The following is a 110,527-nucleotide window of genomic DNA, read 5'->3' on the forward strand; positions in this document are numbered from 1 at the left end:
TTAAACAGCTTTCTTTATCTCACCCAAGAATACAGTAGGATTCGTTTCCAAATTCATTTCCATTTTACAAATGCATTTGAAAATAAAACTATTTCTTTCTAAGGATATCTTTTCACTACTTTGAGAAACATGCTTTAACAAGATTATCTCTGATTTTTAAAATCCTTGAGCAGCCAGAGAGCAGGCTGATATTTCTAAAAGTCATGCTGATAACTATGGGCCAGCTCTCCTTACCTACCAATTCACTGGCTCTCAAAGGCTGCTCTGTTCTCTCTAGTTCCTGGCTCGCTGTTTCTAGATGCTAAAATAAAAGAGAAATGCCTCCTGTTTCTTCTATCTTTACTCTGTTTCTTGAAAAAAAATTAGAGACAGACTGTATAAGCTTGGCTTTCCCGTGAGTACGCTGCTGAGGATATTCAAAAGCATTCCTGTGGCCTGTTACCTGAGCCCACATAATACACGCTAGGCCATGTATTTGTGAATGGCGGGTCACAATGAAACTGTGGAAACTCTGGTAGGAAAAGCAGGATCCAATTCTTCTACTGATCCTGGGGAATGGTTTGGTTAGACAGAAGAGAGAAAGGCTAAAGGATTTGTATGATTTTTGCATTTGGCCCTGATATTAAGGAGCTATTAACGTAATCATGTGATGAAGTGTGGCTTATTTCAAGGACAGTAGAAACCCTGATGGAGATTAAAGTGTGAAATATTTGGATCTATACTGTGGGACCGGACTGCAGAGGGCATTGAATGCTCAGATGAAGAATTTACCTTTGGTTCTTTTTACTGGGGCACCACTGGGGGTTTATGAGCTAGGGTGCAGGCTTTCTCAACCCAAACACTGCTAGCATTTTCAGCCAGAAAGTTCCTTGCAATGGGCTGGGGGGGAGGGGAGGTGCTGGTTAACACAGGGGATTGAGCAGCATCCCTGGCAGCTACATACTAGATGCCAGTAGCATTTCTCCCTTCTCAGATTAAGACAACCAAAAATGTTCCAGACATTGCCAAATGTCTCCTGGGGAACAAAACTTCCACCTGTCTGAGAACCAAAGAGCTGGAGAATGACAAAATAACTGGTGTTTGAGAAGGACTGTCTGGCTGTGGTTGTGTAGAACGATCCTAAGGCTGGCAGGACAGGAGCATGGAAGAATATTGTAGAGGCTGTCCTGGTACCCTAGGTGTGGCATATTGTTACAGTAAGGGCCTCCAATGAAGTACACGTACATCTCCCTGTGCCCATGGCCTTATATAGTCCCCCACATTGACTTAGGGTTTTGCCATGTGACTTGCCTTAGTCAGTGAATATCAACAGATATGAAGCAAGCTGAGCTGTGAAAAGCCCAGTGGGGCTTACCCTCTTGGAACACTTCTACCATGCAACAAAGCCCCTCCTGAGACACATGGCCTGGCCAACCACCAGCACCAACTTTCAGACATGTGACTGAGACCCTCTAAGACCACCTAGTCCCAGCTGAGTCCCTATGACAGCCACCCAAGTGATCCCAGGCAAGCCAGGAGAAAAACCACCTAGCTGGGCCCTGCTCGAACTGATGACAATGGAATTATGAACAAATAAAACAGCTGCTGTTTTAAATCACTACAGGTTGGTTGTATTCTTATGCAGTGATAAATAACTGATAAAATAGGTATGAAGTAGATTAATATCAGTGGAAATAAAAAGTATGCACAAGACATTTGGAATAATCCATGTTTCTTGGTGACTTCAATAAAGGGGCCCAGGATAGGGCAAAGTGGTCATAGAATATAAGAATTCAGAAATAATAAGCACAAAGGTCAGAGTGGAAATTCAGGAGTGAAGTTGTGCAAATAGTTTTCAAGAAAGCAATTCTGGGCCGGGCGCTGTGGCTCACGCCTGTAATCCTAGCTCTTGGGAGGCTGAGGCGGGCAGATTGCTCAAGGTCAGGAGTTCAAAACCAGCCTGAGCAAGAGCTAGACCCCGTCTCTACTATAAATAGAAAGAAATTAATTGGCCAACTGATATATATATAAAAAAATTAGCCGGGCATGGTGGCGCATGCCTGTAGTCCCAGCTACCCGGGAGGCTGAGGCAGAAGGATCACTCGAGCCCAGGAGTTTGAGGTTGCTGTGAGCTAGGCTGATGCCACGGCACTCACTCTAGCCTGGGCAACAGGCAACAAAGCGAGACTCTGTCTCAAAAAAAAAAAAAAAAAAAAAAAAAAAAAGAAAGCAATTCTGCTTAAGCAGTTAAAATATTATTAACTCATCTATTTTGAAAGATACAGATAATTATTAATTGCTAACATATAGTTCAAAGAGACAGTTTAATAAGTGTATTTATAAAGCTTTAAAGGTATCACTAAGCTAGCCACTTTTTACTTTATATGGAAAAATCAATCTTTAGAATAAACAGGAAAGCACATAATCTCAAAATCAATAACAACTTATACTGCACTAATGGTAAAATTCATTTCAAATATTAGCTATACAATTGTATAAAACTATATTCACTTAGCAATTAGCTTGCTAAGAAGAGGGCTTCCAATGAAATGCCTCTCATAATTCATCAGTTAAATTTGCAAATGGAGGTTATCAGTAGTATTTATAACTCGATAAAGCTGTTCATGTTGACCATGTTTATTATACTCTTCAAGCAGAAGCAGTTCCTCAGATGTTTATCACTTAGCTTTATGTTTAAGAACAGTAGCCTGGAGGGAATGTGCCAGTTAAATCCCCTACTTAATTACCATATTTAAAAAAATAAAAGTAGTAAGTGATAAAGAGAATCCAGAATGAGATAAAAGAAGAATACAGAGTCATAACTAAAAGAAATGCCAGTAAATTAAAAGGAGTCTAAAATGCAAAGGGAATGGGTAATGTGAATGAAGTAAAAACAACCCAAATACTAATGTATTTTCACAGGCTCTGAGAATCACCTGCAGGATAAACCATATGACAAATGGAGAGAGTCCTGGAAATGGATTGACAAGACTTTTATTAAATAACCAAAAAGGATAACTTAAAAAAAATCTCGTATCCATTAAGCAGTCAATGTTAAGGAAACAATAATATTGTACAAGTAAGTGTTTAAAACCAAAGAGTAACGTACCTTTGGATATATAATTTCCATGAGGTTTCTTTAAAAGAAAAAAAAAAAAATCCCAAAAGTACCCTAGTCTTTATTTAAAAGAACGCTGCCTGCCAAGCGATTTTGGTTAATTTTTTCTCAGGGTGAAAAGACAAAGACTGAGAAGAATTGTTTGCATTTGGAAGATGTATGTAATTTCTAATATGCAATATTAAGCATATTGGACGAAATAATGTTGGACGAAATTTTTCGTCCTTAATGTTGGAATAAAACTGCAATGAAATTAGAGAATGGAGTCTTCCGGTAAATCCTGTGCTTTGGTTTGTTAAGAAAACTTGTATATAGAGAAGTTTACCAAGTTTCCTTACTTAGAAGAGCACAAAATGCACATAGCGTTAACCACTGCGCATCCTACCCCTACCTACCTTTCCCTCTCTGTCCCGTTGGCAGCTTCCCACGCTCAGGCAGCACCACGTCTGGGCCGAGCGGAGTGCCGGCTCCACCCGAGCACACAGTGCTGGCGCTAAGGCAGCGCCCCGGTCCCGGCCTGGGCCCCCGACTCCCGCGCGGCGCGCACGGCCGGCGCCCGGAGGCGTGGGAACCCGAACCCGGCGCTCCTCCTCCCTGGCTGGGCGGAGCCGGGCGAGCCGGCGGCCGGGAGAGTGGCGAGTGCCGCCGCGTCGCCGGGCGCGCAGTCCTCGGCGGGTGCTGCTTCGGGGTGCGCGGAGTCGGGGCGCACCCTGCAGCTCCCGGGGCCTGCAGCGGGGCGGCAGGGACCCGCGACGGAGTGAGCCGCCCCACGCCCCCGGCCCGCCCAGACGCCGAGCGCCGCCGGGACCTTCTCGCAAGCGGTCTAACCGGCCGGACGAGCCGGACTCGCGCGGCCCCCGCGGCGGCAGCAGGTGGCCCCGGACTTCCCGCCGTCGCCGCCGCGGGTGCCGGCCGCGCGCCCGCTGCGCTCCGGAGCCCTCTGGGCCGCCCCCGCCAGGCGGGATGGAGGCGCACGGGGACCGGGAGGAGCTGGCCCGGCTGCGCGCCGCCTTCGCCGCGTGCGACGCGAACCGCTCGGGACGCCTGGAGCGCGAGGAGTTCGGCGCGCTGTGCGCGGAGCTGCGCGTGCGGCCGGCCGACGCCGAGGCCGTGTTCCAGCGGCTGGACGCCGACCGCGACGGCGCCATCACCTTCCAGGAGTTCGCGCGCGGCTTCCGCGGGGCCCTCCGCGGGGGCCGGCGCCGGGGCTGGGGGCCGCGCGAGCCTGCGGCCGAGGCGGGCTCCGAGAGCCGGGACAGCGAGGAGGAGGAGGGGGACGAGGACGCGGCGGCGGCGGCGCTGACCGCCTCGTGGCGCCCGGAGAGCCCAGGCCGGGCTTGGCTGGACTTCCAGGCGCGACTCGGGGACGAGGCCAAGTTCATCCCCAGGTGCGTGCGTGGGTTGGGGGCGGGAGGTGAAGATGCCGGTTCCTGCTTTCCTCGCTCCCTCTTAGCTTGCAGGGCGCGCACGCGACGGACCCTGACTCTTCTTCGTGAGCTGCTTTTCTCCTTTCACCTACCCGTTTTGACTTTTCCAAGACGAGACCCCCCTAGAGTTAAGGCGAGGGAATGCGTCCGGAGAGTCAGGGTTTGGGGAGAAAGTTTTACTTGCGGAATTCTGAGCCTGCGAAGGGCACCTTGTTAATTTGCACCGGCCACCCTGAAATGCAGCCTGATTACATCACCTTCCACCCAAGGCCTCCAGGTTGCACCCTAGCGCTGGGGCCCGGGCTGTTTGCCAATTTGGCATGCTCTCTAATAGTTTTCGGCTGTGTTGTTTTCCTAAGACTATGCAGACAAGGCACTGGGCATTTATATTGCTGGACGCATACACTCATTGTTGCCTGCTGTGTGCTAGGCATTTTACAGAGTTTATTCTCAATTTTCAGAACATCCCTAGGACGTAGGCTTTGCTTATTTCTGATTGATTGAGAAACTTAGATCTAGAAATTAGACCGAGAAGTGTTAAGGGACTTGCCTAGCTAAAGAGCAGGGATTTGATCCTTGGTCTTGTGAACTGAAAAACTCTCGCTTTTCAATACGACGAAATAAAACGATAAAATCATACATTTTATGCTGCTGCTATGACTCCGACAGAAATAAAATATCAAGTTACAAACTAAATTCTTGGGGGTAAGAGGATGCCTACAGGTGGGATTCAGGCATGCAGGAAGAGATGTTCAGGTTTTCTTCTGAGTTTGATTTGCAACTGTGCATGCCTTCCTGTCCTGGTATGTCTCAAGCTATTTTTCCCTCTCGCAAAACAAACATTTTAGTGCTGTAAGTGTTTTTCTGCTTTCTGTTTGGATTTTAGCTGAAATTTTATTGAACTCTGCCTGTTATTATTGAGAACATCTGAAAGGCATTTTGGTTGGCAATTCACGAATCTAAGAAAAGGAAATAGCCCCGGGAGGGGTCGGTGTGCTGTTTTGTTGCTTGGGAGTTTAGACCTGCAGGGCTTGGAGTCCTCATTTCCTCCTCCTCCCCCCAGTTTGGAAAGTAAGGAGAACTCCAGGCACGGAGAGTGACTCACTGCAGTAGAAGAGGGATTGTGTAGAGAAAGTGGGTGTGGTAAGGATCTTTTCTGTTATTTACAAATGAATTAAAATGCCCTGTCTCCACCAGGGAAGTAGCAAAATTTAAACATTTCTATAAACTATACTCTTTGAGTCAACTTTCATCTGGAACTTAGTTTGGGTCCAGCTAGTTAAAAAAAGTAAGAATTTTAGGAATAAGGCAGGATGAATCCACATCATATTAGCTATTATATATGTGTATGTATAGATCTGCTTTTCACAGTTGTCTAGTCTTAGCAGTAAATATTTCACACTTAACCTTTAAATGGTTAAAGTGACCCTTTTAGGATCAGTGTACAAACCAGGACTTAGCATTGTTGGTAGCATTAGTATTATCACAATGCCTTTCCAAACACTTCAGAGGTTGTTAAATTAAATGAGCACCAGTGTCACCTGGTAGACTTGTGTCCTAAGTCCCACCTCCTTCTGATGTGAGATTAACAAGCACAATGTTTGCCTCCCTATACTTGTTCAAGAGGAAAAGAACTAAACCAGGTTGCTTCAGCTGATTGTTACCATGGCAGCTGTTAGCTGTTTTGGTAGATTGAATTGCTTCTACTCCACTTCCTCATGCAGCTGTTCACCTTTCCTTCCTTCCATCCAAATGTGATAAAAAACCTTTTGTTATTGATAATGTCATTGCCATTATTTCAACCAAATTGATTCCACAAACATTATTGAGTGCCTGCTATGTGCCAGATACTGTCATAGGTACTGTCCTAGGTCCCTGGGGACAGAGAGAAGGATGAGATGTAGTTTGTGCCTTCAAGGTGCTCATAGTGTGGGTGAAACATTTCTCAAAAATTTCATCAAGGAACATTTAAAGGCAAGAGGGTTATTTGCAGGAAACTCCATATTTTGGGGACATAGCCCAATAGGCTGTTGCAAGCAGTTGTTGTCTTTAAAATCTGGCATTTTTATCTTTACAACAACAAAAGTTCATTTTCATACATAATATATTGGGCTTATTTTAATATGAAAGATGTTTTCTTTCAAGGGGAAAATTGTCACTCTAGGAAGGTGTGCCATTCCATTTTGTGGCTTTGTTTCCCATCTGACATTCCATCTTATCTCTGGGGGCTGTCCTCAGAGTATTCATAACCTGTTTGAGAAGAATGGATATTAAATATAAGAATATTTGGCTCCTGTAAAGACAGACCATGGTAGTATTGATTGATAGGGTTTCCATTTCAAAGACCTTTCAAGCAAAATATTAAGCAATTTGAGTTAAATTCCCCAGTCATCAGTAATTGTGATATTAGAAAATAACATTGCCTTATGAAAGAATGAAAATGGCTTTTGGGATGTGTACCACTGCATGCTTCAGTTTGTTTTCTCTTAGAGAATTGAGGGACCCTTTCTTTTAAAGATTGTGAAGGAGAGTGTCCCAAGAAGTTGTGTGACCTGTTAACCTGAGCACAGCAGGTATGAAAAGTCTTCTGCAAGGTCAGGATGGGCCTTTGCCGCGTTCTGGTAAGCTTGGATAAAGTCAGCCACGAGGTGAAGCAGGCAAGGTGGTAGGGTTATGTAAGAGAATTCAGGAAGGAAGGTGGTCCCAGGCCAAGAAAAGTCCTGGAAGTAGGAAGACAAGGAGGATGGGAGGGTGGGGCAGTCAGAGAACAGACATAATGTAGCCTACTCAATTTCTGGTGCCAGGGAAATCGGTGAAAGGGATTTTTGTACGTAGTAGATTCTCAGTAAATGTTTGCTGAATGAATCCAAGAAATCTGTATTCTTCAATTCCTTAGTTCATGTGTCTGTATTCAGAGAGAGAGCGGGAGAGAGAGCAGTTAGTTCATGCTGTGTGTGTTTTCTCCATTTCTTTTGCAGATTCCCTCATTGTTTTTTGTTTGAGTTCCTGACGTGAGCTGGTCATGGTGTTCAAAAGATAGCCAAAGAAATGAGTTTTGTGTGTGTGTGTGTGTGTTGAACATTTGATTGAGGAGGGATGGAGGAGAGGGATGTGGGGGCCCATCTCTCTCCTCTAGTTGAGAGCTGAAGCTTTCCAGAGTTTTCTCAACTCCATTTGAGATTTTGAGTGTTACCTGTGAATTGATTCACTTTGGTACATTAACATCGAACTTCACATTCTCCCAGACAGGAACAGGAGGGTACAGCTGGCACTGGAACCATAACGGAAAGGCTCAACAATCAAACACCAATCCCATGTTAACTGGGAAATGTTTAAAAACAAGTAGCTGCCAGTGGGCAGAGGCAGCGTTTCAGTACTGTCATCAAGGAACATTTAAAGGCAAGAGGGTTATTTGCAGGAAACTCCATATATCAGGGTTCATATATAGGGTTTATATACTCCGTATATCATAGATCAGGGTTTCTTTTATATTTCCCCATCTTGGGTTACAGTTTAGTTTTTTTCAGTATAATTGTCTTCTTTTGTAATAGTGCAGTTGTTTCATCAGCTGACTTAATTTATATGGTATGGCATGTGGCAAGATGGGAAAAGGGGAGGAGAGACAGAGGCAAAGAAAGAGAGAAACACGTGGACAGTGAGCAAGGGAGAGGCCAGAAACAGGATAAGAGAGTGAGTAAAAGACAGAGATCAACAGATGGAAAGGAAGGGGAGGCTAATTGACTCCATCTTCCTCAGTTTCCCCTCTTTTCCACTCAGTGAGCTTATGGCCCTGAGCTTCCTTGAGATGAGGAAGGCAAATGAGCTCTCTTTGATCTCAGCTCTTGGGTATCTTTAACATGTGAGCATCTTGGTACTTTGGGATGGGTTTGTAGTGTTTAATGTGATAAATGTATTTGTTTTTCCACACACATGGCCAGTATTGTCTGGTTTTCATCCAAGGAGGTAAGATTTGTTCTAGCCTTGCAACACGAAGGGGAGCTTATCCCAGTCCTGGATGAGGTTCAAGGGTGGTGTTGACTGTATGGGATATTTACCTTTGGTACTGGCTTTGGGACCTAGCAGTGGCTAGCCATAGCTTTCCTTTTCTCCCCCCCCCCCCCCCCCCCCCCCCCCCCCCCCCCCCCCGACAGAGTCTTGTTCCATCACCCAGCTAGAGTGCAGTGGCGTCATTGTAGCTCACTGCAACTTCAAACTCCTGGATTCAAGTGATCCTCCTGCCTCAGCCTTCCCAGTAGCTGGGGCTATAGGTGTGCACCATGACATTTGGCCAATTTTTCCATTTTTAGTAGAGATGAAGTCTTCCTCTTGCTCAGGCTGGTCTCCAACTCCTGACCTCAAGCAATGCTCCTGCCCTCGGCCTCCCAGAGTGCCAGGATTATTAGGTGTGAGCCGCTGCTCCTGGCTTTAGCCATAGGTTTTTTGGAGGTTCCTTTGCCTTTTCTAGATTCTGAACCAGGGTCCTAATATCTAAATCTATGTCTATGTATCTGTATAGTTTTATTTTTTTCTTACTGTTGCTGTTCTGTAACTTATTTTTTTTCCTTTTTAACACGTCCTCTGTCACAATTATGTGTATCATTACCCTGCTGAGTGGGAGAAACCTGTCTGTTTAGAATACCACAGCTTTGCCTTTAACCTTCTAGCCTTCCTCCTGGGCTTTGTGTGTATCTGTGTATGGCTTAGGTTTTATGGACTCTATTTGCTGGTGGCGGTTGCATTTGGTTCTGATATTTGAATTTAATCTCAAGGTGGTAGTTTCTTTTTGGTCTTTTGATCCTAGAAAGGTATTCTGGCCTGGTCCTTAGAGAACTTTTGGTTTCTGCCTTCTGGGTAGTGGCCTGCTCTGACCCTCAGAGCTCACTGATTGCTCAGAGTTTTGCTTTCAGAATTTGAAGAAAAATGATTTATTCTGTCCTTATGGTTTCAGCAAACAAGCAAACACACTTAAAACTGAGTGTCATTGGGAAGACTATTCTCCCAGAACTACAGACTCTTCTCTAGCTTTTCTTTGAACCTGAAATTTGATTGCTCTTGTCCCAAATTACTGTTCAAATTCATGGTTATACTACACCTGTCACTTTAAGCATTTAAAAATCTATATCTGTTTCTCGGTCTCTGCACAGATTAAATCGTCTTTTTTTCATTTCTAAAATGGAGTTAGCTACGTCATGCTGATCTGCCTTTTGAACCCCATGGGTTCAGAAGCTAATGGCTGAAAGGAGAACCTTTAGATGTTTGGAAAGGTTAGTATGATTAGGAAAGGTTAGGTGATTCCAAATGTGTTTCCTTTTGTTCTCCCAAGAGGGCATGTGCAGTATACATTCCAGCTTCATGCATAAGTTGTTACAATTTAGGTAGTACTTGACTGCAGAGCATAGTTTGAAAGAAATTTGTCCTGGGTATTCAGGGCTGCTTCACCTGACTATATTAGTCTTGTATGAGGTTGTAAAACGGAAAGTAAACACTGTCTCCCAGAGGGAAGTGGTAGTGGTGGAATTTTTTTATGTACATATGATTTCCTTGGAATTATTTTCTCAAAAAAACAAATTCATTGCTTCAACTTGTAAATATTTGGGGTCTTCCAAATGATAATTGCTTTTGTCAGAGTAATTATAAAAAAGAGAAGAGTGAATTTTAACCCTTAAAGCTAGATCTCCCATAAAAACTAGGTATATATCTGTAGTAGTGCAAATATGTTTGTTTCCTCAATCCTTTCTCTAATTCACCGGATATTGACATTGTCCTTGACATCTCACTAAGCACTAGTGAGACTGTGTAGACCTGCCCCTGACCTTGAGGGACATCAGTGTCTCACCTTGTTAAATACCCAGGAGTTCTGACACCTGAGGGACCTGGGATGCAGAATACTGACTGGGAAAACCCCTCCTGGCATGTAAGCACTGCTTTCCCTGGACCGCGAACATTGCATGTCAAGAGGGCTTCTCAAAGTGGGACCACAGACTCTTTGGGGTATTTACGTGTATGTTTGGAGGTTTTAGAAAACTAAACATTCTTGTTTACATTTGATGATGAGATAAAACAAATTAATGTGTGCATAGTCCTAATCACCTGGATGACTCTCACATTATAGATTTGACTACACAACTTCAAAACCTGGCTTTGTGTTCGTGTGGCAGCCCACAGCACACGTGCATTGTCATGGGCTGACAGGGAAGGCAGCAAGGGGAGCTTGGCATGCAAACAGTGTGTTCGTGTAAACTGAAGGTGACCGACAACACAGAGTGCTGGATTTCTGCGGTCTCAGTAGGAAAGTGATGGGAGAAGGTGGTTTTGATCATAGTAGTGTGCTCAAGAGAGCCACACGTGAGCTGCCACGATGACACTGGCTGTGGAGATTTAGTTTCAGTAAAACCGCACACCCTGTCAGATTAGCTGACTTGCTCATTCTCATTCCATTAATTTTGTAAATTTGTGTTGGTTTTATAAATGTATTGACGCTATGAGTATAGGTAGTTTATATCTGATTTGTTTTTGTTCATAGTTAACTAATGTGCTACAAATAATGTGTAAATCAACTTTGAAATTCATGGGATGTATGTTCTTTAATAAGGTCTATGTATTAGTCAAGTATGAAAAAATATCATTCTAAAGGACTTAAAATTCCTAAGAGCTACATTGTATTGAAAACATTAGTCTCTCATTTTTCATTGTGTACCGACTCCTCTGTCATTTAAATTGAGGGCATGATACTATGGAAGACATTTATCAAGGGACATCTTTGTTGTTTTCCCACAGAAGAAACTCTTCTTACCTTTCTCTTATGTTTTTCATTCATTGACTTATTCATTCATTTGTTCCTTCGCTTAACGAACATCTTTTCCTGTCTACTGTGTGCCCAGGACCCTGCCAGGCACTGAGTGCTTAGAAATGGTGTCCTGCCAAAAATCGAAATGTCCTGGCCAGTTTCTCTGTATCCAGAAGGATGACACCAGTGAGTACATAAAGTGGGAAGAATCACGAGGTAGATGGGCTGGGTCTGGCTCTCACTGGTGGTCTGAAATCAAGCATACTAGCTACATTCATGTGTTTCTTCCTCTTCCTCATAGAGAAGTGACACCTTCATGCCTTCCTTAGCAAGGCCAAAGCATGCCAACACTCTCTCTTTTCAAAGTGTGGAACAGCTCCATGGAGAGAGACTTAAGGCCCCCGTCAAATGATCTCCAAACTCCCTTCTACTCTTACCGCCCCGTGGGCTGTCACTGATGTAACTTGACATAATGGAGAAGGGCTCAGGGACTCAGAGGACTCCAGGGCCAGGCAGGCAGCGCTGACCCAGTGACGTGGAATGTGTGGCCTGTAAGAACCTCTGCTTCATCTGCTGGGGGGACAGCTGCTGCCATGCAGGGTATAGGTCCATTGTTAGTGATACTGGATTTTAAGTGGAAATTTCCAATTTCGCATGCACTGTGAAGGTCAAAGCATGTAGGTGGGAAAGACATCATTTATAGTGTGCAACCTGTGAATGTGCCTTGGTGAGTTGGAGTATCAGGGTTGATCTTATTTTGAAGATCCATGTTGATCTGAGCATGTGGTTCCATGGCACCCTAACTTAGAACTTTAATGGTGCTACTTCTTTCCCTTCCAAATTGGTGGGGTAGTATTTTGACTCCTAAACAGTTTACTTTCTTGTTTGTTCTTGGGTGTTATTGCATTTTGGAGGGTGACCTGTCTAGGCTCGATAAATGTTGCTGTATAATATTTTCTACCTTCAGGTTATGCTGCCCCGATGGGTATGTCTTGGGGGAGGAGTTCTGAACTCTGAATGCATTGAGATGTCCTGAATGCCACTTACCCTGATATTTTTCTTTCTCTTCATTAGAAACTGGACATATTCGGCTATCACAGTTTTTAAGACACATAAAAAGTCAGTTGGGGCCAGGCGCGGTGGCTCACGCCTGTAATCCTAGCACTCTGGGAGGCTGAGGCGGGTGGATTGCTCGAGGTCAGGAGTTCGAAACCAGCCTGAGCAAGAGGGAGACCCCGTCTTTACTATAAATAGAAAGAAATTAATTGGCCAACTAATATATATAGAAAAAATTAGCCAGGCATGGTGGCGAGTGCCTGTAGTCCCAGCTACTCGGGAGGCTGAGGCAGAAGGATTGCTTGAGCCTAGGAGTTTGAGGTTGCTGTGAGCTAGACTGACGCCATGGCACTCACTGTAGCCTGGGCAACAAAGCGAGACTCTGTCTCAAAAAAAAAAGTCAGTTGGAATGATTTGTGATTAAAAATAGGGGAATTTAATTAAGAGAGGTCATAATTTTTGGTATTGTAGCATTATTTTCTTTCATTGTGGGAATATTTTGTTCTTTAGGCAAAAATTGTTTCCCATGGATAAGAAATTTGAGTAGCTATAAAAGCTGTGTGTTGTTTACATGTATGTATGTGGTTTTTTTTTTTTTTTTTTTTTTTGAGCAATCCCAAATACAGATTCTGCCAAGCTTTGCCTCTTAAATGTGCTCACATCTATCTGGCCTTGTCTTTCCTTTTTAGGTGACCAAGCAGAAACACCTGTGATAATGACATCTTCTGAAGCTTCCTCCCCCCTGCCCCCCTAAGAGCAGCTATTCTCTTCAATTTTAATTTTCAAAATTTAGTTTTGGGACATTTTATGGGAATGTTCAGCCCTGATGCCCCTTCGTGATCATTTACAACTCCAAAATTATGAAGTAGGCTCAAGTGGCCATTGTGTTAAGAATGTTTCTTTTTTTTTTTAAATGTGTAGATGGAAAGCAAAAAGTACAAAAGGAGTTATTCATTCCGAAATCTGAATGTCGTGGGGGAAGTATCACTTGTTGTTGGCTGCCTGTGGCTACCTGGCCATGAGAGGTTGTAGGCACATTTGCTGCTTAGTTGGTTGCCCATTTGCCTAGGCATGGTGGACTGTCCTGCCATCCTCTGATGTGACACAGCCCCTTGTAATTCTTGTTTCTATAGATTAGAGTCACGGCCTGCTCGGGGCTGAGGTGGAAGAATTTGTGAAGAGCTGGTCCACATTTGTTTAGAAAATCCGTGTTGTAGGACATTCCCACGTCATGTTTTCTGACAGACATGCCGTAAGCTAGTGTTTGTGGTGCAAAATACTTTTTCTTTTCCTCCTTGGGGATCTGTTGGCATAGCTTGTGCTTCAGACTGGCAGACATGGTTAGCTTTGGGAAGCGAGTGAATGAATGAATGTATGAATGAATGAATTACACTGCAGGCATTTCTGCTCTAACATAGTATGCATTCCAGAAAAGCCTCATGTTCTGCAATCACATACAGGGCATATGAACAAAAAATAAGTAGAGATGGTACAAACCATTCAGTGTCTACAATTCTGTAACCAGAATACTCAAATAAGCAGTAATAATCCTAATAAAATACTAGCACAATAAAAAAAGTCATGGTAGATTCTTAATAGGCATTGAAATGCAATAGTCCAGGATACCTGTAGATGTTATAAAAAATGAAAATAAAGGATTTTGCAGTTTAATCTTTTTCAAAGGTGAAAGTGGCTTGATGGAAGGAGGTGGATGGGTTGTGGCTTCATAGTTATGGGGACAAGGACAAAATGTACGAGGATCTGAGTGAACCCAAGCAGAGCACTTGGACAGTCTCTGCCAGGAGGAAGATCATGGTATAGGAGGGCATCGTGTCCAGCACTCTGCAGCCTGCCGCAGGTAGCCGTGTTACTGAGCTTGCATGCAGTGGCTGTTAGTTATGTGGGGATGCAAAACATTATTAACACACTGGGAAAGTCACTTTCACGTTAGCATCATTCACCTGTTGACTGAGGGAGGGAGCTTAACTGATACTACGGGGACCTCCCTGTGGCAGAGCAGTCCTCATCTTGAGTACCAGTTCATGTAATACTCCAGCAAGGCACAAAGACGGAGATGAATATTAGACTGGTTCTCTGTATACAGATTTGGGGTTTTATGTTAATTAGTCCTGTTTTTATGAGGATAATGCATTACCTCTGTCTCTCCTTAGAAGAGTACAGTGAATGAGCTGTCTTCAGGCTAATGAAAGTCTGTCAGTCCACAAAAGTCCACAAATCTTTTAGACAGGTTATTAGAGTCCTGATGACCCTGGCTAGAATTAAAATGTGACCAGGTAGCCGAGCACTTGGGACCTCGGAAAGTGACCCTGACTTACTCACTCTGCTGAACGCTATTTAAAATTAAAAGTTCTTATTCAGCAACAAAGTTCTTCAACTCTTTTAGTCAGTGCTAATATATGGTCACTGTGAAGCTGGTACATTTGATAATGCTGATTAGTCCCAATGCAGGTTCAGTGATTTGAGTCACGTGTATAGAGTTCTCCAGAGAAACAGAACCAATAAGACAGATGTGTGTGCATATCTGTACATACATACACACACGTATGTTATATATGTCATGTATATATGTATATATAAACACACACATAGGAAGAGAGAGAGAGATTTAGTTTAAGGAATTGGCTCAGGTGATAGCGAGGTCTGGCAAGTCTGCACTCTGCAGGTAGGCTGGCAGGCTGGAGACCCAGGGAAGAGCTGAGATTGCAGTTCCAGGGAAAAGGTACTCTGCTGGCAGAACTCCACCTTCCCCAGGGAGCTCAGTCTTCGTCCTATTAAGGTCTTCACCGATGGGATGAGGCCCACCTACCCTCATTATGGAGTGTAATCTGCTTTACTCAAAGTCTACTGATTTAAATGCGATTAATAATGCCACATACAAAATACCCTCACGGCAGCACCCAGGTGTGTTTGACCAAATATCTGGATATCATCACCTAGCCAAGTCGATATATATAAAATTCATTATGGCCACTAAGAAATTCTTTTCAGATATTTAGTTTTTGAGAATCACTATGTTGTGGGAATCAGTTTTGAAAGGATCAGAGAGCAGCTTTGAATGCTTCCAGCTTATAACATGTATAACAGAAAAACTTCAAATGTTTCGAACCTGGAAAAATCCCTACACATATATCCTCCCCACCCCCGTAACTCTTCCAAATGCCTAAACACTCCAAAACAAAGTACCAAGTTTCTGGGCAACTTTAAAGTTATTGACATTTTTCTATCTGCCAAGAAAAGGCTTGGCCTGCATCTTTTTATGGCTCTGAGGTGCCCTGCAGGGCAAAGAGGGCTTATTATTTATCTTTGTTCTTACCCTTCCATCTTCATCCTACAAACCCACTCTTCATCAAAATATGCGTAACACCAGACTGAGCACCTCACAGAAGAGACAGCTTGGGTTTAAGCAGCCGTAGCCATCTGGCAAGCCACGCCAGCGGTTTAGGTTACTGGACCTGCCCAGGCAAACTGACTGCTGGCTGGCTGCTTTTCTCCCTGTCCTTCCTTCTCCTCCTACCCTTCCTCCTTTATGCAAGTGCTCAGTGGAAGAAAGGCATTGTGCCAAGACGTGCAAAGGCTGTTTTAACAAGGAACAATAAGAGATTTCTCGGAGTAGGCATGGGTTCTTATTCTGCTGCTGTCCCCAACTATTGACACACTAGTTTTTGTCCCCGAGTTGGTACTTGCTAACAGGGAGTGTAACTGGAGAGGCACAGAGAAGCCCAGAAGTACCACTAGATGTAGGATCTAAAACTCAGCCACAAGAGAGGTGCTAGATTCATTGTTCAGTTCCCAGGAGCTCAGCAGGCCCTGGTTTTAAATCATGTCTTTTCTCAGGCTTTGCTAGTCAGGGGCCTCAGAGCAGCAGCATGGGCAGCATCTGGGAGTTTTTCTAGAAATACAGAAATGCAGACTCCTAGGCCCCCCCGCCCCCCACAGACCCACTGAAGCTTCCGCATGTTGGCAAGACCCCTGGCAAGACCCCTGGGCGATGTGTGTGTACTAAACTCTGCTGAGGAAATGAGAAGTGAGGGTGTGGGGTGTGGCCACGTTTGCTTCCAGTCACCACGGAGCCTGGTTTTTATCCTTTGCCTGTTTTTTAGATTTCCATATGTAGGTTCATGCAATGTATTTCGCTTCTTTTATCAACATTATGTTTGTGAGCTTGTAGTTTAGGTCTTCTATTTTCTTTGCTGTAGGGTATTCCACAGTGTGAAAATACCACAATTTATTTATTTAGTTGACTACTAATGGCCACTTGGGTAATTTCTACTTTGTGGCTGTTCCATATAGTTCTGCCATGAGCATCTGTCTCGAGGATTTCGGTAGGCGTACGGACGAGAGCAGTTGCATTGCTCGGAATAATTACTTGCAAAATCTTTTAAGCTTTCCTTGCTAACTCAGGGTTATTACCACGAAGTCTAGTTTTAGCCTGGGCTCTAGGATAGTGATATCCCCAGGATTTGTGGAGATAGTGGTTCAGCTTGGCTTTTTGAGTTACTGTGGGTTTTTTTCTGTTCTTGCTGTCAGGTGACGTGTTGCTACTGTCAGTACTTCCTTCCTGGGTACCTTTGTCTGTTGGAGGTTTGGAAAACAAAGTATCAAATATATTAGAATTGTATTTTAAAACCTTTGTTTGAATATAGGTTATTGATATACCAAGCAGGGGTGTCTCAGAGGCTCCCCCCTCCCCCCACTTTCAACCTTCTTTTGGATTCTTCTTGGGGGCAGGTACCTGAGTTTCAGATAGCTGGAGTGCTGCCATCCTTTTGAAATGATTATTGTTATTTTTTGCAGTTTTACTTCTTTTCCTTTTTACTCCTATTTTAACTCCTTTTTCAATTTTGTTTATATTGAAAGTTCCTCAAGTAGACCTCACAGTTCTAATTATTGTTGCGGAAATTAGGCCATTTGGAAAGATAAGCATAAACCATGGAGTTCTATTATTTTGAGTACAAGTGAGAAGGAGGTGTCTAGCTGAGAGGGGGCATGGCTCACACTGAGATGGATCCATGGGAGTCTGTCATCTCATGTCTTGGGCTCCCAGCCTCATAGTTGGTCACTGAAATTATTATTATTATTATTTTTGAGACAGAGTCTCGCTTTGTTGCCCAGGCTACAGTGAGTGCTGTGGCGTCAGCCTAGCTCACAGCAACCTCAAACTCCTGGGCTCAAGCAATCCTGCTGCCTCAGCCTCCCGAGTAGCTGGGACGACAGGCATGCACCACCATGCCTGGCTAATTTTTTTTTATATATATGTTAGTTGACCAATTAATTTCTTTCTATTTATAGTAGAGACGGGATATCGCTCTTGCTTAGGCTGGTCTCGAACTCCTGACCTCGAGCAATCCGCCCTTCTTAGCTTCCCAGAGTGCTAGGATTACAGGCGTGAGCCACCGCATCTGGCCCTGAAATTATTTTTAATCCTCTCTCTTTTCAGTCTTGGGGGATTCTTAAAAAATTATACACGGAGGTACACAAATACTACTACTTTGTGGATTCTTCTTATTCACTCAAGAGAATTATTGTAATAACTTTATTATACCTCTTTAGTACTTTCATTTAAAGCAACGATTAAGCATTTATTGCCATTTTGTTTAGTAGCTTTTGCACCAGTTTTGCTGCCCAAAGGGGATGCTATCTAAGCAGCTAAGAGAGGAGTGCAGCTCAGACCATAGGGAACTGGAAACCAAGGGAATATTCAAGGTTTGGGCTGAAAAGTATAAACTGAGATAAATGTAAATACACAGCTCACTGAAATTGCTTTTTCCTTATCTGATGAAGCAGTGAGTTAAGATGATGACTCAATTAAGGGAAGTTTTCCTTTTCTTAACTCTTCTGGGGGGTTGAGGTCAGATTCCTTTGGCAGGTAGAGTTTGCAGATCTGCAGTTTGTTTTAGTGAGCTGTGGTTCTGGGAGCTTTTTAAAAGTGGGCTGGTTTCAGCACTGCTGATTCTGTGTATAATGTGGAAATGTCAGATTTTAATATCTTTGTCCACCTTCTTTTTAAAGCACATTCTAGAAAAATCACCCCTCGGTTCTGGAGAAAATCAAATGAAAAAGTAATTAAGCTTTCTGGCAGGGTGCCGGGGAAGCAGCAGAGTGGACAGACGATGGGCAGTGGGGTCTGTCTAGGAAGCTCCGCCTTGTGGAAATACACCCCAGGCCCCGCTGAGAGAGACCTGGGGCCTCTCAAAGGGTCTTAACTGTTGTCAAATTAGAGATGTCAACAACATTTTATTTCAAAGGGGAGATGGGTTCAAGAAAATGTGTAAGAACAATTGATTTTGCTTTAGTTTGATATTTTTGGCCCATTTTTATATTTGCACGCACACAGGCCGGAATGCTGTGATTGATTTATCTTTGTGATTGGCACTCAGGTAGCAAGGTAGGCAGGTAAAAAAAAAATCAATGATTCTTAAAATTAAAGTAGATTTAAAAAAATCTTTCTGTGACTTTTTTTTTTTTTTGGATAGTAAGCAAACAGTACCATGCATACAGATAATCTTAAGATAATTCAAAGTTGTGGTCATAGAAAGTAATTTCTTGCTTAATTACAGTATCTTTCGTAGCAAATTCGCGTGACCTTTGAGGATACTTTTAAAAGGTCAGAGTAGTAGGTTGTGTACAATTTCCAACAAATTTTCTTGCCAGTATCATCTGTACTCTCAAACGTAAGGTTTATTTAACTGTTGAAGAAAATGTGACTATAGCTTAGGCACCAAATAGTTACCCTTCCACCATACCAATAATAATTTAGCATTAAATGCCAGCCATTTAATAATTAGTGGTAGGTATTCAATATATATAATAAATGTGAATTCAGGAAATAGATTTGCTGTTGAGTGAATAAATGGAATGCACTTACATTCCCAAATGTAGCGATTTTAGGAGAGAAAATGTCTTCTTTACTGGTACTCATGATTCTGAAGTATATTAAGAAATCATTTGGAGATTTTAGAATGACAAGTTGATTCTTATCTTTTATAGAAGCTGTGGTGGGTCATCTGTGAATGCAATGTTTTAAGTCTGGGTTTATATGCATAAAATCATGTAATTTGTGGTTTTGGAACTCACATACATTACAAAGAAATATAAATATTATTTTTTTTTAAAAGTGCATCCATGTTTATTATTGAAATATATTCAGAATTCAAATCATTGGTTTAGCCAGCCCTTCACCCGGAGTTCAGATTTCAGCTGCCTAAACTCGAAAAACCATAAATCTGAGGTGGAAAGAAATGAAGGGGCCTCTGCATGTCAGAAATGTTACTTCCAAAGCACAGCAGGACAGACAACTTCTCGTTGAAAATTTTGCACAGCGTTCTTAGTGTCCGTGATGTGGTACATATTGGGTGCGTCCATCCCATATTGGGAAATAGTGTGAAAGGAGAGGAGGGAGAAGCCGGTGGAGAAGGCAGCAACGCACTGGAGACTAGTGGGTGCTCCTGGGTTCAGTCTGAGCTCTCTCCTCGTGCAGGTGTTGCCCATCCAGATGTGTGCCGGGCTATGGCTTTCCCTCCTTTCAAAGTACTTTCTTTGACCAACACTTTGACAGATTTCTTAACTTTTATGAGAAAAGACTTGTAAAATATGTTGTCTTCATTTACGATCCTTTTGAATATTTTCCCTTAGATGCTTCAAAATTGTAGGACTTTTCATTCCCTTCTATTTTGTCCAAGAATATAAATGTAATCAATCAAAGAAGCCCATCAAAAGATTTTTCCTGTAAGTTGAGATATTCCGAATAATAATTACAGAATTTCAGAATTAAAAGTGTACACTTGAGCTCTCGCCATTTAATCTGTTCAGTTCCTCAGTGTCTTCCTCTTTTAAGGTTTAGTTTTGAACCAATTTCAGTCTGCTAAAAGCTTCAAAAACTGAAGGTAGCCTTTTAGCTCCCATCATAGAGTAATATGATTAAAGTTTTCCAACTGATTTTGAACAAAATGTGATGAAGACGTAAGAGGACTAGTTTACAAAAAAACGTAAGACATTTAGGACTTCTTCAAAGGATCAAACATTTCCCAAACTTGAAGGATGTTAGGCTACAAAGAGATTAAGTGACTATCACAAAACCGTTTAGTTTAGATAATGTAATTATGTGTGTAAATATATTTGAAATGTTGACAGCTACAACTTTCATTTCAGGTAAAATAAAAATCAAAGGCAGAGTATCAAAGTTTGTTTGATTTAAATTATACATACCAGGTGGTATGTATAATTTAATTCAAACAAATTTTGAATTCAAACCACCAATCTACTTTACAGATTTCTTAATTTAGTAAAAGTAGAATTTTTACCATAATACTTTACTCTTTTATTTTTCACTGAATTTATAATAGCATTTCTAAAAAGGTTGGGTTTTCTGTTTGACCAGATGAACTTTCAAAAGCTTTACTTTGCATTTGGTGGTTGGAAAAAAACAAATCTTTATTGGAATTAACACAATTAATTCTATTTAAAGCATCAAATTGCACCCACTGACATAAAACTAGCCTCCTTCATCTTTGAGAAGTTCTTTTTCTGCTAATGGAGATGACCTAAACGGCTATTGCTTTACTGTTTGCATTTGTACAATAAAATTTGGAATCAAAAGTATGAAATATTAATTAATAGAACAACAGTTTCTTGATCTAAGGTAAAGTTATGCTTCAAAGGCAATGTATAAATGAACTCCTGCAGAAGCATGAGTAAAATTGTAGTCTCTGAACACAGTTTTCTTAAAAGATGTATAATATTAATAGATGCTGTTACTTCTTCAGGAGATTAATATCTTCTGGTTTTCAGGTGGTTAATGATATCACTATAGTGATATCCTCCACCATGGTGGAGGATAGATGTTGACAAGCTTTTTTTTTTTTTTTTTTTAAATACATTTTACTCTTTTAGAATGGTTTTAAATTTAAAGAAAAATTAAGAAGATAGTACTGAGTTCCCATGTAATCTGTACCCAGTTAGTATTAACATCTTGCTTTGGTGCAGTACATTTGTTAGAATTAATGAATTGATATTGATATGAATCCTTATTTTATTCAGATTTCCTCAACTTTTCCCTAATGTTCTTCCTTTCTTTGTGCCAACATCCCATTCAGAATACTGTATTGTATTTAGTGTCACATCTCCTTAGGCGTCTCTTGGCTATGATAGATAAACATTTGAGCAGTTATACATTTATCAGTTTTCTCAAGGAAAGGAAATTGGGTACTTAAGTTTTTATTAAACACTCACCTTTTTCGGCTGGGCGCAGTGGCTCACGCCTGTAATCCTAGCACTCTGGGAGGCCGAGGCGGGCGGATTGCTCAAGGTCAGGAGTTCAAAACCAGCCTGAGCAAGAGCGAGACCCCATCTCTTCTATAAATAGACAGAAATTAATTGGACAGCTAACATATATAGAAAAAATTAGCCGGGCATGGTGGCGCATGCCTGTCATCCCAGCTACTCGGGAGGCTGAGGCAGCAGGATTGCTTGAGCCCAGGAGTTTGAGGTTGCTGTGAGCTAGACTGACGCCACAGCACCCACTGTAGCCTGGGCAACAAAGTGAGACTCTGTCTCAAAAAAAAAAAATTAAACATGCACCTTTTGTTTTGTTTTTTGAGGCCATTGCCATCAAAAGAGTATTGCAAAATATAAAAGCTTTGCCATCCAATGTAATGTCTAGATAAACATTTAAAACATACATAAAAATAACACATACACAAACATATACAAAAAAAGTCATGGCAAGACCATTCCAATTTCTATCGTGTGCAGCAGGTCTGTCCAACTTCTGTTTTCTGTACTCATTTAATGTGCGCTGTGCTTGTGATTTCCCAGTTTCCCACTAATTTGGCTGCAAGCTGCCCGGCAGGATTGTGCATCTTGCAGGCAGCAGCGCTCCTGGCCGGCTGTGCAGGTAGCCAGCAGAGGCAGCTGCCTCCAGTCTTTCTCCAGCTCTGTCTGAGCTCTGAAGGAGTTACCTGTCTTCACCTTCCCTGGTCCAGCCATAATTTGTTTTATCAGTGAGTATTCTGTTTCCTGGTCCTGAAAGGAATGTCTTAGTTGCATTGTGCCTGGAAAGGGTCAGGAAAGGAGAGGTGGGTTTACTATCACCGATTACTTCTGATTTCGCCATGTATTACTGAGAAGTCTTTTCACTGCACGGATGTCTCTCACACTACGAGGTGAAAGTAGCCACTTTTGGTGAAAGAGCCACCAAATCCATCTTGGCTTATTTTAATGAAACTGTCAGTAACTTTAAATGCACATAGTTTAATAACAGTTAATGGCAATGCAGCTTTTTTACTAAAATAGAAGGGAAATTCTGGATAAATGCTAAAGTGGACAGGATATAAGACACTAAGCATAAACTGGGATTGCCCCTATGCAAACCTGGAAAGATGACAAATGTTTACAAGGAAATCTTACGCAGAAATTGATAGCAATTCTTTTTTTTCTCCCCAACCCCTGTCTTGCTTACCAAAAAAGAAAGAAATTTTCAGTGAAAAATAATATAAGGTACCTACTTATACTAATATTACTAGATTACGCCAACATTTAACTTGACTCAAGGTAAGTTGATATAAGAGAAGTACTGGAATAGTAAATGTGCATTGCAGGGTAGGTACTTGTAAATAGAGGTGTGTATTACATGCACACGTATAGCACATTAATAATGTGATCTTGACAGAATGAACTTTTGTGTAAAGATTTGATCTGGATCTTAGAGGCAGGATGTGAAGAAAAGCCTGTCTTTCTGGGTGTGAAAACGTGGGGTCTGCCTTGCTCTGCTCAGGGCCTTATGTTAGTAGACTGTAGCAGGGGTCAGCAAAGCAAGGTCCATCTGGCACTCTGCCTACTTGTGCAAATAAAGTTTTATTGGAGCACAGCCAAGCTCATTCATTTTTGTGTTACCAAGGGCTGCTTTCACTCTACAATGATAGAGCTGAGTAGTTGCAGCAGAGATCGTGTGGCCTGCAAAGCCTAAACTGTCTTCTAGCTGGCGCTTTGCAGAAAAGGTTTATTCACCTGTGGGCTCAAACCTTTGCAGACTGACCTTGGGCATGCCCTCATTCTCCTTTTTCTGTTTCCAGACAACTGGTACCGGTACCCATAAGACATTCCTGTCTGTGGGGCTTTCATACCACATGACTTTCTTCCTTTTAGTGCTTTCCCAAAGCACCACACAGACGGGAGACAGCCACTACCTGTCTTTAACTGCACTGAGTAGCAGAGTCAAGAATACTAACAGATCATAGCAATGGCTGCACTTATTAATTGCCCACAGTGCGCCCATTGCATTTCAGTGGGTGTGTGTCCTCACAGCAACCCTGTGTGGTGGGTTTCATTATCGTACCCACTTTATGGCTGAAAAAACTGAAGCTTAAGAAGTATTTTTCCCTTGGTCATAAAGCTTAGATGTGGTATGGGAAGCATTTAAATTTGGCCAGACCATTCCTCTTACCCTGTGCACTGCTCATTCATGACTTTAGAAGTCCTCAGTCATTTTGAGACTGTACCTTCTGTAAACCAGCACAAGCCTCTAGCTGTTTCTGTCTTCCTGCCCCCACTGGCGAACCTCCCAGTAACCAAATGTCAGTGATTTTGAATAGGAAGCAATTTGCAGTCTGAATTGTTTCCAGACATTGAATGGATCTAGTTAACTGTCTCATCTTCCAGGAAATTTCCATTTTAAAACCTTTGAGGGAATGTTACCCAAATTAAGTACTAATACAAGTAAAACATTTGTCAGGGTAACATGAATCCAGGAAGAATTGTATCTTTGGGAAAAGTATTTGGGTAAGGGACCCTGGGTGAGACATTGGTGGTTTAATGCCTGGACCAGTTCCTCCCCTGATCAGTAGAAGCCAGGGAAACCCAGGTTCCTGGACCAGGTTGTCTTTGCAAGTCAGCTGGCTGCTGGGACCAAGCTGAGGAGACTCTCCATTGTCTATTTTCTCTAGAATGGAGGGCCAGATAACCATCCTATAGCTGAGGTAATGAAGGGGGAGACCTATTTTGAGAGCACAGATTGGAACCACTTCCAATCATAGGCAGCTCTGTTAGTAGACAGGGGGCATCCTGTCCAGAAAGCAAGACTTGAACTTCAGGAAGAGAACTAGTGGTTGCCCTGTCCTACTAGCATAGCTGAATTTGGCCCTTGGAATTTTTTTTCTGGTTAATTGGGGTTTATTCTGATATGCATACTATGTAATAAAAGTACATTTTCTTTTTTTTTTTTTTGAGACAGAGTCTCACTCTATTGCCCGGGCTAGAGTGCTGTGGCATCAGCCTCACTCACAGCAACCTCAAACTCCTGGGCTCAAGCGATCCTCCTGCCTCAGCCTCCTGGGTAGCTGGGACTACAGGCATGCACCACCATGGCCGGCTAGTTTATATATACATATATACATACACATTTTATATATATATATATATATATATATATATATATATATATATATATATTTTTTTTAGTTGGCCAATTAATTTCTTTCTACTTTAGTAGAGACGGGGTCTCGCTCTTGCTCAGGCTGGTCTCGAACTCCTGAGCTCAAACGATCCGCCTGCCTCGGCCTCCTAGAGTGCTAGGATTATAGGCGTGAGCTACCACGCCCGGCCTAAAAGTACATTTTCAAAAGAGTAATTTTTTTTTTTTTTTTGAGACAGAGTCTCACTTTGTTGTCCAGGCTAGAGTGAGTGCCGTGGCATCAGCCTAGCTCACAGCAACCTCAAACTCCTGGGCTCGAGTGATCCTTCTGCCTCAGCCTCCCGAGTAGCTGGGACTACAGGCATGTGCCACTATGCCCGGCTAATTTTTTTTTTATATATATATATCAGTTGGCCAATTAATTTCTTTCTGTTTATAGTAGAGACGGGGTCTCGCTCTTGCTCAGGCTGGTTTTGAACTCCTGACCTTGAGCAATCCGCCCGCCTCGGCCTCCCAAGAGCTAGGATTACAGGCGTGAGCCACAGCGCCCGGCCTCAAAAGAGTAATTTTTACTTGTATGAGAGGAAAAGGAAAAGCCTTTGTACTTAGTGACTAAATAACAGTGTGGTTCATTTGGGGCATCTAAAAAGGTCAACCGGCGTTACATTAGTAAGAATATACTCCTTATTCTTATCCCAAAAGAGAAATAATTATACTATCAGATTTTAACTGTTCATAATTTTACCACTTCTATACTAAAAAAGAAGCTAGCGACAACTCCTGAAGCTTCATATTTGCAGATTAAATGATAACGGCCTTAGTTTTGTCTTCATCTCTGCAAATTTATTTCAGAACCCTTTGTTTAATTCTCTGCTTCAGCTAAACCTGTGTGAAGATACCAGACTTGATTATGACAGCTCTTCCTTTAAATCTTTTCCCATCCTTTCGGAATACCCCTCCCCACCCTGTGTCTTTCACATGCTTTCAGGCCCTGCGCATTCATGCATTCATCTGGCTCCTGGGATGTCTCCAGCCCCATCTGAAAAATGGGAAGCTCTTCCCCTTTCCCCACCCCCGTCTGCCTAAGGCTTTGCACAATCTGTGGTTATTGATGCCTGGGACAGGACACTCCACCCTAGCCCCCTTTCTGCTTTCTGCCTAGTCAACATCTATACATGCTTTAGGTATTCCCCTGTGGACTGGTCAGGCTCACCTGTTCTATGCTGTCAGAGCATCTTGTACTTAATCTTTGCAGAACTTTCCAGTCATCTGTGAGCTTCCTTCTAATTATGCAGGAAGGAACTCAGTCTGCTTTTCAGCATTTTATTTCTAGGATCTCCTATGGTGCCCCTTGGATGGCATGCATGTTTTCATTCCTTATGCTTAGTTATTAGGATCTTGGCATCAATTATCTTGGGGCATTCCTTAGTATAGACTGATGAAGACATGGGCATTTAATACTGTTTGCTCTTGCTCACCCAAACTGCCTTGGGTTTTAGATCTTTCTAGCATGGAATTTGCATAAATAGTTTAGCTCTCTATTTTAATGTTTAAAGCAGCAGGACTTGGAATCAAAGGGCCAATTTTCCTCATAACCCTACTGGGTTGCCGTGTTCTGTAGTGGGGAGTGGGGCTGTGTGCACTTGCCTGCTTCCTGGGGATGTCCTGAGATCAGAGGTGTCCAGGCATTCTAAACATCAGCCTTATTGCATTAACGATACAAAAATGTAAATATACATATGATATTGTCAGTAAAATGTTACATCTTATGAAAATGTACAACTTTTTGAAATCTTTATATATCTTAGGTATACTTGTCTTTTCTTTGAGTGCATATAATTTTCTTTTCAGCATCAATGGGAATATTTGCCATTTAAGATGCTTAATTCCCAGGGATCATTTTAAATTTTTAAGTTGTGAATTCTTCATCAGTAATTAGCCATTACTACTGTCACTCATATAATTCATCATATAATTTATTGAACAAGTAGATAAATAGACTTAGGTTTTAAGCATCTAAAAGTGGTTGATAATTCAAAGTATATTTTTCTCTAATTGCATGTCATTTTTGATATTTTGAGACAGATTATTTTCAGTGTTGGTGGCTCTCTCAGCACAGAAGTAGAGACTGTTTTTGTCTTGACTGACTAATGCTTATGACTTGACCCTTAATCTTTAACCTGTATTAATATTTGTCAGGTACACCTGTAAACAGGCCTGCATGGTCTTTGCAAGTCCAAGTGTATTTGCCTTAGATGAAGCCCTGGGTCCTAATGAATTCAAAGTGCTTTCAAGCCTGTTCGCTTCTGGGCACCTGTCTGAGCACTTAGATGTGCCAAACTGGGTCAGGCCCGGAAGAAAACGGAGTTGTGTGTGCGGTCATTGTGTAGGTTCTGCTTGCTTAACCTTTGACGTCAGGAGCAAGGGTGCCAGGATAGGCCCGTGACTACTACAGCCTTGGAGGGGGACAAAAGATTACCTTGGCACCAAGTAATGGCACCAAGTCTGTTGAGTTGAAGAATCCACAGGTGTGTTTATTTGGCTGCCTGCGTAGGGTACAGCATTTCAGTCTTAAACTGAGGGACTAGGTGTTATGTCTTGCTATGTTGAAGTCGGGTTTTGTTTGTTGTTTGTTTTTGTTTTTGCTCTTTCCACCAGGTGTGAGAATGGCCAAGTGCATTATGTTACAGTCTCTCTACATGACCCAAATGGTTCTGTAGCTTCACAGATACAGACCAGATGAAGCACATGGGCAGATGGGGGCAGGAAGTGGAAGGTGGGAGTGCGCTTCGCTGCCTATAATAGTGCTTTCCCCAAATAGCTTCAAGGAAACTAAATTGTGTAAGGTTCATCTCATTTCAACCTTAGTCATGCTTTCATTCTTTCCGGGAATCCTTTTGTAACGTGGACAGTCCTTGTAGCGATAATACGTATCCTCTTCCCAAGTGATCTTTAAAAAAATCTACATTGCATTTTCTTAAATGAAAATATGTACTTGGGACCCCTTAAAATCAGTTCAACACTCTTGTCATGAAGGGCTAGTTTCTCCCTAAAGAGCCAGAGTCTGCAGCCAGATGGGCTGAGCTGTAATCCTGGCTCTGCTACGGCAATGATACTTACCTCTCTCTACCTCAGTCTCCTCCTCAGTAAATAGAATACTAGTAATAACTTTATAAGGTCAAAGAGAATTACAAGAATAATCATGTAAATGCTTAAATCATCACCTGGACTGCTTAGATAAGGTGGTCAGTAAATGCCTGCTTCAGTATATGATTGCTCCACAATAGTCTTTTGTTCCCTTCTAAAGAAAGTGGGTGTGGTGGTTAAGACTTACCCTGATCGTAAAAGTTTTATTACTTAGTTAATGTATGAAGCTATCAAGGAAGTAAGGAAGTATTTTAATTTGGGAGATGATGATAAAATACCAAAATGGGAAACTATAATGCCAACCTTCTAAGCTTAAGCTGACTGTAAAGTAGAACTTCCAAGTCTCAGTGGCTTCATGCAGTGCAAACTTACTTCTGTCTTGCGTGTCAGACAGGCTGAGGAGGTCAGGTAGCTCTCCTGGGCAGTTCCCCTCCACATGATGGTGCAGGTGTCTTCAGCATGTTCCACCACGTGCCGTTGCCATGTTGGGGTTCTGCCCTTCAGCTGTGGGGATGAGGGTGAAGGAAAGAGAGAGAAAGGGAGAAAGAAAGGCAGAAGGTGTATGTGTGGGGGGGGGGGAGGAGAGAGAGGCAGAGAGAGAGTGTGTTAGAAAAACTGAGAAAGAAAGGGGGAAAAATGAAAGGATAAGAGCTGAAGATCTTGCAAAGGATTTTAGTGGCCAAGCACGGAAGTTGCTGACAAATACCATTTCTGCACCCTTCCCTTCCCCAGAACTAGTCACGTGGCTCCAACCTCCCAGCCAGCAGGGGTTCTGGGAAATCCACTCTCCCTGTGTGCCATGTAATAAAAAAGATAGTTGAGTATTGATGCAGTGCTGGTACAGCACTCAGCCATGTGACATGTTTTGTTAGTGGTAGATGTTCTCTGTAATTAATCTATTTGTATAGTTCACCGTGAACTAATCCCGAAATTCTGTGTAATGAATGTGAGAACCAGCAAACGACCCAAGAGAATTTATGAATCGCTATGTTTGTTTCTTGTTTTAGAAATTTGCAGAAAGTGAGGGAATCTACTGAGACATCTACTTCTGAACATTTTATTTTTGTACGGCTAGCCAGTATATAAGGACCCTAGGTGACAGTATCTTAATGACCATCCCTGATCTTTAACAGTCAGATGCCTGTTAAAGAGCAGGTTAGTATGTTTTGCATCCAGTAAATGACAAAGGCAAAGAAGTTAATGATACAAAGAGTATAAGTTGTTTGTTTTTTTTCCTACTTCTCACTAATAAATATGGCTTACTGTTGCAAGCAGTAATTGTACTCAGCTCTGATGGGAGGCATGATGGCAGTTTTCTTTGTCTTATATCATCAAACAAAGTGACTTACTTCAGCTGGGCGCGGTGGCTCACGCCTGTAATCCTAGCACTCTGGGAGGCCGAGGTGGGTGGATTGCTCGAGGTCAGGAGTTCAAAACCAGCCTGAGCAAGAGTGAGACCCTGTCTCTACTATAAATAGACAGAAATTAATTGGCCAACTAATATATATATATATATAGAAAAAATTAGCCAGGCATGGTGGCACATAACTGTAGTCCCAGCTATTCGGGAGGCTGAGGCAGCAGGATTGCTTGAGCCCAGGAGTTTGAGGTTGCTGTGAGCAAGGCTGACACCATGGCATTCACTGTAGCCTGGGCAACAAAGCGAGACTGTCTCAAAAAAAAAAAAAGAGACCAAAGTGACTGACTTCTGCAGATTTATTAGTATTTCACTTGAGCGATTCTTTTGAATCGTAATTGGTCTCTGCACAGAGCAAGCATTGTATGTATGTACAAGAGCAAACCTGGGAGAGGTTACAGACACATGGACATACCTTGGGGCCATGCTTAACTAAGCCTCAGAGATAATGTGTACCTTATGTTTTGCAGTGAGTGCTTTGTAGGTTTATGGATTGATTTTGAATCCCATTTCTTCCATCAGGAGTTCACATGTTTAACACATTTGCGAAACATTTATGTTATGGTCGGTACGTGGTCTCCAGCAGGAGACTGAGTTTGAATCCCAGCTATGTCACTTAACCACCGTGTGACTTTGGGCGCTATACAATATTTGTTTTCTAGGGCTGCCTAGGTATTCGCGGTAACAAATACCACAGACCTAGTGGCTTAAATGACAGACGTTGATTTCCTCACAATTCTGGAGGCCTGAAGTTTGAGATCAAGGTGTGGGCAGGGTTGGTTTCTTCTGAGGCTGTGACGGTAGAAGGGAAGCTTGACACGACTAGCTCCATTTTCTTCAGACCCTTTGAGGTAACATCCTTTAGGTTAAGAGCTTCTGCGTAGCCCTGCACGTAGGCTAGAAGAAAGTTGACAACCGTGCCTTTTCCAAAATTAACTCCTTGGGGGATAAGAAAGGTACGTACACAAGTAACAATGCTGTGTTGAAGATTTTTAGGAACATCTTGACCTTCGTCCTCCGGAGTTAACTGGCCAAGAGCAAAGTTTTACAACTTCCTCAGATCCCCACTGATGCCCAGATGTCTGTGACCGTCGGTTACCCCTTGCAACCCAACCACCTCGTCCCCTTCCCTTAAGATGTAATAAAAAGGAGCCTGAAGCTCATACTTTTGGGGGAAGGGGGGGGGAAGGCATTTATTGAAACCTTAAATCCTGTACCCCCATAATATGCCGTAATAAAAAAAAAAAAGTAAAAAACTTAAGATAGTTTTTTGGGGCATTAGTCTGCCATCTTCTCCCGTTTGCCGGCTCTCTGAATAAAAGTTGCTCTCTTTGCCCCAACACCTTGCCTCTTGACTTACTGGCTGTCCTGCAGCGATTGGTCCGGTCTGGAGCTCAGTTACGAGGCCTCTGTCTTCAGCTTGTGGGTGGCTGTTTCTGCCTGTGTCTTCACGTGCTCTTCCCTCCGTCTGTGTCTGCATCCAAGTCTCTTCTTTTTATAATGTCACCAGCAAGATTGGATAAGGACTCACTGTAATGACCTCATTTTAACTTAATTACCTCTTCAAAGACCCTATCTCCAACTATAGCCACATTCTGAAATATTGGGGGGTTAGGAATTCCAACATATGAATGGGGAATCAGCCCAAAGCAGGCCCTTAGTCCTGCCAAATCTGCAAAATGGGTTAATAAAAGTACTTGAGAGATACGATGCATACAAATTGCTTAGCATAATACCTGGGATATAGTGAGTACTTACTAAGTAGAACTTTTTTTATTACACTCATAAATCTCATTATATCTGTGTCATCTGTTCCAGTTGGGAGATGGCTGTATGGCGTGGGCTTTTAATTGCTAAGGGCTGGGATTATCTTGTGTCCTCACAGCATCGTAACAGGCTGCCTTCCACAGAGTAGCAGGACAGGAGCCCAGGAGATGTTGATCATACAGATGAGTACGAATTTTGCGCACTGGGGTTTGAGTGGTCTTCCGTGGCTGTCACTTTGGTGTCACTAGGCACCATAGATGGCTGTGAAATGCCCTCAGACGTCCTGACTCCTCTAGTGGCCTGCCCAACAGCCCTTACCCAAGCTGGACAAGCACCCGAAGAAGAGTAATCTCTCCATGCCAGAGGGCAGGAGACAGAAGGCTTTTTGCATTTGGGGGGAAGTACCCCTAAAATCACAGAAGCAGATCACCAAACATGGGAATTACCCAACCACTGGAGGTGATTTTTAAACAAGGCGGTACGTGAAAGTGATTAGCTTCCCTGTGATAATTGGCTGTCCTCTAACATTTCTAGACTTGATGAGAACTGATAAAATTCTGTGATGCTGGTGTTACGACAAGTTTTCATCTCAGGCCCAAAGAATTCCATAGTCTCTCAAATCCTGGCATTTCTTATTTCACTGGCATAAATTTTCTTTGCTTTCAAAAAAAAAAAAAACCGGTGCTACTGTTAGAGCTCAGTCACAGTTTATGTTAAATGCTAGCAAGTGTGGCTTTCCACCAGGATCATAAGAAGAAAGGTTGGATTGCATGAAGTGTGATGCAAGCTAAGGAGGCCAATATGCAGTCCTTCAAACCAAGAGAAGCTTTGATATGGTGGGAAGGAGTGTGGTTAGCAAGTCCACCCAGAGTGACAGCATCCCTCAGTAGCAGTTGAGTTAAACAGACTTCATTAAGCATAAAGGGTGTGTCATCCATAGATCATGCTAGACCCCTAAGCTGTGAGTTAAGGCCACCACTAGCCTCACCAACTAGCCCCTTTCCTCTGTCAGACCAGCTACTGAATCTGGTTACTTTTTCTTTTGAAATGCCTCTGAAAATTTTTATCATTTTTTAATAAAACGTATTAAATGACAGATATGAGGCTGTCACATATAAATACTGTAATACAATAAGAAATACATATTTTGTTTTTGTTCCAGGGTCCTGGCACACAGCTCCTAAAACCAGTGGAATCTCCATAGTGACAAGAATGTCCTTTAATGAGATGACTGGTGGCTGGGGGACCCCCAGATAGCTTCAAAATGGGGGCTGCTTGCCAGAAAGACCAAGACATGATTAGAGGGTTGAAAGGTTCAGCCCTTCCTTGACCTCTGGGGAGGAGAGAAGGGCTGAAGATTGAGTTAGCCATCAGTGGCCGATGATTTAATCTATCGTGTGTCTACACAGTGGGTCCTCCACAAAACCCGTAAAACATAGAGTTTGGAGAGTTTCTGGGTTGGTGAACACATTGAGGTGCTGGCATAGGTGGTGTGCACCCACCTGCCCCCATACCTTGCCCTAAGCATCTCTTCCATGTGGCCGTTCCAGAGTTGTATCCTGTATAATACACTGGTAAACCTAAGTAAAGTCTTTTCCTGAGTTCCGTGAGCCCTGTTTCAATAAATCGTGGAACCTGAGGAAGGGGGGTCATGGGAACCCCTGATTTATAGCCAAGTTGGTCAGAAGTGCGGGTGGCAGTTTGGAACTTGTGACGGGTGTCTGAAGTGGGGGCAGTCTTGCGGGGCTGGACATTTAACCTGTGGGTTCAGTGCTAACTGAGGGTGGTTAGTGTCAGAATGGAACTGAATTGTTCAATGCATAGTTGGTGCCCAGAAAGTTGGAGAATTGGTTGGTGTGAGGAAAAAACCCACATGTTTGGTGTCAGAAGTGTTGTGAATGACAACAGTGCGAATATGTGTGTGTGTGTGTGTATGAATTGTATATGAAGTAATTTTTAACTGACTGTAAAATAATAATTAACATTTTATTAGGGATTGGTGAAACATGGAATTAAGCAATTGGTTTAATGTACCTAAATTTTATGTAAATCTATTAACTTTCTATTTAAAAAAACAGCAGTGGCAAAAAAAAAAAAAAAATCCTTCCCTCCCAGACCCTTCCTGTGTGTTTCCACTGCCCTCAAAGGCCTCCGTCTCCTAATGTGGAGAAAAATGAAACAGCATCTCTGACTGTATCATCCCTTCCTTCTGGGTCATTTTATTATTGCTGATTTTTCCTTCCTTGGTTCTTTACTTATGTTCCTCTTTCTTAAAAATATTCTGAACAGTTGCCTTTTTGTTGTTTAATTGATTTGATTTGATTTAATTTCTTTCTTTCTTTCTTTTTTTTTTTTTTGCAGAAAAGAGCAAGTTAGTACCCTGTATCAAAACATCAACCTTGTGGAGCCAAGACTGATTCAGCCATATGAACATGTTATAAAGAACTTCATCCGCGAGATCAAGCTCCAAAGCACAGAGATGGAAAACCTGGCCATTGCAGTGAAGAGGTACTGCAGTCCTTCCTTTCTAAGTGGCACGTAGGGCCCTCTGACTTGCTCTCGGACACGGGTGTCAAATGGACTGAACCACGTGGCCACATGATGATGTGGATGGTCCTTCTGAACCTCAGGAATCTAGAGCTTTCTAGATTAAGCCAGCACAGGGGAAGTTGAATCGGGCAGTAATTTATAGAGTCAGTCAGCAATCAATCAATAATAGGTCATCATGATCCTATTATATAAACTCTTTAGGACCAATATAATTGATTCCATATATGAGTCAGTATAAAATAATTCAGAGATTTATCTTATATCCAGCCACTTGAAACACATAGGAAACTTTAGAAAGGTAGGCCGGACCCCATTCAAAGTTTAGACTTGTGGTGCTTATTAAATTTACAAGTGTGGGACCTTGGGGGCAAGTTACTTAATCGCCATGAGTCAGTTCCCGAATCTGCGAAATGAGGATGAAAATATTCTCATCCTCAGGGTATTGAGACTTAGTGGATGAGATCATGGGTGAGCCCCTCGGCTGTGTCTACCCCGGGAGGTGCTGAGCAGGGCTGCTTTCTCCCTCTCTGGCCCTCATTACCCAGCCCTCCCCTGTGAACTGAAAGCTAAAAATCTGTTAAATTCCCACTGTATCACAGACAGTTCATATAAGCCATAGCTGGCTTGCATGGGACGTCTTATTCATTGTAACAGCCACATTGTTGCAGAAGAAGAATTTATATGTGTTGCAATCCAAACTTCAGCCTTTTTACTTCCTGGAAGGACCGTATTCCTTTAGCTAGTATTGGGAAAGAAGAGAGCATTTTGTTTGTCACGAACCTTGGGTGTTGTGACCCCCATGGATGCCTCTTGCTGCCATGTGTTCCTCCAGCAACTCTCCGCCCAGAACTTGCACACACAGCCCCTTTGTCAGGGTGCTGCCCATCTGCGAGGGGCTCCTCTTCTCTTTGTTCTTCCCCTCCATGTGATGTCAAAACTATCTAGTTGAACCTTTGGAGTAACTGACAGGAATTAAACTGTGGCAGAGAAAATGTTTTAAGATCCTGATGCTGAATAGGACCTTTCTTATAGTCCTAGAGTCAAGCAAGGGTTGAGCTAGTCCCAAGGGGTTTCTTATGAATGTTTTCAGTACCTGACTCTGATCTTTCCCCTCAAGTTCCAGCAAGATAAAGCATTATCCTTGGAAGTGCAGATTCTGCAGAGCATTCTGGAGTGTGGATCGGAGCCCCAGCATGGGCCGCCTTTAGGGTGACGAGCAGACACACATACTGATTTTTCAGAGCATCAGTGAGTGTCTGTTATTAATAAAACAGACAAACTCATAAGTCCACGCACAGGTACAGGTATACGGACCCACACGAAGACATGTGGGATGCACACACACACGCACACACACACACACACACACACACACACAGTATCCCATCTAAAGACAGTATCTTCAGGAAACACATCTAACCTGCAAAGACATTGGCCTAGGCAAAGAATTTATGAAGAAGACCCCAAAGGCAATCACAACAGCAACAAAAACAAACAAATGGGACCTAATGAAATTAAAAAGCTTCTGCACAGCCAAAGAAACTGTCAAGAGAGCAAACAGACAACCCACAGAATGGGAGAAAATTTTTGCAAGCTACACATCTGATAAAGGGCTGATAACTAGAATCTATTTAGAACTCAGGAAAATCAGCAAGAAAAAATCAAACAACCCTATCAAAATAGGCAAAGGACACGAACAGAAACTTCTCAAAAGAAGACAGAATAATGGTCAACAAACATATGAAAAAATGTTCAACATCTCTAATCATCAGGGAAATGCAGATCAAAACCACAATGAGATATCACTTAACTCCAGTGAGAATGGCCTTTATCAAAAAGTCCCCAAACAACAAATGCTGGCGTGGATGCGGAGAGAGAGGAACACTCCTACACTGGTGGTGGGACTGCAAACTAGTTCAACCTCTGTGGAAAGTAATATGGAGATACCTTAAAGCGATACAAGTAGATCTACCATTTGATCCAGCAATTCCACTACTGGGCATCTTCCCAAAAGATCAAAAGTCACTTTATGTAAAGACACCTGCACTCGAATGTTTATAGCAGCACAATTCACAATTGCAAAGCTATGGAAACAACCCAAGTGCCCATCAATTCATGAGTGGATTAATAAAATGTGGTATATGTATAGTATGGAGTACTACTCAGCTTTAAGAAACAATGGTGATATGGCACCTCTTGTATATTCCTGGATACAGCTGGAATCCATTCTTCTAAGTGAATTTATCTCAAGAATGGAAAAACCAGCACCACATGTATTCACCAGCAAATTGGTATTAACGGATCAACACCTAAGTGGACATATGGGAGTAACATTTATTGGGTGTCAGGAGGGTGAGAGGGGGGAGGAAGGGACGGGTATATATAACCACAACGAGTAAGAAGTGCAACGTTTGGGGGATGGACATGCTTGAAGCTCTTACTCGAGTGGGGAGGGGGGTCATGGACAATATAAGTAACCTCAACACTTGTATCCCCATAATACGCTAAAATAAAATTAAAAAAAAAAGAAAAGAAACCCTAAAAGGAAAAATAAAATAAAGACAGTACCACGTAAACCCACAAGGGGAAAAAAACGGCGTGCTTTGTGTTCTTATTACCAGCCAGGCTGTGCACTCACAGTGGAGTGAGTATGTCACATGGTTTGAGCTGTGTCGGTGCCTCCCTACACCTTCCCCTGTGCTCCCCGGGAAGGAGGCAGAGCCTGGCTCTACCCTGGGCCTGGGGTCTCCTAAAGGCTCCTCTCTTAGCCATCAAAGACCTCCGCAGAAGCGTTTAAATGGCTGCTGGTGAACCGTTCCCTGCATTCTCAGACAAGGACCATTCATCCTCACCTCCACTTTTGGTTGGGGAGGGTCTCAGTCTTGTCGCTCTGCACTTGCCCTGAACATCAGGTTCCCAGCGTCCTGGTAGGGGCCGCAGACTAGACTACAGGGGCCGGGCATTTTACTAGAAATTAGAAATTGCTGGGGCAAACACTGGATCACTGTGGATTACCCTGATTTACAAAAGAAGAAGAACGTTGCTTGAAAGTGAGAAAGGCAGAGAGCACACTCAGGAGCAGTCCCAGATGTTTGGGCTGGGTATCTAGAAGAGATAGTTGGGGAAATGATCATAACAAAAGGAGAAAGGATATGTGGCTTAGCTATTTACAGTTCTGGAGTTGACCAAAAAAAAAAAAAAAGTTGCTTTGGAAATACATAATTTCTAGACTTCAAGAAGCAGGCATTTATAAACAGAAACTAGTTGACTTTCTAAAATTGGTTGACATAGCCATGGGCATGCTGTAAGGTGAGGAGGAAATAAACAGGAGTAGAAAATAGTAATGCTACCTGGAATTTTACTTTGGGGTCTTTTTTTTTTTCTTTAGCTCCCCAGTGTTTATGTGGCGTTTTATGTTGCAGTTAAGCTAATGCATGAACCAGTTGTGAGGGAATAAATGTCAAAAACAGGTAGAATTCAAGGCCAAAGTAGAAGATGGGAGGGAGGTCTTATATTTAGGCTCTGTAATTAACAGCATGTCACTGACCCAAGTGGATCACCTCTAAACCCCAGGTAGCTGCTTTCAGGTTGCTTATAATCTAGTTTAGAAGTAGGCAAGGCATATGCATATGAAAAGTTAGATAATTGGACGTGTAGCTCAGAGAGAACAAAGGAAAATAATTTATTACGATTTAATCTGAAATCTCAACTGTTGTAAAGTGACAGACATCTCCATACTAGATAATTGCTAAATAAAATAATCCTGGAATCCCTCTTACCAAAATTTTTCCATTTCTAACTTTTTTAGCAAATCAGTATGCTCCACCTCCATAGAGATGTGATTTATTAATAATAGAAATGGAAATTTTCTAAATGGTAATCTTATCTACATTCTAGAAGTTTAAGGGACTAATTAGAAATAATTGTTGAGATCTTTCTTCCCTTCTAACTTTAACATAAAACATTGTGAGTTTCATACAATAAAATTTCAAAATTATATCTAACCATCTCTTTGCCTTGAAATTCTTTTTTTGTGTTTCCAGGGTTTTAACTCAGTCATGATAGGAAAAGGGATTTTCAGAATTTATTGAGAGCCTCCCAGAGATTTGGTACCTTTATTCTGTGCCACAATCTAGTCTAATATCATTTTACTTAATGTATTTCATTTATTTAATACAGTCATACACCATTTCATGAAATTTTAGTCAACAACAGATTGCATATACAACAGTGGTGGTCCCATAAGATTATCATACTGTATTTTTACTGTACCTTTTCTATGCTTAAATATGTTTCCATATACAAATACTTACCATTATGTTATAACTGCCTATAGTATTCAGTACAATAACATGCTGTATAGGTTTGTAGCCTAGGAGCAGTAGGGTATAATATATACCATAGAGCCTAGGTGTGTAGTAGGCTATACCATTTAGGTTTGTGTAAGTACACTCTGTGATGTGTGCACAATGACAAAATCTAACAACACATTTCTTAGAACGTGTCCCCATTGTTAAGCAATGCACGACCATATCTAGTTTTAAAATCATCTTACGCCAAAATAGTTAAATTGCCAATCCCATTTTATTATGTGGAAGGAATGGGGGATGTTATGAATGGTGTGTTTCTCCTCATCTGTAAAATATAGGTCTTGAAATGGATGAGTTTGAAGTTTTCTCTTCATGTTACAAGTCTAAGGGTGTAATAAAAAGGTGTGCATTCTTTTGAATTTCAGAGCCCAGGACAAGGCAGCCATGCAGTTGAGTGAGTTGGAGGAGGAAATGGATCAGAGGATTCAGGCTGCAGAACATAAGACGCGGAAAGACGTATGTTTCTGGGGTTGGCCCTTCGTTCAGCAGATCTTTACGAGGCACTTTTCGTGCACTGGGCCCCCGGCACTCCCCTGGGTGTCGGGACGTGAGTACAGCAAGTCCAGGCTCCCACGGACACTCCCATGGAGACTCCCAGCAAGGGGATTTTTACCGGTGGTGTTTTTTGGGCATGAGTAAGGATCAATAGAGATAATAATCAAATAAATAAATAAAGCAGATAATTTCAGATAATGACAAGTGCGGTAAGGAAACGGCGTGTGTGGGATAGGCAGTGACTGGGAGAGGAGGATGCTTAGGTTGGGGGTCAGAGGCCTAGTTGGAGAAGTGACCTGAGAGCTGAGGTTGAAGCAGGCAGAACCAGCCTTCAGGTAGAGAAGGTGGCTTGACTTTGACATACCTGTCTCACTGCCCATCTCCGCTGCCAGTTTTAAATGTGGATTACAGTGAAATTAATATTCTGTCTTCAAATTTTGTTGTTTTATAATAGTATATAGTCGTCCCTCGGTATCCACAGAGGATTGGTTTCAGGATTCCCCAATCCCCATACCAAAATGTACATTTAAGTTCGTATGTAAATGGCATTGTATTTGCCTATAACCTGTGTACATCCCACAGTACACTTTACATCATCTCTAGATTACTTATAATACCTAATACAGTATAAATGCTTTTACAAATAGCTCTTATACTGTATTGTTTTTATTTGTATTATTTTTATCATTGATTTTGTTTTATTTTTTCTCATATCCTGGTTTTAGTTTACAGATTCGGCATTATAGGATCCCTTTGCAGTTGAAAGTTGCATGCTACCTTCAGTGATTTTCGTTGAAGAAATGATTATTCTTTTTCTTACGAAGTATTTTTGAGTGATTAATGTTACTGAAAATAGAAAACAGACATATTTCTTTGAGTAGTCACTGTTAGGTTAAGAACTCGATTTTAATTTATTCATTTGCCCTGTTAACATTGAAAAGTAAGCAGCAAATTAGTGCACCAGTGGCCTGAGCCAGTAGACCTTGGTTTGCATCCTGGCCCTGCCCTTACCTGGACGAGGTGGCACCGGAAAAATAACCTGCCTTCTCAGCCTTTGTTGTTCCATCTTTAAAAATGGGATCATGCCACCTACCTGCTTTAACAAGGATGGCACCACGATCTGACGCAGTGCCTGGGGTGTGTTAGCTGCACTGTGACTGTCACTGTGCTGCTCTTCTCTGTGGCCCTGTGCTCCTTTGCTCCCTTTCAGATTTTGCATCTTAGATGGCTTTACCACGTATGTGCCCGTGGGTCTCTGTGTTGTCCTCTCTCTTTATAACAAGTTGAATCAGTATTTGGATGTCTTACTCAACCACGTGAATGGCTCAGGGGCCATGGCCCAGCTTTAGTGCCATGGATATCCCATTCTTCTGCTAGCACTTTCCTTTTTGTGGTCCAGAAACAGTGAAATCATTTTTTTTTTTCTGCCCTGTTTCTCTTTATCCACTGTTTTTAATTCCTTCATCAGACACTTACCCAAGCACACGTGTTATTCTGGTAACCGATCTCATTGCTTCTTCCAGCTGCATACCTACCATATTTGTTGTTGGTAATGGGCATAGGACCTTGGCCCCTACCCCTTATAAATTCGCATTTTACTAATTACAGCATCTTCCTTGGTTTCCTTGGCTTTGGTCCAGGGGTGGCCAGTCTGTGGTGTCCATGGCATCATTTCTCTATTCCACAACAAGGGGTCTTCAGCCAGTCAGTCGTTCGCCACATTTATGCGGCCTCTGAAACCTCAGCAGGCAGCCCAGGACCTCACTGGCAGCTGGGCAGCTGGGAGGAAGCCTGTTCCCCTGCCTGTCCTTGCTCCTGCCTCACACCCTTCTAAACACAGTCTCTCTGGAATAACATGCTTAGGCCAGTTGAAGATTTTTCCTGAATTTTGCTCCAGTCTGTGTGGCACCCCTCGTTCCCAGTGGTTCTTCACCCCGATCTCCGGCTGCCCACCGCCTGAGACTCTGCTTCTGCCCCAGCTATTTCCTTTGCCTCGTTGGTTGTCTCCCCACTCCTCTCCAGGGTCCTGAATTCTGCAGAGCTCAGAGAAAGTCACGCCTTTCCCTTTGATGCCCTCCCTCCCCTGCTCCTCTGGCCATGTTCCTCTCTTCCTGGCCTTGACTCCTAAGGCACATAAAGTGCATATTGCATCGTTCTAGTTAGTTCTTTTTAATTGTAACAGCTTTATGGAGATATAATTGGCATGTATATAAATTGCACATATTTAAAATATAGAATATGTTAATTTTATATATATATACAGATATACACACACACATACACATATGTAGTGTGAAACGCTCTCTGCAGGTAAGATCATGGATATGACCATCCACTGTGGAAGTCTCCTCCGGCCCCTTTGCAGGCATAACAAGCCTGCCTTCCTCCCTTCTTTGCCAGGGAACTGCTGTTTTATTTTCTGTCTATATAGATTAGTTTGAAGTTTATAGAATTGCATAGAAATGGAATTATGCAGTGTGTGCTATTTCTCATTTGGCTGCTTCTTCCTAGCATAATTATTTTGAGACTTATCCATGTATCAATGGTTCATCCTTTTTTATCGCTGAGTAGTATTCTACCGTGTAGGTGTTCCACAGTTTGTTTACCCGTTTATCCGTTGAAGGACATTTGAGTTATTTCCAGTTGTTGGGATATTGCAAATTAAGGTGCTGTGAATATTCATGTACAGGTATTTATATAGGCAATATACTTTTATTTCTCTCGAGTAAATTTCTAGAGTGGAATGGCTTGATCATCTGTGTTAGGTAGGTATATGTTTATTTTTCTAGGACACTGCCCAGCTGATTTCCAGAGTGGTTGTAGCATTGTACCTTTCCATCAGTGTGTGAGAGTGCCATTCTTTAGGCATTCTGATAGATATGTAGAAGACCCTCATTGGTGTTTTAACTTGCATTTCCTTAATGACCAGCAGTGTTAAGATCTGTGTTTATCTGCCATGTATATATCTTCTTTGGTGATGTGTCTTGTTAAAATCTTTTTCTCATTTTAAAAATCTGCTTTTTTATTTGTGAGTTTTGAGAGTTCTTTATATAGTCTTAATTTATAAGTCCTTTATCAAATATATGATCTATTAATATTTTCACCAAGACTATTACATGTGTTTTCATTCTCTAACAGTGTCTTTTGAAGAGTAGAAAAATTTAATTTTGATGAAGTCAGAATATGTTATTGATTCCATTAGATTTTCTGGGTTGATGATTATATGTGAATAAATTCAGTTTTATTTGTCTTTCTGATCTGCATGATTTTATTTTTCTTGTTGCGTGGGTTAGAAGATTAAAGGTGATGGAAGAGTCATTCTTGTCTACATTCAGTCTTTAACATTAAGTCTGATGTTAGCAGTCTATTGCTCATACATGCCCGTTATTAAGTTGAGGGAAGTTCCCTTCTGTTCCCAGTTTTCTGAGTGTTATTGTTATTGCTGTTATTGTTTTAATCAGGAATGGACATTGGACTTTGTCAAAATGCTTTTCATGACTCTATGGAAATGATCATTTATTTTTTCTTTTTTGGAATATTAATTGTTTTAGAATATTAGTATTACTTTGATTTTTGAATGTTTTGAACTCACATTCTTGAGATAAACCTCAATTGGTTATGATGTATTATTCTTTTTATAGATTGTTGAATTCAGTTGGAATTAATTTATCATTTTGGCATCTCTATTCATAAGAGATATTGGTTTGTAATTTTCTTTTAAGGTCTTTGATTTTGGTTTCAGGCTAATGCTGGTCTCATAGAATGAGTTGGGATGTGTTCCCTCCATTTCAGTTTGTTGGAAGTGTGTGAAGAGTTGATCTGCACCACCACCATTTCTCGCCTGGGATACACTAATAACCTCCTATCTGATCTCCCAGCATCTACCTGTCCAAGTTTGGGAATGAAATAAACAAGTGATAAATTCTCTTATTCATCTCTGAATGAAGTTGTTGTGTTCGGGTTTGTGGCTGTGGATTCATTGAGGAGACTTGCATCCAATTCCATTCTGATGCCAGGAAGCACCATGAGCACTTTGTTGTGGGGCCTGGTGTCTTCATCCACCTGTGAAGTGGTCAGTAATGTTGCCTCACCTGTTAAGTTGCATGAAGTCAAGACAGCCATTTAGAAAAAAAAAAGAAAGAAAAGAAAAAAAGGCTGAGCATAGTGGCTCATGCCTATAATTCTAGCACTCTGGGAGGCCGAGGTGGGAGGATTGCTTGAGCTTAGGACTTTGAGACCAGCCTGAGCAAGAGTGAGACTTTGTCTCTACAAAAAATAGAAAAATTAGCTGGGTGTGACAGTGCATGCTTGTAGTCCCAGGTACTTGGGAGGCTGAGAGGCAGGAGGATTGCTTGAGCCCAGGAGTTTGAGGTTGCTGTGAGCTATGATGATGCCTGGGTGACAGAGCTTGACCCTGTCTCAAAGAAAGAAAAAAGGTAACCTTTAGGTAAAATGCTGCTCTTCTACTAAGCATTGCACGTGGATTATGTAATTTGTATGGATTATTTAATTTTCATGGAGTATTTAATTTACTCAGATTATTTAATTTTTATGGATTCTTTAATTTGCTTGGATTATTTAATTTAATCTTCACAATAATCTAATAAGAAAATGGAGGCCTGAAGAAGTTAATCAGCCTTCCCAGGCTCCACAGCCAATCAGTAGACAGTGAGACCCTTTCACCCTGGCAGGGATGCAGATGTGGGGGGGTGCTATCTCTGCAGATAGGCGCCACTGTACCCCCATCAGCTGGCCCCCACCACATCTCCCTGGTTTTTCTTCTTCTTCATATCATTTCCTGAAACCATCCTCGTTCCCTCTCTCCCCACTAGAATGCATGAGAGCAACGGTTTCATTGTCCCCTGCTCTGTCCCCACCCCATGCCCCAGGTGCCTGTGCCTAGAGCCCTTCTTGGTATATGGTAGGCTATTGGTGAATTCTTTTACACTGAATTTCACTGGCTGTCGATATAAAACCGTTTGAATACTGAACATAGGATATAAAATTGTATAATTTATTAAGAGAAAAAGGAAATTTAGAGACCTTTCAGCTCACAGGAGCTTCTGAATGGCAACTCCCTGATCTCCCAGCATACCCTCTTGCCATTTCTGCTTCAGGAGAACTTGGAGGAACACATCTGAGAAGCACCAGACTATGGGGAAGGACTCTGCATAGAGATTTGCAGTGATGTGATTTGAATTCAGATGTGGCATGAGCTCTAGGAGTACCCACTTGCCTGTCATCACCTGTCATCACATGATAGGATGTAGGCAAGCACTGTAGCCCTTTGCTGTGCCACAGCATTTAAATAATTATAGCAGTAATTAATTAGTTGATGTCCTGGGGCCTTTGTCATATGTGAGTAAGAGTCTTAGAGGTGTCACTCCCAGGTGAGGTGTGTATGTAGGTTGTCGGACTCTGCAGTTCTTTCACTTCTGTGGGCTTCCATTCCAGAACTGCTGCACAACTGAAGTCACTTGGCTTCCTTCTGCCATCCTTCCTCACCCTCCCTGTCTAGGAGAATTGAGGTCAGCCTTCATTTGACACAGAATGTTTCTCACCTATGGGGGTTTGAAGGTTGTTTATTTTAAGAGACTGAACCCATTTAAATTAACAAAAAATTTTTTTTTTTTTTTTTTTTTTTTTTTTTTTTAGGAAAAACGTAAAGCTGAGGAGGCCCTCAGTGACCTCAGACGTCAGTATGAAACCGAAGTAGGAGATCTGCAGGTGACCATAAAAAAGCTTAAAAAGGTAGGAATGTGGCAGCCAGACTTTAGGAACAACCTTGGTATCTCAGTGCTATTAACAACCACAAAGTTTTGGAGTCGTGCTGAAGTGGCAGACAGAATCAGATTTCAGCGTCAAATGTACTCCTTGGAAGACTTTTCTCTATGGGTCTGAGTTCCTCTTGTGTTTTGGGGGCCACCTGTGTTTTGTGGAGAGGTGATAAATATTTCTGATCCCTTGAAGAGTTGTCCATCAAACGTGAGTTTGCTTCCTTAGTCTTCACCAGCCATGTGCCCTCACATCCCCGTGTCCGTGGACTGTCTGCTCCATGACAGCTGAGGCACCATCTTTCTCGGTCATTCAGCCCTGTGCCCCTGCCCCTAGCTTATTACATACAAGGCTCATGGTCAGCCTGTGGTAACTGTTTACTAGACGAAATGACTCTTGCTGTTCTGAGTAGAAAGTGTCAGATCTAGGGGACCTTTGGTCAGCAGGAGGTGAGAAAGAACTTGTGAAAGTCTGAGCACAGGTGTGATGGGGTTTTGGCTTTTGCTCTACTTGGTTTCTGATGAGCAGGTTTCACTCAGGGACATGCTGGCAGCTGGCTCTGCAGGTGGGCGGAAGAGAAGGGAGGGATTTGTAGCATTTGCTGATTTCCATGGTGTAAATACTCACAGCGTTACTGATTTCAAGCTACCACGTTGGTATCACTAAATTCAGAGTTGGGATGAGGTGCTTAAAGTAGACTGTTGCCTGCCACTGCCGCTGGCTCCAGCACTGTGCTGGACTCACTTTTTGCGTGTGAGTTGTTTCCATAACTAATGGAAATACCTTTGCTAAAATGAAAATGAATAGTTAAAAAATAATCACTCCAGAAAGTGGTAATGGGATTCAGTGACAATTAACTATATTTTGTAGACTATTGTAAATTAAACCTCTGGGATGATTAAGAATTCTCCTCAGTAGCCATCCTGAAAAGTTAACATCAATGTCAACCTTATATTTAATTTTCAAAAGTCATCAGACTGTACATACTATGCTTGAATTAGAGAATCGAGTGGGCCAATCTCCTATTCGTGCCAGAGCCACAGATTCTCCTATTAATAGTAATGGTCCTCTCTTATTTCTCTGGCTTCTTGAATCTTTGGGCATGACAGTCTCTGTAAGAAGACACAGAATTTCTTGCCCTTATGCGGCATATGGTGGAGACTGAATGTCACTGGATAGTGAGAGAGGCCGTAAGTCAGGAGTAAGGAACTCTGAGTCCTTGTCCAGACTGTACCGGTTTCTCCCTGAAGCAGCTGGCACGATTTCCTTTGTCTTGCTGGTCTTCAGTTTCTCATCTAGAAAATGAGATTAATAATAAACTGTCCAACGCAACCATAATAACTGATAATTTATTGGCTTTACAGTTTAGTAAGCTCTTTTTCATAATTTAAAAAAATTGAATTGTCAGACTATCTCTGAAAAAGGTGTAAATATCCTACCTTTACGGGCAAGGACCGAGCTCTAGAGAAGTTAAATAACTTGTTGAAAGTCACACAGCTAATAACTGGTGGCATCTTCTCACTGCATGGTTCGTGCCTTCTCACTTATTCCAGGCTTCCTGCCTGCCCAGTGTGGTCATTACACAAAACAGTAAGATAATGTATGTGAAAGGCGGTTGTTACAGTCAGTGACAACTGATGTCACTGATTCTGAGAAAATCATTTTTTTCCCCCACAATTTCTCTTCTCTGAAGTCAGAATGCTCTTCTCAGTCAGCCACGTGGAAGTCATGACGTGGTCGTGTAAAACCTTCCCTTGGTACCACCTGGTCAAGTGAAGAGAGTCCAGAGTAACAGTCCTTATTAGCCTTCATGGAATCAGGATCCACTTGGATCAATGCACAGGCATTTCCTAAATGCACACCACAAATCCCCTCAGTTCCCAGGGATGTAAGTTAGTTGTAGGAAAGACCTTTTTGTTCTTCATGTTATAGATGTTCCTGAACCAGTTTAGTCTGGCAGTTAATACTAGTGAGTCAGCCAGTATGCAGAACTCACATATGTATTTGTATAAGTGTGTGTGTGTGTGTGTGTGTGTGTGTGTCTCCAGCTTCATGACTTACTTTGCTTTTATTGATTTATTTCATAAACATTTCTTAGACTCACCATGAAGAAAACACAGATGGATCTGACACTAACTCTGCTTTTAACAAAATCTTACGCTCTTAGGAGGGGAAATAAGACATCCCTAAATCATAATATAAGACCGGATAGAAAGTGTTAAGTGTGGATAATATAAAGGAGAATATAAATACCCAGACTCACTCAGCATAACTGGAAAAGGCAAGGATTGGGTTGTGTAATAGTTAAATGGTTTCTAAAAAGACCTTGTCAGTTGTTTCCAAGAAAACTTATTTAATAATAAAACCTAAAAAAAAATGTTTCAATTGTTTAGAACAAATCTTTAAATTTTTGTGGGTTTTATGTAGTTTAATGATTTATAAAGTTGTGTAATGTTGGAAATTGAAGACTTCTTAGAATTCCCATATCTGTGTTCAAGGATAATTTTAAACTTAAAGCAGTTCAAAGTGAGTCTGTTTGTAAGCGCACAACTTTTATTTGCTCTTTCAGCTTGAAGAACAATCAAAACACCTAAGTCAAAAGGAAGATGTTGTTGCACTGAAAAAGCAAATTTATGATTTATCAATGGTAAGAATCACCTTTTCACTCACAGAAATGCACTTCCTGTTAGACTACATAATCGTGCTGTTATTTCAGTGTTCCAGGAATAGCAGCTTAAGGAGAAATTAATACTATGGTTAGAGAAAGTCTTTAAAATACATTTGAGCAAAGGTATTATTTATGCAGGCTTTTTTCCTCAATGATATACACCACTTATTGTGAAAGGTTTTAACTTATTTTTTATTCAAAGTAGTAAAGACATGGTGCTTCAGCTTTACGGAACATAGTTAACCCTGTGTTCTTGTAGCATTGGCTCTGGTCTGTGAACCTGATTCTGTGACATGAGGATGTCAGTGCCCTGCCCTTCCTCCAACTTTTCCCTTTCAGTCTCTTTCTGTCTTCCGCTGACTATATCTTTACTTTTTCTGTCACAAAATCGAATGTGCACATCTGTTATCATGATTAAGTTTTCTTTATTTTGATTTGAGGTTGACTCTAAAATTCAAATAAAGAACATTTTCTTTATTATGATTCTAAATACTTTCATCACAGAGCCAGGAAATGAGCAGGGGTTGCACTTCTTTCTCCAGTCATTATCCCCGTACTACTTAAAAGAAAAGGTTTCTGGCTTCCGTGTCTATTGAATTCCCTTAATACAACAGCAGTTACAAATGTCGTCGCATCTTAGTTGGCTTTGTATTAGGTTCATGACTTTTTTTTTTTTTTTTTTTTTTTGAGACAGAGTCTCGCTTTGTTGCCCAGGCTAGAGTGAGTGCCGTGGCGTCAGCCTAGCTCACAGCAACCTCAAACTCCTGGGCTCGAGTGATCCTTCTGCCTCAGCCTCCCGGGTAGCTGGGACTACAGGCATGCGCCACCAAGGTTCATGACTTTCTTATAGAGTTACCTGTTTTTCTTGGATTTTTCTGGTTGAGTTTTTGGTTTCTTGTTGTAACAAGAAACTCTTATCATGATATCACTGATACTTTGACTTCTTATTGATTCTTACCAGTGCATGAAACTTATTTAACTTTTCTCCTTGAATATATTAAATTTAGAGTCCATGATATTTTAGTTCTTATTGCACTGGGTATATGAGAGAGAAATTTTCTCAGTTTTTGAATATTTGAGCATGTCTACATTCCCCTCACAATTTGTTGAGTTAGTCTAGTTCAGGTGTCCTCAAACTACGGCCCGAGGGTCACATGCCGCCCACCTAGGACATTTATCTGGCCCTCTGGGTGTTTTTGCTGCAGCTGCCTGTCCTGCTTAGCAGCCGACACGTCCTGGGCCCACAGTGCACACTCTCCAACTGTCTGAGGGACAGTGAACTGGCCCCCTGTTTAAAAAGTTTGAGGACCCCTGGTCTAGATAAATAGGCTTCTCTTGGACTTCTCAGAGGTTTATTTAGGTCTGTCAGCTGTCTTTTTTCCCCCCAAATACCTGGCAATCCTTGGTGATCTGTTCATATTTTAAAGTAAAAGATACTTAGCTTGATCATTTGGGTGGCTGATATAAGTAAGAGTCCTGTGTTTCTAGATAAACAGTTATTTACCTCAAGGCCTCTCCCCTGAGAGGGTGTCTTCCTAGGAGCTCTGTGTGTGCAGGTGGCTGTCACACTGCGGGGGCCCCCCGTCACCAGAATGAGTGAGGCAGGGGTATTCAGAGGGTGCCTTGTAGAGTCATTCAGTTTTTAGAAGACAGTCTCCCCGTCTTGTTGCCTTTGGGATCTACCCTATCTGCTGTTTTTGCTAGGGTGAGAGAGCGGGTGGACTTGGGGGTGCCTTAATATATAGTCTTAATCTCTATTTCCAGCCCCACATCTCATTCTCTCTTTCTGGCTTCAGCCTGGCCACCTGCCTCCTCTGTGTTCTACATCAGAATCTTCAACATGCTTCTTCAGGATTTTCTTCCCTCAACTCTCCCCCCTTTGTTGGTGCATTTGGATTCAGTTTCCATTTTCTAGAAATGTGTGCAAGTCACTTGAATGCTCATGGGCCCCTCTTGCCTTCTTTTAACTGTTCCTGGTTTATTTCCTTTGGTATTTCGTGTTAATGGGGTTTCAGGAGAGAAAAATGTCAGAAGAGAAAAATGACAGTCATGTACTCAGTCCACCATCCCGAATGGAAACCTCCAATTTTTTTTTTAAGAAAAATATGGAAATTTCCTAATCACACAGGTTTATTATTTTTAGTACAAAACACATAAATGTTAAGTGATAAAATGCATTACAAAAAGTAGCCAGTGTACCTGGTAATAGGTGCAGTTAATTCCACGGAATGTTTATCAGTAGTTTGTAGCTCTCATTAAGTAAAGAAGGCCTCCAAGTGTTTGGTGTTAGTTAATTTCCCAGTGACATGTGAAAGTACATCATGATACACTCTTGACTATTGTAGTTTGGTACCAAATGCCACGCATAAAAAAAACGAAGAACAACTTTGAGGATTTAGATTTTCTACACTTTAATTATTTATAGTGATTTCAAATTACCTTGAAGTGACAGTTGTTAGCTCTTTGAACACCAAAACTTGAAGAGTGGTGGAAGGGTGGGCATGGCGTCTGAGAGGGCTGTACTGCACTTAGCTTCATTTCTCGCAGGCGGAGGAAGCTGAAGCTCTGACTCTGATGTTCTGCTGTGTTGCTTTTCTCCAGGAAAATCAGAAAGTTAAGAAAGACCTTTTAGAAGCACAGACAAGCATAGCCTTTCTCCAGAGTGAACTAGATGCTTTGAAAAGCGATTATGCTGATCAGAGTCTGAATTCTGAAAGGTAAGACACTTTGCATTTTTTTTTTTTAAGTTTGAATGGAACATTCGTTTAGATGATCATCCAGGCAAATGAAGCTCATGTATATGAAGCTATGTAATAAATAATAAAGGGTGAGGTATTAACTTTGCTAGTATGTCCTTCCCTTTCTAATTATTTTACTTTCAGTGTCAGATTTCCTAATGCTTTTTGGTTTTGATTTTTTTTTTAAAAAACAAACAGGTTAGTTAGTTTAATTATTGGCTGCTAAGGACAGTGCAGGGCTTAATAAATGTTAGACTGGGAGCTAGAAGAATATACCCAAAGTATCAAGAATCAATGCTTAGTAAAGTGCTTTACAGGTAAGAATCCTGGCCATAAAACATAAGACAGGGAAAGTAGACCTCTTAGGCAAGTCATTTTGTTTTTCTAGGTGTTAGTTTTGCGGTATGGTGTTAATAAGACCTAATGCACTCACACACTCATACACACAGACGTGTATTTATATATAAAGGATATAGACATGGATGTTTATATAAGCATATATAAATATAACAGTATAGATATTTGCATGCATATGTATCCCTTAGGACATGTATGCTTGGGAAAAACATCTTGTTCTTTGTCTTCAAACATTAATCAGAATTAAGTTCTTATAATGGAAAACAGTGGGACATTTATTAAGTACTTTCTATATATACATAGTTCCCCAAGCTAGATAAGGAGTTGTGAGTGTAGTGTCTACAAAAAGGAAAAGATGTGGTCTCTGCTCTTTGAGCACTGCAAGGTTAGTTGGGGGGAAAAAAAGCAAGATTATGGAGTAAAACATCGTAAGAGCTAAATAATCTCAGAAGCAGTGCCACCACCAGGGTCGTGGTTTGGCTTAATTGCCATGTGATCACCGAAAAAGTTTTTAGTTGAGAAGAAGTGAAGAACTTTATTTAAAAGGAGACGCTGGAGGTGTGCTCAGGTGGAGGGGCAGGTTTGTGCTGGTGAAAGGAGGAAGGGGCACCAGGGACAGCAGCATCAGCAACTCAAAGCTTGTGGCACTGCCACCTGCCAGGCTCTGTCCTCAGTGCTTTACTGGCACTAACTCATTCAGTCCGTAGAACGCCCCATGGGATAGGGACTTCCATTGTCTCCACTGCACAGATGGGAAAAGAGAGTCCCAGAGATGTTCCAGGTGGGGCAATAACCAAAACACAGGCAGGGACATGGGGAGGGATAAGTCTGGCTTGGGGAAAGGCGGTCAGACTGCTGGACAGAAAGACATACTTTGAATTGAAAAAGCAAAAGATGAAAAGAAGAATAAAAGCTCATTTAAGGCTATAGTGTTAAGGGCCCAGAATTTGGGGCTAAGGAATGTAAATGCTAATAGACAATTGGGAAATTTAGCTTTATCATCCAGGGAGCGAATGGAAAGGATCTTGTGGCTAGAGCTTGATAGCCTGAGAGCGTGGGGACGCTGGCGGTGGGGTCCGTGTGCTAAGGGGGAACTGCTGGCTGGAGGTGAGTGGCGAAGGCCCTGAGTGGGCAGTTGGAGGAGGGGCCAGGGCTTCCCTAGTAAAGCAGCAGAGGGATGGGGGAGGGGAGTTTCTAGCAAGCTTAGCAAGCCCAGTCCTGTGAGTGTCTCTGTGGCTTAGGGTGAGGAGAGGAGGGAGAGCAGGGGTAGGGTTGAGGCCGGGAGAGGAGAAGGAATCACAGGAAAGGAGAAAATAGGTGGAGCTGGGATTATGTAAGGCTTGGAATGAGCAGAGAGTGCTCAGAGGACTGAGGGCACTGCTTACAGGACAGGCTGGGGAGAGGGGACTCGGGAGCTGGTCAGGGGCTGGGTCCCCGTGGGGAACAGAGCCGGGCAGCGGGGGTGCAGGCGGAAGAGCTGGTGGGTGCCGAGGTGCAGTTGAGGAGGGGAAGCTCCCGATTTGCGGTGTCAGCAGTGGGGCAGCTGTTGGCACGGGGAAGCACAGGCTGTGGGTGTGTTCGTGGAGTCCCGGCAGGAGAGGAGGCCGCTGAGGCCAGAGGCGAGGGGAAGATAGAAAACCGTGGCCAAGGACACTCGTCTTTGAAAAAGGTGGAGGAGGTTCTGGGAGGGCGGGCGCAGGTGAGGCAGGACTTGACATGGAATCCTCGTTCAAACATCAAATGTAATCTTACAGGGATCTGGAAATAATCCGAGAGTACACAGAAGACCGAAATAGTCTTGAGAGGCAAATCGAAATGCTCCAGTAAGTGCTCAAATCAAATCTCATCACATTTACATTCCGCTAATTTCTTGTTAATAAAACACGCGCCGCGTAGGACACGAGTTGCCGTCGGAAGACTGGGCGTGCAGGTCAGCGTGTGTTTCTTCCCGCGGCAGTGGCGGAGGTACCTCAGCGTATCTGCTTCGCTGCTGATGCTTCTGATCCTAAGTGCGTGATTCGAATGCAGGGAATAGAGTATGATTCTCCAAAACGCCTCGCAAGTCAGGGGATCTGCCCCATGTGTCTTTTTTGAGTCTCTGTAAAGAATGGCACCGAATCCGCCAAGCTCCTCACGTCCGTGAGGGCCACGGGGCTCTGCCCACATAATCATTCTTTCTCAATTTGTTGTGCATGGTTACAGGTGTATTTTTTCTTAGGTTGTTTTTCTGTCCCGAGATGGAAGTATTACACTTGCTCTGTCAGCTTCGCGGCTAAGTTGCAGTGATTCCATCCTCCGAGGGCCTTCCCCTCAAACCTCCCCTTCTTTCTTTTCCACCCAGTATTTTCTTCTGGTTTTAGTTCCCCCAAGTGAGGTTAAATGAGGGTTGACCAATTTTTTTTTATTACCATTTTTAAAAAATTTATTTTATTTATTTAGAGAAAGACTCACTCTGTTGCCCAGGCTAGAGTGAGTGCCATGGCGTCAGCCTCGCTCACAGCAACCTCAAACTCCTGGGCTTAAGCAATCCTTCTACCTCAGCCTCTTGAGTAGCTGGGACTACAGGCATGTGCCACCAGGCCCGGCTAATTTTTTCTATATGTATTTTTAGTTGTCCAATTAATTTCTTTCTATTTTTAGTAGAGACGGGGGTCTCGCTCTTGCTCAGGCTGGTTTCGAACTCCTGACCTGGAGCAATCTGCCCGCCTTGGCCTCCTAGAGTGCTAGGATTGCAGGTGTGAGCTACCGCACCTGGCTTATTACCATTTTAAAATACTTATTAAGTCTCCCTTATGGCAACTGTAGAATTCCTTTATGACGGTAATCTTTTCAGTTAATTTATTTATTCAACATATTTTTAGTCAGCGCCTTTTACAGGTCAGGTGTGCCAGGAGCTGAGGATAGAGTGGCAGGTAGGGGAAAAATATCTCTCCCTGTGGAGCTAATCTAGGGGAAGAAGACTGGAACTGATCCATAGTCATAGAAATACATACGAAATGCCAAGTGAGGGAGGTACGGCCAAGGGGAGGTCCACGTCTCCTAAGGGGAGCTCTGGCCTATCCGAGAAGGTCGAGGAAGTGTTCCCAGAGGAAGTGAGGACTGAGCTGAGGTGAGAAGGATGAACTGGCCTGGACCATTTTGGTACGGCGCTCACCGGCCGGGAAACCTTGCCCACCGCCGGCACTCATAGTGCGCGCCATAGTCTGTGCTGTGCATGGACGACGACCCCGTTTTGCTCTTGTGTGACGAGGAAAGCTTTAAAGCACCGAAAGCTTGTTTTAGTTTACAGGCAGCCTTACTTGTCATGTAAATCAGAATAGGTAACATGTACATGTATGTTTTTATTATGTCATTTTTAAATGTTCACAATTTTATTTTGAAAAACGAAAAATTAGAAAAGTCACATCACGGCTGTCGGCTAAAGTCGACGCTCAGCTGTGCGCCTTCATATCACGGCTGTCGGCTAAAGTTGACACTGGGCTGCGCGCGCTCATCTGTGGCTGTCGACTATAGTCAACGCTTGTACTGAAGCAGGGGAAGAGTCCCACTCTGTGAGGTTAGGGGCGCTGTTAATATCCTTATTTTATATGAGAGAGTACTGAAGCTCTGATAGCGTAAGTGACTTTTGTTAAGTCACATGGAAGTAAGTACCCGAGTTGGGATTTGAACCCAGATCTGACTGAGTTACCATCCAAGTGCTTACCTGGTACATGATGGTACACCAGGCCTTGAGGAGGATGCCAGGGCTGTGAGGCTGACAGAACGCACTGCATCCGTGCCTGGCCCTGGGAGGCGTGACTGGCCGGCTGGGTTCAGGCATTCAGGTAACAAACGTGCAGGAAACTCTCAAACGGTGGAGGTACCTGAGGGAAGAGTGAGCTCCAGAGCAGAGCTGATTCATTCCTGAAATGCCCCAAGACCTTTAAAGAGCAATAACTAATCAGTTAATTTGTTGTAGTTTGAGCAGTGAATCATGATCTCAATTTATGGGGCTTGAAGGGAAGTGGTAGGAAGTTGCGAAAGGTGATGTCATTCCACACAGTGAATGTCACAGCCTGAAAAGAAGGTGATGACACTGACCCCAACTGATACGCCCCTTGTCTCTCTCTTTATCTGTTCGTGTCTTTACTCTGTAGGACAGCTAACCGGAAGCTGCATGACAGTAACGACGGCCTTAGGAGTGCCCTTGAAAACAGTTACAGCAAATTCAACAGATCCTTGGTAGGCCACATAAGATATAATATATTTTGTTCTTTCTCATGGTAGAGTACTTTGGAGGTGATGAAAATCATGTAATTTCTTGGAGAAGAGCTTCATGTGGATCCTTACAATAATGAAAAACTCTTTCCATAAAAGGAGACAACAGTTTTCCAAATTAAAAATTATGCTACCCCTCTGCAGAAATAATTGCCTCGCTGTTAACCAACTCTTTTGTCAAGATGTTCTAGGAAACTAGAGGAAGATGTATAAGATGACAGCTTTGCCCTGAGAGAGTTTATAATGTAGTAGGAAGTCAAGATGTGCACAGATAGATAGCAGCAATATAAGAAAAAGTGGAAAATCCCATGGAGGTAAAAATAAAATATTGCCCAGTTGAGAAGAGGGAGAGGGGGCTCTGGCTGAGGGGTGAGTTTAGACACACTGAGTGTTCTTTATGACAGTGAGATCACCAGAAGGGGGCCTTGCATTTCAAACCCTCCTGCAGAAACAAGCTAAGTGCCATTTGGCATTTTGAAGACTGCATTTTGAATGCGATTTTGAAACTGCATTTGTCATAAAGCCTCTTATCCCACTTTTGGGTGACCAGCTTCAACCCTAAGATTCCAGTGCCATATTTGGATATGGAAGAGTCAGTCACTAAGCCAATCCATGGTTTGGGAAGAGGTTAAGTCCAAGGACGTTGGTGTTGCAGGATCCTGGCAAACTGGGGAGCCAGAGTGCGTCTTTACGGAATATGCAGTAGGCTCTGGAATTAAGATATGATCAGGAGGGGAGAGAGTGCTGTGGTCAGTTATCTTCGTTGCAGATTTTCCCTTGATTTTCATGCTCGCATCTGCTCCTGTAGCATACTAAACTTTTAGTTACATTCGAAGTTAAATAGCGTGCTGCAGTTAAAAACAAATGTGTGTGTGTCCCTAACAAATAATTACTTATATATTACAGCGCATAAATAATACATCCCCAGGAAATACAATTACTAGAGGCAGTCCCAAATTCAACGGTCATTCTCCTCAGACTGCAGGCTACGACAGGTATGTTAACACCTGCTTGCTTTTAATTTGACTTCTGGATCAAAGTTAAAAGGAAAGTAAATTTTCTTAGAGGTGAATGAAAATAATAGAGTGTATTTTGGTCACTAATTTCTGTGATCTTATTTTGAAGTTCTGAAATGCACACCATGTAAAAACTAAAAGTAAAAATGTTTCAGGAAGGGCAACGTTATTTCCTTAAGATGTTACGACTTTGTTTTATGTATGCTCATAGTTACCCCTCACATCACATCTTGGTTCTTAGAAGTGGACTCAGGAAGAGAAATTTCAGGGAAATCCATGGAGTTGTGGTATATGATGTTGCAGTGTATGTGGCATATGACGTTGAGACTGTTGGCATGATCTGTAAATGTTTAATAGCCCAGCATAATATTGCGTGAGCTAGTTGCAGGAAAGGGAAACTTTCAAAACAAATGGCAGTACGGCTAGTAGATGTTTATAAGCTACTGTATTGAAGGAGTCACAGAGGCTTACCAAAAGTTAAAATTTAGCCCTGTGTTTAAACAAATGAACTAAAATATGGAGCCTGTTATTTAGACCTAGTAATAAACACTTAAGGATTACATGTGTGTATATGTGTGTATATACACATATGTCCAGTGTTGCTAATTAAAAAGTTAATTTTGTAGTATGTCAAAATTTGGAAGTGAAAGTAAAGGCATCAACTAAAGGTTTCCAGCTCTCCATGGCTTTGTAACTTTCTGATTGGTGTTCATCCCCTTTTCATTTGAGTGCTTTTGGTAAAAAAGAATGATGTACTTAATATCCTGATGATAGCAAATAGTCAAGATGCCATCCCAGGAAGGCTTGTTACCAAGGCTTATTGGCGACCATTTCTAAGAAAATTATATCCAGGTGTAAAATGTTTTTATTTTTCATTGATTTGCTATATAATACATTTTAATGGCTTACTGATAGGCAGTTGACTGTTCTGTCATTGAGAAATATAGATTTCTTTAAACGTGTAGGTGTGATGCCTTTTTTTCTTGGCTAATATTTAATTAAGATCAATTCTGAGCAAATACGGGGAATGGTATATAACCGAAAATAATTTCAGAAATTTTACCATGATTCATTTTGAAGAATAAACACCATAAATAAAATTCATAGGTACTGAACTAAAAACTTCCCAGCAGAAGGTTCTAAGGGACAAAGTCTTCACATCACTGGCCCCTGCAAGTGACAAGAACATAGCACTCATGTGCTCATTTTGAACTGGAACTGGAGGCCACTGTGGCCTGGACTGATGTTCTTTCTGTGGGGTGATTAATTTGATATAAGTTGTTAACATTTGTTTTCTTCTTGATGCTGATATGGGAAGCTTAATAAAAGCATGTTGCACATTTAATTTTATTGTTTTTATGGCTTATTTGATTTTAACTTGTAAATTTTTATTTATAATCAAATTTTGGTTGATTTTATTTATCGATTTGGCTTTGTATTTTTCATAAGAACTCTAACCAAAAATATAACGTGTTTTATATTTTTACATAGTTGTAATGAAAACATTCCTAGAGCAGGGAAAAATGGTTTACTTTGAAAAGGATATGTTTCAGGTGAGTTTGAGAAAGTTTGACCTGTACCTATCATTTTAATTCACAGTCTAGATAGATATTCATGGAGGTGATCCCTCAATTTGGGATTTCACTTCTTTGCCCCTTATCAAAAATACAAAGAGGTTTTTTTTTTTTTAAAGAATTCTGACCAATAATGAAGACAGAAATAATTTTCATATTATAATAGTTTTCTCATATACCTTACAGATTGACTTAAAATGTTTCAGAAGGAGATTTTCTTAAATAATGAAACAACAAAAATATATTTACACACACACACACACATTTAGCTAGCTGTATAAATTGATATATGGTATGAAATTTCTGCCTCTAAATAAAGACTTAGTATTTGAGCAACATAGAGTAAGATGTTAATTTTTTTCCTCACTTGTAAAATCTTAGGGTTTCACAAATGGAAAAATCCATCAAGTCAGGAATTCTAGCCTTTATCTGAGGGATCTCCCTATGAAACGTCTCCTATAGGGGTGTTTCTAGACTATGTGTCGACATTTACTGGCAAGAGTCCTCATCTCATACGTCGGACCACACATCCTGGGACCACGTATTTCTAGTTGCCTTTCACCTTTCAACATGCTGATTAGTAATAGGACTCCCAGAAAAGTTTACCTGATTTTGTCTTGTGCAACCTGAGAGGATATATTCTTCTTCACGTTTCAGCTCTTCAAGTATTTGAAGAGAGAAACCGTTAAGACTGAAGTTGAGTGTGCTGCACTGTTCCTCACATCTGAGGGGTTTGAGTCCCACATTATTGTGCTTGCCTTTCCCGCTTGGGTTCCCAGCATCCCTTTTAAGTAGAGACGTTATCCGGAAATGGACACACTGTTCAGAATGTGGTCTGACCACATTAGAGTAAAAAGGCTCGCATGGTCTATGTACATTTTTATTCGTACAACTTGGGATTGCATTATGTCTTGGGCATGTTGATTCTTTTTTGTATCTGGAAATAAAGAAGGTGATTTAAAAAAAAAAAAATAGCTTCATTTATCAAATGTTCGATTTGAGGGTCTTTATCTTGATTGTTGCACAGAGTGAACCGATGCTGCTTTGAACATGTTGTTTCCCCTGAAACTTAATCACGAACCACATCGTGGCTCTTGGCAAAAGTGAGAATGTCGGTCTCCTCGATTCCGTGTAATGGCGTGTGGTCTATGGCCTGTGCATTCTTTAGCATTGCCAACCCTCGGGTAAAGCGGTCTCCTCTATCACCAGGTCATTTCGATCTTCCTACGTGGATGAGGACTGCGACTCCCTGGCCCTCTGTGATCCCATGCAGAGGATGAATTGTGAAGTTGACAGCCTGCCCGAGAGCTGCTTCGACAGCGGCTTGTCCACCCTGAGAGATTCCAACGAGTATGACTCGGAGGTGGAATACAACAAGCTCCAGAGGGGATTCCAGAGGACACACGGGGCTCAGGAGAGCTTTGGGGGTGATGCTTCAGACACAGATGTAAGCCCCAGAAGCCACTGCTTTCCCAGGCATGGCCTCTGAATGAAATCTATCACCATATTTGCCCTTCATCTGTCATGGAAATCCATTTTGAAGGTCATACATATGAAGCATACCCAGAAGAATGTTTTTCCCTCCACCAAGTTAGAGAGAAAGTCTCATGGATTGTCCTTCAGGGTCACTCTTTTCCAGAACAGCATCAATTGTAGATTTAGCTGCATATTTTTCTTCTCTTTCATCCATGATGTGTATGTCTAATGAGAGACTTTGTTTTTTAACTGCTGTCTTTTTTGTTTTAAAAATAGGTTCCTGATATAAGGGATGAAGAGACTTATGGTTCGGAAGGGGTGGCTTCCGTCTTAGACTGGAAGCCCCGAGGCTCTGTTAGTGAAGGCAGCGTTGTCAGTTCATCAAGAAAGCCCATCTCGGCTCTTTCCCCCCAGGTAGGTAGTTTCTGAGACACTCTTATTCATGAACACTGATGATTTTCTGTGCCGTCTTACTTCTTAGGAGGAAACTGGCACTACCTTTATCACCCACTGTTACTTTTTCCCCCCAGACAGACCTAGTGGATGAGAACCATAAATCTTCCAGCTCGCAGAAGGCGTACAAGATCGTGCTTGCTGGGGATGCAGCAGTGGGGAAGTCTAGTTTCCTCATGAGACTTTGTAAGAATGAATTTCGAGGAAATACAAGCGCCACCCTGGGTATGGCTCCTACGTCAGTTATTAACGGGAAAATGACCTTCCTTAGCTTGATTTTTTTCCCCCTTTGAGATTATATACCAGATACACAGATATACAGATCTCTTTCTCTCTGTATGTACAAACATGTTTGTAGGGGTGTGTGTGTGCATGTGTATCTCGTTGACTATCCAGTGGTCCTTCTCTGCTTTGGCTAAGGCTTGGCTGTCGGAAAAGGAGACTGACAAAGGACAGAGCTATCTGCTTAGCCAGTGGGATTTAAATGAACCAAGTTTAGAGCCTGAGATGTCAGATTCATCTATTCAGCATATATTTCCTAAGTCCTGCTAAAAGCTAAATACTATTGTAGGTGCTAAGGATGAACAATGAAAGCCAATGAAATCCCAGCCTGCAAGGAATTTACATCTCAATGGAGAAAAATGGACAAAGAGCAAATTTAATAAAATGGGATTTGGGGAAGAGTTGCAGTTTTACGTGCGGCGACTAGGGAAAGCCTTTCTGATAAGGTGTCATTTGATGTTGCTAAAGTGACAACATTGATGGCCAGTTTGTCATTGTGCTCAAAATAGCCAGATGTATGCTCCCTTCCCACCTTCACAACAGAACAGCAGAATACGTAGCACCCTGATTTCCCCATTTGCATAATAATCAGTAAAAGGAGTTGAAGATATGCAAATTATCATTTATTTTTCCTCTTCCTCTAAAGTGTTCTTACTTGGATAACCAGAAATGTTGAAACAATTGATTGCCCTCTCCACAATGGGCGCCTTTGTAAATTTATGGTTTTCTGATACACTCTTCAAGATAACAAAGCTGAAAGTTTACTTCTGATTGATTCATAAAAGACTAGAATATTTTGTTAGGTTGCTGGAGACCAAAATGTGTGTGTGTGTGTGTGTGACTGTGTATGTGTGTATATAGACACACATTTATTTATACATATAAACATATACACATACACGTATATTTCTACATATACACAGACACACATACCTACAGGTGCATATCTATACACATACATATACTCATAACACATATATGTGCAAACACATATATGAGGTCTGTCCAGAAAGCATCCAGCCATCGTTAATATAATGAGAATGATTTGCCCAACATTGATGTAACCAGGCAGCCAAGGAGAGTACACTGTAATGCACATGTGTGAACAGTGACACCTTCACTGTACTAGTCAGTGGGGCGCTAGATGCCGTTGAGTGAGCACGTGTACCGTGTGGCCCTTGCATTTAAAATGACTGAGTGAGGCAGTCACCTGGCTAGCTCAGTAGGTAGAGCATGAGACTCCTGAAATGACTGAGTGAGTAGAGCAATGAGTCTGCATCAAATTTGGCGTTAAGCTTGAACATTCCTCCGCGGAAACTATTCGGATGATTCAGAAGGCTTTTGGGGATGATGCAATGAGTGCAGCTCGGATAAAAGTGTGGTACAAACACTTGAAAGATGGAGAAGAATATGTTGAAAGTGATCCATGTTCTAGAAGGCCTGCAACAGGCAGAACACCTGAGAATGTTGAATAACGTGTTCGTGTTAGGTTAAGAGATGCTGAGAGAACTGTGTGAAGTCCCCAAGGTGCCTACTTTGAAGGGGACTGAGGTGTCATTGTCCTATGTACAGTGTTTCTTGTATCTTGTATTTAATTCAATAAATGTCTCTCTTTTTCATATTATATGGCTGGATACTTTTTCATATTATATGGCTGGATACTTTTTCATATATGGCTGGAGCTTGTGTATACATATACACATACACATGCACATTGATGCATGTCCACTCATACACACATTTATGCACACTTACACACAAATATGACTAACTTCAGCTAATCATCTGAGAAAATAGAACATAGATTGTTCCTTTGCCTGTAGATTAAATCCTTCCCCACGTCAGCCAACTTGCAAATGGTGCGTCTGCACGCGCATGTGTGGTCTGACTTATAATTAGTACTTGAAGGTCACTCTCCTTAAAGGCCGTGTTCATTCCTTTCTACCTCACTGAGCTTGGGCTTATTGGCTTTTGCCTCATCTAAATAGGGCTTGAAAGTAAAAAGCCAATGGAATCGCTTACATCGTGTTCTCCACTCTCGTGTTCTTTCTCAGGAGTCGATTTCCAAATGAAAACCCTCATCGTCGATGGAGAGCGAACAGTTCTGCAGCTCTGGGACACGGCTGGTCAGGAGAGGTAAGTACTTTCCGTCACATTTGAGCTCTGCTTGGGTTTGCATAGGCAAGCCTTGTTGGGGAGTTGATGCTCTTTATACTCATAAAATTAAAACATGCTTTATGATTATACAGGTAATTATTTTAAGAATGCTTATGTTTTCCCGCATCCTCTGTGCTTTCATTTATCTGTGGGTTGTATGAGAAAAGGGTCTTTAAGCTTCCTTTGAGCTGATGTTCGGTAGGGACGAAGAGAGTGCCCTTTCCTAACGAGAGAGGCAGAACACTCCCCGACGCACCGACAGCGTAAGGAGCTGCTTGGTTGTGGGACAATAAATGATGGACAAGAGGACCAGTCACCTCTCTCCTTGGTTCAAGGGAGAGGTACAAACTAAGTAGCAGTTGCACATCTGCTGATGGTAACTCATCTTGCATCCATTGCCGATAACCAGAGCATTAAGTATGGGTTTTAATATTGTCTAAGTATGGGGATAGAACCTATTCAATTGTTCAACAAGTGAGAGTGGGGTACCTGCCTCTGTCTCAGGCACTGTTTAGCATGCTGAGATCTGTGGTTGACATGGTCCTATTTAAAATACTTACACGATATCGAACTTGGTTTAGAGATTGGATGTGTGCGTTGAGGTGTATGTTTCCCCATGAATCCTCCCACCCCCAAGTGAGTTAAGCTCTGGCGTGCTGTGGTGGTCTGCGTTGTCAGTTCTTCCACGCATGTGCAACGCTCCCTACCCACGACCCCCAAATAGTTTTTCTCCAGTGACTACCTCCTATCCTCCTCTGCCTGCATCCCTCATGGGTGTTCTGGTAGTTTGTTGCTGAGGTTGGGAGTTTTAAAAATGGCGCTCTCAACCTTGCCCTGGTTATGCTTTGGGGTGGGTAGACATTCTTGGGATTGTTTGGCAGGTAAAATGAATGGCTTTTCTAAATCAGTCACCCAGATTCTCATCCTTTCCCCTTTCACTGAGGCATTCGAGGCCTTGGAGATGGCCATTTCACAGTAATATGTTATAGTTAGATTCTTCTCAACTGGGGCTGATTTTAGAAGATGAGAAAAAAAAATGAGCATAAAAGAGAAGAAGGCTGAGGCAGCACAAAATGACTGATTAAGTACGTTTCCCTTTCTCAGATTCAGAAGTATTGCCAAGTCCTACTTCAGAAGAGCAGATGGTGTTTTGCTACTGTATGACGTTACATGTGAGAAGAGCTTCCTGAACGTACGAGAATGGGTGGATATGATTGAGGTAAGAAATCAAAATGGAGAAACAGAAAACTGCACGAGAGATTTATAGGCCGTCTTGGAAAATGCTGTTGCTCTTCTTTGTCTGAGTGGACTTGATTAGAAGCCATTGAGCCAGTGGCTTCTCTTATCAGGAAGAACTGGATGCTAGAGGCAGAACTGGCAGCCTGGTCTTCGGAGTTGGGCAAGTTTCCCCGAAGCCAAGGGCACGACCAAAGGGAACTTCTGGGAATAAAACTTCCAGGTTTTTGTACAGGTAAAATCAGAACCCCATGTAAACAAATCACAGTTCAGGCAAGCTAAGAAGAAGAAGCTCTTACAAACAGGGAGGTGGTGGGTTGGGTGTGTAGTGTGGTTGGTTGTGTGTAGGGGCGTCTGCGTGTGTGAGTATAGGCGAAACGCCACCTGGATGTGAGCACGTGCTGAAGGCCACGCTCTGTGGCAGCTGTCTTCTCAGCCTCATTCTGGCTGTGGTTTAGGGTGTTTAGACATCTCAGGGCACTCCTGACATATCAGTTGGTATTTTAAACATGTAGGGCAGAGTCTTGTGCTGTCTTTGGTTAAATGGGATAGTGTCTTTCATTTGAGGAGCTTTCATATCCTCTGGTTTCATGGTAAATAATTTTTGAAAGTAGGAAATGACTTTGGCCACATTTAGGGTGCTGTCAGCAGTTACCAATCGACATAACACTACACTTCAAGCTATGGTTCAGCGCACTCTCTTGAAAAAGAAACTAGTGACTAATACAGCTTTTCAAGTAAGTGTATTATCTTTAACTTTAAACAGGCATTGAATTGCATTAGTGGCTAAACAGAGAACCAGTTGCTGTCTGCTGTCAAGTTAGCCTCTGGCATTAATGTTCTCTTTCTAACCAAAGAAGTAACGTGAGAAACGACTGATTGCAATGGCAATAAGAATTGCACAATGGTAAATAAATATGCACTTTTTTCCTACCGAAACATCATGACTTAAAGTGATTATAAATGCAATGAAGGCGTGTTCACATTTAGGTAACATTTTTACTTCAGAAAATTTTCCACGTGATATGTTCATCTCTAACACCTGAGAAAGGAAGTAAGAAACATTATTCTCACTTTTTATGGGAAACTGAGGCATAGAAAATATATGGCACTTGCTTATTTTTATTTAGTAATTTGAAGTAGAGTGGGGGCTCATATTGTTGTGGCTATGTGTACAGCTAGTGTTACAGCTCTTGACCGGGGAAGGAACCGAGCGGCACACGAAGAGTCTGGAGAACAGCCTTTATTCTTCCACAGCAGGCTCAGCACACCTAGTGTTACAGCTCTCTTCGTGTCTTCCCATCTTCTGACCCTTCTGCCCCCCTTCCTTGTTCTTCTGCTTTTATACCCTTGGTAGGGCTCAAAAAGCATCCAATCAACATCAAGCTTTAACATCCAATCAACAACAAGCTTTAACATCCAATCAAAAACAGTGGGATTTGAAAATTACCCAATCAGGATCACGCAAGTAGCGTGGCTGAAAACAAGCAGCGGCACGTGGGCCTGGGGGCATTTCCGAACGCAGGGCCCCAGGCGGCTCTCTGCTGCAGGGCCAGCCCCAGCAGCGTGCCCTCCAACTGGCCACACCCAGCGCTGGCCCGCGGAGATGCGGAGTGACAGGGAGGCAGCAAGTGGCCGTGTCCCAGCGCCTTATGTTTTCCATGTCAGTATCAGACTTCCTGATCCAGCACCGGTTGCTACTTTGATGAAGCACCCTAGTGGGCAGTAGATACCTAGAAGAAGCCTTTGGTGCCCAGAAAGGAATTCCCAGAGGCAGCCAGTGCATAGAGAAGTGGCAGCTACTCAAAGGGGCAACTGGAGCTCCCTGGGATACAACAGTGGGCCCAGAGAGTAGCAGATAATCCCATTTAACTCATACGCACCTCGTATACTCATATACACATGTGTATTTAGAATCTGCAGGCAAACATTTTACTGTTGACAGTTTGGACCTTCATCTTCGCTTTAAATCTTTCAGAAAAATCTTTCTAATCAAGAAAAGGAGGCACCAAAGGCAAGGCTAGCCTGTGGAATGGCCTATAAGTAGCGTGGCTCACCACTATCATTTCTTGCATGTGCTGGGCAGCATTTTCAGCCATCCTTTTCATAGGGGCTGAGAAGGATGAAAACTATACGTACCATGATGAACTCTTAAATTTGTTTTTGGGGAAAAATTAGATACCATGTGGTATTCGACTTTCACCTTAGGAAAAACAATGGGTGCAATGAAGCTTCTTCATGGTTCACTGTTGCTAATTTGAACATTGAATTGTCCTAGAGGGACAATTAATTAATTTAGAGTTATTTTTGTTTTTGTTTATTTTATTTCAAAATAATTAAGTGCGTACACATGTTTTGTTACATGGGTACACTGTATAAATGCAGAAGTCAGGGCTTTCAGTGTGCTTATCACCTGGGCAGTGTTCATTGTACCCAATAGGTAAGTTTTTATCCATCCCCTTCTTGGTTTCCATTGTGCTTTGTGTCTCTTTGTGCCCATGTGTGCCCATTGTTTAGCTCCTCCTCATTGGCGAGAATACAGAGTATTTATTTTTCCATTCCTGAGACACGTTACTTAGAATAATGGACTCTAGTTCCATCCAAGTTGCTGCAAAAGACATTATTTCATTCCTTTTTATGGCTGAGTAGTACTCCATGGTGTATATATATATATATATATATACACACCACATTTTCTTTATTCACTCATGAATTGATGGGCACTTATGTTGATTCTGTGTCTCTGCAATTGTGAATGGTGCTGTGATAAACATTTGGGTGCATGTGTTTTTGATAAAACGACTTCTTTTCCTTTGGGTAGACAGTAGTGGGATTGCTGGATTGAATGGTAGGTCTACATTTAGTTCTTTCAGGAATCTCCGTACTGTTTTCCTTAGAGGTTGTACTGGTTTGCAGTCCCACCAGCAGTGGATGTGTTCCTTTTTCACCATATCCATGCCAACATCTGTCGTTTTTTTGACTTTTTAATAATGGCCATTTTGTGGAAAAACAAACACCACATGTACTCTCTAATAAATTGGAAGTAACCAATGGGCATACAAGCGCATAGAGGGAAGTAAAAGTCATTGGAAATCAAGAAGGGGACAGAGGGGAGATGGGGAGGGGAAAAAGCCCATCTAACAGGTACAGTGGACACTATTAGGATAATGGGCACATTTCAAGCCATGTAACAAAAACATTTGGACCCCCTTGGGATTTTGAAATGAAATGAAATAAATAAATAAATAGTTTCTTCTACACACAAAAATAATAATGACCATTTTGACAGGGATAAGGTTTTATGTCATTGTAGTTTTAATTTGTATTTTAGAGGCAGAATTTATATGGCCACCATAAATACGGGCAGAGATGAATGTTGTCACAGAATAGGCTGTAGGGTTTGAGAAGCAGTGGACTCAGTGGGGAATGGACCCTCTGAATTGACAATTGATACCCTTTGGTAGAAAACCACAGGGTTACAAAATCTTACAGTGGAATTATGGATAAAATAAAATCTTGGCCATTTATTTACCTGTCATGAAAAACTTATTGATCAAATATCTGCATAAAAGCTGGGTGGGGCTACTTGGGATATGAAATCTCTTCCTGACTTTTATACTTTCAGAAACATTTTTTGATCATCTGCTCTGTGTCCCTGAACTATACCAGGTTCTTGGGATATATCTGTTAATAAAACAAAGCCCTGTCCTTGTGGAGCTTGTATTCTGGGGAGTTTGGGGTAGGTCGGAGGCAGACATATGAAACGCAACAAACAGAAAAAAAAGAAAGAACATGCTAGAAGGTGATGATGTTATAGAAGCAAAAGAGAGCAGGTTAAAAGGCCTCACAATGGGAACGTGGGCCGCAGTTCTCGTTGATGTGATCAAGGTGGCCTCACTGCAAAGATACCTGAGTCAGGACTTGCAGGATGCACCAATAGTTACTTGTATAACATTGGGAGGTCATTTAGCTGTCCACGTTCTTAGCTTACTTAAATGAATATTTGACCAACAACTTCCAAATAGTGCCCCCTGAGGCAATCACCAAGAAACACAATTAATTAAGAGCACGTGAATGGGCGGAGCAGTGCATGTCAGGGAGGGCCTTCCGTTCCCGTCTCCCCTTTGCTGTTATTGCCCTCTGGTGCCTTGAGTCAAAGGAAAGTTGTCTGAAGAGAAGGGAAGTCAACCGCGATTTCATTTTAAAGCTTATTTCTTGATCCTGTGTTAGGTACGGCACCAAACCAAACGAGCGCCCACTCGAGTCACGGCCAGGAGTAATTTCCATGTGTGTTTGCCAGGGCTGCCGCGTCTCTTGTTGAGGACCCAGAACCCTGTGCTTGGTCGGGTTATCTTCTTTGACTCTTGTCATAGCCTGCTGAGGTGGGCTGCGTCCTCTTTAAGCCCTTCCTTTTACAGATAGGGAGACTGAGGCAGAAACCTGGCCAAGACTTGCCTGACTTCTTCACATGGTAGCGAGTGTCCAGCTGGTGGGCGGGCGGGTCTCAGACTCAGCTCTGCCACTCATACCTCACGTGCCAGGGGCTCCACTGTGACACTTGGCTGATGTGGAAGCGTCATCCTCAGAATCTGTTACTTTGAATGATTCATAATTGGCTCTTTATAAGAAAAATGTTGACCTTCAGGACTTTCGTGTTTTGCTTGCTTTTATTGTAAATCAGAGAACAGTGAATATGGAACTTTCAAACTCTGCTTTTGTCCCATTATAACTGAAGAATGACTTGTGTGTTTTGTACCTGAGACAGCGAACTTGACTTGTAATCACCATTGTTCGACATGAGAGTTGTAGAAAATTATATGGGCACCACAGCCAAATGTCGTTCAGTGGCCATGCCTCTTGAGTTTGTATTGGTTTGTAGTGCTCTGTGTGCTGGAGATAAGAAATTAGCAGGTGTATGTCTACTTTGCTGCAGAACTGATTAATCCCAGTGCCTTTTACCTTCTTCATTAAGCTAAGGGTGGAGCGTTGTAGGGTAGGAAGGATTATGGAGTTAGTTTAGACCTAGGCCGTGGCACTTACACATTCTTAATACCACTCTGAATTTCAGTTTTCTCACCTGTCATTGGGAAAAAGTATGGCTATTTTGAGAGAGACTTTGAGGTTTAAAGATACCGTCTGTACATCGTTTGGCACACAAGGGGCAGTGGGAACACGGTAGCTGCTGCTGCAGTTGTTACCGTCATCATAGTTTGTCCAGTGTTTGATGTTTGCTCTTTTTTTTTTTTTTTTTTCTTCATGGTAGGATGCAAGCCCTGCGTCTATTCCTATCATGCTGGTAGGAAACAAGGCTGATCTTCGTGATGCTGCTACTGCAGAGGGACAAAAATGTGTCCCAGGATTCTTTGGAGAAAAATTGGCCATGGTAAGACTGAATGTGGGTCTATATTGGAAGAGAATGTAGGGGTCTTATGGGTTCAGAGTCTGTAGCCTTCCACTTGTGTCTAACTTTTTCTTGGGAGGTTCTTTGATAAACCTCCACCCTGTTTGATGGGGTATCAGTCCTTCCTACACAGGTAGGACTCAATGATTCACCCCGTTTCTTGAGTGTAAGTAATTATGCTGAGGATTCAACGCCCCATGAAGGTAAAATGATCACATGATAATTTTCCCCCACTAAGTATCACTGACAAAAAAGAGTCAAAATAAACTCATCTTCTACCTCCCGACTCTCACCGAGTTCCTGGAATCCCCTCCAGTCCTGGAATCCAAGTAAAGAATGGGTGTCCTGCTTCGAAAAGATGGGCTTGGTCCCCGAGGGTTAGATGCCAAGGGACAGGAGATGGTGCAGTGTCTCACCTGGGTGGAAGGGAATTGAAGACTTCTTTGTGCCTAGTTGGAGTAGTCTAAATAATTATTTTGGGTCATGGATTTGTATACAGGAACAAACACATTCTTATTCAGAATATGACCATAGACAGTGTTTATTTTCCCATTACTGTCATCTGTCATCTTGCCAGAATGCTACGTGGCCCTCTTAAGACGTGTCTGACCTGCACAAGGAGCCAGAGGCACGTGGGACCAAATAAGTTCACACTGTGGCAGTCCGCTTGGACGTTGAGGTTGTTGTCGCCGTCAGCACCAGGAAAGGACTACTCTGTAGCATGTGAACTTTAAAAAGAAGTTTCAATGTTACTACTGTAAATGAGAAAAATCTTTCTGTGTTTTAAATTTGAGAACTGCAAACCAAATGCGATCAGCGTCAAAACTAGGCGGTGAAATTTACTTGTATCCCCCAAGTGACGACAAACACTTTATTATGTGCTGGGCAAAGCAGAGGACAAAGCAGACGTTCCTTGGCCTTGCGTAGTTTTCTGTCTGGGGGAGACAGATGTTAAGCCCCTGTAAGCCACGTACCAGACCGTCCCACGCAGCCCCCTGGAGCAGCCGTTCTTGGCCACCTGCCAGTTGTATTCCCTCTCCGTGATTTCTCAGCGTTCCCAAGGTCTGCTTCCTTATGCATCTCATGACTTCTACCTTTCTGCATCTTTATCCTCAGGTGCAGTCTCTGTATCACTCCATAACTTCCTGGAGATAGAAGCCAGCAGCAGTACCCTCAGTGCTCTTTCTACCAGAGAAAACATTTGCTGTGCGATTTCTGTAGATTTTCTGTGGCTTTGGGGGCTCGTGGAGTCTCTCCCTGATGTCTGGCTCTTCTCGCTGTCCCTGCTTCAGAGCAGGTGTCGTAGCCTCACCTTGTCCTACGCAGGACTGTCTAACGCAGGCCCCACGGCACACTCAGTTCTTCAGTAAAAGAAAAGGTTTCCTGCTTATCAGATAGCAACGCACAAGAATAACTTGAGCAGTTACAGTTGTGGCAAGTGCTATGCAGGAAGAATACAGAGGTTTTATGATAGGAAATCCTAACAGACTTTTCAGGGTTAGAGAAGACTTAATTGTAACTTCAAGGAAGGATTATCTTAAAAATTCAAAAAGTAGGTAGGAGTCAGACTGGCGTGGGGGTGGAGGGGGTGAAGGTGATCCTAAGTAATGGGGAAGAGCAAGTGCAAAGGTCCTGCGGTGGGAGGGGATTGGGGACACTGGGGGAACAGAGACTCTGGGGAAAGGCTTGGGTGACTGGAGCTTCGTGACTGAGGGGGAGGAGGCGGAGGGAGGTGGGCTGGGAGCCTGGCCAGAGCCACGTCAAGCTGGGCCTTATTGGCCACAGAAAAGCATTTGCACGTTACCTGAAAAGCAATGGGAGGCATTGAAGGGTTTGAAGTGGGAGAGTGACATGATCGATTATCATATTTATAACCATGGGGAGGTTGAATAATAGAGAACTAGAAAAGTCCAACGGTTTTAGCAACACAGAGGCTGCCTGGATCCTGGCAGGACAAGGTGATAGTGTGAAGAAGGAGGTGTGTTAGCTGCTGGCCCAAAGGAAGCACGCTTTCCATGCGCATTCAGTTCCTTAGTGGTAACTTTAAGCTACCGTTTTTATCTGCCTCAAATTATTTGATAGCAAACATTTGGTAGCATGTGACTGACAGACATAAAAAATGTAAAACATGAAATTTTGTGGGTTTTTTTTTTTTTTAATGCAAAGTAAAAAATCTCAGACTAGGAACTGTTCCTGGAATAACCGAGCTCAAACTTACATTTTTGGTTAGTATTGAAACTCAGTTTCTTAGCTGTTAGTCATTCATGGCATGCTCAACAGGGAAATAACTTTTATTGATTTTAAAAGCTAAAATTCCAGGAAACCCAATGAAAGCCTGTATTTTATCTAATTGTGTATGTTTCTGTTCCACAGACCTCTGGAGCATTATTCTGTGAAACGAGTGCCAAAGATGGTTCCAATGTCGTGGAAGCTGTTCTCCACCTTGCTCGGTAAAGTTTGGGTTTGTATTTGGAAAACTAGACGTAGGATTGAATTGTTACCAACTTCCTTGACCATGATGTGCTGTTAGAATATACATTGGGAAACACTGGATGATCTTTCGGTCATGGTAGGAGAAACAAATACACACGGATGTTATAAAAACTGGTAATGCTGCTGTGAACATTGGCAAAATACCTTTACTGCCAAACAAAACAGGTGCATCTGAGGTGCAGTTGACATTTCTGTAAAATGTCACCACAAAGCTTATAGTTGACTTGTATGAATCATTTCCAGGAACCAGATTTTAAACACAAGAGACTATTATGAATACAACCATCTACTATGACATTTTCATGGGGAAAAAGGGGAGACCCCACAAAGCAAATTATATATCCTGCCAGTTGGAAATACTTTGTCAAAATTATTACCTAGGTAATTATTAAGCTAAGGCAATGGAATTAACAATAAATAACATTTTGGGATGTAGATTAGAATGAAAATGGCATCATTAAAGAACTTGGATATAAATGTGTGTCTTTTAATCCTTGAGGTATTGTCAGGAAATAACACCATTATCTGTTAAGAGTTTTCGCTTCTGCCTCGTTTTCTGCTATAAATGAAAAGATGATTCTATACTGGCCTAAAGGGATTAAATATGAGGGAAACGTCAAAACATGCATTAATAAAATTCAGGACAGTGATCTTTAATTGCAGAAAAAGTTAAACCATAACTTTTGCCAAGTCATTCTTTTTCTGATTATTTATGGGATTTTATAAGAATCTTCAGTGTGATAATTGGCCTCTTCTGCTGTTAAACATTGGCAGTTAAAATACTTTGCAATACCTTTAATACTGCTTTTCAGCTAATGACTTGGTATTTATAGTGCCTAGTAGAATTATATTAATAGAATGTTTGGATTAGGACCTTGGAATAGACCGTTGTTCCCTCACTTGGGAGAATCAAACAGATCCCAGGACTTTAGGTGGCCTGCTTGGCATTAATTTGTAGCAGGGCTTGGCAGATGCCCTGGGCTTGCAGTTGGCATCTTTGAACATTTTCCACTTTGACATTAGTCCAAGAGAGATAGCCACCGCTCCCCACAACCCTGGAAATCATTTTTGTTTAAAAACAAAAACAGGCCGGGCGTGGTGGCTCCTAGCACTCTGGGAGGCCGAGGTGGGTGGATCTTTTGAGCTCAGAAGTTTGAGACCAGCCTGAGCAAGAACGAGATCCCAGCTCTACTAGGAATAGAAAGAAATTAGCTGGACAACTAAAAGTATATAGAAAACATTAACCGGGCATGGTGGCACATGCCTGTAGTCCCAGCTACTCGGGAGGCTGAGGCAGAAGGATCACTCGAGCCCAGGAGTTTGAGGTTGCTGTGAGCTAGGCTGACGCCACGGCACTCTAACCTGGGCTAGACTCTGTCTTAAAAAAAAAAAATAAAAACAGAAACAGTGCTAACTTTGAGCATGATTTAAAACAGGTGTGTAAAAAAAGGGCACGTATTTAAACATGTATAGAGTCAATTGAATTACTTGTTGTTTTGCTTGTGATTAGTATTAATAGAAGAATCATGGGCTAATACCACAACTGTCAAAAGAGAGCCAGAGTGAAACCTTTATACATTGGGTCACATACCCAATTTGACACACTGGTGGGTGCGTAGCCAGCATCATTCGCTGTGGCCCAAGGAGCTACGTTGAGTAAAAAGGGGTGGGATTCAGTGCAATGCAGTGTGTGACTTCGTTGAAGATGGAGTCATTGCTGAATTGGCAGGTGTTTTCACTTTTTCCAGTGGTTGTGTTGGTGCTTCATTAGCGTGAGGACTCCTGGTTGGGAGTGGTGTAGCTGCTGGGGCTGGTGGCGGCGGGGGAGGACCTGCAGGCCTTCAGAGCGCCACTGGCTGCCCCAGCCTTGGGCAGCTGAGTGCTTCGCTCATACGGCGGTAAAGGACAGCGAGGGTCAGGCCTCACGTGCTGCTGCCCAGCACGTTGCAGGAGTGCAGTGTCAGGGGACGTCAAGGCCATGCTTAATCTACCCCTAAAATACCTATGGAGTCTTGAACAAGTCTCATCTTACTTTTGGCATCTCTCATCTGTAAAACGAAGGATGGGGGCTGAGTACAATGGTCTCCAAGGTCCTTTCTAATTCCAGGAGTCCAGGATTCTGTGTGGCCACCTGTCCGCCACTGAATACCATATTCACTGTTTAATGCTCAGTTGTCTCATGGGGTCATATTAAAGTTAAATGGCTCCAAAGTGCCCCGGTCACACCCAGAGTGCAGAATCGATTCTCTTTACTGTGTTGTAAAGATGGGTGAGGCCGTGAGCTGCGGTGTGCCTTCCCCCCCACCCCCATCTGCTCCTGTGCGGCAGGTGGCTCAGCCAGGCACTGTCCCTGTTTGTGGTGTAGCTTAGAGACCAGCTCGTGTTTGTTTACTTAAAACAACTGGCGTGCAAAGGCATTTTGGTGAGGTCACTTCGGTTGTGTAATGGGCAGGTCACAGTTTTTTTTTAAGGTTTAGACAATTAAATACGATAAGCTTTTTGTGACTCACTTTATCATGGAGGGTTTTTTTAATTGTTATTGCATTATGGCCTGGTTTGGGGCCTCTGGTGATATTAGTGACAAATATAAAAATTATAAATAAAGCACATCTGTGTGAAGACTTTAATTGCTTTATACTCTGCCTTCAGATTTGCTTGTCAGAACACCCAAGTCTCAAATGGAAATATTACAGTCTCCATGGGTAAAATTATCATTTAAAAAAGTTTTGCAACCTTTAGAAAGTTATATATAATGCAAAACATGTACACTCTCAATTTAAATCTCACAGAGTGATCCCAACACGGTCCCTTCTGCACCATGCAGTGTCGTAAAACTTGGTCCAGAAGGGTGTATGGGTTTGCACTGTGTGAAACAATTTGTTTTTGAAGGGAGGCCGTCAGCGATTTGTTAACAACCTGAACTACTCTGTTTTTTTCTTGGAAAACCTCTCAATCCCAGGAAAAGTTTCTCTTAGAAATGCAATTCCCTGTAGTGCTGATAGTTCATCTCTCACAGCCAGCGTCCCATTAGTAAGTCCGTTTGCTATCACCAGAGCCACAGGCTTTAAACATTTTTGCAGTAGATTCAAGTTCAACAGGTTCATCTGATCATCCAATGCCTTGAAATTGGAGAAAAATACAAAAAGCTCAGACTGATGTAGTAATATCAGTTCAGCGTAAGAGCTGAGCCCTTTGGTGCAAATCTGTCCATAAGACTGAGTCATTTAAAATGCAATTTGTTCAGGAGATGGTAGTTTTTAGGAAAGTGACTTAATTTTCCCAGTCTTAAGTCTGCTTTCGATATTTGGAATTGTATTTCTGATTTTCTTAACGTTGAGCATGCCTGCACTTTTGGCAGATTAAAGAAATGAAGGCTAGATGAAAGATGTGGGTGTATATTTTTCTTCCTTAATATTTGCGTTCAGATTCAGCACTGTTTGCACTACCAGTCCTTGATGTGTGCATAGCCGCATATTAGGTTCAGTAGATCAAGGGAATAAAAGACAGGCCTTGAAATTTAACATTAGAGGGGGGAAAATGACAATATATGACCAGGCACCCATGGGTATGTATTACAGCTAATAGAGGCCATTGCACCTTCCAGAAGGGGGAGATATGTGAGTTGTCCTGTGAGGATGCTATGATTATTATACCCATTTTACAGATGGGAAAGTTGGGACTTAGAATGCTTAATCAATTTGCTTAAAGTGACACCGCTAAGTAAGTGGCAAAGTTGGGACTCTTTACTACTAACCTGAGTCACCGGCTTGCCACTTAAGTGCTGGTAATCTCAGAGTTCCCCTGCTCTCTGTCTTTTCTATCTTCCATCCCAGGGCTTCTGGAACTGTCCCTAGCTGGTGACTTCCACTTTCAATATTTTTACCCCCACCTCTTTTTAAAATCCCATAAACATATTCTGAACCCACAACTGGAAATTCCATAGCGGTTATGACTCTACGCGTCCAAACCCTAACGTGTTCATGTTCCTTTGTGGTTGTTCCTCGTTCTGTGTTCCCTCTCTGAGGAATCGACCAAAACGGAAATTAAGAAATAGTCACCTGGAGTCAGTCTCGATTCCTTTCCCCTCTTGCTTGATCCCCCATCTCCAGGGGCTCCAGGGCCCCTGTTGATGCAGTGACCTCTGTTTCTCCCTTGAATCCATGCATTTTTTTTCTCTCTTCTGTTTTAGTTCAGGCCTCAAAATTTCCTCCCTAACATGGGAGTTTCTGCCTCAGAGTTTCTCTAATATCCATTCGTCCTCTACTCTGTAATCAGAGTAATCTTTATAAATAAAAATCCAATTAACATTTACTGTCTTGCTTACAGTCCCGTATTGGTGTCCTACCTACAATATAAAGTCCAGGCTCCTAGCATGTGGCTAACAGTCTGGCACAGCCTGACCTCACCTGCCTTTCTGGTTGAATCTCTTATCTTTTTTCCCAAATGAATGAAAATCTGTAGACACAGCAAGCTTTGTGTCCAGTCATGGCCAAGGTCTTTTATGCTTCTGCCTTTAACGCATGCTTTTCCCTGCACCTGGGATCTCCTTTCCTCCCTGACTGCAGGTGAGTTCTTATTCCTTCAAAAAGTCCCTCTGATGTCAAAGTCTCCATGAAGCCTGCAACACACTGCACATGTGTGTTAGCAGCTCCTTGGGACCTTATAATTATTTATTAAGACGTCTGCCTTCCCCTCAAAGCTCACTAGCTGAGGGTCCCAGAGCCTGGCATAAATTGGGTAGTTTTTGAATGACAGAATGACCAAGATTTTGCATTTGGAATTTGCATTAGTTTTCTATTGTCTCTTTAACCTATTCCCGTGGATCCAGTGACTTAAGCAGTGCACATTTACTGTCTGACAGTTCAAGAGGTCAGAAGTCTGAAATGAGTCTTACTGGGTGTTACGTGTTGAATTATTTCTCATCTTTCTTTTCTTAAGTCTTTGTTTCCTCATCTGTGAAGTAAGGACAGTAATTCTCACCTGTCAGGGATGTGTGTGTGTAAGTGGTAGTGTATTAAATAAGAAAAACATGAAAATGTGTATCGTTGCATTTATTAGCTGGCCTACAGCAAGAATTTGTTTCTTTTTTTCCTGCTGAGATGTTATCTTTCCAATTTACTGTGCGGTGGTTTTCCAAAGTCAGGACTTAATCAGCACCTTCCGAAGCTGTGCTAGCCAATCTGGTAATCTCTGGTTGTTCGAAATGTGGCTAACCCAAACTGAGATGTGCTGTATTAGATTTTAAAGGTGGCATACAAATTGTAAAAGATCTCATTACTAATATTTTAATATTTTTATGGATCACATGCTGAAGTGACACTATTTTTGTTATACTGGGTTAAAATATATTAATACAATTAATTTTACCTATTTCTGTTTATATTTTTTAATCTGACTACTAAAAAATTTAAAAGGCAGTGTGTGGATCACATTATACTTCTGTTGAAAAACATCGTTCCACTGGAAATACGTAGATTTCCAGCAGCTTCATTTAACCCCTTCGTCATAAACCGTCCCAAAACTTAATTGCCTAAAACAACCACCATTTTTTTTTTTATTTCTCACAATTACCAGAGTTGGCTGGATCTCAGCCGGAAGGTTCCTTGACTGCCCTTGCTTGGGGCATTTGCAGCCCACTCGGCACCGGGGCTGTGGCGTGGGCTGGGTGTCTGCCACCAGGGTGCTCCTTAGTGTGGCTTCTCTCCACGTGGCATCGTGTTCCCCAGGGCCACTCTGTGGCTTCTCTCCACTGAGCAACCCTGGGCTTTTTAAGTGGCAGCCCAGGGCTTCAAGGCGGAGGAGGCCGAAGCGGCCAGGCATCATAAACGCGTGGGCTTGGAAGTCACAGACGCTATTTCCCCCATATCCCGTGGGTCAAAGCAGGTAGAGCGCCAGCCCTGGCCAAGAGGAGTAGGCAAAGCTCTGCCTCTCGACGGGGGAGCGCCGGGCAAGGCCAAGGAAGGGCGGAATTGTTGGGGCATGAGCTCTCACACTCATCTCACCCACAGAGAGCCATTCAGCTCGGCTAAGGTGAGACTTTAGGGTCCTCACTTGTCATAAGCTTCCATGGGGGCTGCCTTTTGAAGGACACTTCCCTAGGGGACTTTCATAGGATCATAGAGATGTTTTATGTCAGTGTTGCCTCTAGCGGTTAATTCTAAAAGAAATTTAGGATGACACGAAAGGATGGTTTTAACTCTGCATTGTTACCTTCATTATCATGTATAATTGGAGGATGGTTATAAAGCCACTGTTGCTTTTGTGAGGGTCAGCGAGCATCACTGGGGCCTGGAAACCAGGTTCCAGCCTGTTAAGGAACAAGTTGTTCCTGTGACAGACTGCACCGCATCCCAGAACCTTGGGAGAGAGTGAGGGGAGGGGTATGTGTGTGCCTGTGTGTGTGGCGGGGGCGGGGGGCTGGTTGCCAGAGTACAGGTGCAGGAGCCAGCCCCCATGGTTGGAATCCCACTTCTCCAGGCCTGTAACCTGAGGGAAATTTCTTAACCTCTTTTCGCCTTCATTTCCTCACATATAAAATGGGGCACAACAAATTTATATGGTTCTTGTGAGGATTAAATGTCAACACCTGTAAAGCATTTAGAACAGTGTCTAGCTGGCCCATGCAAACACTCAACTTGGCAATTTTTATTTCTACAGAGCCATCTGTGGCTTAGTTTTGTACCTTAGTAATACTCTCTCTGTCTCTCTCTCTCTCTCTTCCCAGAGAAGTGAAGAAAAGAACTGATGAGGATGACAGCAAATCCATTACCAATCTGACTGGGACCAGTTCCAAAAAGTCAGCACAGATGAAGAATTGTTGCAATGGTTAAATCCCAAACATCCTTGGCCTGTGAAGCCTTCACGTCCCAAATGCAGAGTTTGTGTGACTTGTTTTGTTCTTAATAGAACCGTGCATCCTGCTGAAACTGTCATGTGGAAGGTTATAGAGTGGGGAAATCTGAGCAGTTCTCTCGGGTCCCTCCAGAACCTCAGCTCTTCTTTGCTTATCTCAAAGAGCAACTTGGCCCTCCAGTTGAATAGACTTGCCTTGTCCTTCCAGGTCTTAAAGGATAACATGTAAATGTTTTTAAAGTGATAAAAAAAAAATTCACATGTTCAACGCTGTAGAAGAAACGCAACTGACATAATTAGATTGATGTGGTAGCTGACTTCGTAGGAAACCTAGGATAACGTTTACTTAAAATATTTGCTACTAGAGTCCTGTTGAAAGGAGGTTCTCATCCTAACTCTGTTGTTAACTTGGTTTGTGATCTTGGACCTGTCGCCAGCCCCTGTCAGATCTGTTTGCTCATCTGTGAAACCAGCAGTGGCCTTGGCACCCCACAGCTCCCGCGGCCCGTTGACCAGCAGTGGGGAGAGTGCAGTGACCAGTGACCCATAGTGAAAAGGGACTCTGGCTATTCTTGCTCTTTTAATATTGGGGTGTTGATGTTTATCAGTTCTGCAATAAGAACAGATTGTCATTGAGAAAAAAATGGAAACAGAAAAATCTATTTTTTTTAATATATAAAGAAAACATATACTTGAGACAAAAATAGTTATATATAAAAGAAAGTATTTCATAATCTCAGAATACTTACAAAGTCTGTGGTTTAAAATTTAGTGTCAAAAATTCTAATGAAAACTTGTAAAAACCGCATACTGCTGAAAGTACAATGCCCAGGAAAGTTGTCACTCGTCACTTAAAAAAATACACCAGCAGGTGGCTGCCAGGGACTGGGGAAAGAGAGGAACTGGAATGACTGCTGATGGGTGTGTGGCTTCTCTGGGGGATGCTGGCGGCGTTCTGGAGTAGAATACTGGTAATGCTTGTGTGGCTTCAATATACTAAGAACCACTGAATTGTATACTTTGAAAGGGTGAATTTTATGGTATGTGAATTATATCTTTTTAAAAAATGTACTGGTACTTAGAGTGATTTAACATTTTGCCAAATGAAAATATTCATGCTTATTTCAAACCTTTCCATGGTTTAAGAGCATAATCTGTAATATCATGCAAATCCTGTAACTCCCTGGTTGCGAGAATTAACTTCCTTAAATAATGAGCAATGAAAGAAATACTGTGCATGGTTTTGGAAAATAATGTCTTGAAAAAGGGAATTGCCATTAAGAAAGGTAAGTCAGAGTCCTTTGTTTAATGTGACCAGTGACTCATCATCACCAGTGGCCCAGTTGGTCTTGCTCTCCTAGAACCTGCAGTGCCTCCCAGACTTCCCCCTGAAATGTCTGTAACAGCCAAAAAGTCAGCACCTGCCCCCACAGTGGGCCAGTGATGCCAAACTTTCAGTGGCCCAAAACAATTAAAGTTATCGCAACAAAAGAGAGGTGAACTTGCCTTGGCTCCCGTAGGTGTAGACTCCAAGTAGCTTGCCGAAAAGCTTAAATTATAGCTGTTATTTATTGTATTATATGAATATAAGCTAAAACATTTATTTTTGTTGAAGTAAAACAATTCCATGTAGCAATCGTTTTCCTGTTTATGATTTTTGTGATCAAACTTTTAAATTCCCCAAGCTTCATTTTTTTAAAAAAAATGGCAATTGACCTGACATGTTACATACAAAGATTATAAATAACTACAGCATCATTTAGGTTTGAAAAACATGCCTTCTCCTATTGAAGACATCTAATATTTTCACTGGATGGTTGGGTCTATCCTCAGTAATTCTACCATGAATTCCTGTTCTGTGTTTCGTGGGTTTTGGTCCCGGAAAAAAAAGATTACATTTCTGATCAAAAAGAATGCCTTGTTTGTGTGGAATTGTCAAAATACACAGGGGTGGGGGGTCCTATTTTTGTGGCATGGTGAGACAAGGGCTGTGTCATTGCTGTCTGCCTCATGTCATCTCTTGAGCCCACATGAGATCGGACTTGATATATATGTGTTGATGTATGAGACACATGTTTGAGTTTTGCTGCATTTGCACAAAACTGTGTTAGTGTTTGTGTTATGTTGCCCTTATTTATTTACTCCAAAGTGTCTCTTTGTATTTATCTTACAATCTGTAAATAAGAATATACTTTTAATACAGACATATGATCTTGGTCTTTGCCTGTGGACTGTAGGCCCAAGTTCATTAGGAGATTGCACAGGTGCCTTTTATAGACAAATCAATCATCTTTATTCAAGCCCAGATAAATATTTTGGTCACATAATCCAAATTAGAGACTCAGAGCAATGGTTAGCAATCTGATTTAAAGAAAAAAACTACTTCAAGCTCTTTTAGCTGCATTGTTGGGAGATCATGATTGTTTCCAACTTTTTTAATTCATTAAGTATTCTCAAATTTAAAGTGTATTTTTGGTAAGGACAAAAATATTTAATGTTTTTAACTTAGACTTCACTTGATACATTTGCATATTTATAGGACAGTTAACCGCTCTGTTTTTCCTTTGAGAGCTTTTAAAATCACAATTATATTGCACTCCCTTTTATTGTAATATATCCTGATACATTAGAAACTATTTTAATTTCATTATGGAAAATAATGTTGGATAAGGAGACAGACATTTTTCACTATTAACCTTTAGCCCCGTGCATTTTCGTAATTTATTTTTTCCGCTTGCTGCTTTATATGACATATGTGACATTTGATTATTTAATACTAGATGTGATTTGCATAAACCCAGTTGAGCAACCCTCCTGCTGAAGATAAAATTGAGGTTAAAGATAAAGATTTATTTTCATATTTGTACAGTGATCGGCTTCCGAGTGATGGGTTTTGTGGGCTTTTATTGTTTGAGTGTGCAAGAAATTTCATCTGTATATATTAAGTAGGCCTCTGAGTATTGAATAATTGTTTTACGATTTTGATTTATATGGTTTACATTTTCATAGTTATGGGCCATATTTCGTTTATACTGTTTATTTCTCTTCAAACCATTAATAATTATACTATAAAGTGTAATTTTTATGGCAATGCAAATGTCTAAGGAACTACAAATATTTTCTGTGTTGTAAATTCAATAAAGCTTGCTTCCTTTGGCCTTTTGGGTGTTCCCTTCAGCTTGACTGCAGATATCCCTGAAGTAATTTTAATTCCAGGATGTGTCTGCTTAGAACTGTACCTCTGAAACACTTGTCTTTTCTGGCTGGGGCAAGCTGGCTGGTGGGGGAAAGAATCCATGCCTGGCGTGCCATGCTGTGGCCCAGTTGTGTCGTCTTGGCCACCAGGGAATAGACCAGTTTGAGTCATGGCAGCCAAGGGAAGCTTTTGTAGAAGAATTTCAGTGCTCTGGCCATCCCATGGCTTCTGAGAGGCTAGTCCCTTTTTCTGAAACTTATCCCCACCCCCACACTACCTAGCTAACTCCCCCACCTCCAGGAAGTTTTCTCTGAATCCCCAAACTAGGATAAGGCGCCTGTTTCCACTTCTGTAGCACCTTTTTTTTTTTTTTTTTGAGACAAAGACTCACTCTGTTGCCCAGGCTAGAGTGCCATGGCGTCAGCCTAGCTCACAGCAACCTCAAACTCCTGGACTCAGGCAATCCTTCTGCCTCAGCCTCCCAAGTAGCTGGGACTACAGGCATATGCCACCATGCCCAGCTAATTTTTTCTATATATATTAGTTGACCAATTAATTTCTTTCTATTTATAGTAGAGATGGGGTCTCACTCTTGCTCAGGCTGGTTTCTAACTCCTGACCTCGAGCAATCCACCCGCCTTGGCCTCTCAGAGTGCTGGGATTACAGGCGTGAGCCACCGCGCCCGGCCTGTAGCACCTTTTTAAATTTATTGACATCCTTGTTGCCCTTATATTTGTTGACTTAGGTGCTCCATACCCTCAGCCACTTTGTCTAACTACTTCTCCCTTCTGTGATGCACGGTGCTTGGTACTTTAATAGATCTGATTATTGAATGGAGATCAGAGAATTTACTGACTAAATAAGGCAGGCTTTGTGAAGAATTGCTGCAGACACACACGTGCACACATACAGCCGCACATACAAAATAAACATGGACAGTATAAAAGCATATTTTAACAGCAATGGTATGAACTCTGCAGCCAGCTTGGATTTGAACTTGACCTCCGATCTGCAACTGTGGGCAAGGAACTTAACCTCTGTGAGCCCCAGTTTCTTTGTAGAATAAGGATGATAACAGTACCTTTCGGTGGAGTTGTTCTGAGGACTAAATGGGTTAATGCATATAAAGGGCTTAGAATGGTGTGTGACGCTTTGATCACCCCCAATTTAAAAAAAAGTTTTGAAGCACTATTGATTGCATTGGTCTTGTTCAGGACCCTGGGAACTGCCTTCAATGAGTAGCAAACTCCAGAGATCTGCCAGATCACAGGGGGATGGGGCATTGTGGAGGGTTCTCTCTGATACAAGTCATGGACCACCTCCCACGTACATTCTTGGTGGTTCAATAGACACAAAGTTGAGGAATCATACAGAATAGGATATTGGGTGGGATGGATTAAAAAAGGAGAAAACAACTAAGAAAAATGAGAGCCTGAAACCTAGAATGGAAAGATGTGAATGGAATCATGGTAGAGGTGGGATCTCCATTTATTATAGTGGATGGAATCAAGTAGTGGAGGAAAATACTGGAAATCTGGCCTTTTGAATCTAAGTGACAGTAAAAGTGGTAGTGGTAGGGTGAAGAAATTAAATGGAAACTGACCTTTATGTTTATACCATGACAAGTAAGTAACCTGTTGAAAAAGGTCTCCCGTGGAGAAATCCCAAATTCATTCCTGGAGTTGAATCCCCAGGAAAGCATATTATTTCGCAAGCTTTAAAATAAAAATAAATTTCTCTTCCCAGACATGGATGTTAAAATGTTTTCGTAGCTGAAAATGGAAAAAAGATAAAAAAAATACTTCAAATTACAGAGTAAATTTCCATATGCAAAATTCTAGGAATACCCATTTTATTTTTCTGCAACTTTTTTGTATCTATCAGATTTATTTGTGAGTTTATATTTCCTGATTTTCTGTAGAGTGGCCGTTTAGTTGTAAGGCCCTGTACCTTGTGACCTTCCCAGCTGGCAGTTCGTGGGCCGCGTTTCGTAACATTTGACCTAAGCTTTCACAGAGTCCTCTTTACCCGTAGGATGTGGGCTTTCTGAGCATCTTTCAATCCAAGTTGTGTCCTTTTTCCCATTGCTAAGCAGCGGGCTAGAACCTGTTTGCTGGATTACTACTCTTTCTGGGAGAGTCTTACGAGTAGTCCCAGTGTGATTTTAAGGTTAAAATTAATGCTCTTTAAATCACCACAAATCTCTTCTTGGTCAGTGATTCCAGAAACAAATATTTTACCCCTTAGATAAAATCCAGAAACTTCTTAACACGATGTTTCAGCTCTCTGTGATCTGGCTCATGCCTGTTCACTCACTAGTTGAGTCAATATTTATTGAGCCCAGCTGTGTCCCGGGGGCTGTTCACTACAGTGGGGACATGCAGTAGCTAAGACAGGCTGTCAGAGAGATTACGTTCTGGTGGGGGTTGACGACAAACTTGCAAACACACAGAGAAGATCCACACTCTGCCTCCTCCCGCATTATTCCCCCCGAGGTCTACACTGGGGCACAGGAAACTGTTCCTCAGAGGCACCGTGCCCTCCCTCGCTGCCAGCCCTTTACTCGGGCTTTGCTTTCTGCTGGATACACTGCTGTTCACGCAAGTGTCCCTACTGAACTGCTATACACCCTGCACATCTCAATTCAGAGACCACTCCAAGCAGCTGTGCTCAGCCCCAACATCTAGGCTAGATTCTCGCCTCCATGCGTATCTGCCCCAGTGCCCACCTCACCACTGTGTCTGTCTGGCTTGTAATGACCAGTGCATCCGTGTGCCCGGCATGTCCAGTGCTTTCTGCCTCCCTTTCAACTTCGCTGAGCGGGGGTAAACGTCCCCCACCCTGGAGGCACACTTCAGCAAGCTCGTGACTCTGCCAACCCTGCTAGATCAGGGTCTGAGGTTGCCTATGCCACAGACCTCTTTGAAGCCCAGGAACCCCTCAGAATCATCTTTTTTAAATGAATAAAATAAAATACGCAGGGTTATCAAGGAAAGCAATGATATTGGAAGACTGCTCCCAGAATAATTCTTGAGTTTTGTGATAATAGCAGGGTTTGTGCTGCTTTTCTGGCACATTAAAACTAGAAGATCTGGCGATGGGTCTAATGGCCACCATCATTTAGCCATAGTGATGAAGGTAAACAGTATTTCAAGGCATCTGCAAGCAGCGAACATGAATTGTGAACATCTGTGATTTCTCTTTGTGACACAGTCACAGGTACTGATAATCCTGAGGTTTGTTGCCAGCATTTTATATTATTAGATGAAATACTAAATTTTAGTTAGAGTTTAGTGAAAATAAACATGTAATTTATTTTTCCTATCCAAGATAGAAATGTGGATTTCTATCCATAGACACTGGGGCCCAGGGGCCCAAGTTAGGAGTCCTTGCCCTAGGTGAGAAACATATACTGTATTTAAATTGCAAACATTTATATTTGGATGCGTATTCCCAAGTAGTAATCAAAACCCCAAGCTTGACGTAGCAGTGTCAAATCCGCTCGCTCCTCCAGCTCAGGGCTGCTTCAGCCAGTGAGCCACTGTAGGAAGGGGAACTTGGTCCTCCTGCTCTGTTTTGTCACCCCACTCCTGACCTCTGTCTACTGATATGCTCCACTTAAAGCTCCAAGCAAGGGGAGCATGGCACTAAAACCACAGATGCTTTTTTTGTATGTTAGCAAGATGGACATCACAGAAGACAATACATGTGGTCAGACCTTCTTGGCCATCAAGTGTATTAAAAGTCAAATATTAATATAACGTACCCTTTGCAGGAACATGCTCACCACTTCCCGCCTTTTACTGTGGCTCCAAAACCAGCTCAATAAAATTAGCCCTCTTCTACTGTGGACACTGGCTAAGAAAACAAGAGAAGGCATAAAGCTCTCAAAACAAAAGCAAAACTAAAACAAAGCCAACAGGAAGACATTCACAAATTAGCACACTGTTAATAAGACTGAAGATAGTCTGGTTAAGAATCAGAAATATTGAATGTTTTCTAGGGTGACAGGATGTATCTTTTTCTTTTCTAAAATCCTATTAAAACTAGAGTCAAATGGATTTTTCTTTTAAAGATATCAATTCATGAGGATAGAAGACAATAGCTTCAAAATTGTGAAGCAGGAAAGCAGATGGATAATTGGGTACTGAGTTAACAAACCCAAGAAAGCTGAATGTTTAGCCAGGAGTGGAGACCAATCTAGATTTGCATCAGGGAGTTTACAAAAAGCTCAAGAAATGGCCAAAGTAGGTCCCTCTGGTGGTGTGAGGGGAGGTGGAGTGGAAGCAGTTTGAGAAGCAGTTCTCTCTTAAGTGTTGTTCTCCCATTCTACACCACCACTGCCCTGACCAAAGTCTGGTGATGTTTTTTCTGGTTGAGTAAAACAGAGGGCTTCCACAGTGAGGGATGGATACCAAGCACAGGCCAGTGTGCTGGTGGTGCTATTCAAAAATCAGGAGAATTAAGTGAGTTCTGAGTGCTTCTGTTCTGAGTGCTAAAAGCTAAATTCTGATACTCCCTACTCAGCTTTCAGAACACGATCCCTTTATCTTCTAGAGATTGAAAAGACTCTTCTCTGAGGTGTGACCAGCCAAGAGGAAAGACCTAAAGAGACTGACATCAGGTATCTTTCCAACAAATGACTCCCCTGATCACCCTAAAGTTCAATCTTGGCAAAGTCCCTCCCCACATTCAGAACTTTCGACCAGGATTTTGGCTCCCCTGAGTGATCCAAGGATCACTGGATATTTGTGGAAAGCCTCTAAACATGAAAATGCAGACAGACAAGATAAAACAGGAAAATGTCAACATTGGGAAACAGCCAATGTGGAGGGAGAAAATCGATCATTAATATATTCAGAGAGATATAACTATTGCATCCATGAAACAAGAACAAGGTACTATCAATAAGGACTTTCATAGAACAAAAATAAGCTTTTAGAAATTAGAAACATGATAGCAGAAGTTACAATGGCAACAATATAAGATAAATTTGAGGAACCTTCCAGAAAGATGAGCACAAAGAGAAAACAGGAGAGGAAGTCAGTCCAACATCCAAAAAAAGGGATCCCAGAAGGATAGCACGGAGAAAGCAGAATGACAAAATCATAAATAATTCAAGACAAAATTTCCAGAAGTGGGCATGCATTGCCAGATTGGAAGATCCTACCTAGAACCCAGGAGAATAGATGGAAATAGAGTACACTGTCATTAGAATACTATGCCTTAAGAAAAAAAAATTCTCCAAGCTTCCAGAAAGAAAGGGGAAAAAATATTACAAAACAGGAATTAGAATGGTTATTCTCATGTCAACATAAACACTGAAACCAAGAAGACAGTGAAGCAACACCCACCAATTCCTGAAGGAAAATTATTTCCAACCTATAATTGTACACCCAGCCAAACTATTTTAAAAAATGGGAATAATAATGACATTTTCAAAGCATTCAAAGTCTCAAAAAAGCTTATCAATACTGTATGAGGGAACTTCAAAAAGTTTGTGGAAAAATGGAACTGAAAGCTAAAAATGAAAAATATAAATTTTCTTTCTCAACATAACCTCCACCGAGTTCAAGACACTTTTATAAGCAATGACACGAGCTGTTTAGTCCATCCCTAAAGATCCAAAGTTCCTTGGCATTTAACCATGGCAATGCAGTCTTTTTTCTACTGCGCTGTATTCTGGTTTAACCTCTCCTGAGAGATGGTGGCTGGTGTAGGCTGTGTGGAGACAAAAAGAAAAGGGAGAAGGGAGGAAGGAAGGGAGGGAGAGAAGCGGAGGAAGGAATAAAAAATAAGGAGGGAAGGAGAGCAGGAGGAGAGGAAGAGAGGGAGGAAGGGAAGGAGGGGGGATAAAAAACAAAGAGATGTAGAAAAGGAAGAAAGAAACACAGACCAGCATGCTCTTCCTGCCTACACTGCTGCCGGGTGTCCAGTAAGCACTCAGCTCACACTAGAGTCTTTCCACATTACCTGTCTCTGCTGAGCCCTGATTGCAAAGAGCAACCCATCAGATTTTGATTGATATACCCAGAGGGTCTCTTGGAAACTCCTATGAGGCTAAAAATCAAACTTTTTCTCAGGAAAGAAAGGAAAAAAAAAAATAAGAAAAACAGGAAGAAAAAAAAGAAAAAAACTTTTTCTCAGGAAAGAAAGGAAAAAAAAAATAAGAAAAACAGGAAGAAAATAAAAAAAGAAAAAAAGGGAAGGAAGAAAGAAGATTAAAGTTCTACCAGCCAGGTGCGGTGGCTCACGCCTGTAATCCTAGCATGCTGGGAGGCTGAGGTGGGAGGATCGCTCAAGGTCAGGAGTTTGAAACCAGCTTGAGTAAAAGCAAGACCCTGTCTCTACTAAAAATAGAAATAAATTAATTGGCCAACTAAAAATATATAGCCGGGCATGGTGGTGCATGCCTGTGGTCCCAGCTACTCGGGAGGCTGAGGCAGGAGGATTGCTTGAGCCCAGGAGTTTGAGGTTGCTGTGAGCTAGGCTGATGCCACGGGACTCTAGCCTGGGCAACAGAGTGAGACTCTGTCTCAAAAAAAAAAAAAAAAGTTCTATGGAACACAATTTGAAAATGTTCTCTAACATATATATTTGAATTTTCTTGAAAAACTCTTAAGTCACTTGCCTATGTTTTTAATAAATGCAGGGTCTTCAAAATAGCATTTCAAATTTCTTGATTAATAATGATAATTATTGATAATAATCAATAAATTAGACAATTTAGAGTATTAGACTCCGTAGTAGATGTTTGTCACTTTTTCTATCTGCATCTGAACGCCCTTTTTGTTTTTAGGGGGAACCCCACACCATGTGGATGTTGGTGGAGAACAAAACTCCACCTGTCACTTGAGAAGCTGAAAGGAACAAACGTTGCCTGTCCACGTCCCCTAAAACCTAGGGTGTGGGCATATAAATATAAGCTAGATTTAGCTCATCCCATCCTTCCAGCCAGCACCTAGCTCTAAAGGAGTGATGCAAACTGGAAGGGCAGTCACGAAACCACTCACAGCACAGTGCCGTGGCCGAGTGCAGCGGTGGACGCCTTGGCTGGACCACAGACGCTCTGGGCACGGCGTGCGCGAGCAGGGTCGCCTTGGGTTCTACTTATCGCCTGCAACCACACTGGCTTCCGCAGCCTGCCCACTGATTCTGTCTGCGGCCCAGTGCCTGTGGGAGAAGGTCATTTTCTGCTGAAGTTCAAAAGTAAAACAGAGAATGTAAAATACAATTAACCCATTAACCTTTCTAGTTTGTTGACGTGTCACATCTCTTAGTTTTGATATCGAAAAGCCAAAAAAGTTAGTATGCATATATATTATGATGCCTTGCTTTTCTGCTGGATCTATATGACTTTCCCATTGCTGAGCTAACAAACTACCACAAACTTCATTACCTAAAACAACACAAAGTTATCTTACAGTTCCGAAGGCCGGAAGTACAAATATGGGTTTTATGGGCTAAACTCAAGGTGTCAGCGGGATGACCTTCTTTCTAGAGGCCCTGTGGGAAAATCTGTTTCTTGTCTTTTCCCGCTTCTAGAGGCCACCTGCATGCTTTGGCTCATGGCCTCTTCCCCAAAGCATCATTTCATCTTTGGCTTCCGACCTCACATCTCCTCCTCTGACTCTGATATTCCTGCTTCCCTTTCTCCCTTACACAGATGCTCGTGACTGCACTGAGATCTCTTGAAACACTCAGGATGATCTTTCCGTCTCAACATCCTTAATTACATCCGCAAAGTCCCTTTGACGGTAAGGCGATGTATTCAGAGTCTTTGTGGATTAGTACCCTGGGAACATATTCTGTGCATTGCAACATACACAGTGATTTTATGCAATTGTCTTTTTCTTTTCATGATTCCCAAGTTACAAGGTGATTTAAATTTAAAAAAGAAAGAACGCTTTATTTTTGATAGTTTCCTTTTTAATCTTCTGATTTTCAAAAACTAAGTAGATACACAGCCAAAATATATGAGGTGTATCGGTGATTTTAAAGAAATTCCTAAATGTCCTTTGAGAACAGAAAATGAGCAACTTAATCATCTCAAACATTGTTTACCTAGATGAACACAACTTGACGGACAGTTGGCCAACTAGCCATTTATATAGCACTGATTAGGGGGAGAGCTCTTTGAAAGGCTGGGCAGAAATTAAAACAAAAACAGATTGCTCCTATTCTTGAAGAACATTATCAGTTAGTTGACAAGATCAGGAAAGAGGCCATCTTCTCATCAACTGCAGAAAATGAGCCATTAATAAAGTCCAGCTGCATACCAACTGGGAGGATGTGGGTTTCCAAGGATTTTTCTACCAGCCACTGGGTTGTCTACTCTGTGCCTCTTATTGTTTCTGGAACTGTTCAAATGACCATAAACTTATATGGCCTTTTGAGGCATTTATACTCCTGAGAATTTTAGGCTCACTGCGATTTCAGTGGGAGCACTAGGCAAGTACAAAGATGAGTGACTGTAAATACTCACTGAGGCATGTGCCACTGACCATGTGCACATGCTCTGCCATAAAGGATGCTAGAAATCCCCTAGAGAGCACCATAGAGTAGCAGTCAGACTTGTGGTTAGACTTCTGGTGACGGAAAATGTCAGGCGATTGGCCGGGCTGCTTGCCACCTCCCCGCCGCAGCTCTGCATCCCCGCCAGAGGGTGCTGTGCCGGCCGGAGCAGCTTTGCATCTTGAGTTTTAGTTTCATCATCTGTCTTATTTATATTAAGGACTGTTTAGAGTAAAAGGTAAAGCAAGTTAAGCACTTTGCGCATTGCTTGACACTGGTTGGTGTGGATGTTCTTTCTAGCTGTTTGCTGGGCTGTCTTCCCCGTTCCCTGCTTAGACCAGCAAATGAAATGGGGTATGTGATTGTTAGGCCAAGGAGTTATACAAATGTGAGCACGTGATTTGCAGAGACTTTTTTTCTTCTTGAAGAATCTTCTCCATAAAGAGCCCAATAACCTCATTTTCAGAAGGGATTTAATGGCCCTGGGAGGTCTGGGCCATCGGGAAGCTCCGTCTGGGTCCTCCCACCAGCCTGTCTTTACAAGGAGAGGAGCTGCAGGCTGCCCCTGGCTCCCCAGATTATCTGGAGAGACACAGCCAGAATGTAAGGAAATTCAAGAAGCCAAATGGGAAAAATACATTAAAAAGAAAAGAAAAGGAAAGGCCTACACCTTCAAAGTGTTTTTCTAAAAAAAAGCAGCAACACAACAGTTCATCTGTGGTAGTTTAGAGTAGTTATTTCTAAATAGGGTGTTTAAATATAATCAGCTCTCAATTTTTAGGAGTTGATGATGCTTTTGGGTAATCCAGGACACTTGCTTTTTATTTTTCTAACCTGTAAGATGTCAAAAATTTTGCCATATTCCAAGATCTTAAAGTCTGAGTCCTGGAACAACTTTAAGGGAGCAATCCCAGGTTTTTTTGACAAATTAGTTGAGAAAACGGATACCCCCACTAAAGGAGGTTAAATCGTCTACCTACCCAAGGTTACACGGCTAGTGAATAGCAGATTGATGGACGTAGCCAGGTTTTCCAATCTCAAATCCACTGGTCTTTTTGTTCCAAATTAGCAGTTAGTGAAGCTGGGACTTGGAAAAAGCACAGGATGTGGAGTTCAATGGACTGGGACTCAAGTCTAGCTCTACCACTTATCAGGTATGTGGCTTTAGAAAAACCATCTAATCTGATTTTTTAAGATAAATAATAACATAATGAAAGAGCAAAATTCTGCTCATTTTGAGGCACAAAAATGTCTGCACAGCATAGGTGCTTCATCAATGGGCAGTTACCTCAAATTTCAAACCCAGGTCTCTTGGTTCCCAGCATATTGGCCCATTTGATTGCATGCCTGGGCAATGGGTCTGAACCATTCTTGGCATATATGTCACACCAAGAAATCCTGACCAATTTTTGTCCGAATCAGATTTTATCATATAAAGTTTAAGATCATATATTATAAGAAAAGTACATATTTAAAAAACCATAATGATATCTCACTTTTCCTACTGATCAGCTTGGCAAGTTCAAAGGTTTGATAGTAAAGTGTGTTAGCATGTATTTGTGGAAGTAGGTACTCTCATAGTTTAGAGTATTAACTGGTATCATCTCTTTGGATGATGATTTGGCAAATATCTATTGTAATTTAAAATGCATGTATTCTCTGATTCAGGAGTTTCACTTTTACAGATATGTCCACACACATCCAAAATGCATTATCATTGCAGCATTATCTGCTGTGGCAAAATTTGGACACGACCTAAAAATACATTTAAAAAATTAGTTGAATTGAATACAGTACATTTATACAATGGAATATCATGCAGCATTAAAAAGAATGAACCATCCCTACATATATTGCTCTGGCAACATTTCTAAGGTGTATTGCTAAGTGAAAAAGAAAGACGTATCCTATGATATAGTTTGTGATATAAAGGATGTGGATACATACATGCTTACGCATGTATGGGCCATCTGTGGAAGGATACAGAAGAAATTCGGGAGAAGGGAATGGGGGAACTGAGAGACTAGAGTGAGAATGAGATTACCACTCAGAATACCCTTTGGAACCTTTTGAGATGTGCTCTAGGTACGTGTATTACTGAGTTTTAAAAATAAGCATAAAGCCAAAAGAAAGATTAGACAAGCAACATGCTTGTGGTCTCCACTGCTCTGTGGCCCATCCACTGCAGTTTGCTTGGCTCATCCTCTGTGGCTCTGTGACCTCTTGGATCCTCACCTTGGCTCTCTCTTGATTCCCAATACCCACCAGCGGCCTTCCTTGTCCAGACAACTCATTTCAGATGGGCTTGTCTGGCTTCCGTCCCTGGCACCCTCTCTTGGACACAAGGCTGTGAATTCTGTCTGGCTCCGTGTGCTAGGCTTGCTACAGGCCACCAAGTCCTGGCCAGGCCAACCAGGTTGCTAAACAGCATGAACCTTCTGGCTCCAGACCCTGCCTAGATACAAAGAGAAAATGGTCCACGTGGTTGTCCATTGTACAGATGTACAAGGGGGGGGGGTTGCCTATGGCCAACATGTTATCTTTGATTGGCCCAAGAGATCTGGGTTCCGTCATTGGCTTTTTTCCTCATTGGTTGATTTGTTGGTTCTTTTGTTCATTCATTCAGTCAATACTTCTGAATGAGAGAAACAGAAGCTACAGTCCAATGGGATTAGTGTTAAGAGTGTGCCTACAGATTTCATATCCCTCCATTTCCCTTTTCTCCAACCCAGTGGATGATTTATTAATAGATTTTATTATATGCTGTTAGTATGAGACTTGATAATTAAACCCACTGAACAGAGGCAGCTTCTGGGAGTTACAATGACCTCCTTTTGACCCTCACTGACCGGAAGAATCTACAAGGTACAACAAAGACACATCTAGTTTAATGACATTTGCAGATGAGCTTTATTTCCCTTGGCTGATTTTTTTTTTAACCAGTAAAATTCTTATCAGTGAGGCTTTCAGTATTTCATTTCTCCCAGAGGGCATCTTGGGGAGAACAATGAATGCCTATGAGGCCATCGACCCCTTTCTATCTTCAACCACCTGGGACCTGGGGTGCAGTCGGAAGTGCTGCCAGGAACCCCATCAATATTGAAAATGCCTCTGGCTTGATTAAGCTTCGGAAATGCTTCCATTGATCCTATTAAAATATTTACCGAGCATCTACTGCAGACATGGTATACTAATTGACCTCCGAAGAGTCACCTTTGCCCAAAGCCTGGGAGGGGGAAGCGCACATAAACACTGAGTGAAAAAAGGAAATTCCTCGTGGGGTGACTGACAAATGGGCTGGCTTAGCTTCAACCACAGAAGGATCCAGGAGAAAAAGCCATCAAGTCCCAAGCACTCCTGCGGTTTATGGCCCCTGTTATCAGCTAGATGATGGTCTGACCTGAACGGGTATCCAAGAAGTAAAGAAAGTCTATATGGTGGCAGCAGGTATGGACAATGACCTTCACAAAATGACCTTTTGCAGACACCATCTTGAACAACCTCACAGGAAAAAGCATTACAGTCTCTTTCTTGAGTTGTCCTATAGAAATTTTTTTTTTTAATGAGACAGTATTAAACTTAGTATTTAAGAGTATAGTCTTCATAGACACACTCAACTACCTGGGTTTGGATCCAGTCTCTACCTCTATGTGTACTTAACCTATCTATGCCTCCTGATCCTCATCTGTAAAATGGGGATATGATTGTACCTACCATGTATGTGGGTGTTTGAGGACTAAATGAGTAAAGCACTAAGTTGGTGCCAGAGTTATAGTAAGTACTTAAAAACATAAACAGTTAACCATTGCAAGTCTTGCTCTTCTGAAAATGGCCACATCTTCCAATGAGTGGGATTGTTAAGTTGCCTCGTTTTGAATTTTGTACTTGTATGGGGAATAAAATTTTTGTGTTGCAAAATATTGTCTTTTTCCTTTTTGTGACTTTGCTTTGCTGTCCTTTCCACATCATTCTTTCATCTCAGAGAATTGATACAAAGTGAGCCACATGGTCTATAGTACCCAGGATGTGTTACTGAGTGTATTCGGACTCCTTCAGTTCAAAAAGAGGAGGCATCGTTTATTGGCTTCAAATGTCACAAAGATGTTGCAGCTGAAAATTCCTGAGCTCATGAAATGGTTGGTCTCAGATTTTTCCTATCTCTTACCACAAATATCATCCATAATGACTAAATTATCTCTCCAAAAGCCTGTTTAAATTATCTTTTCCATGAACTTGTGTTTCATTGTCTTATTTTCATTGTATTATTAATAGTTTTGAAATACCTTCACGAAATACAAGTTCCTCATGTTTATTTAAACTGGTTTGCATTTGTGTGCAAGTTCGCATCGCCTGAGGAGAAAGTCAAACAGAGACCTTGTCAACAACAACAGCAACAGGACTCTTTGAGTTTGCCTTCAAAATAGTGATGGCTCTCGGGAATATATCTGTCCCATTCTGTCACTTGCAGAACTTATTCTACGACTTGTCATTGTCCTTGTCCTTTCTCTGTCCCTGCAATACTTCTTGTCCTCTGAGTTGACCCTGAATAACTTTTGAATACATTTTATCTTTGAAATTGAATTGCAGTTAGAGCATATGGACCTATTCAGACACTTGTAACATTCCATTTCCAAACGATTTTCTGTCAATTAAGTTCAAGGTGCAAATCAAATCTAATGTTTATAATAATGAAAAGAACTGCAGAAAAATAAAAAGCTTTTTCCTTAGAGGATTTTCCACTTTAAGGCCAGTAGTAATTTTTTAGCGAACACACTCATGGTGACACTTTTTGTTTTCTTTTCATAATCTATTTTGCTTAAGTGAAACTGAGGGAATAATTTCAGTTCTTTTGCCCAGCCCCATGCAGTGGAAGAGAGGTCCCATTTTAACCCAACAGCCGCCATTCTCCGATGGCAGCAGGTTAGTTCTCCATCACCGCCTCTAGGTGGCAGTGCAGCCCAAGACAACGTTCTCCGTCCGGCGCTTCCTCCCCTCCCCCTCTATCTGGGTTGGCAGCACAGGTTGGATTGGCATGCAGGGAAAATAATCATTAAAAATAAATTCAATCAAAAGAAGTAGGTTATTATAGTGGCACATTGGAACTGCTTTAGTTAGAAGTCTGTCAGCCTCCCATTAGAAATGTTGTTTGGGAGGAGTTTGCCACTCAGCTGTGAAAATTTGCTAGAGGTTAAAAGTGACACTCTCTGCGACTCAACCTTGTAGCCTATTTATTCCTGAGAAGTTTGATTTTTAGGAAGTGGGGTGGCTTTGAAGTAGCATGCAAAGGCACGCAGATGGATTTGTTTTGCTTAGGGCAATTCATAACTGCTTTTTGTAATACTGAAATACATTATGACCCAATGACATATTGAGGTTTCATTGGCTACGCCACAGTGCATGCCCTTATTAGGATTTCAAGATTAAATCCTGAAAAACATTATCGTGTGAGGAAGGAAAATATGATTAGAAGTTGCTAGCTGGGCTGGTGGTTTGCACGTGTAGTCCCGGCCACTCAGGAGGCTGAGGCAGGAGGATGCTTGAGCCCAAGAGTTTGAGGCTGCAGTGAACTATGATTGCACCACTTACACTCCAGCCTGGGTGACAGAGTGAGATCCCATCTCTAAAGAAAAAAAAAAAAAAAGAAAGAAAGAAAAGGAAAAGAAATTGCTACTTAGTAAAGAATTGAGATAGGTTTAGCACTAAGCCCCACCCCCCACCTTATGTGAGGCCAGTCCCTTCTGAGGCCATGCGCTCCCCAACTGTCACACGAGGAGTCGCTCCCCATGAACACTGACATCAGGATGTTAAGTCAGTATAAGTTATGCTGCGGTAACAAGTAAGCCCCAAATCTGAGCAATTTAACGCCACCCCAGTGTTTTTCTCACTCATCGAACGTGTCTATCTTGGGCCGCAGGCGACTCTCTGCAGCGCCATCCCGGAAGCAGCACCGTCTTAGGAGCACCGGCTGGAATGAGGGAGCCTGGGCCTCCTCTTCCAAGCTCTGTTCTGGAGCGGATACTCATCACTTCTGCCCTCAGGTCACCAGTCACAGCCACTTACAAGGCCCCACTCCACTGCATGGCAGCGGGGAAATACTGGGGGGCCCCTCGGCCTTCATCCTAGCTCACGTCAGCTCTGCGTCTTATGAGCCCGTGACTCTGTTGTGGGCGCTGTCTTACCTACTCGTTCATGCCCTCAACTGTCAACGCCAAATGCCGGTGGATTCTTCAAAAACTAAATTTCGTGGAATACTCGTTAAGGCTCCCATTAATTTGTGTGATAGTATGTGAATTTATTTATTTATGTGATTTTTTTTTTTTTCTGTGAAGCCTCATCCTCCTTTTCTAGGCAAAAATAGTTGCTTCTTCTCTGAGCTTTGGAGACGCTGTGTTCATGCCGACGGCTTTGCGTTTGTCACACACCCACTTTGTTGCCACTCTATCTCCTCTGATGGAGTATAATCTCCTCAATGGCAGGTAATCATTCTTACCCATTCTTATATCTGTGATGCCTAAAAAGATAGATGGAAAAAATACAAAAACCAAAAGCATGAAAAAGATTGTTCTATGAAAAGTAATAATAAAAAAAATAATATTTTTGAGCTCTGTGGATTCCAAATGTTCATTCAGTTTCTAACCTATAAAATATACATAGATGCCTTGTCTCTTTCAATTCCTATAGTAATTCTATGAGGCAGGTGAGAGAACTCCATTTCACAGAGGTCAAATAGCTTTCCCAGATTTGTGAATGAGAAGTGCTAGAGCTGAGATTTGAATCCAGGCCTCTTTGACTGCAAAGTTGTACTTCTGAACGATTATGCTAAATGCTTATGACATATCCTGATATGCACGTTTTGATAACAACAACAAAATAATTGCAAACATAATTATGATTGAGAGAAAAGTGCACCATGCAAAATAGTGTCAATTTGGAGTAGAGCTTCCTCTGAAGGGCAAGAGACTGGATTCTATTTCTGGTGCCAGTTCTACCATTTAATAGTTGCGTAACTTTGGGCAAGATTCTACACTTTGCCTTACCCCAGTTTCCAGATCTGTAAATTGAGAGTTAAATATGGGTTGTTACTTTTCAACTTTACAGTACCTACTGGAAGTCTTGTTAAATTGCAAATTCTCAACCAGTATTTCCCAGGCCCCTGAGAGCCTGCGATTCTAACAAGCTTCCTGGAGATGTGATTGTTGCTGGTCCATGAAGTACCTTTTGAAGAGTCAGGAGCTGGGATGATTGCTAAGGCTTCTTTCTATCTGCTTTTGTAAGGATTTGGGAACTCTTGCATTGAACTCACTCTTAATTTAAATAATTGGCACAACATAAATACAGCAATGGATTTGGTCATCTTAACATACAGATACTGGATTATTCACCCCAACATTCATCTTCCCTTCTTCCAGCAGCAAATCTAGAGTTTTCCTGGAGATTCTCTCCAATCCTTAATCCATGTGCTTCAGGTGAAAGTGGGAGGCTGCAGTGTTTAAGATTTTCTGCCCACAACAATTGGTCTAGGGACTGTCATCATATAAACCAAAAGCTACTAAAATGCAATTAAATGTATTCCTGGGAATTCCAGGACAGAGACAGAAGCTTTTTCTTACTAGGTTTGAACTCAGAAGGACTAGACCTGCCACAGCCGTGTTAGTTTACCACTATGACGATAGTAAGACACTCACGTGGAGAAAATGGATCCAAAATGTGGAGGGAGAGAAGGCAAGTCTGGGGAAATCTTTTGAGCTTTACTTGTAATAGTAACCAGGCAGGCCCAAGTATACATGGTTAGGTACATTTATTAACGTGTATGTGTGTGTGTGTGTGTGTGTGCACACTTCCATTGTGCGATTGACCAATTAAATGTTTATCACCTGTGTAAGTCCAATCTCCTCCCAGGTAGGGGGCTTGGGCCCTGGAATCTGAGCTCAGCGTTGGAGATGATTCATGAGCCAGAATTCAAGGCTGAAGACACTACCAAAAAGCCAAGCAGAAAATACAACAGAAACACGGATGAAGCCAGAGGCAGGAAATGGGAGGGAAGCCACAGAACCACACTGGAGATGTAAGGCCACAGCCTGAGGGCTTGAGGGATGAGAAGGGAGCCTGCAGAGAGGCTCTGGGCCACCGGGATCTGGCTGGGGTCTGGCCTCTGGGGTGGGGCAGGGCACCTCTGGCCTAGGGAGTGGGTGAGGGAGGAACCACAAGGCGTACCAAGCCAGGAGGACATAGAAGGAGGTTGTGCTGCTCTCATTCCTTAATAAGGCAAAGACACAAACTACAGACTGAAATTTGTTTTGATTAGTAAACTGCAGCTTGTGATGGCTGTGTGCGTGCGTGCGTGTGTGTGCGCGCGCGCGTGTGTGTGTGTGTGTCAGAGAGAGAGAGATTATTTATTTTCCCGACAGAAGCAGTAATCTCAAATCACGTCTTGAGACTAGGCGGCTATTATGCATGTCACAGATGAACTCCTCTTAGGACAGATGACTTCACTTTGACCTGAGGCAAAACCTATTTAAATTTTATTAGGGAAGCAGGCCAACCGCCCTATTAGACCTTTGGGTGATTAAAAGAAAATCATCCTATAAAACGTTCCATTATATATATATATACATATATATCTGTTAAATGACCATGGCTTCTTGATGAATTTAAAATATCTGATAGGCAGATAGCATAACAGTAATAATTTATCTGAATCCAACTAAACACTTGAACCTGATGTGATGGAATATCATGGGATCCCTGTTCTTCCTATTTATGAACAGTCCCCTTCCTTTCCTCCTCCCTGCAAACATGGTTGCTTCAGCACATTCTGAAATCCATGTTCCTGTGATTGTCTTTGTCTTGCTTCAGTAACTCCGGAGCATTTATCCATGTAATAGCATGGTCTTCCGCTCCACTGCTTATATAGCCCTCATGCCTCAATGAATTTGCTTGATGGGATGCAGACAAAATGCTGCTTAGTATATTTTATGTATTTAAATGAATATTTATAGCAAACAAAGGAGGCAGACATTTTAAAAAAGATATAATCATTTTGAGGCAAATGGCTAATTAAGTTTTTATCATATATAATAACTTACATCCTGTACACCCATTTGCCTTATAGGACAGTATGTTGTTTTATATTTGAATAAGCAGTGCATACTGATATGTTGATTTGTTAATAAAACCAAACACATCCTAAAATATGATTTCAAGCTACTATCTTGAGTTGATTTTTATTCAGCAGTAGTCATTCTCATGTACAAAGGCATAGGTATAAAGATATTCTGAATGGAAAAATTTTGATCGAGGAAAATTAGACAAAAAAAATGTATCAAAAGGATGCCCACTTTATGGTGCAGACTCATTGAGGAATATGATACAGTTGCTAAAAAAGAGTGAAATAGAGCTATAATTGCTGACCAGGAAGGATGTCTGAAAACAAAGACAGTTTCATGTTAGGTATATGTAACATCAACCCATTTTTATTAAAATATTAATTGTAAACATAATATGTTTTACATTGTATTCTCATAAAACTATGCAGGAAATTGTACCAAATTTTTGTTACTAATGAAGTAAGATAGTGGGTTACTGCCCCTTTCTAAAAATATTTCCATATAATTTTAAATTATATGGAAATAAATTTTGGAATTTATTTCATAATGAGAAAAAGAAAGTAAATGTTTTCTTTTGAACTCGGTGCACATAAAATTAATTCTGGCCTAACATTGGATACTTGACCACCAATAAATGATCTATAAGGAAATATGAAGCCATTTCTATTGATGTTTATGGAAGAAAGGAATAGCAGACTTTCACCATGATAGAAATTTTTGAACTTCTGGCCCAGCAGGGAACTTAGCAACAGCAAAACCAACTCATCATTTTGAAGATGATGAAAATGAGAGATTGGCAGGGTTAATGTCCGCCCTGAGCTCATGCCATCAGATCTTGATGAGAAGGCAGGAGAAGTGAGGTTGAGACTCCCCAGGAGCCCTACCCAACGCTCTCTCCGTGAATATCTTCTTTCTAGTGCAAGCTTTAACATCTCCCGAGTTTGGGATTATTTCTGCGATTGCATTTGAAAGATAAACAATTCCTTATTTCATTTGCTTAAGAATCCGGAAACACTTGTGTCTTCATTGCATATACTTTGTTATTGTGCTGTACGTTCTGGTTTTGCATATGGGAAATGAATTAATCATGACCCTTCTTTGCACCCGATGAGGCAGGGAGCCCTTGGTTTTCCAGATGAAGGAACTCTGCACCAAGAAGGTAAGTGATGTGCCCAGGGTCACATGTTGGGTCAGCAGCAAAGTTGTTAACCATCAAGTCTGCATTGGAGGGTTTTATCTCAGATGTGTTCTATCTGCATGGAAAACAAGTCCTAAAAGTCCGGAACATTTGCTGTTGACTCACAGAGTCTGGTATTTTGGGACTCCAAAGATTCAATTTTTGTAATAAAAAAGAGAGACAAAATGACAAAGTTGGAAAAACAGACATATAACAGCAGGGATATTAAAGAGATAATTAACCCCTTGCCACTGAGCCTAGATTTACAGATCTGTGACAAATGTAGTACTGATAAAATGCCTGCACATAAGCCATCTATTTCTATTTTATGACAAAGACACGGAAATACTCTTTTTGTCTGCTTTGTTCCTATGAAAATGCACACAGCGTCTATAGAAAGGTTTTACATTTGCCTATCTCAGGCTTGTATGATGTAGCAATGAATTTGTTTTTATTGGATCATTCTGTGCATCAGAATATTTCAATTATGTGTTCAACATCTAAATTAAATCCTCCATTAATTCAATGGGAAAGAGTCAGATAAGGTGAATCACATTATCCAGACACTCCTGTGACACTCACACCCTTGATGAACCTTCTGGGACTCTCAATTCATCAAGGGCACTTGTGAGAATTCACAAGCAGATTTCTCACCCTTTAGGTCTTTTGGGGAACTCTGTTTATACATGCAATTAATTTTGGTCATGTGCTTCCTTATGAAACACACACATTTATACTAAAAATGACTCTTTGTTGGTGGGGGGATGACCTGAATCCCTCACCCCCACTATCAAGGTAGAAACTTGGTGATCAGAGAGACGGCATGAACTTTGCACCAGTCATCGTCTTAGCTGTCCCCAGGAGTTTATATTCATTTCTGTCAAATATAAGGTGACTCAGGAAAGTAGCAAGTGCACCTTCAGGATAGTATGGCCAGGGGGAGCTATTTGAGTGTTGGGTTGAATTTGAGTTTACAAGATCAGTCCTATGAGTTGCTTCCTAGGTTGGCTGTGGTGTAGAGGGCAGTCCTGGGATACTCCAGACCAGGTGGTCTCCAGAAGGTGACTTAGCATGGAGAGCAGCTGTGTTTGTGTCTGGTTCCTTAGGAAGAACTGCCTCCCCCCATCCCACCTCCTTGCCACTTCTAGTAATGCGGGTGGAAGATGTGAGCGGAGTTCAATCACACTTCCCTCCCGGGAGGAGTCTTTCTTCCAAACCGAGCCTGTGGAAGCCTCCTTCGGTGCCAGCTGCAGCCACAGGCAGATGAGTATAGAGAACACGGAATGAGCTGGTCTGAACCTCGGTCATTCTGTGGGTGGCTGGCAGGGTGGGAGTCAGTTGGGTGTGTCCCAAGGGAGGGCTGGGACATTCATAAGGAAGGCTTAAAGAGGATACTGCAGGAGAAGCTGGGAGGAGATTTGGGGAGCAAGGGGAAGTTAGAGATGAGGAAGAATTCAGGAAGTTTGTGTGTAGGGGTGGGGAGGGAGAATACCCTCCAAAGACCTTTGGTCAGGGGCTATAATGGGGAAGGGGTCTAGGCAGAGAAACTAGTGTGAACCAATATAAAAAGTGTGTAGTTGAGGCAGGACAACAGCTTGTGGTGGCTGAAAGATGGTGAATGGTTTGGGAGAATGACCAGAAAGGTAAATTGAGACAAACTGTGAAACTTGTTTGGCATTTGTTCTTGAAAAATAGATTCTAATAGGTGTTAGCTAGAACCATTTAGAGTGACCCATTTGCCTTTTGGCCAGTATTACCTACCACATCATTAATAAAATATATCATCAAATTGTGAATACAAATAGAGAGGGGGACACGTTTTTCTGTTAGTGAGCCTCACTTTGCTAGAATGATACTGTTTGCATAGCACTGTCTACAGATCTTTTCAGCACTGGTTATCTACACAGTAGAAGCAGTTGGTTTAGGTGTTATCCATTTTACAGGTGACACGGTGAAGACCCAGAAGAACACTGGCATTTCCAGAGCTACAGGGAAAAATTAATGGTGAAACCAGAACAAGATTCAAGACACCTCAGCCCTGGTCTCATATTCTTTCCCATGGAACTGTTCTGTCTCATATTACTTTAGCCAGAATCTTGTCCCTGAGAAATATTTCTCTCCTTCCTCACTGGTTTCACAAACACGGAAGGAAAATATAAATCATTTGAGTGACAGGGTCACCTGGTACTAACAAGAAACGACTTTGGATAATTTCTTCTTCTCCGCCGTTGTCAGTGGGATGTATTTCCTCTCCGTTTCACTCCCACCCTCCCCCCACCTGCCCGCACATGGGTCACCCCTCTTCATTATGGAGAAGTACTGCACCCAGCTTAATAGTGTGGTTTGTATAAGGCCTAGATTAGATTTATTTTTTCCTTCGGAGAAAAAAATAATCACAGAAAAGAGAGTATTTCTTTTCATTTAGGGCATAGCTTGTCACATCTAGCTCAAGAAGCACTAGCTGAAATTATTTATTATGTCTTATCTGGGCCCTGCAAAAAAATATTAGACATTGTTTTGAAACATCATTGAGTTTGATCTTTCTTTTTTTTGGTGGAGAGTTGTCATTAATTTATGCAATTGTCAGGATTGGCAATCAAGCTGCTTCATGTTTGAGTGTACACTCTGTAGAGTGAATTCTTTTTGGGTATCATAAGACTGCAGGATTTAGAAATACATAATGACAGAGATGATTTGCTCTTTTATTTATTTTCTCTCTTTCAAGAGAATTTGTTATTTTACAAAGGAAGACTGCAGTGCAATCTATTTCATTCCATTTTGATGGTAGCCTCCCTTTGTACAACATACCAATTTTAAATGATACAGATTCCCTTCCCCCATAAATGCAAAAACCTTTCAAGCTCAGAGAGTCTAGCAGACAACTGACAACAACTTACCTTTCCTGAACATGATGCTATAATTAAGGAAATGTGGACTTTGGAGGTAATCATTAGTTCTTCCGCATGCACATTTAGCCTGGGATTTTGCCGCCTACTATGTTTCCTTCTTAATGACAATGGGGAGGCTTCCATGTAATTGAAATTGCCCCCTTTGAAGAATTGATGTGTTAAGTGATCATGTAATCTCATGATGAGCTAGTAATGGAGAGATGAAGAGAATGTATATACTGGCACAAAGTGGAAATAAATAGACAGTAAATTTCTGTACCACTCTGCAAGTTTGTGCAGTAGAATTAAAGTAGCTAGCTGTTGTACATTGATGCACACATTTAGAAAGAAGCTTCTAGACTATTTTCAGTATATCCTCAATAGATTGCAATCATACTCCATGGATTCAACCACTTGGAGTGAAGGACTATGTGTATGCACTTCTGTCTATGCTGGGCGTGGCAGTGGGAAGTGTATTGCTCAGCTATTTCTGCAACCATATTGCATTGTTAGCACCCCCAGACCTGCTCAGAGGTCTGTGGGTCTGGTGCACTTTGGCTGGCTGAGGCTGGACTTTGGGCTCCAGGCTCCAGGTTGTGGCACAGGTTGGGTTTGGGTCATTTGCTCTAGCTTCTCATGCTCCTTGCACAAGCAACTATCCAGAGTTTGCCCTTCATATGGCAAATGATAGGAACGTAAGAGAGCAAATGGAAACAGGTAACACCACTGGGGGCTCCAGTGTTGGACTCTCTCACTGTCTCTTGCACATGTCATCCATTGGCAAATTCTATGGCCAAGTTCAACACAACTGTAGCAGGGCATGAATTCTATTCTAAGTCACATAGCAAAAGACATGGATGCATAGAATTATATTATGTATAATAATTGCAAATAATGATTTAAGCTGTCTCAAGGCCAATAGTCTTTATTCCTATAGGCTTCTCGGGTGGTCTCATGGTCCTCATCCTTGAAAAGTATTAGACTATATCTTGTCTACTTTTGCCGTCTCTTTACTCCCAAATTCTCAATACAACAGTAAATGTTGAATTGTTAATATTGAATTCCCTTCAAATGAAGATGACAAAATGTGCTGTGAGGGGGGGGTCTGCTTTCTGGAGGGTCCTGTTTGTGTCTTGGGGGTTTCTTTATAGATACATATAATTAAGGCAGAAGAAATGTTTAGATTTTTGTCTCAGTCGCCAAATATCTTTTAGAAAATATATAGGTCTCTTTGTTGTAGAAGAGCCCACATATCAGCAAGCCCTCTCTGTCACGGGCAGGAGGGAGAACTGCCACCTCCTCCCCCAGCACCTCCCACGCTCTCCTCACTCCTGGATATCTGGCCAGTTAGCACACGGCTCCCCCAGGTGATGGCTGGGGCCTGGCGGTACCCAGAGCTAGTGTGTGTCTTGGGAGAGCTACTCTCAGTTTCCATTTTGCATGAGTATGAAGTTCTGTTCAATTCTGTAGGACAGAATTTAGGTATGGGATGCATTTACCATTAAATTCAAATATGAGAATGTGTAGTACTTTTGCCTCAAGAAATACTTCAAAGTTCACGTATTTTTGCAAACATTTCTATATATTATAAAGGAAAAGAAAAGAAAAAGTGTTAAAAAAAAGTCTCTAGGTCGTTCTTACCTGGTTTTGGGTGTGGCCCTGTTACATCTTACTGTACTCTTTGCTCAACATTCTCAATTTCTTTTATTTTTACATTGTCTGAAGTTATATAAGTGTTTTTATGGGACAGACTGCTTGAAATAGGAACCGGCCGCTAAGCCTTGAAAACATGGCCATTGAGTCTGTATGTGAGTTTCCATTGTGGTGAGCTTTAATCCACTCTCTTAATCTCAAGCCCCACATTTACCTATAAGCATTTCACAAATGCTTTTGGATTCTGGAATAATTTTGATTCAAATACCTGGATACAGAGATGGAGCAATGAAGGTAGCCAGAAGGCTCAGTCCCTCAGCTCGGCCCCTTGCACGAGGTTTGTGTCCTAAGGAAAAAAAGATCGTTTCTGCATGAAACCTGGCTCAAGGGAGAGTAAAAGGCACACAGGACTGTCCTGCCATCTTTGGGGTGTGAACCACGCTTGGTTTCCTAGAAGACTAAGCACTAGAGAAGGCAATTCTCTGGAGGAGGGCACAGTGACAGGGTCCATCAGTGCTGTAGAGCCATCCTTCAACAGATTTGCTGACACCTGACATTCTAAGGCTGCCAAAGGGGAAGAACAAGTTGAACATGTTCTTGGAATTTCATGCAGGACACCTCTGAGGATGCCCAGAAAGTACTGGGGGAGACTTAGTACGTGCATACGTAGGGAGACTAACGTGATCCAAAACGGCAGAACTATAAACCAGCAAATTTTTGCTTACTGACATTTTTGGAACTTTATACTCACAAACGGGTGAAAACCAAGCCAATTCAGGGCACTCACAAAATTGACATATGTCTTTGGCCAAATGGATATGTTAAATATCAACTGTTGAGTTTCTTGCCTCATCCAAATAATTCTCCAAGGAATGTTTGGTTGGGAAAATCCGGTTATCTGCCTGTGAAAACAATTCCACGTCCATCCTTCTGTCCTACCACCATATAGTTCTTTGTTCTGAGTTCCAATTTAATTGCATCCCATGCTCCTGCTCTCCTTGCTGATATGGGTTTATTTTGGAGATGATGTGCCTAGTTCCTACCTCATTCTTTGGCATTTCACTGAAACACCTGTTATCGGACCCCAGGAATAGGGAGGTTTATTTTTTGCCTGTTTGGAGCTATTTTGTGGGCTCATTCCTTTCCTTGGTGTGCAGCAATGTTGTGAGCCCAATACTTTGAGTGTAGAGATCTGAGGCATTGCCTGAGAGTCTGGCCAGCTTCCTGGTTTACAAGACTTACGTCGGCCACAATCCTTGAAGCAGCCCTGTAAGAACATATTAGGTACAGTTCTAATATGTCTTAACATTTTGGAATGAGGTACTTCTGGGTGTTTCTATGCCATAGACATCATGGAAGCCACATTTCAAATGCATTTCGATTACTGACTCATACTTCTGCAATATAAATTTTGTAACATCTTGCCCACAAATGAGGCTGAGTTTTTAGACTGCCTTCAAGTCATGCAAAAGGGATAGGCTTGCTGCCTACAGGTTTTTAGAGAAAGTCATAGCAAACGTACTTTTTAAGTAGCATCAATACTAAACGAGTTATCCTGGAAGCATAAAACATTTTCAAGGTTTTCCTAAGTGCTCCTTGAGACAATGGCACCTCAGTGATTGAGATTTGAACTCCTGTGATCGGTTTAATACTGACAAGGTTATTCTAAGGGCTTTGAGCTCTCAAACACGAGCAGCATTTCATTACCCCAGATTTTAACAGAACTTTTGAAATGCCAATGGTTTACCTGCTGGTTCTCAAGCTTGGTGAAATATAGCCCGGTCCATGGGGTCAGAGGACCTTACCTTTGAATGTGGCCCACCGTGAATGTGAAATGCTAAATCTTTATAGCCGGAGTATTTGAAGTGGCCTTTCTGTCCTTAATTAGCGGAGTCTTTCCCTGCCGCGGACTACCTGGGACTGACGTGATAAAGAATTTGCCCGACTCGCAGGGGGCCTGGGTGAGGCATTAACCATCACAGTGTGTTAGAAATGAAAGATTGGAGAAAAGATGATTAAAGCCCCAGCGGCTGCCTTCACAAATGAACTTCGGGAGAAAAGGCAGTTTTAGTGTAAATGTGGCAAGTCTTCATATTGGAGCCTGATGAAATTAAAGACAATGCCAGGTGATATAAACCATTGTTGAATCTCTCTTTTATTAAAACTGGGCTGAAACAAGGAGTAGAAATTTGTCAGGTGCAGTAATTACTTTGGTACCTTACTGATGAAAAGCTGTCTTGGGCAAAGCCCTCCTCTCATCTATTTTCCATTTCCTCTGAGTTCTACTTTCAGCTGCTAAGGAAGAATAAATACAAGATGAGGTGAGGGCGACTTCACAGCCCATCTATTTATGGATTAAATCTTTCTAAGGGCAACAGAGGTGGTTATTTTTCTCACTCTTCCAGTTGCCCTGAATTACTACCTTGAGAAAATTTCTAGATTATCTGGCTCTTAGGAGAACACAGAAACACGCATGTTGGTGACCATAGAAACAGGAAGGAAAAAAAACAAAAAACTGGCGAGACAACATTGGTCGCAGGTGTAAATAATATAACCCAGGTATTGCAGCTGGGACAGGGGAAAGGATGAGGATATTGGGGCATTGATAATAGGATTCAAGAAACTGAGAAGGAAGAAATGACAAATCTCTTAGGTCATTGCTGCTCAAAGAGTGTGGTCTTTGAAGAACCATAAGCCTCACCTGGCAGCATGTTAGAAATGCCCAGTCTCAGGCCCGAGACTCTGTAATTTAATGAGATCCCCAGGTAAGTTATATGAACAGTAGAGTTCAAGAAGCCCTGGTCTACAGACAGCGCTTAAACTGAGGGATACTAAGGCCAGAAGACCCATAAAACTAATAGGATATTCACAGGTTCTCAGTAGGCATTTGCAGAGGGTGTGCCAGTCGAAGGAATTACATATTCAATGCTGGTGTAAACAAAAATAAATAGCTGGAGCAATGGAAATTCATACAAAAGTTTTAGAGCTAAGGCAACAAAGCTCTCTCCTTTAAAGGATGAAATGTGTGCAATAGTAGAAAGGAATTAAAACTCTTTGCAATAAATATAATAGTTATGAAAAAGTTGTCCAAACAAGGGTGACATGAATGAGTATCAGATGTTGAGCCACTGGACGCAGAAGAGATAAAATCAGCATCAAGCAAAAGACAAGAGTGTCACCCGGGATAAAGATCTGCTTCTAATCACTTTTTGCTAATAGCTCTAACAAAAGCCTAGTGCAGTGGAGTTAACAATAAACCCAGAACCTGGTTAGCTGTATTAATTCTTCCTAACTTACTGCATGTTCTTATCTATTCACTTGTGCACTTAAATTGACTCTTTAATAAGCCCTACATAATTCATCCATAAATGGGATTTGTTTCCTCAAAGCATGAGCTCATTTGCTAGCCCCACTTTTTTATGCTGTGAGACTTTGACAGTCCATATCTTAGCCTCCCTTGCCTCAGTTTCTTCAGCTGTAAATTGGGTACAACACTAGTACTTACCTCATAGGATTCTTTGAGGATTAAATGAACTAGTTACGTGCTATTTGCGTAAAACATAGTTAGGGCTTAATGATTATTAGCTATGATTATTGTTTATAAAATCCTAAAGTAAAAGTATCCATTCAGGTATTTTTACGGAGAGGTAAATGCACTGGGAGGAATTAGCCAGCATTTGCAGTCACTATGTTGGTACCTGGAGAGGCCAGATCACAGCGGTGGGGTGTATTATTTTTAGGTGCTCCATACTTTAAATATGAGTAATAACATGAACATTAGATAGGATTTTAAGTAGTCATAAATGAACTTAAATATATTTTCATAGAGCCAAGAAATGAACTCTTTGGAAATAGAAAATCCATTACTTATCTTTGCTTCCAGAAATCTCATCCATTTTCTTGGATCCTTTTTATTCTCACTCACTTTGAAGGCCAAGTCCACATTAGTCGGTCCTGGATAAATAGCAACCCTCAAAGTAGCGTGGCTGAATTTCATCCTTTACAATTTAACCGAGGAATTTAAATTAATTTGCAGTTTTATTATGCATCTTTTTCCATATGACAGGAATCCTAGAATACAATTAAGATATGGTGAAATTGTAAAATATTTAGGATCTGTTGGAACTCATTAAGAATAAGAGTTTATTCTTAAAAGCTGCTTTAACAAAAAAGTGTTTTTCCCCAATCGTTTTGCAGTAGTTTTTTAATGAGCATTTTGAGGATTTTCCTCCTATTCCTCCTCCTCCTCTCAATTGTCCTTCTCTTCCCACTTCTCCTTTCTTGAATGGCATTTCCATTAAAAAACACAATTTGTCATAGACAATGGCTGTCATCTCCGAAAGCAATGCATTTTAAAAGTTTTCCTTGAGGAGGTATAATAAATATCTAAAATAAATAAATTTGACCCATGTTTATAGCTTAGATGTCTGAAAACTTTTTTCTTTTGACTCTGTTCTGGCTTTGTTGTTTTGTTTTAAAACAAGTGCATTTCCCTTCTCTAGGCCTCAGGATCCTAACTGAAATCTGGACTAAAATGTACAATGATATAGCCAAACAAACTTAAAATTTTAGGCCTCAACGATTAGGACACTGCAAAAAGAATTCTGAAAAACATTTCTAACCAATTGGATTAATTTCACCTGGTTTAAGAGAACTGGGGTTGTGAAAGAGCATGAGGCTGCCCTGGGTAGAACTGCACGTCTTCCCCTGAATGTGACTCTTTCTCTGGGTGAATGCTATTCCTGAGAATAGTTTCTTTTCTTGTTTTCCTTCAGCCTGGGGCCATTGCTGGTAAGCCCGTTTGTAATACAGATTTTTATTTTTCAAAAGTGATTTTCATGCATCTACTCTCTGTAACAATGAAGATGTTGCTGGAAATCTACACAAAATCAGGAGAAAGGGGTCCTTGGGATGTTCATGCATGACACTCACAGTTGCGTGGCCCAGGTTTGGCAAGATGGACATGACAAAGACACAGTGGAAGGCGTGAACCAGCTAGGATTACTGTAATTGAATTCCCGTGCCTTCCAGCCCAGGCATGCTTCTTCGCCTTTTTTTATTTTCTTTCTGGCTTCCATAAATAATCTGCAAAGTGGACAATTGGCAGCCAGAAAATCAATTGGCCCTTATATCTCCTCTAATTAATTTCTCATTGTCAAGCACTCACAAGGCATTTGTAGGAAAAAAACTCACTCTCCTACCTGTTATGGTGCTTTTGATAGACGACAAAACAAAGAATGGTTCAGAATGCAGCAAACAGCCCAAATTCTGTAACTGGGAACACTGTATATGGGCTTCCTCTTATCTTGACTTCTGTATCTCTAGAGGATGATGTAATCCCAAATAACAAATTATTAATATAAATAATAATTATTTAGAGTTAAATATATTACCTTTATTTTAGAGTTTGGTTACAAACAAACAAACAAAGGGCATTATAGATAAACAGAAAATAGGGATGGCAAAATGAAAAGAAAAATCACAAAGCACATGAACATTCCCAAGACTTTGAAATATACACATGAGGGGCACAGTAGGCGCATATTAGATGCCTAGAAATAATTAATGAATGAATGGAATTTTCAAATATAGCTCTTATTTATATTTCTACCTGCCAGCAGCTTAAGAGATAATCTATTTGCCTTACATTTGCCAATGCCGTTTAATTATTTCCTATTATTTTTATTTAAAAAGAAATTCATTCTTCTTACATACCTATGAGAATGCCTAAAATAAAAAAAAAAAAAACACGAAAAGGCCAAGTGCTGATGAGGGTGTAGAGCAACTGGAACTCACGCATTGCGGATGGAAATGCAAAATTGGACAGTGACTCTGGAAAACAGTTTGGCAGTTTCATAGAAAGTTAAATACACATTTACCTAATACCCAACAAGTACCTTCTCAGATATTTACCCAAGATAAATGAAAATTTATGTTCATACAAAAATCTGACACAAATATTTATAGCAGCTCTATTCATAATCATTCAAAACTAGAAACAGCCCAAATGTCCTTCAGTGGGCAAATGGTGTACCCATAAGATGGAACACTATTCAGTAATAAAAAGAAACAAATCTTGATGCATACAACGATTTGGATAAATCCTAATGGCATTATTCTGGGTGAAAGGAGTCAATGTCACAAGACTACATACTGTATCACATTCTCAAGAAGTATGTTTGCTGTGAGTTCAGGGTGGAGGGAGTGTATGACTATAAGGGAGTACAAGAAGGAGTTTTTGGGCACAATGACACTGTCCTGTATCCTGATTATGCTGGTGGTTACATAAATCCATACATGTGTGTTATAATTCATAGAACTGTTATAATTCATCCAAATAAAAAAGGCCAACTTTATGGGATGATAACTTAAAAACAAAATGAAAAAATACATTCTCATTGAAGATTATCAAACAATAGGCTCCTCTTTTCCCCTTCCTGCCCCCCACCCCCCAAATACCCAGGGATTTGTACTATTTTCCAAGTTGAATAAAATACATTTTTAAAATGAAAAACAACAACAACAAAAACAAAACAAAAAAACAACAGGGAAATGTAAAAGTAAAATAGAAAGTCTTCTTCCTCCCATTGGGTGCATATCCTTTCAGAGTTCTCTGTGCTCTGCTGACAGGCTGAGTCACCTCAGATGTGGGGCATTGAGGACTCAGGAGCATTTGAGTCATTTGTGGCCCAGACCCTTCACTTACTTATTGTAGA

General features: G+C 41.8%; 1 protein-coding gene across 1 annotated transcript; it reads left to right on the forward strand.

The window, feature by feature from the left end:
• Positions 1 to 4,060: 4,060 nt before the first annotated feature.
• RASEF (RAS and EF-hand domain containing) lies at positions 4,061 to 80,391 on the forward strand. The gene is made up of 17 exons (XM_012779836.2): positions 4,061 to 4,485; positions 33,487 to 33,633; positions 38,411 to 38,501; positions 44,196 to 44,291; positions 46,885 to 46,962; positions 49,585 to 49,700; positions 51,833 to 51,901; positions 54,215 to 54,299; positions 55,242 to 55,330; positions 58,135 to 58,372; positions 58,678 to 58,815; positions 58,932 to 59,079; positions 61,191 to 61,272; positions 62,398 to 62,512; positions 67,793 to 67,912; positions 70,304 to 70,380; positions 77,148 to 80,391. Exons 1-17 carry the CDS (start codon positions 4,061 to 4,063, stop codon positions 77,251 to 77,253), a joined length of 2,220 nt encoding a protein of 739 aa, XP_012635290.2. The 3' UTR covers positions 77,254 to 80,391.
• The last annotated feature ends 30,136 nt before the right edge of the window (positions 80,392 to 110,527 follow it).

The sequence above is a fragment of the Microcebus murinus genome, chromosome 12 (genome assembly GCF_040939455.1).
Source record: "Microcebus murinus isolate Inina chromosome 12, M.murinus_Inina_mat1.0, whole genome shotgun sequence".
NCBI lineage: Eukaryota > Metazoa > Chordata > Mammalia > Primates > Cheirogaleidae > Microcebus > Microcebus murinus.

Coding starts and splice junctions, on each gene's coding strand:
- RASEF (XM_012779836.2), top strand. CDS start 4,061: ATGGAGGCGCACGGGGACCGGGAGGAGCTGGCCCGGCTGCGCGCCGCC. Junction 54,300..55,241: donor GCAAATTCAACAGATCCTTG/GTAGGCCACATA, acceptor TATATATTACAG/CGCATAAATAATACATCCCC. Junction 59,080..61,190: donor AAATACAAGCGCCACCCTGG/GTATGGCTCCTA, acceptor GTTCTTTCTCAG/GAGTCGATTTCCAAATGAAA.